Consider the following 131,249-nt stretch of genomic DNA (forward strand, 5'->3'; position numbering starts at 1 on the left):
ATGAAATGCTCCCCTTTGCACTGGCCCACTCCTCCTCCTCCTCCTTCCAGTCCTTAGCTTATGCGTCGCTTCCTCCACAATATTTTCCCTGACTTCCTCCGATGATAGACCCTCCTACTTACATTCTTACATCACTGTTCTTCCTTGCAGCACTATCACGACTATAATTTATTACTCATTGTCCATTTCCTCCGATATACAGCAAGTTCTGTGAGACCAAAGACCATTCTGACTTGTTAACCTAACACTTTTTAAAGAGCTGGTGCTTTGTAGAAGTTTAAAACATATCTGTAGAGTGAATATGAATGAACCAATTCATGAATGCATGAATACTATCTAAATGTTAAAGGATAACTTAATGAAATTAGAATTCTGCTTACAAGAAAGACTAAAAAGAAAAAAATGCAATTTTATTTAATAGCACAATGCAAATTCCCTATAGAAAACAAAGAAAAATCCAGAAAAAAAACACAAAGGAAATAAAAATTACCCTATTTCACAAACCAGAGGTGATCATTGTTATATATGTTGATATATTTCCTTCTAATCCTTTGCATGTGTGTGTTTCATAAAGAAATAAATCTCTCAGCCCTGGCTGGTGTAGCTCAGTGGATTAAGTGCAGGCCTGTGAATCAAAGGGTCACCGGTTCAATTCACAGTCAGGGCACATGCCTGGGTTGTGGGCCAGGTCTCCAGAAGCGGATGCATGAGAAGCAACCCACACATTGATGTTTCTTTCCCTCTCTTTTGCTTTCCCTTCTCCTTTCTCTAAAAATAAATAAAATCTTAAAAAAAAAACTCAGGTAGGATACTATATATACAATTTCGGTTTTTTATTTATGTTATACTATTTAGTTAAGCCCATGTTATAATTCTAAGTAAGAGTTACCTCTTGATAAATCTTTGACTGCATCTTGGATTTTTATTAGAATTAATGAAGGTAGATAAACTGTATGAACATGAAAAAAACATGAAATCAAGTAACAGGTGAAAGGATTATACATCTCACCATAATCTAACTGTGCAAGAAAGACAACTTACTTTAAAAAAAAAATAACAACTTAATGTTTTCAAAATACCCTTCTGCTCTGGTGGCAGGGACTTAGATTTGGGTGAGCAGATATACATCTCAGTCTGCAGTTAGATGTTTGGGAAATAATATTCACTTTTCTAAAACTCATGTTGACTTCTATTTCATTTGGCTGAGATAGCCCATCTGTGGCTATCGTTAGGTATAGTTAGTTCATACAGTGCCGAAGCATTGGAGAAAAAGAATACCTGCCCTTTGGTACCAGAAGTCTATGCAGGCACACAGTCTCCAGTCTTATTTTTGGTCTACACTGTCAAGAATTCTCATTTCTCTTTCTATGGGCTCTTCAGGTGCAGTGGCTTCTTTCCTATTTCGGTGTCACCCACGAGGGAACAGGACTCATTCTGCTGCTTTTTTTCAACACTACAACTTGGAAAACTCTGAAGTCAGTTTTGAGTGCCGGTAGAACCTGTGAACACAATGAGATCTCACTCCATAATTGCTGCATTACATGGCAAAGGGATATTTTCCAGCTGTGTCTAATCCAATTACACAAGAGTTTTCTCTGGCTGATGGCAGAAGATGGAGTCAGAGGTTACAGCCATAGGAAGGACTTGATGCAGGTGGCCTCTAGGAGCAGAGAGTGGATCCTGGTTAACAGCCAGTGAGGAAACAAAGACCTCTGACCTACAATGGCAAGGAAATGGATCCTGCCCACAAACTGGATGAGGTTGGGAGCAGAGCCCAGTCTAGCTGACACCTTGAGCCCAGCTTTGGTACACACACACACACACACACACAGAGCATGCAACCCAGCCAAACACATACAGACTTCTGACTTACAGAACTGTAATAATGACAGGGTGTTATTTTAAGCCACTGAGTCTGGGGTAATTTGTTACACATCAAGATAAGTAATACAAGGAGACTGCATGGTTAGGCATGGTTACCAGGACACGAGGACCCAGGGGGCCACTTGCCCAGCCGAGATCAGCAGTCTAGGCCAGATCAGCAGACCTGCCCAGTTAACTCATAAAATCATGAACAATAATAATAGTGATGATGATAAATGGTGATTGCCTGAAGCTACTAAATTTGAGCAGTTTGTTATCTAGTTAAAGCTAATTGTTACAATTTCTGAGGTGAGAGACTTATGGAATAATTCCTCTTGAAAAGTCCCATCCTAGTTCTGAAGGTAGTGAAGAATATAGAAAGAGTGTGGGATTTGAGTTTGAGCCCACCACTCTATAATAAGAAGTTATTGCCCTGGAAGGTGTGGCTCAGTTGGTTGCAGTGTTGTCCCATAGCCGAAGGGTTGTGGGTTCAATTCCCGCTCAGGACACATGCCTAGGTTGTGGTCTGACCCTCAGATCAGATGCATACAGGAGGCAACAAATCGATGTTTCTCTTTCTCCTTTTCTCTAAAAGCAATGAAAAAATGTCCTCAGGTGAGGATAATAATAATAAATAATAATAAAGTTACCATTTATTGAGTATTTATTAGTACTGTGTTAGGAACTCTATATTCGGGAGCTAATTTGATCCATGCAACTCCGTGAGATAGGTATTTCTAAGACTCAGTGACTCAATGCTGTGTGTTCATTTTGTGGAGTTAGGTAACTTTGATTACATTCACCACTTTATCAATTCTCTAGCCTATAAAATGGGGTGACTACAGTACTTAATTCACAGATGATACTCTATAACCCTTGGGAATTTCTGTGTAAATATTGGAAATCCTTATCAGTAGTCAAGGATTCAGTTTTCACATGTTATTTGCCCTGGAACTCATCTATCATGACTATGTCAAAACCTACCTATATTGACATAACACCTATATCGGCATATATGTCAACACTTGATTGCTGAGGGTCAGCAGTCATACGGGTCTGTCAGCCCCCCTGCTTGATCAAGATACACCAATTAACTATTAAAAGGTCATAAACATAATCACATTCACAGATTAACGGTAAGTTCTGGTTTCAGAACTGGGGTAGGGGATCTAACATTTTTTGAGGGCCTGTTTCAGGTACCATGCCAAGTGACTTACTTACATCAGCTGATAATGACTGAATCTGTTTGGACTGGAGTAGGGGTGACTATTAAGTGTGTCAGGTGATTCTACCAGGTATCCACAGTTGAGAACCACTGACATACAAAACCCCAATGGTTCTTACAGAAATCCTCTAGGGTTTTGTGTGCAGTTTACAGTAAAAAATGATGCCCATAGATATTAACAGGCCACGCAGCTTGTGAAGTAGGAGGAAAAAGTCAGTTTTATCCCCACTTCACCATAATGACACACTTCTCAAGCAGAGGAGACAATCACTGTCACCAAGTCAAGGGAGATGCTGAGCTCAAGGTTCCTACTAGATACTGGAGTCCCTCTCCTTGACTCTGTATCTTCCATGAATCCTTTCTAGCCACCTCAGCCCTCCTCGATCTCTTCACCGAATTTCTATTCCATGGATAACTGGTGTGTTTTGACGGTGATTGTCTTCAGCCTTATCTTATATTTGTGCCCATGTTTATCAAGGCCTCCCTGTCCATTGATTTCCTAGTTGTCAAATCTGGTGACAACCGCAGGCACGTATCCTGGTAAGAGCCCTAGTTCTGGAGCCACACCCAGAGTTGGCCTCCTGCCAGCACTTTTATCTGTATGGCCTCGACGAGCCATTGTGTTTGTTGAATCTCAGTTTTGTAAGCATAAAACGGGGGGTAGGGGGGAAGCCTGTACTTTAGCAAGGATTAGAAACATTATATTCAGTAAACCTTAGTTATTAGTATACCACCCTAACCAGTGGAAGTAACGTTACATGGACTAATTAGACCTTTAGAGTTGACTCCTTTTTCTAACACACATACCCTAATATCTGGAGAGAGAATGAAAGAATAAGGAGTCAAAATCTAGCTGAGGCTGGCACTTTTGTCCCTCAGAACAGGTTTCCAGGAAATTATTTACATATGATACTCTAGCCAAACCACAGGAAATTGCTATGCTCTGTATTTTTCTCACCCTGCCTCAAGTTGTCCTATGCCCGGGTCCCTACCCCAAGCTCTGCCCTTCCATTTAGGGGAGGAGTTGAGGATTTCATTTTGTAGCGGTTTGGTTGGGGTGCAGCGGGGGTGTTAGATCAGAGAGGCTCCACCCATCTCTAATGAGGCCTGGAGGCGGCGGAGGGAGGGCCCTGTCCCCTGTCCCTTTAAGAAGGGCCGAGCGCGGCCAGGAGAGCCAGCGTTGCCCCAACCCCGCCCGCACCGTCACCCCAGAACAGCTGCAGCTAGTGCTCCGGCCGCCCCTCGGTTAGCAGAGTCCGCTCCCGCTCCAGGAAGCAAGTCGCCGACATGGTGAAGATCGTGACAGTTAAGACCCAGGCGTACCCGGACCAGAAACCGGGCACGAGCGGGCTGCGGAAGCGGGTGAAGGTGTTCCAGAGCAGCGCCAACTACGCGGAGAATTTCATCCAGAGTATCATCTCCACGGTGGAGCCGGCGCAGCGGCAGGAGGCCACCCTGGTGGTGGGCGGGGACGGCAGGTTCTACATGAAGGAGGCCATCCAGCTCATCGTCCGCATCGCCGCCGCCAACGGGGTAAGGCGCGCGCGGGCTCCTCGGCGGCGCGCTCCCGGGCGCGGGGCCGTGCGCTACGTGCGGCTGCCGTCCCCTCCCCGCCGCGCCACCTCCATTCCCCTCCGCCCCCCGGCGGCCGCCCCAGCCTCCACCCCCAGCGCCTCCGCTCCCGCTCCAGCCGGCTTTGAGGGCCGGACGGGGTCGCCGTCTGTGGGGAAGTGGCTGCTCTGCCCCGCGGAGCTGCTCCCCCGACCCCCTGCGGGCAGGGAGGCGCGGGTGGGGAGCGCGGCTCCACCTTGGGGAGCCTGCCTCCGCCTCCCGCCCCTCCCCTCTCTCCTCCTCCCTCCCGCCTCCCTCCCGGGGCCTCTGACATTTACTTGAACCTTTCCCGACTGAAGATACAGTTACAGAGAGGAGTGCATCCCCTTAACCCGGAAAGGTTAGAGGCCGCCGCCTCGCTCAGAACCCCTCGCCTGCACCCCCGGTTGCCTTCTATTCTGGTCTGGGACTGGCGCTGTCCTTGGGCTCCGAGCCCGCTGTCGTGGGGCCGCGTGGCCAGAGCGCCCGCCCCCTGGTGTGTGGGGCCGGCGGAGCGGGGAGACAGTTGCGAGGTCTGGTTCCCCACCCCCCAGTCTGCGTTAGGCCGGAGCTCCTGCCCCTGCGCGGCGGCCCGGTTGCCGGGGAGCAGGGATTTGAACAGGCTAGTAGTCCTTGCCCAGCGGTGCTTCGGCATCTGTTCCACGGAGGGGGCTGGAGCAGAATTCTCCTCGGAACAGAAACTGCACAGCGCACGGCGCTCTTGGGCAAGCGGTGGTGGCCGACCAGGAAGTTAATGCAACACGTTGTGTCTCTTCCCCGCCTAAGGAACGTTAACTGACTGAACGGGGCGGGTGCACTCGGATCGGTGAAACTTTGAAATAGATTTTGCAGTAAACCGGCTATACGGAAAAAATGCATTTATAAAATAGGTAAATCGGAGCTGATCACTCACTTTTATAAAACGTTTTCTAACGAGTTTTTCGAAAGGACAAGTGTTCTATATTTAAAATAAGATTTGACCTTTACCATCTCTTCTGAAACTCATTCCCTGTAATAATATTTTAATTCACTCCAATAGTCCTTTATCTTATTAACATATCGAGTGCCATTTTGCCAAGCACCCTGAGAGGCCCTTCACTTGTGGAATCTCACGTAACCTGCTGCGGCCCTGTGAGGTAGGTGCTATTATGGGCATCTTCAGGTTGCCGAGAATACCGAGGCAGGGTGGGTAACTTGCAGGGACGGCCATGGCAGCACTGAGAATGCACTTCGGAACCTGAACAGCTTCGGGGAATGAAGGGCCCCTTAAATCCAAAGATCTGTTCGCCAGCGGTCTCCAAAGTCTAAATTGGACCTGATCTACATCTGCCTCCCTGGGCCAAACATTGTCTGGATTTGTTTTCTTCGTGCTCCTGGGTTTTCAGACAACCTCAAATTCTCTTGAAAGAACAAACTAGTTATATCCCAGGAGATCCCTTCATGTCTTTGTCACGGTGGTGAATTTGCATTTTGTTCATTTGTTCAACAAACACTGAGCCATGAACTGAGAAATGTGTGGAATAAAAAGACAATTCAGAGCCAAGACTCATCCTTCTAAAGCTTACAGCATAGTAAGAATTTTAGGGGTCCAAACGAAAATGGTCTATTTGGCAATTGTGTGGGGTGGGAAGGAAACAGTTAAGACAAAAAAATATTTGTGCCTGAATCTTATCACCTTTTAGCGACTGTTCATTGCTTTCTGCCTTTTGGCCAATCTTTGTAAAATTTGTCTGCATTCACCATCCTTGACTTCTCACCTCCCGTTCGTTCCCAGCCCCACTGCCATCTGACTCTGCTTCTCCCACCACTGCACTAAAATCTCTCTCGCCAGGGTTGCCCCTGACTTTCTGGTCGCTAAGTCCATTGACCACTTTTTAGGCCTTATCTTCTCTGACTTTCCTGTTGCACTTGTCACTGCTGACCTAGTACTCTTTTAGCGTTCTCTTTCCTTTCTCTTGACCACTGTTGCCTGATTGTACTCCCGCTTTCTGAGTTTCTTCCTGGACTGCTTGCCCTACCCACACCCTGGCTATTCTCTAGGTTTCTGTCCTCAGCTTGCTGCTCTCTGATTTTATTTTCTGACTGTGTCTTTGTCTCTCGTCTCTCTCTCTCCTTACCATGGATTGAAATATGCTCTTCCTTTTCTTCTGATACGGTTAAATTCAGACAGCATCTTCAGAAACCTTTTCCCAACAACCCCTCTGTGCCCTCTCCTCCCACTAAGGGATCTTTTCCCATAGGCACATACCTCTAGAATAGACTAATCAAACCTAGTGACGTCTGTTTGCATGTGACACTCCCCAACTAGAGAGCAGGCTACTTTAAGATATTATCTGTGTTTTATCTGTATCTGCAGTACCTAGGACCATGCAGCATTCAATGAATCCTTGTTCAGTTGCCTTGAATTGTGAAGTGTGTGGAACACACTTTAAATTAAGTGTATTCCAGCACTTAAGTTTATTCTCACTGAACATTTATTATGTGCTGACTTTGTATCAGACATTGTGCTAAGTACTTGGCATACAAAATATTCTCGTCCTCAGCAAATGCATAGTCTAGAAGAGGAGGTAGACAAGAAGAAGCAGACTGCACAGTGTATTCGGGGTTATGATGCAGGTGCGTGCCAGGTTCTGAAGGGGCAGGAGCACGGAGGGCCGCACTTGGGAGAGGATGGTAAGTGAGGAAGGCTTCACAGAAGGGTGGTAGCTGAACTGAGGCTTAGAGGATTAGGTGGAGTTGCCAAGGCAGAGGAATTTGAGGCAGAATAAAGATAGAGGAGTTGAGGACGGTTCTCTTGGGCAAGTTACTTACTTTCTGATTCTATTTCCCCTTACGTGTAAAGGTTGGAAGTGGTAGTACATACCCAGAGAGGCTCTTGTCAGGATCAAATGAAACAGCACATTTAAAAGAACATGGCCACTCCTTCTCATCTGGAAGCTGTTTGAATGACACTTGAGAAGAAACCTCAGGTTGGACCTGGGGACGGGACTTTAGGCCATCAATGTTCTGCTGATATGGGGACGCTGAGTCAGCCAACTCAACCTGGTGCAGGTTCTAACACTTCCCCCCACCCCCACCACCCAGCGATATCAGCATGGTCTCCCACCCCCCTCTCACCCTCAATGGTTCCCGTCAACATGGAGGGATTCATGTTAGTCAGGACCCAGCTGGGTACAAGTGGCAAGAACATAACGTGGATTAGGCCAACTGGAAAAGGAGTTTATTGGCTCCTGCTACTGAAAACTCTGAAGAGATTCCTACTGCAGACTCGGTGGTTCAAACCATTCCTGGTCTTTAAAAACCGCCCTTGGGCCCAATGATCTGCAAATGACCAGTGTTAGGGTTTGGGGAAAGTTCAAATTCATAAGTAAATGGAAGTTTAGATATTTTGAAGGATAGTTTATCATCTTCAGCAACATCAAATAAATGCCCTTATGGAAACTTGTGAACAAGCATGTTTTCTTCCATCCGTTTACAGGGGTCCTTGTGTCACGGATTCCCTTGTTAAACCTATGGACCCCTTCTCAGAATCATTTTATTTAAAAGAGTCCAAAGGATTGCAAAGGAAATAAAAATTATATTGAAATACAATTATCAAAATATTAACCAAATTTGTAATATAGCAAGATAGAGGCTTCTTTATTGATATACTAACTAACAAGACTCAGTGGAGGGTCTAATACTGTCTTACTTTACAGTAGTGATCAGTAAAAATGGTACTTTGAGATTTCTACAATCTCAATATTTTGAGATAACTGCACTATGAAATGAAAACACTTGTGATTTCTGCTGATGATTCAGTCCCAGGTAGCAGTAGTATTAACAGTGGTAATAATAATGAAATAAACAATAAAGACTGTGGTTTGTTGCCTACATCCATAACTAAAGGAAATGCTGAATTTCATTTAGAGGTTAGTGAAAATAAAGATGTTTTGGTTTGTTTTACCTTTCAAATTCACGGACCCCATTTCATTCCATCCACGGACCTCTTCAGTCTAAGGAGTCCAAGTTAAGAACCCCAGAACTAAACAAATGATTCCCTTTTAGTATTAGGTATTTGCACCCAATGGGTTATTAAATACATGACCCAGAGGTTAAAGGTCTCGGGTTCTCAGGCTAAACCAGTGGGGCTTTGAGAACTTCATCTTAAGTGGAAGAACTTCCACTAAGTCCCATTTGGGGTGGATCACTCTCTTCTGAACTTTCATGAGGCCCAGCTGCAAACACAGGTAAAAGGACGTGTTGAGTTCTGAGAAGGAAATGACAGCACATGCAGCACAAGGGAGAATGTTCTGAGGCCCTGGGGTAATTGGTGTTAGGTGGAGGCCTCTTGGTTTTTGTACTTAAAATCTGATATCCTTCCTTCAGGCAGGGATGACTTGGCAGAGAAACATCTTTGGATCCCCTTTTAACATGCTGTAACTCCCATGTTTGAAAAAAAATCTTTAATTATGTTGGGCTTATGAATGGCTGTTCTCCCCTTGTGTATGCTTTCTGATGCTGATCTGGGATTTAATACCAGGATGAGTAAGATACTGTTCTTTTCCATCCAGGAATGTGCAATCTCTTGCAGGAGATATGACACAAGAAATAACACATGCAAAGCGCAGAATTAGAAAAAGTGCAAATAAGGGAGAAAACATTCTGACCTGGGGAGAGAAGGGATAGAAATTGAATTGTGTCTTGAAGATCAGACAGTGTGCAAACAGAAAGGGCCAGGAGGGGGACGTGGCAGAAAGGCAAAGTGTCTTGAAGAATAGACAGGACTACTTTTTAGAGCTGGGACTTAGCCACTAATCTTTATTACATGAACTATTTAAGTAAAATTAAGAGTTTCTCTTTCTTGGCTTCACTAATGCTCTTGCTAAAAACTTGTTTTTTTTAAAACATTTTTTAAATCCTTATCTGAGGGCGTTTTTTTCATTGCTTTTAGAGAGAGAGAGGAAAGGAGAGGGAGAATCGTCCATGCGAGAGAGAAGCACTGATTGGTGGTTGGTTGCCTCTCATATGCACCGGGAGTGCGGACCAATGGTACATGCACCACCCAGCTGAGCCACACCGCCCAGGGCCAGCACTCCTTTTTCTTTTTTTCTTAACTAAGTCAGATAGCCATGGGTCATTAAAGACCAAAAAGAAGAACATTCTCCATTTTCACAGTAAAGCTCCCTTTGGTAAACAAGATTAGATGGGAAAGAGTGATTCATTAATTCAGTAAATATTTATCGAGCACCTCTTGTGTGCCTGGCCCTGTTTTGAGAACTAGGGACACAGCAGTGAACTGGGCAGTTTCCGCTGGCGCGGAGCTGTGGGTTCTGATGGGAGGGGAGGTGATAAATCAGTATGTGTATCAGAAGATGGTAAATGCTCGGAGGAAAAGTAAAACATGGTAAAGGAGAGAGCATCACAGGGTGGGCTGGTCTTGTTAGTGCGCTGAGTGGAAAACCCCTGGTAAACCTGAGGTGAGCAGAGACCTGAATGAACTGCAGGAGTGAGCCGTGCGGACGTCTCTGTGAAAAGACTTCCAGGCAGGGGAAGGTTCAACATAAAGGAGAAACACATTTAATCATTTCACATTGTACAGTTATGTTGCAAATAAACAAGTGAACACAAATTTCCAGTGTATAGAGGGTCCCAGTAGTACATGTAGTTTATTACATGTATATTACAAATGTTGTATTATAAATTTATCTTGACACAATAAGAGATTTAGGCAACATTGATCAAATTAAAAAAAAATTTGTTAGTTCTCTTGGATTTGAAGAGGAAACAATTTTTCTCCAGCCTTATGGAGCCTGCTAGTTAAACTGTCCAGAGACAGAGCAGTAGCAAAAGATAGGATTTCATCACCACTTATGGTGTTTGTAGAAGTTTACAGAAAGCTGAGACTCAAGGAAGCAGTTAGATTTTGGGGCTTATATACTATTTTAATAGGTGGAGGGGAAGGAGAAAGGGCTCTTATGGAAAAAACAAATGACTTCTAGGAAAAATAAGACCTTAAGAGAATGGGTGGAGATATGATATTTTGGTGATAGTATCCATTTAGGTATGGTGTGATCATCAGAGCCAGTCTTCCCTGGTTTCTAGAAACTGTCTCCAGGAGGGGATTTATGACAACCAAGGAGACTACTTTTAGGCAGATAAAGGAGTTCAGAAAAATGCTTTCTCTCAAATGCCTTCAGCTCCGAATAATTGTTTTGCCACAGTGGCATATTCTGAACCCCTTCAGACGTTCAAAGAGCTTTCAGGAGAATGATTTGAGTGGGCTACACCTTTAAGAAAGTTGACTAGGAAGGTTTGAACTGATCCAGTCATTTTCCGTTAAATGAAGTCCACACAGACATATCCGTCATTCCGTTGCCTTTGAAGCTGTGCTCAAAGTTGGGAACCACCTTTTGGGAACGGCTACTGAGTGACTTAAGTAACTGAAGACTCACCGAGGGCTTTAGGAGGAGAAGACTTTTCTCACCTGCATCCTCCAAAGGGGAAGAAAATCTGAAAGGGGCACCCCTAAGGGATGTTGTTGGGGGAGGGTGAAAAGAATGTGCCTTTCCCTTGGGGTATGGAGAGGGATGTCAATTGTTTGTTTATTTGTTTGTTTAACTTTAATTATAGGAAGTCCCCCTTCCCAATGCTTCTCCCAGTCTTTAATTAATGGAGTCTCTGAGGCGGAAGATAGAATTGAGTCAAGCCCTGAATAAACATCCTGGGGACTGCCAGTCAAGCCGATAAAGGTTTAATCACGAGTGTCAGACACTTTGAAAAGATGTAATGTGGTAGACAGGTGGTAACACAGAAAGATCGGGTGACTCGCCCAACCTGGTAGTAATGGTGGAGTTGGACCCTGGTCTTCTGGTATTTCATCCATTTGATCTTTTCCGTAAGTAAGTGTATCCCAAAGCAGGTAGTTCTGGGGATTGTTATACTACCCGGGTTAAAGCTGGGGAAAACCGGATTGGGCAGTGTTAAGTTGGGTTTCCAGAGCTTTTCATACACAAATGAGTCTGAAGAGTTTGCCAGAGGCCCCTGAGAATGATTTTGCAAAATACCAACTTGCGCTCCCTGGGTTGATATGACCATCCGTACGTTATAAAAATCTTCCCAGATTTAAGTTTAGCTTCTTCTCTTTAAATCAGTGTTAATGGCATGTAGGGAGGGTGAGATCTTGTTTTCCTATAGATATAAACTATATGGCTTATTTTAACAACTAATCGTGGATTTGTTTTAGGCTACTGTTGGGTATGATTGGTTCAGCCCAAGGAGTACTTCCCTCCCGGATCACTGTGTGGTAGCATTTGGGGGATGGATTCGATTCCCATCAAATATTAGTCCCTTATACGGAACTCCAGCTTGTAAGCACCTCTGTTGCTGAAATGAGTTGAAATGGCTCCTGCATTCTGTGAGCCCAGTGGGCTTAGTCAGTGCACTGAGTACCCATTGTGGGACCAAACCGACCAGTGCGAGATCACAAACACGGGCAGGGAGCTCAGGATGAGCCTGTTGGTTAAACAGAATTGACTCCTGGGATAAAGCAGAGATGCAGTCAGAGCTGTGATTGGGGTGAGTGAGGCAGGCTATGAGGGCAGAGTAGAGGTGCACCTGATTCGGGCATAGGGAGCAGAGAAGTGACAACCACACTCAGACCTGGAGGGGAAGAGGAGAAAGAATGTCCCAGGTGGAACCAAATGTGAGAGAGCATAGCATGTTGAAGAGGTAGGTTGGAGGTGCCTCCACCCCCCAACTATATATTTTTGTTTCATAGTATTCAAGAATTAACCTCACTTTTTATATTTTACAAGATACTTCTGCATGCAATACTTTATTTCCTCTGCAGCAAAGATTTCAGGTGTCACAGGACAAGAGACAGGGACCTGCCCACTGTGTTCCTAGAATGTGAGAGAGGTGACAGGAGAAAACAGACACCCCAGGACTGGGCTCCTAATACCACGTTCCCACTGGGAGTGGCTGAGGACACTGCCAATTGGGGGAGGTTTTAAGTAAATGAGCATTTGGAGAGGAGAAGTGTGCAGACCTCGCTACTTGGGTGAAGCCACTTTCTCACGGTTAGATTGACTTGAAACCACTTGAAGGAATCCCAATGTAAAGGCAGAGGCAAAATCCACATCAAGACATGACTGTTTTTCTTCCTTTGATCATTCACATAAAAAATAAAAACTGAGCCTAGGATAATGCTAGGGCCAGCTGTCCTCCCTGGAGTTAGTTGGATGACAGTCATTTGCTGTCATCCAGTTAACACTGGGAAGTCACATTTTCCCATGGGATGGACTCTCAAGTTAGAGCAGAAGGTGAAACTTTAGTCAAAATCATCCTTAAAATCTCTAAGAAAAGTACCACATTGGAAAACAAAATATGTAAACCAATACATATGTCTTTTAAATACCAGGGGCAACTAGAAATTTTTGCCAGGGGCCACCTCTTTGGCTATGCAGATAATCATGCCTGTTCTTCTTTCTACCCATGAAACACATGAGTCTTCCCCGGGGGAGGCTCCCCAAATTCCTTCCAATAAGTATACATGGTTTAAGTGGAGCGGTCACCAGCCGTAGTGTTTGCAATCCACAGTCAAAGATCTTTTAGCAGAGCCGTGACCTTCACATCTGTGCAGACTGGCTCGCCCTCGCGTGAGCTCCTTTCCGTACTGTGGAAGAAGCACTCACCTACCACTCCTCTAGTGACTTCTCCAACCATTGGCCTAGAGCCACAGGCTTGGTTGGACAGTGTTCTGCCTTCCAAGGTGGCAGTGGTAACACTAGTTCCATCGCATAAAAAGTATGCCAAAGCCACACGCTTTAGATTCCGTTTGGGTATAGAAAACCAAATTTCATTATTAGCTAAAATGTAGATTTGGCTGCTATAACTGTTTCAAAATAAGTTACTTAAGCAAAAGGGCATAGTGACAAAGGTCTTTCTGGTAGACTGGGTGTGGGCACTCCAGGACCTACATGGTGGCCCCGTTGTGTAAGGGGACCCATGTTTCTTTGGTTTGTCAGCCTCCCCTGGTGAGTTGCCCTTACCCACATGATCCCAGATCGCTGCGTCCCGCCATAGCGTCAGTCTGGCCTTTAGGAATGGGAGACAGAGGAAGCAAGGCACTCTTTTTTCAGAGACTGTACATGTAAGGCTTCTTCTAGCAGCAAGGGAGGCTAGGAGGTAGCACTGTTATTCTGGGTGCTATGTGTCAGGCTGAACATTGTGGGTATCGAGCTAAACGAAAGGGAGCATTGATGTTGAGTAACACCTGACAGACCCCACTATCTTAAATATCCTTCCAAACTTGGTGAAAACCACTCAGTCATTTTCAAGTGACATAGTTACAGAGAGAGAACAGAAAATTTTCTGTACCTAAGTAGGGTTTTGGAAGAGACCTTGACTATCATTTATTCTAACCTCCATCTTAGAAAGCAACCAAGGCAAAAATATTCCCATTGCGGTGCGCTTTTAAAATAAACTACTTTATTGAGGTATACTTTGCATAGCACACAATTCATCCCTTTAAAGTGTACAATTCAATATTTTTAGTATGTTTATAGACTTGTGCAACCACGACCACCATCTAATTTTAGAATATTTCTATGACCCTAAAAGAAGCCCTCTGTATTAGCAGTTAATCCCTCTTGCTCCCCTGTGCTTTCAAACCTAACTAAGCAACCGCTACTCTACCACAGGCCCCTATAAATTCATGTGGATGGATTTTATGTGGACTAAATGTTCACTTTTGGTTGACAGGCAGAGGCAGTTCATTTAGCAAGCGAAGCCCCCAGAAGCATGAGAAGCAAAGGCAGAGCGTTTGTGTCTGGAACAGGAATTAATGTCCCAGCTTCTGGGTGCCCTGTTCTGTGCACTGGAGACAACAGTGGAAAATGACCCCATTTTCTAGGAGACCGGCTGAATGGGAGAATATCGACACACACACACACAAAGGCAGCCACCCCCGTCTATTGTAAGAACCAATACCTAAAGGAAAAGAGATGGCGTGGGAGCTCAGGGCATGGGCACTTGCCCCGGCCTGCGGTGGGGCTTGGGGCTGTATGTCAAGGGGGTGGTGTGGCCAGAGGAGGCTTTCTGCGTGAGATGGGTCTGTTTTTCTCCGCAAACGACAGTCCAGAGCAGACCAGGCTGTCAAAAAAGGAGGAGAAATTTCTCCAGGAGAATAGCTTCTTCATTTTCATGAGTGTAAGCAATCAGATTTCCTTTTTTGCAAACATACTTGAACTTATATATCCAAATTAGTCTTCTATCCTGCCAAATCACCACTCTGGGAACGGTACACTTACTCCAGCGATGCGCCCAGTGCTCAGAGCATTTTGAAACTCCTCTATGGGAATTATTTCTCAGCCAGTCGGTTTATGGGTCACCTAGGAAAACCAGTCACATTATTTTATAGTCATGCCTCATTTTTCACCTAAAACGATGTAACAAGATTTGATCACCCACTTTATTCATTAGACATGGCTCCAACCAATTTTTGTCTGTTTCCAAAGTTCAAATCTATTCTCCAAGGATGACATTTGTTATGACTGAAGACTTTCAGAGAAAGTGCCACAGACCGTAAAGACAGTTGCCTGAAAAAGAGTTCCAGAAATGTTAGTGTGATGTCAGCATTGTTCAAGTAAATATGTTGCTTCCCAAGGTGATTGTTTTGAAGGCAGCAACATTAATTTAGATGAAAGTGCTCTGGCATAAGTTTCAAATGAGCTACTGTATTTTGTACTGTTCAAGCCCACTGCCCCGGGCTGAGGGAGATTCTGGCCTCTGCTTTCCTCTGCCGTCTGTGGTGGCCTGGGGACATCGTGCTCTTCATTCCAAAGCATCTAAACATGCTCTGGTTAGGCATTTAGAAATCAAACACAATGGGGAGGTTTGCTGAAACACAAGTAGTCAAAGTGGCCCTGACCCAAGACAACAGTCCTGTCAACTCTAAGCCACAGAACCAGAAACCTGGATGTGAGGCCTGCGCCTGCCTGACTCCAAGAGATCACCCCACGCTCAAAGAGGCCAGAAAATGGAGCTGGGATGGCATAATGGGGTGGAGATAGGGAAAGAGCTTTTGCTTTAGTAGGAAAACTATTATGTTCCACCACCTCTATGGGACTTTGAGGAATGCATTCTGTGGAGCAAATTGAAGTCCATTAAAAAAAAAATGAAATGGAAAGGAAATTAGTGCAGGAAACTCAGGTGGAATTGGAGTAAGGTTGGCACCTGTCACGAAAGACAAACTGTCTCCCTGAGCTGAGCCACACAGCTGGTGCCAGCCCTCTGTGTCCGAATCCATGAGAAAAACACTCCACACAGTTTAGCCAGCTCCCTGTGTGTAGATTTGGTATAGAAAGACTAATAATAATATCTACCTTGAAAGATTCATGTGAGGATGAAGTAAAATTTGTGAAGCACTTATCATACAGCCTGACATTGTGTTTAGTAAATAGAAGATTCTGATGATTCTAGCAATTATTATGATTACTCAAATGCTGATGCCATTGGAGGGCAGAGGGAGGTCTTCTGTGTCTGTCACGATCCCCACTGCCTAGATGTCCTATCCTGTCTTGGTCCATACATTTCCCCTTGAACTTGACCTGGGAGGCGGAGGTTCATAGTTGCTGTACATGTCAGTCACAGGCCCATTGATATCAGACCTTCACCTCATTGAAGTCATGAGCTAGCAGTAGATAGTTGAACTGGATATTTTAGGATGGGCCCAGGCCAATGTCACGTCGCAGATGGGAAGCTGCAAGAAACGTCTGCCGGCAATGCCGTAAATCTCCTGGACTGCATGGGTCTGTTCAGGCAACGGGCGTTGTGGAGCGCTCCTTACGCACCAGGCACTGTGTGAGGGGGTCGGGGCGCAAAGGTGAATAAGACCAAGTCGTAGGATGTTCGTGCTGGTAGAGGAGTGTCCACAGGTAGTTAGGAGAACATGGTGTGAGTAGAGTTTTAGTTTCTTCTGGCTGCTGACACATGGCTACAAACGGGGTGCCTTAAAATCACACAAATATGTTTTCTCACCATCCTGGAGACCAGAAGTCTGAAGTCAAAATGTTGGCCTCTAAAGGCTCTAGGGAAGAAGTCTTCCTCGCCCCTTCCAGCTTTGGTTGGCTGCTGGCATTCTTGGTTCTGTGGCTGCCTCACTCCAGTTTCTGCCTCCGCCTTCACGTGGCCTTCTCTGTGCATCTTCTCCTCTTCTGTCTTGTTTAAGGACACTTCATATTAGACTTAGGGCCCATTTGGGCATTCTAGGTTGCAAGATCCTTAACTTAATTTCATCTGCAAAGACCCTTTTTATCACACAGGGTCACATTACCAAGTTCTGGGTGGACATATCTGTGGGGACGTGGGTAGGGGTAGCGACTGTTCAACCCACTTACAGCTGAATGAGAGGAGTATTCGGGGAATCACGGGAACACAGAGGAGAGCTGCCCAACCCCAGCTTGATGGGGAGGACACTAAGGATGTCTTCTCTCCCCAGACAATGTGATTTTTGAGGCAAATGAAGAAAGACAAAGAGCAGCCAGGGAAACTTTAGTGAAGAGAGAAGTGAGGGTGGAGGCAAGGCCCAGTCACTAGTTTAGTGCATGTAGCTAACAGCTTTGTTGTCTACGTAAAAGTACACTAATGGTGATAGAAGATGAGAAGATTCCGGAACTCTGTGATCCACAGTGCTTCGGGAGATTCTTGACATAAAGCCAAATGGAAGACTTGCCGCTTTACGGCGCCCTGAATCTTAAAGAATCCCTTCAGTTCACAGTGATGGGTTGGAACTGAAGGGTTCGAATTTCAGCTGTACGATTCACTGTGCAGTATTGTGTATTCTGCTTACCTGATCTAAAACCCAGTTTTCTCACTTGTAAAATGGTACTAATTCTAATACCTGCCCTACCAGAGAGTTTTATGACAAATAATGGGCGTTAAAGGTTTTGGGAACTCCAAGGTGCAAGCCAAAGGTGAGTTGTTGGGATTGTTTCGAAATTGCTTCAGGAAAGTCATCCCCTGGACTAATGTCAGCCTCCTGCCAAAACAAATCTCAACATGCAGTTTTACCTAGCATCTCGCAAAGTCCAAAGCTCAGATGGCTAAAGAATAACCAAAAAGTAAAGCTACCACGTCATTTTGAAGTTAGTGGGATGTCAAAATCCTTTCTTTTATGTGAGAATTTTATTGCAAAATAACTTTGGTGTCTGACAGACTCGAGTGTGACCCTGAATATGTTGTTTATTAGCTGTTTCATCTTATGCAAACTACTTGAACTCTTTTTTTCTTTCCTCACTGGTAAAATGAAAATAACATGTCATAGAGGTGCGTTTAGGAAATAATAAGATAGAACATAGAAGTGGCCTAGCCTAAAGCCTCACACCCAGTCTTGTAAGCAGGCTGCTACTCTGGCAGTGGGGATTTTGATGGGAAATACAGACACTTTAAACGTCTCTTTGCTAATAGTCCTCCTGCCACCTTGCACCCTCGCAGAGTCCCTTCTCTTCTCAGCTGTGTCAATGACCTATCAAGATGCTCCACACCTGTTCGGCTACAGAATTCTGAACAGAAATGTCTTTTGTATGGAGAGTGTTTCATGCCCAAGGCCTGGGGTGGGGCGGGGGACCTGTTCTGCATGACTTCAAGTTTTCAGTGGTGTGTTATGGGCCTGATACTCAGTTGTCTCATCTCACAAGGACACAGTGGCCAGCCCGCAAAGAAGGGGAATTGCCCCTGCGTAGCTTACGTGCTAATCAGAGTGCTGCTGCTTACATAGCGTGTCTCCCCACGAGGGTTTTAGGGCTGTGGTTGCTCGGGTCTCCTTGCTCCAGCAGCTCCTCCTAACAATACTGGAGGGGTGCTTTCCATCCCGCAAATGTTAACTAACTACTTTCTCACCGCTCTGCATTGTGCTGTGCGTTTGGGGCACACGCAGTGTGTAGTCTCCAGCTGCCCCCCCCCCCCCGCCCCAGCTCTTGGTCCCATGAGCATCACAATCTGGTGTGACAGGTGCCTCCTTGGGTGTCTTTGGGAGCCCTAGGGTAGTCACAGGAAGCTTCCAAGGGAGACAAATTCAGACGAGTCCTGAAGGATAATGAAAAGGAAGCCGGGAAGAAATGGAGACATTCTAGGTAGAGGAAGCAGCACAGGCAAACAAAGAGGCCATTGTGGAAAGTAAGCCCACAGGCTGAGACTTTAAAACAGAACTGTCTGAGCTTGGCCTCGCAGGACGGGAGGAGAGGCAAGGCAGCCAGTGAGTGACAGTTAGCACCACACAGGTCCTTAACCCCTGAGGCTCGCTGTCACACACAGGCTAGCCTAAGACTTAGTCTGAAAATTATCTTATGACCTCAGCAGGGAGGGAGAAAAGGTTAGCAGCCTAAAAAGCTATTTATAAGGGGAGCTGGGTCACAGTATTTGTCCAGTAAGACATTAAGGCTCTTACTGGACAAATACATTAAGACATTGAGACTGTCATTAAAAAAAATTTTTTAGTTAAATATATTGGAGTAACATTGGTTAATAACATGATATAAATTCCAGGTGTACAACTTTATAATGTGACATCTGTATTCTCTATTGTGTGCTCACCACCTGAATTCTAATCTTCTGTCACCGTATATTTGACTACCTCGACCCTTTTTGTCCCCCCACCTGCTAACTGCCATTCTGTTGTCTGTATCCACGAGTTTGTTTGACAGGGGGCCAGCTGCTGTCTGCCACAGAACTCCAGGGGCATGATGTGCCTTGGATTCCAGGTGAATGGGCAGAGCGGCACAATGCTGCCGGAGCCAGTTAGTGTTACAGGCTGCGGGAATGCTTGCTTGTTTTTCTGTTTTCTACCACAAGAGGGAAACATAGAACCATGAATGATTTGAAAATAAAACAGTTCTTTAGATAAACCTGTTTTTCACCATGGGATTTTAACACATAGTTCCTGGTAGTGGCCAAGAGAGGGAAAATATTCTGTTGGCTCCAAATGAATATTCTTAAATGATTTAAATGAAAAATTTCTTGAGGATGTTCCAAAAAGGAAATAAAAGATATATATGATATACAAAAGGTACATATGTGATATATATAAAAGACATATATATGAATTTTATATGAAGAGTATAAAGTGGTATTGCTATGGGTCAAAATGGTTGACTATTGGTGATTTCTCCTAAAACAGGAGTCCTCCTCACATGTGCATTAAGTACGGCAGGGATGACTGAGCCCAGATAGAACGACACATGTGAATTATACCTTGTTGTGTAACAGCGAATTAGCGAGACTGTTTTTAGATTTAACCACACAATCCAGAAAGGCATTTATGGAGGTGAGGAGTACCTTCCATAACTTCTCTTTCTCCTCTGAGCACTCATAGGTCCCTTGCAAGCTCACAGGTTAGCACCTTTGACTCCATTTTTAAATGATTTGTTGGCCTACCTGACTCTCCTTTTAGACCAAGAGTTTCTTGACAGCTTGAGTCTGTCATCTTCCCACGGTGCACAGCGCCTGGCGGAATGAAGGCAGGAAGTCAGTGTGTGCAGTAACTGCAGGGTACTTGGATGGATAAACAGATGGACCACAGACTGACGGATGCTCAAGGATGCACACGCTCTGAGGCAGCTGTTTGGTTTTCAACTTCAAAATATGCTTCAGGAGTCTTTTTGAACTTGGTTTTCTGTACAGCTCCAAGCCATCTGGCCCTTGTAATTCTTCCGGCTCTGTACCTTTTCTCTAGTTTAATGTATTTTCTCCTTTTCTTTAAAGAATGTTTCTCAACTCTATTAAGATGCACAAACTGGTAAAAAGGTATGAAACACAGCTCCATTTTTCAGGTTGATTCAGGACAGTAATAAAAGCTGACACTTATGTAGCGCTCACAAGGCACTGGAACCAGCCAGTGCAAAGCTCCTTACATGTGTTAACTCACCGTAGTTTACACAACACACCTATGCAATAGTTATCATTTTTTAAAACTCTCTTTAAGAGAGGCATTTCTAAAAAAAATTGAGGTGTAATGTACATGTATCATTAATGCTGTCAGTTTTAGGTATACAATGTAGTGATTGATATTCCTTCTACTTTCAAATGGTCACCACAGTGAGTCTAAGTTGATAACTATTTTTTAATCCTCATTTAAAAATGAAAAAATGGGGACACCAAGAGATTAAGTACTTTGCCCAAAGTCGCCTAACTAGTATAAGGTACTCTCACCTGTCTCCCTGCTGTTGATTGATTGAAGTTGCTCAGAGGAGAAGGGGACCGGGTCTCTTCTCTCTGTCTTCTTGCCTGGCTGGGACAGCAGCAGAGGGAGCCTGACTTGGAGCTGGCAGATGGAAGCCAGTGCTACGGAGCTCAACACAGTGACAGTGACAGAAACCCACTCAGACTACCGTGAGCCACTCAGAGGGCTATATTGTAAGGCTATGTCACCCCAAGAGGGGTGTCTCCTGAAAGCCAAGGGTGGGATGCGTGATTGGGCCCCATCAGAGCCTGAGATGGGAGGAACCTGTCTGTTTATCTCATCTGCTCTCTGCTGATGCACTTGTCAATATAAGTTGTTGTTGTTGTTGGTGGTGGTGGTGGTGGTATGTGTGTGTGAGAGAGAGAAAGAGAGAGATTTTGGTTATACACTCATTTGCTCAAACTCCTATGAATATTTTGAGCTTATAAAGCAAGTATGTCTATTTACTTTTTAAGATTTTTTTTGTCTAGCAAGCAAAACTTTGAAAGTATGCAAGTTGTTCTCATATAATCTAATAATGATAACAGCAGATACTTGCGTAGGGTGTCCTGTACCAGCCCTGGTTTTAGAACTTTCTGAACATTACCGCAGTCAATCATGACTGCACCAGGTGAGGGAGGGGGGACTACTTTCTCCTCATTTTTATAGATGATGCATTCGAAGCACAGAGAGGCTAATTAACTTGTCTGAGGTCACACAGCTGGTGACTGGCAGAGCTGGGCTTCCACGCCTGTCACCCTGGCCTTAGAGTCCATTCCCTGAAATATTACAGCACACTGTTTGCATCAGATGATTTAAACTTATAAAAATAGTGCAAAGTTTTCCTGAATGTTCCAATGATGCTTATAATTTTGATAAAATTCTTTTGCCTGCTTAACTTAAAATCATAAGTCAAAATAAGTTACTCAACTATACCTTATATATAAATTGGATTCACAAGGCTAATCAGTTAAACTAATATCCCAGATGCACTATTGTACTAAAGTACCAAATATACTTAGACTTTCTTCCAAACTTATTGCACAAATATTAATGCTGTAAGCTTGATTTACTTTTTCTGTATCCTATTAGTTTGATTTACTTCATCTGGTCTTCACTTAATTCTAAATCCTTCTCTCACCCCAAGCAATGAGGAGTTACTTTCCAGCTGGGTTGGGGGTGACATTGTCTGCTGGCTGAGGTGCAGGTTGGTTGGAGATCTGGATGTGGAACCACCCCAGCCCAGAACAGCAGTGCCAGTGTGAAGTCTTAAGTGGCTTGTGTTCAACACTTTCCCTACTTCTTATGTCTCATGAATCTGCAAACCCAACCCTCTTGAAGAGATTCATGTAACCTATTTCCTGCTTCATTCTATTCTGGGTTTTCTTCCACTTTTTCCCATTGGTGAAGCCCAGAACTCGTAGAGATGACTAAGTGACCTAGAGTTGGATCTTGCACAACCCACATGTGTTCTCATGTGTTGTCTGGCTGTCAGTCACAGCTCGGTAGAGATTCTCATGACGTGACTGTCCCTGCCTCACAGCTCCTGGGTTTTCCCATCTTCCCAGCTTAAGGACTGAGTCTGACTAATACACTTTTGTGTCTTAATTCTGGATTGCTGGGAGAGAAAACATGACTTGCCCCACTCTGGTTAGGTGTCTGCCCTCGTGGTCAGGGTCTGGCATCAGGATCCTGTAGTAGCAACATGGGCCCAGGAATCTACTCCTGTGGAGTGGGGCGGGGGCAGTTTTCAGAGAAGAGAGGGAATGAGTGGAAGACACTGTGGAGAAGGGGTCAGAGGAAAGAGAGATGTTAGGGTAGTGTCTTCATATTGGAGCAAAAGAAAACCCAGGAGGGCCCAGCTGGCCCAGGGACTCAAAGTGAAGGTCATGTGTAGGAGGCAGCAGAGGGGCAGCTCCGGGCAGGATCCAGGCGAGGAAGGAATCCTTCGCAACCACCATAGCTGAGGAAGGAATCCTTTTCGAAAGCCGTGGCAAATCTTTTCCAGTCTCTACTTCTCCAAGCTATTCAATGCACCACCAGAGCCTTCAACTTTCCAAAAAATATGTGAGTTTATATTCCTCCTGCTTAAATGTTTCCATAGCTTCTGTGCCTACAAAATAAACCTCAGTGTGATTCATGAGACTCTGTGATCTTACCCCAAGTATTTCTCTAGTCTCACTGTGACCTCTCTCGAGCCATAGCTGGTACACATGCCTCTGGGACAGTCCTGATGCCACCGTGCTATGGTGGCTTCTCTCGGTATGAACTTAAGAACAAAGGTCTGTTTACCTTTTTTTCTATCCCCATCGCCCCCCAAGGATGTGCAAAAAATTTTCATATTATTGTATCATTTTTTAGTTCGCAGAGGCTTTCGTACACATTCAGTGAGGTCATTTTCACAAAGCCCTCGCGAGGCAGGTGTTGTTATCCTGCTGTAGAGGTGAGAATTGGTAGGCTGAGGGGGCTCACATTTACTGACAATTTGCTACATGCCAGACACAGTGCTGAGTGTTTTCACATACGTTACCCGATTCAATCCTCAGAACAACCTCGAGAGCTATCCCCATTTTGCAGGCTCGGTGCAGTTGAGTGACTTGCTCAAGACTGTACCTCTCACTCATTTTAGAGTCGGAGAGTTGAGCCCGGGCCATGCCTGCCTCCTGCATCTGTGGTGTTTGCATTATCCGGCAGTGCCTACCCTGGGGCTGGCATGTAACAACACATGCTTGTTTCCTGGGCAAGTGAATGACTGTTCCCCAGCTTGGGTGTCCTGTGACTGGGGTCAAACTCCCCAGGCAGTCAGGGGCAGGCCCCTGCAGCCAGTCCCAAGCTCAGGGCCTCAGGCTGGGGATCTGATGATCCCTGCTGCTTTTAGCCCAGTTAGTAGCTTTGCTTCCAGTGCTTGCACCTAAAGACAGGGTTAGCAGTTCCATCCTCTGTGCCCCTTCCTACGGTGTTTGCTAAAGAGGAACTCTTTGTATGAAGAGGTGAATCTATTTAGGCCCTGGGTCCAGCATTCACTTGAGCCCTGGGATGTAATAGTTAGCTACCCAATAAATATTTATTGGTGGAAAGAAAGAAAGATAGAGTGAATGAATGAAGGCTTGGCAAGTCTGCAGTTTCTGCTGTGTTCTACTAGGAAGGCATCATTGCTGATCAGAAGAGGAGCTGGAGTCTTTGCGAGGCCGGGAGCGAAGGGGTTCATAACTCTGCCATTGTGAAATTGATTGGACCCAAGACCAGTGTGAAAGTTCCTTGTCTGAGGGGAGTAATCCTTAAATCCCCCACATGGTTTAAATGTAATTTGTGTCATTGTGAAGGAGTACTGGCAACGCAGGCGAATTCATTAGGCCAAATTGGGTTCGCTATGCTCGACAGTAACGTTCCTGAAGATGAAGTTCAACCTTTGCTGGAGAGCTAAAACAGATGAGTTTCTTAATAGCTGCCCCACTTAGTCTGAGCGTCTCAGGAAGCTTAATGTTTTTAATGCCTCTCCTTTTTTTACCACACTTCACAGTCCATCTAACATTGCTGCTTCTGGTAATATTTTTATATGGGGTTGAGTACTTTAGTGTCCATAAAATTATGACTCAGGCCCATTTTTAGAATAGAAGCTTTTCTAGGGCAAGGATTATGTCTTTTTTGGTCTGGCTTTGCATATTGACAAACACCATGACAGACATGTGTTGTAGCTGAAACCGTTACTTTCTGTTTTGGGGAACAGAACTCTTTCCTTGGAGTCTTAGATTTGGTGTGCATTTAAATTGCTGGGTGTTCATTGACATGTGCACGAGCCACAGGAGACGGGAACCTTCCCCAGTCCATGCCTGCCTGGAAAGCTGGCTTATACGCAGGGAAGGAAGAGTGCCCACGGGCCCACGCAGACATTCCCATCCAACAGGGGGGCACTGGGTTTATCTGGAGCTCTTTCCATAGACATATATGACCTCTCAGGGCTCGAACACTGCTGTCTATTTCCACTTGTGTCAAATGGTTTTTTTAAATATGAAGATGACCAACTGGGGAGGTTCATTTAAAAATCTTGAAATGAAGAGGCAAACAAGTAGTGAACTCCAAGATGGCATGTATCAGTATTTGGAACGTTAACACTGGGATAGCGCTAGCATTATTACGTTCGCAATAACTACTTTAGAATCATGTTTTTTAACGTTTAAGAATTGGAATAATTACCTTTGGACGACTTTCTGGGTCAGCCACTTTTCAGATAGTTAGAAACTGGCACCAGGCCTAAGAGGAGGCTTAATTCTAGAAAAGTGTAGCTTTCCAACAGTTACAAAGTGAAAAAATATTTTTAGAAACAAGTTTTGGTTCACGTGAACACACACTGATGAGCTGAGGCGTTCTGGTATCTGACGTGGATACCATCTTCAAGGAAAAAAAGCAAGCATTTGCTATGCTTTGAAACAAGGTCTGTTGTTGGGTCTCACGCTGCCAGTGAACCCACTTCTACGCATATATTTTTGTGTTGGATATCTATTTTTCATTTGCATACTTATGGCTTGATTCCTCATAATTTCTCACTTTATGAAATGAACCACAAACTACAAATAAAATAGGTAAATGTGCGGGGGAAAACCAACAAAACATTATTCTTCTAGTTCTGGCTTCAGAAAGAGCGTCACCAGCCCAGCGGCAGATCACCAGCAGAGGGCACGCTGGAGCGAGTGGGTGGAGGAGCCTGGGGTGGTTGGTGCCTGGGGCACCCTTGTGACCAAGCATCCTGGAACCTACCCTGGGATTTCAGGATCTCATTAAAACTGCCCATTACGTGGTTGGTTGCTCTGTTACTCCCAATGAAAAGATTATTGGGTTGATATTTCATGAATCTGGGTCTATTATTAAGTATGTCAAGATTCACGTGCGGGCCTAATTTGCAAGCCTATCTAAAACCAGAGGAAACCTGGCACCCAACTTAAAAAATATGAATTAAAAAAAATGCATTGTAGGAAGTTGAAAAACAGTGGATGTGTAACTACTGTTAATAAAGCAAGCTTACTTCGTAATTTAATTTCTAAAGAATTTTTGTTTTAAAAAATTTAATCAGAAGCAAAAATAAGCTATAAAAAGTAATTGTCTTTCAGCCATCTGGTTTTCCATGGAATGGCTGTGCCTTGTGAGTTGTTTTAACGTTATGTCTAGAGGCCTTCCCTGCTCGTGCGCCAGCCCCGTTTGCCATTGGAAGGACAGCAGGCTCCCTTGCTGGTTGGTAGCTGCTTTCCTGGGGCTGGTGGTCCTGCTGGCCCTGCTCAGAGCAGACCCTGGAACACAGGGGCACTTCCCCTCCGGGAGGGCAGTCTGCCGCCTTGCCGAGAATCCAGAAAATATTCAGGTGCTGTTTGTCAGTGGATTGGTCACCTTTTCCTTGGAAACCTTGACTCCTCAGTGCATGCCAAACTCTCCAAACATGTGGCCTATGTCACTGGACCTGGTTTACTTTTTAAGCATCCTTAACAAGTCCACCAAAACCTGGACAATGGAGCTTAAATTAACAATTTCTGCCAGTCCAGATAAAGAACACACGTGTATGCATTTAAGGTTATTAATAAAATCTCATAGATCAAATGGGGTTGGATGTCAAATTTATTCAGGTAGTATGTTTCAAAACATTTTAGGTTCTTTAAATGCAAAGGACTTATTTAAACTGCTTCACTAAAAATGTTTTCTTAAAAATCAAGTCTACTTAAAACTGAGAAAATTAAAACACAAAATTTAATCTTATGTTCATAGTATTGTTCTAAATAATAACTTGATCGAACCTCATGCACTCAGAAAAACACACTCCCCCCCGCTCCCCAGTGCCTCTCCTCTGCTTACATTTTCAAGGTTTTGGTGCATCTTCATCCACGCTTTTCCATAAGTTCAAGGGCGTGACCAAGCTCTTGGTGGTTCATGGCATATTTGTAGCTATCTGTTCTTCTAGAACTCAATATTATTTTGTTAAACCCTTGGTGGTCAATAAATAAAATCTTTTTTTCTCTTAAATAATTTTTTCCCCTTCTAACTGGAATTGTATGTGGGAAGTAAAAAATCCCTTGGGGATCAGAATGACAGTGATGTAAGAAAACCAGAGGTAACTGAGATCCTTCACTTCCATTTTAAGATTGACCTTTAACTTGCTGGATGGCTGGAACGGCTTTAGCTTCAGATGGCCTTCTCAGTGATGAATGCCCAGGGAGGCTCTGGTTTAAGGGGTGTCAGGAGCCGCGGGAGCCACACCAGGGTGTCTTATTCATGGGCCTGCTCCTTGGGCCTGCACTTGCTCTGTCTTTGCCTGGGCTCTGAGAGTGGCATCTGGCAGCCCTCTGGTGTTTGTAACTGAAGTCGGCTGTGCAGCCCCGTTGGAGCTATCTCCACCCTAACGGGACATGAGGCAAAAATAATTGAAGGGTATTTGGCTCGGTTACATGGGCAGAAGTGTCCTCATCAAAACAACTTTGAAGATCTGCTTTGTGCGTGGGTGTGGGTGGGTGTGTGGCCCGTAACTTTTTCACAAGGGGCGACGACAACAGGAATTAACCCAGCTTCCGCCTTGAGAGTGATCATCCAGACAAAACCTCTGTTTCAGTTATTCAGACAACACCGCTGCAGCTTCAGGCCGGACAGACTGTTTGGGGGACTCTCCATTGCTTTCTGGATACCCTCGCTGAGCCAAGGGGTGGAAATGAACGATGAGTGATTTTGGTGAATGGATTTCTGGGAGATACAGAAGAATGGAAGAAGGGCCTGTGCCTCTGTTGACTTTTGCTACAGCTCCCTACTATGACCAGAAGCCAGGAACTAGTGGATTACGGAAGAAAACCTATTGTTTTGAGGCAAAGCCATGCTACCTGGAAAACTTTATCCAGAGTATATTCTTTTCCATAGACCTGAAGGATCGCCAGGGATCCTCACTGGTGGTTGGTGGAGATGGGCGGTATTTTAATAAATCAGCAATAGAAACTATAGTGCAGATGGCAGCTGCCAATGGGGTTGGTATACGATAAATATTGTTATGTTTCTGGTTCTCCACATAACTTATTAATTTTGCAGACCTATACAGAAGGACAAAGATTTGTCTGTGGTATACACCTCCATTCTACTAACATCCAGTTAAGTTTCATTGTGACTTCAGAGATTGACTGTTGTGTCACTCCTGCTGAAATGACATGTCACATTGGGATATAGGAATGTTAAGTTCACCTTCTTATGTGTTGTGTTCTGTACCTATTGCTTGGACAAGTACCTATTGCTTTTTAGACATTTAAAGAGCACCCTCAGCCTTTAACTGTCTTACCTACATTTTAACTAGTTTTGAGGGGCACTGTATCCTTTATAAGAAGGCTGTAACGAGTAGTGGAGAGAGGAGGATTTTGTTTTCTTTCAATGGCGTCCTTGTTGAAGTTCAGTCACTTGTCAAACAGGAAAACAAAAGCCAGGGCATGCTGTTGTTTATGAATCCTGGTAGTCATGCAGAAATACTAGGAGGGGATTGGAAAATGTTAGGTGTGAGCCTTCCAAGAGGACCTGTTACAGGGGAACCTCTTATAATGACCTTGGGCACAAAGAAGCCCTGTGTGCGGTGAATTTGTGCACCGGGGTAGAGATAATAGCTGTGAGACTATATTATAAGGAAACTATGCTGCTAACGCTTTGCATTGTGGAAAACAGTGTTGGCTGAATTAACCAAATGAGAAGGGGTCTTGCACCAGAAAGCATTGATCTTGATAATCTAACAGTTTGCACAGTCCCACTGATTTATAGGAAGGTGGGCAGCAGGACATTGCTATTTTTGCTCTGTAAATTCCTCTGTGAGACCAAAAAAGATATTTTTAGTGCTTTAGATTATACTTAGCAATAATTTGGAGCACACAGTCTTTTTAGTACTCGTAAATTTTAAAAAATCTTTTGTATTTCTTTTCTGGAAATGATTATGTTTCCGGGATCCTAAAATTTAGCATGGCCATCAAATGCGTTAGGCATTCATTTTCAGTCTATTTTAATCATATGCCAAGCAGGTGTGATTGCAAACGCAAAATTTAAAAAAAAATTACCAAATTAATTTTTAAACTATTTGTAGATCCTATTGCTTATAATGTGAAGTTTCTTTTATACCTAGTTTCAGAATCTGAATGCCTTTCATGTAAAAAGTGCTGATAAAGCACTCAAATATGAAATTATTATGACACATACACATTTTTAAGATAAAATGTGACATGCTGTAAATTTCACCTTTGAGGAGAGCTGCAAAGGGAACGGTATGAAGATGCTTTTAATCTTTTGAGAGAGAATGAATGGAACATTATTTCTGCGCATATATCTGGATTGTTGAGTGCATCTGGTACACTGTCCCCTTTGCTGTGATATATTTGGCTTCATTTCATTTTTGTGCAGAGCTGAAGGATGTGGAAGAGGTAGTAGGAATGTGTAATTCAGGCAGACCCTATAGACTTTCTCTGTTTTACAATCCGAAGGTTTGCTGGATTATACATTTAAGTGACGATAATCGACTAAATATGGTAACTGCTGATTTGTTAGAGCTGTTGCAGCGCAAGCAATATTTTTAAGTGTTTTCTCAAGGGCATTCTTTGTGAAAAAGAGGGTTACCTTTGAAGCAGTCACGCCACCCAACTGGGATTACTTCGCACATTTAATGGACCAGTAAAGCATTTCAATCTGCTAAAGCCTGTAAGAGGCTACACAGTCTGATTTCTTCTTTTTTCTAACATATTCTAAATTATGACTGTTTTACCATCCCTTTGATTATGAGCAGGTCTCTAGGGAGGAAATCTAAAGGAAAGATAATCTGCTACCACAGATTTTGGTAGAAGTCAATGTTCCCTTCTTACCTCTGTCCATGCCCACTCCACCCGTGAGCCAGTTCTTGGGAGGACTTTTCAGCCCAGTGAGCTAAATGGAGATCAATTTTTTCTCTGTAGTACACTTTTATCTGGCGAATTTATTAATTGTAGAATATAATTGACCTTTGTTAGATGTTTCCCTTTGTTTTTGTCTACATAGAGCTGTATGCAGTTACAGGAAACTTTCGTATGCTCAGTAAAATATTGGCGGAGCCTCATTTATAATACTGATGTCTCCTACGGTCCCCAGAGCTTTAAACTTAGAGCTATGTTTAGAAATGTGACTAAAACCTGTGTATATGACTAGCAGGCAAAGAAAATGGATCTTGTTTTTTTTGTGAAACATAAGAAAACACCGAGCCCTTTTTTCAATTAGAAGGAAAATTGAAGTTTCCTCCCTGTCACATTTGACTGTAAAATATTGGGCGAACAGTGGGGTATGCAGCTTGGCTGTGTGGCATGAGTGGTGCAGAAGGGAGAGCGGGAGAGGAGGGAGGGCAGGAGAAGTGTTGGGTGAGGGAGTCTCAGCACCAGGCTGAGGGAGTTATCTCTAGGTTGGTAGACACTAGGGAGCCGGAGAAAGATTCTTCTTTTTTTAATTTTTGATTTTTTTGTGGTGAAGTATATATGACAAGATTTAGCATTTTAACCATTTTTAAGAGCACAATTCAGTGGTATTAATTACATTCATGATGTTCTGCAACCATCATCATTACCCCTTTCCAGAACTATTTTGTTATCACTCCATGTAAAACTCTATACCCACTAAACAATAGCTCCCCATTCTCGCTTCCTTCAGGACCTGGCAACCTCTGTTCTGCTTTCTGTCTTTGAATTGGCCTATTTTTAGGTACCTCACTTAAATGGAATCATACAATACCTGTCCTTGTGTGTCTGGCTTATTTTACTTAATATAATGTTTTCAGGGATCATCCATGGTTTAGCATGTATCAGAATTTCATTCCTTTTTAAGGCTGAGTAATATTTCATTGTGTGTATGTACTGCATCTCGTTTATCCATCATCTGTTGGTGGACCTTGGGTTGTTTCTACCGTGGGCTATTGTGTATAATGCTGCTATGAACATGGATGTATAAGTTACTTGTCTGAGCCTCTGTTTTCTTTTGTGTCTGTACCTAGTAGTGGAATTTTTGAATCAATGGTACAGGCAAGATTTTTGAGTAGTGGAGGGGCACAGAACTATAGTTTAGAAAGATGAGCTGGGTGGGTGGGCCTGAGGAGGTAGGATCGATTCAGACAGGGTAGGGCAACAGAGGTACAGGTGAGAGAGAAGGAGGGAAGATTAGAGTCCGGAGCTGTTACATTGCTTCAGACTTCCTTAAAGGAATACGGTAATATCTCCCCAGTATCAGGTTGAGGGTTAATGTTCCTGGGGGTGACTCATGGGAGAAGGTCTGCTCTGGAAGGGGATATTTTGGCCAGCTGTACCTCTTCTTGGACCCAAGAGAAAGAAGCTACTAAGGACTTCCCTTGCTTCTATTTCCCAACTCTCCTTTTTACTCTTACCCCCTGGTATATAATCCCTGGTCTGGGACCATTACTGACTGCAGCTATCACCATAAGGACTGGTAGAATTAAGGGGTGATTTGGGTGACAGAGCTCAATATTCGTTTATCAGTCTCCCCTCTCACACCAAATACATATGAAATCTAAGCAAAATCAGGATGCTTGATATGCAAATACAATTTCCAGATAACTCCAACAGCCATTCTGGCTGGTTAAGTTGCCATCTCTAAGCCGCTCCTATTAAAATTATGGACCTCCTCAGCAACAGGCTTTTTTTTTTTTTTACACTATTGATTTGAGAGAGAGAGAGACATTAGTTTGTTGCTCCCTTTATTTATGCATTCACTGGTTGCTTCTTGTAGTTCCCTGACCAGGGATTGAACATGCAATCTTGGTTTTGGGACAACACTAACCAACTGAGCTACCTGGCCAGGACAACCATAGGCTTTTGTTCTCATCAGAAGCACACCTGGAAACTGCCGAAAGCGTCCGATGTTGCCATTCCCACTGTGCTGAGTGGGGAAGCATCAATGCTTTTCCCAGCTATTGTCACTAGATGCCACATCACCTTGTCATGTCATCTATCCCAATGTCTACCATAGCACCTTTCCATAATTGCTTATTTTTGCTGCTGTTAGATGATGTAAGAATGAACAACTGGGCAGGACCGTGACAACCCCTGGCCTCAGCTTCGTCGCCGATGCAAGGGGAAGAGCAGTTGTGAGGAGGATTTGAAAGTGCCGCGCGCTGCAGAAAGCGCTCTGCAGCTCAGAGTCATCGACACTGATTTCACACCATCTTCGGGTGTCTCTGGTTTGTGAGGGAGCCTATTTACAGCTCCTACTCTGGCCATTACCACTTCCCGAGGGAGGCAGGATTTAACAAAAATTGTTCCAAGATAGACATAGGAGAGCCAAGAGGTGACTGAAATTGAATCAGCTGTTCCCTGGGAGGTGGTTGGTCGTGGGTGGAATTATGGGGGGGTGACCCACGGGCGGGCAGCAAAGGTGACAGTCTCAGAAAAATCCAGGTATCTTACTGGCAAGTTCCCCACTAGAAACACATCTTCTACCCTTGAGTCATTTCTTCTATTACATTTATCTCTGGTTGGACAAAAGGAAATAACAAATGGAAAATTTAAAAACATTCCTGTCCCTTTCTTCTCTCACAAGGCAGAGAGGAGGGAGGGCACGAGCGCCTCACTTTGTAAATCTGTTATGTAGCAGTTACATCTTCCTCAAGTATGTCAGAGACACTGACAGAACTTTCTTTTTTTGTACAATTTGGGTCATGTTGAAACTGGTATACATTACCATCACTTTAGTGAAGGAAAATTTAGGGGCATGCTGATAACATCTTTGAGAGATATGGGAAGGTGAGTTAAAAAAGCAACAGAATTACTACTTGTAGCCCTTTCATGCGGGCCATTCTGACTGGCTTCCGCAGTAGTAACTCCCACCATTCCATGCTTTTGGCCTGGAGGTGACTCATGTACCCCCTAACATGGTACTACATTAAAATCCAAGCTTGACTAGAAACATAAATTGTGAGATACATTTTGTAATAGTCTTCACATAGAGTTTGCCCTTTTGACTTTTCCAAATATTTTAATTTAGTCTTCTTTTTGGGTTAGAATTCCTTTAACTAACTGAATTTATATTCTTCTCCCAATGTGGATTGAAAGTATAATTGAATTGGATAAAAATGTGGGTTTTCTCACACTCTTTCACTATATCCGAATTATGAACCTGGTCTGGTGGGACTCTGTGTTGAATATTCTTACGGGGTTTTTTTGCCAGAGTCTTACAGTACCCCAAGCTCATGCACTATTCTAAAACTGCAAAGTCCCAAAAAACTTTCTGAAAGAAGGCTTTGTTCAACAACAATGATTCTACTTCTATACCAATATTATTCAACAATGACAATAATATTCTACTTCAAAATAATAATAACCACCCAAGCGGTAAATATTCATTAAAGGACATCTTTTCTGGTCCAATAGGATCTTTCTTTGTTCATCCGCCTGTCGTTCCGGTGTTTCTGTGCAGTGGCTCTGGACTTACTGAGGGGAAAGTGTGTGTTCTGTGTTTCTTCTAGATTGGCCGCTTGGTTATTGGACAGAATGGCATCCTCTCCACCCCTGCTGTGTCCTGCATCATTAGAAAGATCAAAGCCATTGGTGGGATCATTCTGACGGCCAGTCACAACCCTGGAGGGCCCAATGGAGATTTTGGAATCAAATTCAATATTTCCAACGGAGGTGAGTTTGCTGTTATTTTGAGGATGGTCCATTGTGTGTTCAGTAGGATAAACCAATAATCAATGCTTTGGGAGGCCCGGGTGGGTTCTGGTTCTGGAACTTAGCAAGGGGGTATTGTGTTTCCTTTTGGTGGAAATGAAGTGCTTCTCAGTCTGCTCTATCTGAATATGAGGAACCATGCGTGATGGTCATCAACATGATATTTTCTTTTAGAAAACCCTGATACTTTGCTGCTCGAATGATGAATGAATAGCAGATGTGCTAGTGAAGAGGAATTGATGAGTTTTGTGTTTTTTGTATTTACCTGTCAGCTGCACAGAGTGGCCCACCGTTTGCTGTTTGACTTCCAGGTCCTGCTCCCGAAGCAGTAACTGATAAGATTTTCCAAATCAGCAAGACAATCGAAGAATATGCAATTTGCCCTGACCTCAAAGTAGACCTTGGAGTTCTGGGAAAGCAACAATTTGACCTGGAAAACAAGTTTAAACCCTTCACAGGTATGTTTACCCACCCCCTCCCTCCTGCCCACTCCTAGTTTCAACTTGAGTGATTTGCCTTTCCAGGTTTTAATAACATGTGTCTTCAGCTTCAGAAAGATTGAGGTCACTGAGCTTCACATGCATTAATTAACAGGTCTGGAATTGGGTCTGGGAGTCTAGAGACCTGTGCTCTCTGGGCCCTGCCAGTGATCAGCAGTGTGACCCTATGTAAGTCATTTCCAAATCTCCAGGCCTCAGCTTCCATACCTATAAAATGAATTTAGCTCAAAAACCCGAAGATTACATTCATAGCTAAGTTTTATTGAGCTTTTATTATGTGCCAAGCTGTTATCATTTATTATCACATTTATTGTTTCAGTAGCCCTGTGAGGGCAACACTTTTCATATTCACTTTTTCAAGATGAGGAAGCAAAGGCTGAGAGAGCTTAAGTAACAGGTTCGAGGTTACACAGAAAGTGAATGGTAAACCAGGATTTAAAGTCAGGTGTGAATGGTTCCAAAGCTTGGGTTTTGCTTTTCTTTTTTGCCCTAATATTCAGTAAAATCAAATTAGGCCACTTTGGGGGATAAGTTGAAACTGCCTGTGTAGGCAGTAATGGTAAACATTTTGTTGTTAAATGCCAAGGCAGTAAGTTATTGATGGAATAACTGTTTATGAAATTACTCACATTAGTCAAAAGAGGACGAGATAGTTGGCAATGCGACTCGCATTTTGCCTTTGCTCTAACGTGTATTCTTTTCTCTGGATTGCAATTTATGGAATGCGTTTTTTTGTTTGAACCCACCCATCGAGAGCGGACAGGGCATCCTAACAAAGAGAAGATGGTGCTTTGGTACATCTTGAAGACATAATGGTTTAGAAAACACCAGCAGAGAATTTCTTAAATTTGTAATGTTTTGGAAATGTTCAGACCCCTGAAAATGCAACAAAAAGAACAGCAATTCTTAGTTCTTATATTTATTTTATTCCTTTAGAAGTGCATGTGAAAATGATTTGTTAAATTATTTGTTTCCTGCTTTTTACCATTAAGTCTTGATGGCAATAGGCCTGGAAAAAGGAAAGGAAAGTAGGTGTCACATTGTCTGTTATTTATGGTACCAAAATACACTTCTCATGGAGATGGATAGGGAATCAATAGAGCAGCAAAGGAGAGTTTACCATCAGGCAAACCTCAGTCAAAAATCCCCCATGTGCCCCACCCCAGCTGTGCGGACAAGTGACTTAACCTTACAGACCTTCAGTTTCCTTGTCAACCAAATAGGACTAATAATCATTTATCTCCCAGGAAAATTATTAGTATTGAATAACAGATCACATAACAGTGCTGGCATCTTGGGGCTGCTCAATAATTGGCTTTTTAAAATAGCTATGGCATGTTTACAGCCGTATAATCATTTCAGAGGATAATATTTCTAAATGTGCTTAGTTCCTCCATCTTTCAATATTGTCTGTTCCCACAGTGGAAATTGTGGATTCGGTGGAAGCTTATGCTACAATGCTGAGAAGCATCTTTGATTTCAATGCACTGAAAGAACTGCTTTCTGGTCCAAACCGACTGAAGATCCGCATAGATGCCATGCATGGAGGTATGGAGCCGCTCCTCTTCTACTCCCTTCTCCCAGATAGGAAGCTGCTCTCTGCTATGCGCATCGTGATGCTTACCAAGCCTTTTCTTAAGACTCTCTCTGGTCCTCCCTCCCCTGCTGCCATTTGTAATTTAAATTTGTTGGCATAACTTTGGTTAATAACAATATGTGTTTCAGGTGGACAACGTTAGAATACATCATCTGTATATTGCACTGTGTGCTCACCACCCACACAGAGTCTAGTCTCCATCCGTCACCATATGTTTGACCCCCACCCTTCTTCACCTGTGGTTACCACCATGCTGTTATCTATGTCTATGAGTTGTTTGTTGCTTTTTGTTTTATATCCCACATATGAGTGAAATCATATGGTTCTTGTCCTTTTCCACCTCTGAGGTTTTTTTAAACAGTTATTTTGCAACCACTTCGGCAATATCCACACAGATAAAAATCTAATTGTATGCAACACAAATAGTTGAGACATTCCTCATGGTAAGGTAGTGTGAAGGGCAGTGTTTCCACATTAAGCATCAGGTTTTGTGTCACATGGAACTGTTTTTGTGGACTCTTCCTGCCCCTCAGCAGATACCTTACATTCTTCCTAAACACCCCCGCTCTTTCCAGCCGGGCCTCTCGCCATTTACTAGATGCCGCAAACGTGCTCCGGAGCCCCACAGCCCCACTTGCCTGCCCCCACACGCTCCTTTTCTTAGGAGACGACAAGAGTAAGCCCAGGATTAATTCAGGAACAACAGGATGTGTGTCTGTCCCTCTTCTTCCTCTGTGGGTTGTGTGGCCAGGTCAGCAGAGACAGCAGCTGTCATTATGAGCCAGAACCATGAGGTTTCCTTGCAAGTCGGGATGCGGGTATTTCTGAACGCTTAGGTTGTTTATTTGTTTTGTAATAATTTAGAATTTTGGAATCTGTGAGTGGCAGGATTTGCCCTGGGGCTGGAATCCAGCTGCTTGCCTGGTTGGGAGAGATTTCTACTTGAGTTTGAACCCTTTCGATGGTACTGTTCAGAGCCTCCTGTTGACACCGTGTCACCACGGTTAGTAAACCTCCTCCTGGAGGCCAAGATCTTCCATCCCTGCAACTCCTCCCTCCCCTTGACCCTGGAACCCCACAGGATGGGCCTACTTCTTTCTTCAGACAACAGCTATCCTGTCTTTTCAAACTATGCAACAGACTTGTATCGAGTGCCTACTACATGTGTGCTTGGTGGGTAGGCAGGGGCTTGGCAGGTGACATCCTTCAGAGAGCTTGCAGTGCTTGGGGATATGAGGGGGTTCAAACGCTAACACTGCCAGGCCAAGAAAATGGGGGTTAGAGAGCCGTTCAAGTATTCTCTCTGGGGTGTGGAAGAAGGCATAGTTTGACAAGGGGGTGTTAAGAAAGGTTTCTTGGAAGCAATGGCAACCAATTTAGCTTTAATGAAAGAAAGATGAAGGGTGGTGGAAAATCACATGATGGTCATTCTCAGCTGAGGCAATGGTTGTAGCACATGCATGAAGTCTAAAAATAGAAAAATAGATGCCACATTAGAGGAATCAGAAGAAGCCGGGGTTGACTCGGGAATGGGGCTTTTGATGGAGTATTTGCTGGGAGAAGCTGGTCACAAAGTAGCCTTCTTTCCGTTGTCTTGCTAATGCCTCGGTTTCTATTCAATACATCCTTTACAGCCCTGGCTGCCCAGATCTCCTTCTGTGTTGTCTCAATAGCCTCCTTAACACGTGGTCCCTAATGGGAGACACATATTATCTTCCCATCTCTGTGGCATATATTGGTGTCAGTGCCTTTCTTGATGAAAGCACATTCTCAGTGTTTCAGAGACGAATGTTCTTGGTAGTCACACTAGGTGTCACCATAAAGTATGGGACTGCTTTTTTTTCCTGTTCATTGTTGTTGGTACTGTCTTGTTTGTTTGCATTATTTTAATAAATTTGCCAACTTGACAGAGTAGAATGGTTAGGGCTCTGAATCCCAGCTCCTACTCCCTACTAGTTGGGTAAGTTTAGGCAAATAGCTTCATCCCAGAACCTCAGTTTTCTTATCTATAAATTGAAGGTGACAATCATAATGCAAAGATTTGTAACATGTGCTCGTACTGTTTTCAGTACTTCACATTTATTAGCTCATTTAGCCCTGTTCGGTAGCTACTATTATTATCCTCATTTTGCAGATAGGGTAGACAAAGGCACAGAGAGATTAAATAACTTTCCCAGAATTGTACAGCCAGTGATTGACAGAGCTGGGATTTGAACTCAGGCACTCTGATTGCAGAGTCCAAGGTCTTAAACACTAAACTATACCACCATGTGGGGCTTTTTGAAGATCTGAGTGAGAAAACGGTTGAGAAGCATCTGGCACAGGTATGTAGTAGGGTCTTCATAATGGTCAGCTCCCTTCGCTTCTCCCACCCTTTCCTCCATCAACCGCCCTTGCCCTTTCCAACCTAATCTCTTATTACTTTTTTTCATAGAACCTTCTACTCCAGTGAGGCTTGTCTGTCTTCTGGCCCCTGAATACAGTTTGCATGTTCTCTTTTTTGGTCATGCCACTTCCCCTAGAATGCCTGCAGTTCGTCCCCCAACCCTCACAGACTTTGGTAAGTTTTATCTTCTGACTCTCATTTCACGCTTTCCGTAGTTGTGGGACCGTATGTAAAGAAGATCCTCTGCGAGGAACTCGGCGCGCCTGCAAACTCGGCAGTCAACTGCATTCCTCTGGAGGACTTTGGAGGTCACCACCCTGACCCCAACCTCACCTACGCAGCTGACCTGGTGGAGACTATGAAGACAGGAGAGCATGATTTTGGGGCTGCCTTTGATGGAGATGGGGTAGGGACAAGTGCGTTTAGTGAACTCAGATGCAGGCCAGGCCTTATCCTACAGAGGGGGAAAAAGCAGGCTGTGTCTGCCAGACCCTGTGGGCCTAGTGAGTGAGAGTCACGGGCCTATCGTGGCTCCTGGCGCAGGGATAAATTATTAGAAGATTCTCTCAAACAGAAATAAGAGTCATTGAAATTAACTCATATTTTAAATTTCAGACCCTCATGTTTGCTAAGAGTGGCAGGGTAATTAGATCCCATTTATGATCGAATGACTGCTGATTCCTGAGCTGGTTGGGTTCTAGACACCCATCCTCAAGAGATTTCTACTCTCAAGTAGCAGCTAGCTTCTCATTCAATCTCTGGAAAGGATTTTGGAAATATAATATATCCCTTCGTCCATTCACATTAGCTGAATGATGGAACTGTCATGAGAGAACTAACCTTTAATTCCTTCTCTGTAATGAATATTTTTAATACCGGCTGTTTTATTTGCATTGGTGAACATGTGCCAGACAAGAAGGAAATGTGTTTTAGGTTTGTATCCTCGGTGTCTCAGAGACAGTAGGCACTATATGTGTTTACTTCATTGAAACTGTATTTTTGTTGTTGCTGTTGTTCTTTAACATCAGCTAGATTTCGCTGTTTCCTAAAAAATAAATTTTCCCACATCCAACTTCGGGGAAGTTAAGGGGGTCCATAGCAAACACTAGTTTGCAGTGCATCTTTCTGAGGCAGTGCCTGATGGGAGTTTCTCTCCTCCGTACTCTAGCACCTGCCGTGTGCCAGGCACCAAGGAAGCGGGGAAGGTGGCAACATGTTTTGTTGGGTCCTGCGTCAAATGGACGGGCCATGATTTGGAAGCCCTACCTTGAAGAAATCTGCTTTGCTCCTTGAAGGATGCCTGATAGACCTACCAAACTGTATAGACAGCCAGCATTTCCATTTTTGTTTCTCTCTCTCTTGTCCTCTGGGAGGGAGGTGATTGGCTCCAGAGTTTGGAAAAGGTCTGGGAGGTTAAAGTCAGCTGGCCTCTGGAGGGAGAGCAGAGTAGTTGGTTGAAAAGAGTTTGTGCTTGTGCTTTAATTGAAAATGGTGCTCGCTCTTTGGCCAGTACTGTACAGATCCATTAGAACAAAATCCAGTATTTAGAGCCCACTATGAATAAAGGTATCCATTTTAAGTTTTATAATTTAAAATGTTATCCTCCCAACCCCCATGTAAGATAGTTTGGTTTCTTCCACAGTTTGACTGAAAGGTCTTCCTTTGAATCCCTCTTTTCTCAAAGGATAGAAACATGATTCTGGGCAAGCACGGGTTCTTTGTGAACCCTTCAGACTCCGTGGCCGTCATCGCTGCCAACATCTTCAGCATTCCATACTTCCAGCAAACCGGGGTCCGCGGCTTTGCCCGCAGCATGCCCACCAGTGGAGCCCTGGACAGGTAGGTCTCTCTGCTCCCTGGGCCCTCAGCAGGCCTTTTTCAGTGCTTGGAACACTCTTCTTCCCCTTTCAGCCAGGACACCTGATGCATAGTAAGTGCTTAAGTGTGTTTATTTTAGGAAGGAATGGGTGAAGTTTTCTTCTGAATTAGATGTCCCCTCTCTGGGATTCCTTAGCACCCTGCACATCTTCCATCCCAGCACACGCCACACTGTGTTCTGATAGCCTTTGTGCTGGACTGTTTGCCCTGCTGGACTATAAACTTCTACAGAGAAGAGACCGACTTATTTACCACCCTAAACTCTGCCTGACCATAGCGTGCCTAGCTCACAGATGATAGGGGACACACACACAGTTTAAAAACTGAATGGTTGAAGGTTCATGAATGAATGAATGGATGGCACTTCCAGAGTAGCCAAGACATCATTCCAGAGAACCACTTTCCTTTAGCAGTGTGCAGGGTTTGGGTGAGAGAGCAGTTTGAAGTAAGGTTAGTATTTCAAGAGAGCTTTCAAAGAGACATTCCTCGCCCATCCCTCATTGGATGCTCTTGCACAGACAGAAACAGGAAATGTTCATTTATCCAAAATCGAAAGAAACTGAAAGCTCAAATAGAGAAAAGTACATTCAGTTTTTATGAGGAAGAAAGGGCCCAGTGACAATAAACTGTTGATATAGAGATATTTGCTTATTTATTTATGATATATAACCGCATTTACAAAAGCTTTAATGCGGCTTATAAGTTCACATCTAAAACAACTAAAAAATATCAGTGGTAAATAACCAGGGCGAACATGTTAGGTGCCCATTAAATGGTTGCTGAATGAGTGGATAAAAAAACAAGTGAAGACCAGGTAGGAAAGCAGAACGTACATATCTAGGCTCTGATAATAATAACTAGACACTAAGTACTTGGTATGTTTTAAGTCATGAATTCCCAGACCAGCCCCATGGGATAAAAGCTATATAAATCCCCCTTTACATGTGGGAAAACAAAAGGGACAAAGAAGTTAAGTAAGTTGCCCAAGATCACCCAGCTAGTAAACGGATGAGTCAGGATTTGAACCTGAAATCTTTGCTCCTAACACTGGGCCATGTAGTAGCTTCCTGTGGAATGTGGTGTGTGTGTGTGTGTTACAGAATAGAGCTGACTTCAGCTAACAAAAAAGTGATGTCCAGAGTTTATAGAGTGGTTCATAGTTTACACAGTGCCTTCTCACACTTGCCGTCTCAGTTGATCTGCACAGCAAGCCTGATTTTCAAGAAGCGGGAACCAGAAGGAAAGTTAGCTGCCTTGTCTAGGATCCCGCACTAAATCAGGGCTAGAATCAGAACCCGGAGCTTCTGCCTCTGCATCCTTTACCCGAAGTCGTGAGCTGGTTTGTGGCCTCGCTGTTGCATGTTAGACCTGTCAGGTCCTGAAATGCCTTCTGTGTCATCCAAGATCAGTGTAATTCTGCATTTTGAAAAAATTGGTAATCCACATATAGAGTCACAATGGAAATACCTCATTACCCAGATAAAAGTTTATTGTACTTTCACAGTTTTCAAAAATCACAGATTTATTTTTCCTCAAATGTTAGAATTGGAACATGACAGTGTCCTGCTAGCAAGAAGGCAGGGATTCTGGAAAGGGAAAAACATCTGAAAGAAAAGTCACTTGGAGAAGTCTTTAAATGACGTAAAGATACGTAGGGAGAAGTAAAAGATGTGTTGGAGGGGCTGGGGACCGCACGTCGTTGTGGTTGAGCTGGTGTAAACGGCGCAGCCCACTGGGCACTGTCCTGGCTGGGCTTTCTGGTGAGAGGAAAGGAACGGTGACTGGGCAGCTGAACAGGAGGCAGCTGGTCATCCTGGCTCTGACCTTGGGCTGGTCGCCTAACATTCTGCACCCTGTTTTCTCCATAAAATACTGACTCCTAGACCCCGTATTTTATTATTTTGTGATTGTAACTACATCAAAACATCATTCTTCTATTCTTTATGGAAGGCTTACAGACGCTGACTGTACCCAAAACACTTGCATTTAAATAGCCCCAAAACAGCCTTGCACATTTTGCCACTGTTTCTTCTTCTAAGATATTAAAGTCAGTGAGCTGAATTAACTCTTTCTTCTTCCTCTTCTGCCCCCTCCTCTGAGTCCACATAGAATAGCCCATTGTGCACAAGTTTTCTCTTACAATTTTCCACCAAACTTAGAATTGTGTATACCTCTGAGCAATGCTAAATGGGCCCCTTGATTACAATAACAGTCGCTATTTTCCATCTCTCACATGGCTGCGCTAACAGTCCTGCTGTGATGTAACTTTGATTTCATGCCTTTGAAGGGTGGCTAATGCTACAAAGATCGCTTTGTATGAGACCCCCACTGGTTGGAAGTTTTTTGGGAATTTGATGGATGCAGGCAAACTGTCCCTTTGTGGGGAGGAGAGCTTCGGCACCGGTAAGTGCGCAGCAGCCCTGCGCTCCCGTTTTTCCTGTAAACGCTACCTGCAGTGAAAGCTCAGACTGCTAGGGCCGCACTGAAATAGCAACGGTAGCTGATGTGTCCTAAATCAAGATAGAATTTATTTATAACAACCCTGATGAAGTATACACATCTGAAAAGCAGTGAGCACGTTCAGCCAAGGAGGGCTAATTTTACTTTCAGGAGAATCACATCTACCGAGACAGGAAGTTTGGGGGCCTCCTTGGCAGCCTGGTTATTGAGTCTATGGGGATTAAACAGTGATAAACATATTTTTCTTCACTCAGTGGTCAAGGAAACCTTTATAAATGTTTTCATTTCTGGGAAGAAATATGGTGGAGCTAGTCAGTTTTTCATTTTTATTTAAGGGAAGGTTTCAGCACGGCATTAAATCATTCTCTTTAATAGGGCCAGGTTTTCTGTAGCAAAGAGTTGTGATTTATTGAGGTTAAATGAAGGGAGACCATTAGGGTGGAACTAAGTTGCTAGGTGATCAAGAAATTAAAACCACGTTCTTGCCCATGAGGATGTTTGTGTAAATTGTGGTCCCGTGAAGGAGTGCGGCGTGATATGCTTGGGGGATGTCCCAACACCCCCAGACCCCACCTTCTGTGCTCTCTCTCCTGTTTGCCTGTCCAATATTGACCTGAATTCCCACCTCTTGTGGCCTCCCCTACCACCCCATCCTACCTACATCAATCTCTCTTTCTTTCCAGTTAGGCGTGTGGCCCTTTTCCAGGTGTTGGTCTCCAGCTAGGTTGCAAGGTATATTTCTTCTGCACCTATTCTCTCTAACCAATGTTTTGAAATAAAAGCACCAATCTTCTTTGTCCTTCAGTAGAGTACTGAAGTACTCTACCTCCATTCTTTAGCACAAAAAAGATCAAAATCTAGCATTCTGTGAGTCTCGACATTGAGTTATAGTTTATGTGAGGTTAAACAGAATAGAATGCAGATTTCATTTCTTTTCCTATAAGTCCTAGGGTAGGGTGGAAATTTTGAGACATCTATTTACAAAGTTGAAGGAAAATTAATATCTTCCAAGGAGTGGCAATACCTCTTAATAATGAATTGGCTTGATAGAATTGGAGGGTATTAAGAAAGATGAGTGAATTGTGACATTGAACAGCATCCACAAAGAAGGCTAGGTGGTTTCCCAAGGTTCTACCTACAATTTACTACGAGAATACAAGGGCACTGCTTAGTCCTTTCCTACCTCATAAAATACGGACAGTGCTATGTCACTCCACAGGACACTGGATGGATGGATACCCAACAAACCTGTGAGGTGGTCTTCTCCCGTGCAATCCCCCCTAGTGTTACCCAGTGCGAGCTTGGTACCAGGCATTCTTCATGCATGAAGCTATCTTTGAAGGCAGACACCATGTCTAAATCTTTGTTTTCTAATCCCATGTACCTATTTCAAATGCTGAGGCTAATGAAAGAGGAAAGTCTAGAATAAGGCTTCCCAGGGTGTTTGGAAGGACACTAGTTTCAGGAGAGTGTTCTGAGTTCAGCAGAGACTGGGAAACTTGGGAACACCTCTCTGTCTTGGCGATTCACGATGATGTTAGCATTTGAAGTTTCCAAGACATTCTAGTGTAAGAAAGCCTGTTCATAGGTTTTATCTATACATAGTTAACTGCCTATCTCTTTTTTGTCATATATCTAGTAACATTTTGCTCCACAGACCCATGTGGGAATCACAGGTCAAGGTAGGTCAGAGCCCAGAGTCCACTAGGCGTCCCTGGTATTGACTGGCTGGGAACGGGCCTGAAGACAGGACAGCACGTGCCACTCCTCTCTCACAGGACAGGCCTTCAAATGCTGGAAGGCAGCCCTCAGGCTCTGTCTGCTCCAGGCCACCTCACTTCACATTATTTTGATACCCAGCACCCGAGTCTAGATGCTTCCAAGTTCACCACTGCTCCTCTTAGAAAATCATGTCCAGAACTGAGTCCAGATCCTCCAGGGCTGACCGGACAGGTAAAGAAGAGAGTGGGATGATTGTTTCTAGAGAACTGGGCTCTCTACTTTGCTTGATATAACTTTCATTTATGGTAGCTTTTAGGACATTTTATAATACTCATTGGCCCGTATAATGTTATAGATAATTAAACTCCTTTAGGGTTTTACTCTGGAGCATTTGTCAAGAAAAGTCTCCCATGTTACATTGTGGAGTTGATTCCTTTAAACCCAAGTATTGGACTTTAAATTATTCCTTGTTAAAGTCTATTCTTGCTTATTTGTTTATTAACCCACTCAGCAAATACTGAGTGCTAACCATCGTTCTCTTTTCCCTTAGTTATCCTTTTTTTTTTTTAAATACACAGAGAGATTTCATCATGAAAAGAATCCACAAACTCTTTCTCTCTCTCTTTGGAAAAAAAGAAGATTGTACTGTACCATTTCTGAGATAACAGTTTAGAAAACCAGACTGGATAGCCATGGGTCTCCACGGCCGTGAATGAATGCAGCTGAACTCACTTAATTTAACTTCTGATCTCCTAACTTAATAGAGGAGTTAATTTCTACCTGCTAGGTCCCTTGATGGCAATTGTCTTTAAATATAGGGTTTTAAAAAAAAAGATTTTATTTACTTATTTTCAGAGAGGGGGGAAGGGAGGATTTTCAGAGACAACGGAAGGGTGGGAGAAAGAGAAGTAGAAAAGCATTGATTGGTCACCTCTCACATTTCCCCAACTGGTGACCGAAACCCAGGCATGTTCCCTGACCAGGAATTGGACTGGTGACCTTTGGTTAGCAGGCCAGTGCTCAGTCTACTGAGCCGCACCAGCCAGGGCATCTAGCAGTTCCTTTATAGAGTTTCTCAGGGCTGACATTGGTGATTCTACAAGCTTTGAAGTGTTTGAATTCTATAGCTTAATTGAGTACAGGTCAGTTATTTCTGTATTTTTTTGAGGTGAAAACAGAGGCAACTTCTCAGCAAAGCCTCTCTAACCTTCCAGAGTGGGTCAAATCGCCTGATTTCTGGCTCTCATGGCATCACACACTTCTCCTTTGTCACACGTATTACAGCTGTAATTTTATAGTTATTTATGATTACTTGATTAATGTTGGCTCCATGAGGACAGGAGTCACATCTGTTTTATTCTCCACCACATTTCCAGAGCTTCCTGTAAAGCCCAACACATACTAGGTGCTCAGCAAACACTTGTTGAATGAATAAGGGAACACTCTGTTCACTTGGCACCCGCAACTGAGACAAACAGAATCCTGGTGTGAGAAAGGAGAGGACTCTAAAAGTCACCCAATTAATTTCCTGTGTGTTGCTGGAATCATAAGTGACCAGTCAGTGCTCTTCTGCTAAAACACCCATCTCAGTGGAGAATCCCCACCTCACCTCTTGCAGCAGTTTGCAACTTTTATGGGGACTCACCGTCACTCACCGTCACTCACACTCCAAAGTCCCGAGCTGGGGACCCAAGGTCTTTGTGAGAAGAGATGAGCTTTTATAAAAGAAAAAGGAAAGTTTACTTGCGAAGAGGTGCAAAGGAGTCAGACTTTAGAAGAACTGGCTCACAAATATAACAAACCACCAGCATTTAAAAGCCAAGCCACAATATTACTAATGTTACCAACTATACATTAGTATATTTATGTTGGAGAAACAGCAGCTATCTCATGTGATTATCTTAGCCACCAAGGCTGGGGCACTTCCCCTGACATCAGCATTACAGACACCAGGTGTAAAGGTGTTTTTTTGTTAAGGACTCAGAAATGTGCACTAGTACTAGACAGCACGAACCTATTATTTTTGGTTGATCTCATGGTGCAAAGTTGTTTTTCCCCCCTAACTGGATGATGAGGTACATGTTTATACACAATAGAGGAGGTCAGAGTGGTCAGTTCTGTCTCACCTTGAACTTATTGGGAAATTGGGAAGGAAATAAAGTGAAGTCATAGAATAGAATAGAATAGAATAGAATAGAATAGAATAGAATAGAATAGAATAGAATAGAATATCACTGCTTTTGAAACTCTTCCTCGGAAAAATGGGGCTTTGGGAGAAAAGCATAGGAAACCAGGTTGAAGATCAACTTGATATCCTATGGAAATATGCCAGGAAATTATGACCTGGTCAGGTCTAGAAGTCAGCAACAACTTTCCCTGTCCCATCTTTAAAAGCCTCCAGTGATGATGCATCCATCACACAGGAGCACTGACTTGAAGAAGTGCAGCATTCATGCTTTGCAAATTTCTTTTAATTTTAGCCTCTATGAAAAGACCTTCATATTTGTACCTGTTTTCATCAGTTCATTGCTCAGATGGTTATTGAGCTTCGACTGTGTTCCAGATGTTGGGTTACGCTCTGGGGACACAATGTTGTCCTGGTGGAGGGCTCTGTAGAGTCCATATTTGCGGAGGGAGGTCAGCTCCTGGCTGGTTGTTACAAGTGTGCTAAGTAATAGGAGGCAAAGTACAGGGTGCTCTGGGAGCTTTATACTCAGGGCACCTGACTTGTTTCCGTGGTGTAGAAGATCAGATTTTCTACCTAGTCCTCTGCCCATTTTCATTGCTTGTCTCTTAAGTACATTTTCTTGTAGGTAAAGCCATCCCCCATCTCTGGAGATGTCCCAGAGAGAACACCCCAATAGAACTAGGCTAATACCCTAAGTATAACTAAGTTAAACTGTTACCTGCACGTCTATCTCCCTCACCTGTATGTCTGTGCTCAGCTGTGAGGCTGAGGAATATGGGTTACTAGTCTCGGTGTTGTCTCATGTCCTTGGAACGTGCAAGGCACTAATTCATGTTTGTTGAGTAAAAGGTGGAGTTTGGGTTAAGACACACTTCCTGCTCGTCATCTCACTACCTTTCTTCAAAGGAAACAAAGTTCCAGGGACAGGGCAGGATTCATTGCTGAATGGAGAGTCTGAGGGTGGGTGAGGGGGCGCCCCTGAGGGCTGGTATGATCTGGAAAAGGCTTCCTGAGGAGCTTACCTGAGTGAAGTCCTTTGTGCAGTAAAAACCAAAGAGGACAGGACTGTGGGCCCAGCGAGTCACTGAACCTCCCAGCCAGTCATCTCGGGTCTGAGCATTCTTTGGCTAAAACGTTATGAGAGCTGACTGTATGCCAGGCACCAGCCAGGGACACAACTCATAGTCTAGGGGGGCGAGGGGGAGGAAGACACAGGCTGTGATAGCATGTGGGTGAGCACAAAGGGCGAGAAGGAAGGTGTCCTGCATGAGGAGTGAAGTTTAAAGTAATTGCAGAAGATGTTAGCCAGGTATATGTGGGGTAGAAACCTCCAGGCAGAGAGAACGGCATGTGTGGGAGACTTCGGGAGAGAGAGAAATGGGCCGAGAGACAGAGAGAGACAGAGAGAAAGACAGACGCTGCAGCTTTCAGAGAACTCTGTGTAGCTCTTTTAGCTGCCACATCCCCATCTGCAGTCCTGTTGCCTAGAAGGGGCAAGAGCCGGGTCCTTCCTGAGATGCCCAGACTTGTCAATGGAACCTAATCCCCAAACCTTTAGCTCTTGGCTCCCTCAGCAAGGGTTGACATTTTTCTTGGCTGAGGCCCAGAGTATGCCCTGACCGCGCCGAGTTTATACTTATCACAAGGTGCTGATTAGGCCGAAGTAAAGTGACAGGTGGTTGGAGATGCTGAAAGAGCAGAATTCCCATGTGCTCAGTTGGCCCCTGAGCTGGACCAAGCATGAAGAGAACTATGCAAAACCCGCAGCCACCTCTGTGTCGGCCGAGACCAGTGGTGCTGCTGACGGTGCTCTCCCTTTTCCACAGTTAAGTGAGCTTGGCTTCGTTTACTTTGTTTTTTTTCATTAAAAAAGCATATCAATAATTGGCATTTACAATGGGAAAATTAGATAAGGAAGAAGAGAAAAACATTGCAGTCCACTGCCCAGAGAAAAGAGCAGATTGGATTGTGTTCTTTCATTTTCTTCCCCGATATGTAAGTTAGAGATCATTATTTTGGAAACTTAATCAGGTAGTGGAATACTTAAATTTTTCCTAAGAGTTTTTTTATTTGTTCCCTTATTCATAGTGGTATCTTGTATTTATATAGTGCTTAACAGTTTACAAAATATTCCTACTCTCTATCAGAGTAATGTCTTAAAATTGTGTGCGAAAGGTGGCTTTATCCCCATTTTACAGTTGGAGAAACTGAGGATCCAAAAAGGTAAGTGACGTGTCCAAATTTCAACAGCTTCTAGATAACAAGAGTCTCAGATTTAGGTTTTCTGACTCATAAAGCATGTCCCATTTAACCACAACTGCCACAACTGTAAAAATAATAATAGCTTTGGAAACACACATATCATTGCCTTTTTTCACTAGGAACTTGTCATCATTCGTGTGTACCCTAAAGAAAATGCAATTTACTCAGACTTCCTGAGTATTAGTCATAGTTAGAGTTTTGATACATCCAAAGTGCTTAGTGAGATGAATCAGAATTTCCAAGAGACCGAGGATCATGCAAATGGAGCAGAATATTTGTTTATGTTATCCAAGGCAGGCATTTTGTTTATAATGTTAGATGTGCGATTGAATTATCTTCAAGTAACTTGATCTGAGTTGGGTATGATTTTTAGATTTTATTTTTATTTTCACATAAAAGAAAGCTAAATTCTTTATCCAGGGCCATAAGAGCACAAAGGAACATTGCCCCTGTACTTTCAGTCTAGCCTAAAACAACAACAACAAAAAAAAGAAAAAGGAAGAAAGGAAGAAAAAAACCCTCAGAGGTGCACAGACGAATAATTTCAACTCACATGCTTCTGTGATGAATTCTGCGCACAGTGAGGAAGCTGCCAGGGTCTTGCTTCCCAGGATGAAGTCTTGCCAAAACATTTCATCCTTTGCAAAATCTCGAAGCATTAGAGAGGTAACTTTTTCTTCCTTGAAGTGGTAGTAAAGGCTAATAAAAATTCATAGATAATAAAATTAAGTAAACATTTCCAAAATATGTTACATAAAACACTAAAAGTCTTGCTTAATATCTCTAGTTTTGCCAGCATTCAGGTTTTAAGAACTGTTATTTCTGAAACCAGTAACTTATTAAAAAGAAAATCTTTTGAAAGAAAAAGTTAGTGTGTTTTTAATGTATCAATGGAGAGAAAAAATGTTGGAGTGATTAATTAATTGATTAGCTTATTCATGAACTTCTTCACAATTAGCTATCTATACTGTATCCCATGTACAGTGTTAATTAGCAGACTTAGTTACAAAGATAAAAATAACAGATGCTTCCGAGAAATACTTGGTTGATGGGGTGACAGGCTCATAAATAAATGACTGAGGCTCAAGGAGTAGGGAACTTTACCAGATATTTCAAGCAGGTCACTATAGGAGAAGAGAGAGAAAGTAGCTCATAACTGCCCAGGGAAGCTGGGATCTAGTCTCAAAGATAAGAGGCTACTTGAGCTGGGTGTAAAAGGATGGAGAGGGGAAGGGTGCCTACTACCTAGTCAGCATTGTGCTAGATACTTGGGCAGTTCTAAGAGAAATAAGACCCCGTGGAGAGTCAAGGAAGGCAGGCGCATAAATAATTCAAGGCATGATAATATGCAAAGCACTATTAGAGAGAGATTGTATGGAGTCCTATTCAAAATCAGAAAGTAGAGTTCAACATTGTCTGCTATTTTTTTAGAATAAGGAAGTTAATGGCAAAAATGAGAGTTGTGTTCTACATCAGGCCCTTGGTAAAGCATCTCCGTGCATATGAGCGCATCTAAAGAAGTCAATTTGTTATTTTGGGTAAAGATTTTAGCAAGGAACTTAGCAGGAGACAGATGTGCCATAGCTTATTTAACCAAGTTCCTATTGATTGAAGAAAGATGTCTTAAAATTGGAGGAGCTGGATCGACAAGTAGGTCCATTTTCAAGGTTTAATAATTTTGGCCAGATTGCTCTCCAGGAGGACTGTGCCCTCCCAGCGTCAGCATGCCGGAAGCCCGTTTCCCTTACCCCTCCCCGGATACTAGGTGTTGTCATTTTTAAATCTGTGGCCATTTGTCAAGCAAGTAGCTGTTTCTTATTGTGGCTTTAACTTTATCTTCTCAAAAACAGTGCCAGATATTTATCATATTAACTGGGAACCCTGCATTTTTTTCTTTAGTAAATTGCATATTTATATCCTTGGCCTGTTTTTCTATTGAGGTTTTGCTTTTTTCTAGTTAATAGATAATAATTTTTTTCTGTTCTGAGGATATTAAATGTCTTTATATTGCAAATGTGTTTTTTAAAGTTTGCAAATGACCTTTTGATTTTATCTGTAGTGGCTTTGCTGATAGTAGCTTTGCTGTTATTTATTTACTTATGTATTTATTTACAACTGTTGTTTAGTTACAGTTGCCCCACCTTTTCCCTCATTGGTCACCCCTACCCCATCCCCCTACTTGCACAGTCAATCCCCCTCATTGTCCAGAAATGCTAATTTTTAAGAAGACAAATACATTGTTTTTTCCTTTATGAATTCTGAATTTATATGTATTAGTCACATCCAAGATTTGTAGAAAAGCATTTATATATATTTTTTAGTATTTAAAGGTTTCCAGTTTTTGCATTTGAATGTCATCTATCTAGACTATTTTTGTCATTTTATAGAGAAAAAAACCTGAATTTTTTTCAACTATTTAGCTAGTTAACCAAATACTATTTAAAAAGTAATTTGTTCCTTTTCTACAGCCTTGAAGTGGTATCTTTATCATACACTCAAGTGTCATACAGCTTTAGGTCTCTTTATAGGTGCTTCATTTTGTTCCATTATGCTACCAGATTATTTTAATTATTAAAATTTATAATGGTCATATTCTTTGCTGTTTATTTATTTAAGATTTATTTTTCACCACTCACATTAATACTTTATCATTGATATATCAAGTTGCACCAAATTAATCTACTGACATTTTAATTGGCATTTGCCTTTAAGTTTTAAAGTACTTTGGGAAGCATCGACTTCTTGTCAGTATTCTGTTGCTTTATTTAATGTGTGATTCTTTCTATGTATTCAAGTTCCTCAGTAAAGTGTTATGACTTCTTTGGCTGTATCTACATGTTTCCTGTTGAGTTTATTGCCAAGTGTTTTGGAGAAGTCACATTTCTCACAGCTGCTTGCTCTTCCCCTACCAGGTTCTGATCACATTCGTGAGAAAGATGGACTCTGGGCTGTCCTTGCTTGGCTGTCCCTTCTAGCCACTCGTAAACAGAGTGTGCAGGACATTCTCAAAGATCACTGGCAAAAGTATGGCCGGAATTTCTTCACTAGGTGAGCCCTAGCCTGGTTTGGGGATGAGGTAGGGTGGGGAAGTGGACAGGAGGAATTCTCGCGCACACCAATTCTTTCCTGTCATAACTGACAGTGAAACTCCGGTTCATCCAACCTCTGCCAAGTGGGGATTTTTAAAATAATCAAGTTGGGGTCACGATGAAGTCAGCTTTTATGTCATCCATAAAGAACGAGGCTTACAAAATTTAGTTAACATTATTCAAAAGAATAAATGTTTTTTAAGCCTTTTAAATGTACCTATCAGGTGGACATGATAACAGCATTGGATTTAGATTCAGAAAAATGGATTCAAATTTTATTTCTCCCCCTCAGTGGATGGGGAAGTCATTTAACCTCTCTTTGTACTCAGTTTTCTCATTTGTGCAAATGGAAATAACAGTCCACCTATTGAGTGAATTAAATGAAATATGAACCTGAAAATGTGTTATAAACTCTGGGGCACTAAAAGTATGGAAACTTTTTTCTGAAATTATGGAAATGACTATGCTTAGTCCAAATTAACTTTTCTGACTCCTTGAAATAGGTCCCCAAAGACTGTGTACTTGTCAATACTTTGTCAATACTTCATTCATTGATTCAATAAATATTGACTGTGTACCTGTTTTCTGCTAGGCAGTGGGGATTCAGCAGTGAACAAAATACTTCAAATACTTAGTAATTCTTCTTTACTATGCATACTTCTATTTTTTAAGCACTTTCTTTTTTTTTTTTTTTTACCAGTAGTGTTTTTCATTAATTTCAATTTGCCTTTCCCCACAGTAATTGTAAAAAATGTAACAAATTTTCTCTTGGACCTCAGTATCTTAATTAAGGAAAGGAAATATGAGAAAAAATATATATTAGGTAAATTGTTTATCTATAAAAACTATATACTTGTAATTTCTCTGGACTTCAGCTGCCTTTTCTATATATAAAATAGGTGAGTTCAAATAGGGAATTGAGAAAATGTTTCACAGATTTAATAGTCCGTGTTCTCTAGATTGTCAAGGAAGAATTCCATCTTAAGCAACTTGGCCTCCTTCATGAGAATTCTTTTCTCAACTTTGGACAAGTTCATTGTTCTCTTCTTCCTTTGAGTTAATTCTTTTGAGGAAGGTATAAGTAATAACTGCCACATGGTAGCCCTGGGAACCAAGGCAAGAATCTGTACTTTCTAAGAACCAGAAAAACCTGGTAATTCAGAACAGCAGCCGTGAACTCTCTAGAGCACAGGGAATCATGAAAGCAGAACCACTTCTGGTTTTGTGCTCAGTGGCATCACCAACACCTAGCTCACAGCTGACACTGCAGATATGCTTCGAGTAGACAAATGAATGAGTTAACAAGGAATCCGTTGCCAAGGTGGAATAATGTTAGGAGGGGTTGTTCAGAGAAAGGGTCACTCTTGAATGAGTTAAAAGTCTCCATCTAAAAACTATTTTAACAGTTTTTATTAATTTCAAATAACTGTTAAGCAGGTATTGCAATAAATACTGCAAATAAGTTCTTAGAACCTGTATTTATTGCTGGTCATGTCTCCACCGTACCCTCTGTTGATGGAACAGAAGTGCCAGGCACGCTTGCACACATTGCTTCACGTCCACCTCCGACCAGTTATTAATAAGGCAGCTGAGATCCTGAGAGATGAAGCAACTTGCCCGTAGTCAGTTGCACAGTCAGTAAGCAATAGAGGCTGGATTCATAGCTTGTTCTGTCTGATTCCAAAGCCCAGATTCTTTCCATTATACCCCTCTGTGCCTAGGATTTATAGAACATTTCCCCTGAACACCCAGAGGTCACAGATGTAAAGCACAAGCACCTGGTTGTAATTTCTGGCTCTTTATCATTTTAACTGGGGGAAAGAACTGACTTCAAGATGAAGGGGACTGCTGTCCTTGATTCATAGAATCCTGGAGCCAGAATGGGTCGGCCTGCATTCCCTGGTATTTCTCATGTCTCAGAGGTGTCATGTTGCACATATCATATTTGTTCCGCTCTTGCAAATAAACACAGACTCTGCTATCCTGAGCCTCTACAAAAAAACTCTCTCAAGAAGGTGTGTCCCACTAGGGCAAGAAAAGCATCCTGGAAGAGTCTTTAACCTCCTGAGAAAGAAGTCAAGAATAATTCTTGGAAGAATAGTAGTCACAGACTTCCATTTCTGATGCACTGTTTTTTTCTTGTTCCTTTTGCAACTACCCCAGGTCACCTCCGTCAGGGTGAACCCAAAGCAGTTTGGATTAAAATCGCCTGTCACTGAAAGGACAGAGTTGTCTCAGATGTGAAGAGTTAGGGTTTGGCTCCTTCCTCTGGTCAGGGACGACTTGGCCTGACTTTAGGAAGCTCCTGTGGAGACTGTGACTCTCCTTTGCCAAAAGCTCAGCCGCCTCAGGCAGGTCCCTGCCTGGGACCAGTGCCAGCACTTATCCCACAGAAGCTCCGGGAGTCTGAAAGAGAAGTTTCCTGAGTCATGTGCTCCTTTATGCAGAGTTCCCAAAAGATAACACTGCTTTTAATTCTACCTCCTCAGGATGTGATGGTTAAACGTTAGATGGTATCTCTCAAAAGCCTTTGAAGCTTCTTAGGACTTTATTCTGTAGAAAAGCCAGGATGGGATTTTTCTGCTTATTCAGAATCTCCTAACCCTTCCCTGAAATCCTCCAATCCCTTCCTTTTATCCTTGGCCTGCTCCATCCCCAGGGACTGACAGGCTCATCTTTTTGCCAGCTTCTTCTGAAGTTAGCTGGTCTTGGGCCAGGGCCAAACAAATGATGAAGGAAGTGCTGATGTGCGTTGGTGGGATCTGAAGTCGGCCTGTGGGTCTCAGCTTCGTGACTTCTTCCAGGTATGATTATGAGGAGGTGGAGGCCGAGGGCGCAAACAAAATGATGAAAGACTTGGAGGCCCTGATATCCGACCGCTCCTTCGTGGGGAAACAGTTCTCAGTGGGTGACAAAGTTTACACCGTGGAGAAGGTTGATAACTTTGAATACAGTGATCCAGTGGATGGAAGCATTTCAAGAAATCAGGTAGGAACAGATTTAAGTGGGTGTGGGAGAGACTCCTCAGAGCTTCATCTCTGCGACAGCAAGGAGAAAAAGAAAAAGGCCTTGTGGTCATTTCTGTCTTGCTGCCCTGCGTTGCCAGGGTAGCTGTTCTCAGCTGGCTTTCTGCCGAATCACACATGACTTGCCCGTGTGCTCACAGGGGAAATGGCTATGCCCTGGTTCCTCGCACTCCTCTACGCCCTTTTCTGCAGTTCTTAGCCTAGCCTCCAGAGGGACTTTTGTACCCTCACAGGGGTGTCCAACCTGCGGCCCGCAGACTGCCTGCGGCTCAGAATGGCCATGAATGTGGCCCAACACGAAATCATACACTTACTTAAAACATCATGAGGGTTTTTTTTGTGATTACGTGTTGCAGTGTATTTAATGTGTGGCCCAAGACAACTCTTCTTCTTCCAGTGCGGCCCAGAGACACCAAGAGGCAGACACCCGTGCAGCATGTGCAGGATGTGTGAGAGTGTGCGGAAAGGAGCCCCTGAATCCAGGGGAAAGAACTGCTGCATTAGGGATCAACCTCTCTCTTTTCTCTCACGAGGTTATAGCAGAAAGCCAGTGTGAGAGTCATTGTTATACACTAATAACTCTAATGTGTAAAAAAAAAAAGAAGAAGAAAGAAAGAAAGAAATAATAGCCCTGGCCAGATGGCTCAGTTGGTTGAAGCATCATCCCATATGCCAAAAGGTTGTGGGTTCAATTCCCAGTCAGGGCACACACCTAGGTTAGGGGTTCAATCCCAGGTCAGGGCCTGAATCGGAGTCAACTGATTGATGTTTTTCTGTCTCTGTCTTTCTCTCTCTTTCTGTGCTTTCTCTCTCCCCCCTTCCTCTCTCTGAAATCAATAAACATATCCTCAGATGAGGATTTATTAAAAAGAAGCAGAAATAGATAAGCCATTCACAGAAGCATCAACTTACTATCTGTGGCTTGTGACTTATAGCCAACCCTAAGTTCACAGCTGAGGACCTGGACCAGGTCTGGATGGAGACATGCTGTTAGCTTGCTGAGGACCAAGGCCACAGGCTGCGTCAGCCCTTCTCCAGGCTTCTCACAAGTACGCAGGGCCCACAGTCCTCTCTCCTCTGGTTCTGTTGTTGTTATCACAGAACGGACTTATCTGTAATAATTTAGAAACAGATAAGAAAGAGGAAGTTGCAGATTCTGTTGTAGCTTTCCTGTTTGCTTTTCCCTGACAGATCCAGATTTTTGGACTGGTTCTTCTCTAGGCATCTGACGGGCTTCGGAGGAACTGGGGTGCGGGGTTTATTTGAAATCTCTCTCCGGAGAGCAGGTAGTGGATGGAGTATTGTCACAACGGCCCTCGGTGCGTGGTGTTTCCCTTTCTCAAAATTCTAACACAGTGGCTTTTCTTCCTGATGCCTTTTCACCATCTGTGAGAACTTTGGGTCCAGTATAAGCAATTGTAAATTATGTCTGAGATAATTAGAAAAAGAGAGACCTGGGGTGAAGGAGGAGGGGTGGATGTAGAAAAGGGAAAGGTGGGGCCCAGGGGAGGGCAGAGCAGAACCGAGGAGAAGTTTTTGTGGTAAAGCCTTCACAGAGAGAATGGACATGTAGGAAAAGGCCCCAACCCTGCCCTGCCTCCTGCAGCTGCTAGAGGGAGGAGGGCAGCGGAGGGGTGCGGGGCAGTGTCGCCACGAGCAGGGCCCGCTGTCTGCGCTCTGTGGAGGAGGTCAGCAGCTCTGCATTCTGTAACAAGAAAGTCTGAGGATTGATTGATTGATTGATTGATTGGTTTTAGAGAGAGAGAGAGGAAGGAAGAGCCAGAGAGGGAAACACTGATTTGCTGTTCCAGTCATTTATGCATCCATTGGTTGATATGTGTATACTGGGGATTGAACCCACACCCTTGGCATCAGGATGACACTCTAAGCAACTGAGCTCCCAGCCGGGGCTGGAAAGTCTGAGTATCCAGATGGAAGCCCAGGTAGGAGAGAAAATCTCCCGAAGCAGGTTTAGCATCTGCAACCAAGTGCAAAGAATTTAGAAACTTCAAGTTGAAGCTGTGGGAGAATGAGACCAGTCCTGGTGTGCTTCTGGAAAGCAGGACACGGGGAATGGGAATCAACTGTACCCCGCTGTGATGGCTGACCTGGGGGTGTCCTGCGTGCATTTCATCTGCTGTCTCCACTGCTGAGTGGCAAACCCTGGCTGGGGTTTGGTGACGAATAGCAGATGTGGAGTGGTGTCTTTCCTTCTGGCCAGCCTTTGGCTCTGTACAAAACTCTTCTCTTTATGGAAGAATTCATAAAGATGGATGGGTCCTAGATAACTGTCTTGCCCAGCCTTCTCACCTCAGGCTATAGAACATCTATGCAGGAGTCCCCCACCTTTTCCTCTGAAGCAAAAAGATGATTGAGGATGAGAGATGTGGACAAGGAGGAGAAGGAGAGGACAGCAGAGAGGGGGCTGGGCTTGGCATCATACCCATATGGACCCACTTTTAGTCCTCAGGCACCGGAAGCAGTCCTGTCTTATAGGTGGGGACTAGCTGGTCTCTGCTGTTTGGAGCGTGCAGCCTCCTGTTTTGGAGGCTCTCTGCCAGTGTTTTACAGAGAGTTCTTCCTCTTGTCTGCCTGGAACCTCTTCTGCTCTGGCTTCAGTCCTTCCTGTCCATATTTCCCTCCTGTCGAATTTCTGCATCTAATGGCTTATTTATTTATTTACTTATTTATTTACTGTATCAAGCTTTAAACTGAGATGTTTAGTCCATAAATCAGTGAAGTTGGGAGGGGGGCGGGCCTGGTGTCACTAGCCTCCCCAGGTTCAAGTCTCCCGCCTGACCCTGCGAATGCCTCTCCCCCGTGAGCTCAGCCCCCATTGCTTGGGACAGACTCACAGGGCTCAACTGCCGCCATTTATCAAGGATCTAAGCTCCTGATTGATCGAGTATAGATGAAATTATGATCTCCAAACGAACCCCTTGTAATTTGCTAGCCTTTAATCTCCCTTCCAGCGTATAAGGGGAAAACGTCTCTGCTTATCTTTTCCAGGGCTTGCGGCTCCTTTTTGCAGATGGCTCCCGCATCATCTTTCGACTGAGTGGCACTGGGAGCGCGGGGGCCACCATTCGACTGTATATCGACAGCTATGAGAAGGACATTGCCAAGATCTACCAGGACCCCCAGGTAATGCCCAAGCCCTGTAGCTTGACTAGTGCTTTCTGTTGGAGGGAATGATAATGGTTCCATCAAACTTGTGCTATTACAGCGTATTTCACAAATCATCAAATAGGTGTGCTCACTTTCCAGCATGTCTCCTTCAGTACGTCATAACAACACTAATAGCTAACAATTATCGGAGCTTTTTCTATTTGCCAAGCTCTGTTCTAAACCCATTGTAGGAATATGCCCATTTCAGTCACAAATGAGGTGGACTCTATTATTATCCCTACTGCAGATAAGGAAACTGAGGCACAGAAAGGTTAATATGAGTTAGTAGGCTCATATGCCTCGTAAGTGGCAGATTCAGGATAGTAATTTTTTAAAAAAGATTTTGCTTATTTACTTTTAGAGAGAGGGGAAGGGACAGAGCAAGAGAGAGAAATATCAATGTGTGGTTGTCTCTGTGTGCTCCCCACTGGACACCTGGCCTGCAACCCAGGCATGTGACCTGACTGGGAATTGAACCAGCAGCCTTTTGGTTCACAGCCTGCACTCAATCCACTGAGCCACACCAGCCAGGGCAGGATAGCTAATTTTTAAATCAGCCCCTCAGCTGGCACTCTGGTCTGTCCCTGCTCGTTTGCCACTTTGCTTGGTCTGATTGCCCACCCTGCAGAACACACGCTGCTTCTAGGTTTGGTGCTGAGGGAGAGAGTTTCATGACCCGGCAAGAAATGCCTTTATGGAAAAGTCAGTGGACTTGCAGCCTGGCTGTTTGGGTTCCCAGGCTCATGAAAAGAGTCTCCAGAAGTATGTCAGAGTATGGCGTGGTCCTGGGAGCCGGGCACAGGACAGAGAACTGGAGGACAGACACCCCAGTGGCAGAGCCAAGGGGGAGCAGTGACACACAGGGTCGAGTGTTCCCACGTGCACTCCCCGTTTTGGTGGATGCTCCCCAACCAGAGCACCAGAGCAAAAATGTCCAGGGAGTGTTGTACACTGGCGCCTTCTTGGCAATTCACAGCACGCACCGCATCTTAAAGGCACTGAGAAGACTTGCAGTAGAGACACCTGTTTCAATGGCATTCTCCACACTTACTTTTGCTCACAGCCTTTCTTCTTCAAACACCCAATTAAAATCCTGTGAAACTCACTTGAAAACCCCTGGCACAGTGGTTTTGAGCATACACTTTGGAGTCAGATCTTTCTCTTAATTCAGTGTTTGCCACTTAGCTGTAGTCATTTCAACATTCTGAGTCTTGGTTTCCTGGTCTGTGCAATGCCAGTACACTACCTATGAGACAATCGATGCAGAATTCTGAACACCCAGGCTGGCACGTAGGATTAGCTTTTGAGAAAGAGTGGCTCTCATATTTGTTTTTATCACAAAAACAGGGAGGTGAGAGGATACTTCACTTTACGTTTTTTCCAGGGGCCAGGCTCCAGCTTCAGTCATCATGAGTTGTGTTACAGGCATCCCTGACACTTAAACAAAAGACATTGCTGTCTGCATGCTAACCCAAAGAATAATAGAGAAAGAGAAAAAGAAAGGAAGGAATTGTGTTTCTCTGTCTCAATGCCTGGAACATGGTAGATGCAAAGAATGTATGAGAGATAAGTTTCTTCTGGACCACAGTCCTGAGCAGGTGGGAGGGCGCCGAAGGGTGCAGGGTGCCCACAGCACCCAGGTGTGCCACCGTTCCGGCTGGGGCGATGCCTACACTCACTCTGGAGCTTCCGGGGCGCAGCCTCAGCACTTCGTTGGGACTGTTGGAGCCCCAAGGGGAAATGGCCAAGTGGTGTGGTCCCATGTTGGTTTTCTAGTTTTCACCTAGACATAATCAGTTGTGGAGGCTCCGATGAGGGAAAGCGACAGTGGGCAGTAGAAAGTGTACTACTTTGGCCTTGCCCTTGAGTACTTGGTCAGATCCCCTCTCTGGATATCCGTTGCCTCACCTGTAAAATGGGCTGTTCAACTAGAGAAGTAGTTTTCATTTTTATATTAAAATATTTATTTATTTAAGCAACAGGAGAATTTATTTTCCTTAAGTGAGAGGAGATGAGAGGGGAGGGTTGTTGCATTCTGAAAAGAGCTCTTTGGGTTCTGTGTGGGAAAAAGACTTGGAGGATGCAGAAGTGGATCCGGAAGCACCACTTTCCAGGTTAGAGAGAGAACGTTGATTTAGCAACAGCTATGGCACTGGGCTGGAGAGAAGTGGGTGCCGTTGAGAGACATGTAGAAAACAAACAAACAACCAGAAAGAAAACTTATGCTTGCTGGTAGATCGGAAAGGGGCTGGTAGAGAGGAAAGGCAAAGAATGACCTAGTTGTTTCTGTGCTTTATGTGGCAAATCGTGGTGTTGATTCGCTGCAACAGAGAATGCCGGTAGGGGAAGCAGCTGCCTTTGTTTTTAGACTGGGAGAGTCGGAGGAGCCTTTGGGACTTGGGCAGTCAGCTGGGTCAGGAGCTCAAAGGCAAAGTCGGGGCTGGAGCGACGGATCTGTGTCTAGAGAAAGTGGTGGAAAACGTTCTCTTTGTGTCTTTCTCAGGTCATGTTGGGCCCCCTTGTTTCCATTGCTCTGAAGGTCTCCCAACTCCAGGAAAGGACGGGACGCTCCGCACCTACTGTCATCACCTAAGAAGACAGGCCAGGGGCAGTGCGTCTCTCCACCCCGGGACCCCCAAGTCATCTGATTGAAGAGCATGGTTAGAAATAACGTGTACTCACCCACCCAGGCTTTTTAGGATTTGGTTTTCCCACTAACCAGTTTTTGATGAATAGTACGTTTGCAAAGCACTACCAATTGAGATGCCCGTGGGAGCCACGTGGGAAAGAGGGGAAAAGGACCCAGGGGCTTATGCCATGTCAGTCCCTTTTCATGCCCTTTTCATGCTGCTGTGTGGGGGTTGTCTCCTCAGTGCCAAGTTCTGTTTACACTACAATGTAACATAGAGGTTGAGCATCAGCTAACAAGGCCACTTTTAATCCTTAGGATGGGCCAGTGAAATGTCAGTGCACCTTTCTTTCTCCTTGGTGACCCTTTCCCGCCATTTACTGTTTACATGGAATCCAGCGAATGCAATTTCCGCTGCCTTCTCTCCAATCAGCTCTTTTGTCAGAGTGAGACGTACTTGTCTACAAATTCCTGCCTTGTTTTGCAGCATAGTCCCATTCACACAAATATTTTGGGTTATTAAAGCAAAATAAGCTACTATTTCTTGGTGTCTTTCTTCTTAATTATAAAATGCATGTTTCATTTCAGAAAGAAAACAGCTTGGTTGTTGAGAGGGAAGTCGGTATTGTATTTTGTTTGGATGTTCTAGATAGAAAAAAGAACTTCTCTGTGCTAGATTTAACTTACAGCCAAGGCTATAACTTCAGTTCTTAGCAGGGTCCTCTAAGGCCTCGACCCTTCTGAGGAGGGTAAAGTAAGCTTGACATGGTTAACGGGAATGAGGGAAAGGAAGGTGGTTTTCAGGAGGTCTTAAATGGCAAAGCACTGCCGTGTGTCCTGTGGTGCTGAGATGCCGCGATGCCTGTTCAGGGGATGGAGGCAGAACTCTCAGAACCCGAGAGCGAGATTACTGGCATCTGTCGAGATGCCACGAGCCCACTGGCATCTTGTTCATCTTAGAACATCCAATCGAGAGTGTATTATAAGCAGTTAAAAGCACAGGCTTGGGAGCCAACAGCCTGAGTTTGAGTTCCACTTGAGTCACCTTTGAATATCCTTTTCCTCCTTTTTAAATTGGGAAAGAAAATAGTTCCAACTCTATGGGGGCATTGAGAACCTTAAGTGAGTGGGTCTGTGAGAAGCAGTGGGCACAGTATCTAACTCCTGGTAGGTTGTCAAAGCAGTGGGAACTAGGACTACACTTATTATAATATTTTTTCTAGATTTTTAAAAAAGATTTTATTTGTTTAGTTTTAGAGAGACGGCAAGGGAAGGAGAAAGAGAGAGAGAGAAACATCAGTGTATGGTTGCCTCCTACACCCCCTACTGGGGACCTGGCCCGAAACACAGGCATGTGCCCTGACTGGGAATCGAACCAGTGACTCTTGGGTTCACAGGCCGGCACTCAATCCACTGAGCCACACCAGCCAGGGCTGTTTCTAGATTTTTAAGTATTGGAAAACAAAACCTATAGCACTGGTATTTGCAATGTATTTTATGGTTTCTTATGAGCTATTCCAGACAGACAGGTCAGCCCTGTACCCCTCTGCCACCCAGCATGGAATCCCTGTTCCAGGTGACAGGGTCTTTATCTGGGGTGACATTTCTAATGTTGCCACTGAACAAGGGAGTCCAGCCCAGCAAACTCAGCTGAGCTTTGGCCATGATGAGACAAAGATGTGTAAGTACTATGTAAACACTGAGCTTTAAATGCCAGGCATTGTTCTAAGTGTTTTCCATATACTCTAAATGCTCCCAATAACTCTGTGAGGTAGGTACGTTGAATGCTCCCATTTGACAGATAAAATCCAGTTTTTTGCCCAAGGTCATACCGCTGGAGCGTGGTGGCATGCCCCAGGCAGCGCAGCTTAGCCCTGCACGGTTTACCAGTGCTTTGCCTCTTCTACTGACTGGCTCCAAATACCCCTGAAATTTAACTTATTAAAGAGTGATACTGTGTGCTTTGGGTGCCAGAGACTCTTAGTGTTAGCATTATTGCCTGTACCCTCCCCGAGATCTTGATATCTGTGTGTACCAGGAAACATGTATCGACCCACACTAAATGAGAGACGCTGTGGGAGCAAACGGACGTGTGATGCGGTTCCCGCCCTCCCGTTGCCTGTGAGACCACCTGGGGGAACGAGGCCCAGCACAGACGGGACACTGGGATAAGGGCCTTATGGGTTGTGTGGGCAATACCTGCTGTGGAAATCCAAGTTTCCCAGGCACCTCTTCTGTTTCAGATGTTGGGCTACACGCTTTCCAGCAACCTGCTAAGTGAGGCATTATTATTCTCATTTTAGAGTTGAAGCAACTGACGCTGAACAGAATTAGGTAATTTGCTCCAGGTTCCCAACTACCATGTGGTAGAAGTGGAATTTTGACCTGAATCTCACTTGCTTTCCGTGACCCTTCCCTGCCTCCCCATCTGTTGAATCAGCTGCAGACACTCCCAGGGCTGTGGCCCCTGGAATGGCTTCACAAAGTTCCTCCTCGGCCCTGGTCATAATTCAACTGCTCTCCCTGATCTCACTTGGCTACAGGTTCGGGAGCTAAAAGCTCAGGGGAGGAAGAGGGAGGTGGCTGGGCTGTGGAGGAGTGGAGGGTGGGTTGGGTAAAGGCCACCTTTCCTCCCTTTGTGGCTTCCAGAGAGACACCCCAACACTTGTGCCCCCACGAGTACCAGGAGACGGAGTGCCGAGAGGCTGGCCGGCAGCACGCAGCCAAGCTTCCTGGCCTCCCTGCGCTGATGTGCTCCATGAGTCAGGCCTGTTTTCTTTGGGGTGTGGTGCGCATTGCACGGAGAAAATTAGGTTGGAATTGCTTGGGGCCCAACTCTGAAATTTCACTCTTCTCCTCCCTCTTGACATTCAGCTCTCATTTTAGAGGAGCAGATTCCTATTCAGGGGTGTTCCCCAGGCCCAGGAAATGGCCAGGCTTCCAGTGGAGGAGCCCTGCCTTGGGGAACAAAAGCAAAAGCTGAGCTTGCTGCAGTGACGGGGCGGGCTTTGGGGCCTATGTCCTTCTGCCTCCTCTACCCGGAGTCTATCCAAGCTGTTTTCTGCTGCATTTCTTGTTGACTCATTAGATAGGAATTGGCTGTAGTTTTAGGAGAATCCTTCAGAAAACACATCCCTATGTGTAAGAGACGCTCTCCGTGAGTTTTCACATTCCAAACCCCCAGCAGAATGAGTAACAGCAGCCCTCGGGCACGGTGTCACTGCACCTCCCTGGGTGACCGCAGAGCCCTCCTCATGCCCTCCGGCTTTCATTCTGGCCCCTTGATCCTTTTCCCCCAACATCAGCTAAGTGCCCTTCAAATGCTGAAGTCCAGATGCCTCTGTGTGGCCTACAAGGTCATGCAAGCTACCTGCTGCCTACCCCAGCAACTCCCCTCCCTCCCTTCCTGCCTATGCTAGATGCTTCAGCCACGTGGACCCATCTGCAGTTCTCTGGAAATTCCGTGCTGTCTTGTCTCCAGGCCTTCATTCCTGCTCTCCTGGCTGCCTGCATCACCTTCCCCCGACACCACACCCTCCACCCTGTTCCGCAACTCCTGCTCATCCCTCAGGTCTCAACCTCAACATCATCCTCTCCAGGAAGCTTTTCCTGAGCCTCCAGTGTCTGGTTCAGGAGCTTTTTCAGGTATTCCCGCAGCACCTGTTTATGGCACTGACCACACTCTGTGTGAACAGCCTGCTTATTCTCCATCTCCCCTGCTGCCCTGGGAACTCCTAGAAGGCAGGGACTGCCTTTTTTATTAACCTTTATCCAGGATCTAGCCCTGTGTCCAGCACATAGTAAAAGTTTAATGAACAATTTTAGGAAAAAGGGAATGAAATCTAGTTGCGTGGCAGAGTGCTTTCCAATGCTGTGAACTCCCCAGTCAGCTGAGGCGTGATTGCCTTCACATCACAGGTGGTAAGTGACTTTCACAGCTAGTGAATGCCTAATTATGACCTCTCTTCAAGCTCAGGTGTCCAACCTTTTGGCATCTCTGCGCCACACTGGAAGAAGAATTGTCTTGGGCCACACATTAAATACATTGCAACATGTAATCACACACAAAAAATCTCATAATGTTTTAAGTAAATTCACAATTTTCTGTTGGGCTGTGTTCACAGGCGTCCTGGGCCGCATGTGGCCTGCAGGCTGTGGGTTGATCACCCCTGCTAGAGGTCAAAGGTGAGAAAGCACCCAGGAGAGTCAGGGTGGATACTAGCCGCAGGTGGGAGGTCACTTTGAATAAAACTTGATTTAAATATTAAAAAGCATCTTATCTCCCATTGCTAAAAAAGTTAGTGGGCAGGAAGCCAGGGAATGCTTCACCAAATTAGCTTGAATGCAGAAAGAAGTTATTTTCCTTCAGGAAATCGAGTCAATGAAACCTCTAAGCCCTGAACTGACCTTCCCCTCAACCCGGTGCTCCCACTGAGCACATTCACAGAAGGGAAGCTGTGAGGGGGCCGGGTGGGGACCCTGGTCCTGGGTCCCACAGGGCGGGGCCTACAGCATATACTTCCAGAAGGCTCAGAGCTCCTCTAGGTCCCTACGATCAGAGTGTGGAGCATTCCCACAAAGCTGGCTTATCATCATGCAAAAGAAATGCGGCCGTTGCCAGCAAGAGCGTGTCTCATCTCTGCCCGTCCTGTGGGACTTCGCGGTGCTTCAATTTTCACCAGCTGTGAAGGCCCCACCTCGGATTTGTGAGCGTGGGCTAATGGCTGCTTTTCAAAAAGCACGTCTTCTGTGATTCCGAGCTGCTCTGCAGGTGACAGAAAGGCTAGTCAAGAGTAGCAAGGTGTTTGCTTTCATGACCGTTGTTCCGTGGAAGCTTTGTCTCCATTGGTTTCTGACAGCATTTTTGTGCTGTGATAGCAGGACTGTTACTTTCCCAACTACAGAAAGGGAGGCTCTGAGGGCTTATGTGGCCTGTTAAGAGCCTCACAGTCATGATGAACGAGAAAGCAGACCCACCAACTTCACCTGTCCTTGGTGTTCGGGGTGCTTTTTTGGTTTAGCCTCACTGTATTTAAGAAAGCACCCCCAAATCTAGTAGTGCTGCACTGCTGTGTGATCTTATCATGCCCACAGATTCTAATTAGTCAGGATATCAGATGGGGCACTATAGCTGCGGTAGCCATCTTTGGGAAACGCAATTTCCAAATCTTCAAATTAGTATTTTTCCCCAGTAAATGTATCATTCTGGGCCATGTGTATATGAGAATGAATTTAATTTAGAAATTCTTTTCACCAAGAGCATCCATGTGTCAGTTATATAAGTTTGGGCATTGCTATCTTCTCACATTCCCATGCCCATAACAGACAAAACGAATCAATTGCAGCAATTTCTGTTAAGCCTAGAAAGGCCTCCAAAACCCCCAAAATAATGCCCCGGACAAGGAATATTGATCAATGGTAGTGGAGTTGTGAATGAAATCTTATTTGTTACATCGGTGGAATATTCCTACTTTCACGTGTTTAACTAACATTTGTGGGTGTGAAGCCTATTTGTAAATTGATGAAAAACATGTGCCCAATGATTTTATTGATGTTTTTAAACTCAGAAGTGAAATAAAGCGTGACTTTACTACTTTAAGGTTATGGCCCCAGCTTCCTTCTACACTTTGGCTCTTTCCCATCTCCCACCTGGCAGCCTCAGCTGTAACAGTCCCCGAAAGCTAGTATAGCCCTTTTCAGGGCACTTCACCTCCCATTCTTTCATTAATCTTCTCAGCTGCGTTGTGAAATAGGTAGATTTGCAGTAAACATGACATTTAACAATCAGATTATTTGCCCCAAATCATACAAATCACTAATAATAATATACGTCAATCACCTTTTAGGCACTAGATACCATTTAATTGCTTTACGTACACCGGTTCATTTAATCCTTAACACAACCATAAAGGTGTGTGTTATTAGCTCCACCTTACAGATGAGGAAGTGAAGACTGCAAGAAATTAAGTAATTTGCCTAAGGTTGAAATTAGTCAGTGGTGGAACTGAGATTTGAAACTGAGTTGATCAGACAATAAAATCCAAGTAAAATCTAGAACGGGAACCAAGGGCTCAGTTACTTTCTTTGGGAAATTAAATGTTATTCGTATCTGTTTTTTAATGATGGTTTTAGAACAATGAACTAATGAAATGTTTCAATGTAAAATTTGATAACGTGTTTTTGACTGACGGGTACTCGTGGCAGGGAGGTTATACCACTGATGCTTGGGGAGAGGTCAGGTCTCGTGTAAAATAGAAGCCCAAGTTCAGGGGTCCCAAGTGTTGTCAACAGATAACCTCTGGCAATGTGGCTGCCTTACGGGAGGGAGGAGACACTTGGGGGGCAGCCCCATACACACAGTTTCCCTAGCCCAGTCTGGTGCTGGTCATTCTGCTGGGGAAGTGCTTGGCTTCATAGTAACGGGTTATCCCAGGACTCCTAAGTTCATGTTTATGTTCCCATCTCCTTGCTTAAGGGAGATTTTCTTTTCTGTCATACATAATTTCCAGAGAATGAAGAATTACCTTTAAAATGTCTCTTTTTTGGGTGTGAATGGAAAGGGGACCTCTAACAACAATACCAGGGATCCCCATTCCAATGCCTATATGGTCCCTGGCCCAGAGTGGGCCCACACAAGTATCTGAGGGACAATGACTCTCTCAGGTGTCTTTGGCACTTATTTCATTCCTATTGGATTCACCCACACCTTTGGCAGAGAACATCCCGCAGTGTGACAGTTCGAGCTAGCAGTGAGTGCTTTCCTTGTGCCGGGTGCTGTTCCAGGTGATGTGGAGCAACATTGATTCAATGCAGTTGAAAATTATATATTTTGAAATATCAATTCAAGTTGCTCTTAGTTCAAGAAGGGATTTGAAGCCCAGATGCTTTTCTCCTTTTGAAAAGTTTGACTTTGGAGGAAAATTTTCCAGCTTGTCAAGGCATACCCTTACGTGCTTTCCTCTGGAAGCCAGAGCGTAAGCCATGGTGGCTCAGCTGCCACAGAGTCAGGGTGTTTTCTGTAGATCACGTGCAGTGCGATGTGACAAAACCTGAACAGTATGTTCATGAAAGGATTTTTTAATGGCTCTTACTCTTAACGGACTCTGCTTGGTAGTTCGAAATCATTTTGTGATGCTGCAAATTAAAATCACACTGGTCAGGCCAGCACGGTGAGTGAGCGAGCTGCTTTTCTCCGGGCTCTGTGAGGTGATTGCTGTTATCCCCATGTCACGGACGAGGAGCCTGAGGCCCGGGGAGGGCGTAACCTACCTGAGCTCGCAGAGCTGTAAGTGGTGGGCAGTTAGACTCTAGTCTTTTAAAAAAAATTAGATATAACTCACATACCAAGAAATTCACCCTTTTGAAAGTGTACAAAATCCTAAAAAAAACCTGGTGCCCATTAGCAGTCACTTCCCACTCCCCTTCACTCCAGCCCCTGGCAACCACAGGTCTGCCTACTGTCTCTATAAATTCGCCTGACCTGGGCATTTCATATAAATGGAATCGTAAGACGTGTGACCGTTGGTGTCTGTGGGGCTCTTATTTTAGCACAGAGAAAATGCCCCTAGACCGTGAGCTCCTCCGGTGTGAAGACGGTTCTGTCCATCCCTGTCTTCACAGTGCTGTGCGTCCACTGTGCTTATTAAGTGAGTGACTGAACATGCAAATGAACTGTGAAGCAAATACACATAGACACCAAGTAAACTCAGAGTCTGATGCCTGCTGAGCACGTGCTCGAGGCCTGGCATGGTGCTAAGTGCTTTGCAACGGTGACCTGACTGCATCCTCATGACACCCTTCGTGAGTACTGTAACATGCCTATTTCATAGATGGGAAGCGTGGTGAGGCTAAATAACTTGCTGCAAGTCCTAGTAGCAGTGGTGGAGGCAGACTTTGAACTCCTGTACCTGGTCTCTGTGTCTGCACTTCTAAACTGTATGTACCAGAAAGCCCTTTAGAAATAGGGTCTAGTCTCTTCTGTCTGCAGCAGGCAAATGGGGGTCTCTCCTGCGTTTGCAGCTATTTACTGAGCCCATATGATGGGCCCACCACAGCACTGTGGTGGAGGCCACACACTAGTCAAGAACAAAGACAAGTAAACCCCCAGTGGCAATTCCCCGGGACAGGCACAGGAAGGGAGGTAAGACTGCATCAAGAGCTGTGGGAATGGTGGTTCCAAGGCACTTGCCCAGGGCACACAGCCAAGGGCCTGTGCCAACCTTTCTGTCCTCTGCTGTTAGCAAAACACAGCTCCATGTGTGAGCTCTTGGGCTCACTGTCACCCTCCTCAACTCCCCGAGGGGCTGCCGAGGAAGGATGCCTCAACTAGGGGATTTTCCCGGCCTGTCAGGGCGCAGGCGGAGAACCCTGCCCTGGTGTCAGCTGCCAGGGCCCTGCCTTTGTCTCTCAGGAAAGCAGGCGGGCAGGTGGGCAGGTCAGCCTTTCTTCCCTGCTGCAGGCCAGGGCAGAGCTGCCAGCCAACTCCCTTAGTGTTTCTGGCCCGCTAGTGGCTTTTCTCTCCTCACAAAGCCTGCTATGTTGGATCTGGTTTTCTAAGTCAGAGTTATTTGATGTTCACCTCAGAACTCAGTGCCAGCATTCCACGTTGCCAGCCGCACCACGCAGGCCATGGTGTGAGAAGGGATTCAGGCCCCTGGAGCCCGGTCAGAAACTGCACTCCTCCGTGCAGGGGGTGGAGCCAGGAGAGGCTTCCCACACCCACTGCCCGACCTGTGCTGGGCCTGGACCCGGTCAGCCAGAAGGCAAAGGGGCTCGTGTGTCAGGAAGAGCCAGGCTCCACTAGGCCAAACCACCACCATGAGGTGCCATAGACTTGGATGCAGACCAACCCAGAGCTTGCCCCTGGTGCCCTTCTTCCTTTTCCCCGCACCCTGTGTCTCGGTCCAGCGCTCAGGGTCAAGACAAACGGAAAGGGGCGTCCTGCAGGTGGGGTCATGCCAGGATGCAGAGTACCCAGGCCAGGCTGGGCCTAAGAGGTGGAGAAAAATTGTCACGGGGGCAGCCAGGGGCCTCATAACTAAGGAATTCCCCCACTAAGTTGAGAGGGAGGCAGAAGTCCCAAGCCAGAGAAGTGAGGCAAATAGCAGAGCTATCGCTGGCTGCGTTCTGGTGGCAGGCAGGAAGAGGAATCACGAGGACAACAACCAGGAAGGTCAGAACAGGCTGCAAGGGGTCAGCAATGCCCCGGTGCCTAGTGGCCAGGTAAAGGTCTCTGTGGTCATCACCGGGGAGAAGAGATGGCTGAAACCTCAGCGTGAGATCGTGAAGTATGCTCAGTGGATTTTTCTTTGCATGCCTCCGAGATTGAGGGCGTCTCCAGAAAAGTGCCATGTTTGTTTCTCCCGGGCACACCGGGGTGTGACTGGTCTGGAACACGTTCTAATGTTGAAGATTCAGGGCCATACAAGTGAAATGAATTTCAACCCCAAACCCATCACAAGAGTTACGTTTATAAAATCTTGAAGGAGAGGGCTTTTTCCACCCGTAGCCCAGGTCTAGACACAAATGCTTCTTATTTTCTGTCCACGGAGAGGGGTGCATAAGTCTTTCAGGCCCATCATTCACTGTTCACTGAAGTGTCCATATTTATGTGTGGTGTGGGCAGGGGGAGAAAGGTTCTCAGATCCAATGCTCATCTCATTTAGGCCTAAGCCTTCCCTCTTTTTTCATGTAGCTGTTAAAATGTAACAATTCTCTTGTTTACCTTTGATCTGAAGAACTTTCCAAGGGACCTGCAGTATCAGCTACTCACCTGACCGTCTGTTTCTCAGCTTCCTACTTGTCTTTGCTCAATGAGGATTTCTTACGCTTTCTTGCAAGTTCTGTTGTGCATCTAAAAATATCTTTGCTATGGTTTATTGAGCATTTCTAGATATGTTTTGGGTTGTTGGGAGGTGTTTCAGTTTGCCTAGAATCTGAAGTCCTTTCTGCTCCCACTGTTTCCCCTTCATTCCATTCTTACAAGAGCCAGTGTGATCTTTAAAACAACAATAAAAAACTAAACCTTATCTTCATTTCACTTGCAACAACCCTTCAGTGATTTCTCATAGCTCTCTGCTAATTATGATACTGCTTTGTCAGTGTGTTTGTGTATCTTACCACCGTGCCCATTTCTTTTTTGTAACCAGCACCATTTGTCCTTGGGGGAAACCCTCGCACATTCCACACTGTCCTGGGCTGTCAGTCATGGGGCCTCCCCTTCTGCGTTCTGCACACTCCACCCTCATTCCAGCTGCCACAGTAGGGACGCGGGCCGGTTAGGCTAATCATGTGCCACATCCTGGTGGACATACTGATTGGTTCATTGGATAGGCATGTGATCCAGGGACAGTCAGAATATCTTCCTGATTTTTTTTTTTCTAAATGGAGATAGAGGGGTAACTTTCTCTTACTCTCAGACTGGAGGTTTTAAAGCAATAGGTCTAGTAAAAATCAGTCAGTGTTTCCCTGCCAGATTGACAGAATCCGTCAGTGCAGGAGAAAATTAGACCAACTAATGAGAAATGCAGAAACAAGCAGAGACGATTAATTAGTTGAAAAGAAAAAGTCTTTTAAAAATTTTTATTGAATTTGTTGGGGTGCTGTTAGCTAATAAAATTATATCGTTTTCAGGTATACAAGTCTATAATACATCACCTGTATGTTGTGTTGTGTGGTCACCACCCAAAGTCAACTCTCCTGTCACCGTTTTCCTCCATGTACCCTCTTCTGCCTCCTGCTAGTCCCCTTCCCTCTGGTAGTCACCATGCTGTTGTCCGTGTCTGTGAGGGTTTTGGTTTTTGTTTTTGCTTAATCCCTTCCCTTTTTTTCACCCAGCCCTGCCACCCCTTGTCTCGCCTGACAGCTGTCAGTCTGTTTTCTGTATGTATGAGTCTGTTTCTATTATGTTTATTAGTTTATTTTGTTCATGAGATTCCACATACGAGTGAAATCATATGGTGATTGTCTTTCTCTGCCTGGCCTATTTCAGTTAGCATAATGCTCTCCAGGTCTATCCCTGGTGTCACAAAAGGTAAGATTTCCTTCTTTTTTTTTTTTCTTCTTTTTTTTTTTATAGCTGAGTAGTATTCCATTGTATAAATGTACCTCAACTTTTTTATCCACTCATATACTGATGGACACTTGGGCTCTTTCCAAATTTTGTCTATTCTAAATAAGGCTGCAATGAACATAGGGGTACTTATGTTCTTTCAAATCAGTGTTTTGAGTTTCTTTGAATATATTCCCAGAAGTGGAATCTCTGGGTCATAAAGAAGTTTCATTTTTAATTTTTTTAAAGTGTCAGAGGTATTTTTTAAAGATTTTATCTATTTTTAGACAGAAGAGGAGGGAGAGAAACATCAATGTGTGGTTGCCTCTCTCATGTCCCCCCACTGGGGACCTGGCCTGCAACCTAGGCATGTGCCCTGACTGGGAATCGAACCTGTGACCCTTTGGTTCACAGACTGGTGCCCAATCCACTGAGCCATACCAGCCAGGGCTCATTTTTAATTTTTTTGAGGAAACTCCATATTGTTTTCACAGTGGCTGCACCAGTCTGCGTTCCCACCAACAGCGCGTGAGGGTTCCCTTTTCTCCACATCCTTGCCAACCCTTGTTGTTTGTTGATTTGCTGATGATAGCTATTCTGACAGATGTGAGATGACATCTCATTGTGGTTTTAATTTGCGTTTTCTGATGATTAGTGATATTGAACATCTTTTCATGTGTCTATTGGCCATCTGTATGTCCTCGTTGGAGAAGTGTGTATTCAGGTCCTTTGTCCATTTTTTAATTGGATTGTTTCCTTTTGTTTTTCTTCCCCCCTGCAAAAAGCTTAATTGTTTCCGTTTGGTCCAGTGCATGGAAGAGGGCTCCAGGGTGGTTGAGAGGATGCCTAGTGGTTTCAAGGAGAGGCTCAGGCAGAAGCCAGATACCAGGGAGATGCAGAGGGGCCCTTCAAAGGCCTCTGGGCTTCAAAGGCTCCTAGCCACGCCTTAGCCACGCTTGAGGGTGAGGCTTTCAAAGAGATACTTGCCCAGCCCAGCCTGGGGACTGGCCAGCCTCAGAGGTTAGTCAGGTGGTCCCCATTTTCTTGATGAATTTCACCTCCTTGTCCAGGAAGTGGTTCTCCAGGAAGTCACAGAGATGGAGGTCTGTGCGGGTAAAACCCAGGACCTGCAGATCCAAAATGATCTGGATCAGGCCTTGGTTCAGGCTCTTCTCCAAGGCCATGGCAGCCTTCATGGCACCCTGAGTCCCACCCTCCTCATCATAGGAAGGCTTCTGCTTGTCCTGGAAGCGGACACAGCCACTGCGCTGGCTTTGGATCTTTAAGAGACGCTCCACGCCCTCATGCTTCTTCTCGGCCAGCTCCCGGAAGAAGTGTCCTATGCCTCCAAAACCACATCATCCTGGTGGAAATAGAAGCCCAGGGAGAGGTAAGTGTAGGAGGCCTATAGATGCAGGTTGACCAGGCGGTTGATGGAAGCCTCCACCTCAGCGGAATAATTCTGAGGAAAGGAGTTAAGGTCAAAAACTGGTGTTGGCTGGTCTCGGAGGCTGAGGATGGCTGAGGTCGTTCCAAAGGTGGTGACTGGAAAAGAGGTTGGAGGGTGGTCAGCGTCTGGAAGGCGGGGTGTTCCTGGGTGTGCTCCATCTAAACACTGTTGAAGTGAGAGGCAGGTCTGGGGACCACCAAGGGCACTGCCGGTTGACCGTTTTCTTCACATCGAGTTGTATAAATTCCTTATAAATTTTGTTTATTAATCTGTTACCAGATGTATCATTGGTGACTCTGTTCTCCCATTCGGTGGACTGTCTTTTCATTTTATTGATGTGCAGAAACTTTTTAGTTTGATGTAGTCCCATTTGTGTATTTGTTTATTTTGTTTCCTTCATCCAAGGAGATATTAGGTTGGCCAAAAAGCTCATTTAGTTTTTTCCCATTGAATAAAAGACACATTTTTTATTTTCACAAATAACCGAATTGATCTGGATATTTTGAGCATGTCGGTTATCTCCCGCTATTGGCTTCTAGTGGGTAGAGGCCAGGGGTGCTGCTAAACATCTTCCAGTGCATAAGACAGCCCCACAGCAAAGAATTATTTGGCCAAAATGTCAATAATTGTACCATGAAACTTTGCAAACCACTTTTGACACATTCGATCAGTCACAGCACATTCTCCATACACTGCACAAATCTTTTTTTTTTTTGCATTTCTGTTGTGTTTTTACCTTTCTTGAAATAATAAAGCATAATACACTGAAAATCGTGTGTATTTTCTTCTACCTTCAATATTAAAATGGCTGCACAAAAATTCACCAATTTTGATGATTCTTTAAATTCATGCTGATATGCCAGCTGTCACAATACAATCTAATAAAATTGTTTTAAATGAAGTTAAAGACAACTAAGCTCTACTAGAGCCATCGTACAGAAAATCATAATGGACTTTGTGGCCAACCCAATATATCAGAAAAAAATATGGCTGTGAGAGAAGTCAGACATTTTACTGCCTATGTTTTCTGCTAAAATTTTTAGGGTTTTAAATCTAAAATTTAAGCCTTTAATCCACTTTGAGTTTATTCTTGTGTATGGTTTAAGAAGGTGGTCTAGTTTCATTTTTTTGCACATATCTGTCCAATTTTCCCAACACCATTTATTCAATAGACTGTCTTTACCCCATTGTATGCTTTTGCCTCTTTTGTTGAGTATTAATTGACCATAAAGATGGGGATTTATTTCTGGGCTCTCTATTCTGTCCCATTAATCTATACTTGTATGTCTGTTTTTATGCCAGTGCCATGCTGTTTTGATTACTATGGCCTTGTAGTATAGTTTGATACCAGGTAGTGTGATTCCTCCAACTTCATTCTTCTTTCTGAAGATTGCTGTGTCTATTTGGAGTCTTTTGTGGTTCTAATCTAAAATTTTGAAATATTCTTCTAGTTCTGTGAAATACGCTATTGGTATCTTGACAGGAATTGTATTGAATCTATAGATTGCTTTGGGTAGAATGGGCATTTTGATGATGTTAATTCTTCCTATTCATGAACATGGTATGTGCTTCTACTTGTTTGTATCTTCTTCAGTTTCTTTCTTCAGTGTCTTATAATTTTCCTAGTACAAGTCTTTTGCATTCTTGGTTAAATTTATTCCAAGGTATTTTTGATGCAATTGTAAATGAGATTGTTTTCTTAGTTCCCCTTTCCAATAGTTCATTATTGGTGTATAAAAATGCAATTGATTTCTGGCCCTGGCCTGGTATTTCACTTGGTTAGAACTTTTTCTGATATGCCAAGGTTGTGGGTTTGCTTCCCAGCCAGGGCACATACAAGAATCAATGACAGAATGCATAAATAAGTGGAACAACAAATCAATGTTTCTCTCTCTCTCTCTCTTTTTCTCTCTCTCTGTCTCTCAAAAATCAATAAATAAAATTTTAAAATAAAAAAAATAAAATGTGACTAATTTCTGAGTATTTGTTCTGTATCTTGCTACTTTACTGGCTTTATTTATCAGTTCTAGTATTTTTTGATGGAATTTTTAAGGTTCTTCATATACAGTATCAGCAAAGAAAGTCTTGATGATCCTACTTGAGCTCCTGGATCCAGCCATACCTGAAGCTTTAACTCTGGGCTTTCCAATTATATGAACCAATAAATTGCTTTTTCAGTTAAACTAGTTTTCATTAGGTCTTTGTCATATGTAACAACAACAACAAAAATAACTTGACTAAATATGGGACCAGATCCTTAACATGGCATTCTAGTGCTCTGTGTGATCTGGTTGCTACCTCTTTCTCCAATCTCACCTCACACCACTCTTTTTCTCTCTTGATGGCTCATTGATACAGAACTTATTTCATTTCTTCAAATGTGCCAGGCTTGCCCTGACTGGTGTGGCTGAGTGGTTTGTGCATTGTCTCACAAACTGAAACGTCACCACTGGTTCAGTTCCCAGTCAGGGCACATGCTTGGGTTGCGGGCCAGGTCCCCAGTTGGGTCATGTAAGAGACAATCAATTGATGTTTCTCTCTCATATCGATGCTTCCCTCCTTCTCTTTCCCCCTCCCTTTCTCCCTCCCTTTCTCTCTCTCTAAAAATAAATAAATAAAATCTGTTTTCAAAATGTGCCAGGCTCCTCCTTGTCTCAGGGTCTTCACACATGCCTCTCTCCTAGATCACTTTGCTTGGCTAATTCCTACACATCCTTCAGGTGTCTGCATATATATCGTGTCCTTAAGGAAGACTTTCCTGACTGACTGACTAGGTCAGAGTCCCCCTCTCCCCTTCTACATTATGTATTCCTCCAGCGCCCTGTGCTTTTCCTTGTAAACACTCATCACAGTAATAATGAACAAATTCTTGTTTGCAGCTCCTTGTTTGTAGTCCATCTGGACTATAAGCCTCATGAAGTCAGGGGCCACTGGTTTGGAACATCATTGTGTATTCCGTGCCTAGCCCAGTGCTTGGCACAAAATAGGTGCCCAGTAAATATTTGTCAAATGAAACAATAATTAACAGTTCAGCGTTTGACTTGGAAGCCCATGCTTTCAATCTCCATGAGCTTTGTTAACTAATAAGCAAACACTGGCAGTCCTGATTCACAATGTGAGTAAGAAAGCTCGCAGTGGGGAAGTAGAGAACCTAACAGTGCCGATTGGTCAGACATTCTGAGCCAGATTTCTGCCTGGCAAGGCCAGAGCAGACCGTGCCCCCAGAAGATGGCAGTGTTGCACAGTCTCGGACTCTCCAAGGCTCCCAAACTCACTTTTCTGAGGCCCTGGAAGCTACCAGGGTGGACCTTGACCCCTCCTGCCCCAGAAGCCAAAATGCATGGCCCTTTGAAAGAGCTGTGTGCTCCAAGCAACTCAGAAGTAGAGCCTTTGTTTCGGAGACTGGCAGCCCCTCAATCGAAGATAAACAAACCCGGACTGATTGATTGATCTGGTTTGGCCCTCTGTTCAAGAATTCCATCTTTCTCAGGGTGGCTCCCAGGCTGCCTGTCAGCCTTTATGCTCTGCAGTCTCCTAGGAGAGGACTCGTCAAGCCAGAGTCGCTACCTCTTGGGGCTGTGATTCTTCCTACTCATAATTTCTCTCAAATCCAGAGGCTGCTACTGAGGGTGCAAAATAGCACAACTCTCAACACGGATCCACTTTCCAAATCCTGGCTCTACCACTTACTGGGTGTCTAAGGATAAACATCTTACTTTCTCACAAGAAAAGAATAGTAGCATCTACCTTTCAGGTTTGTGCTGAGTGACAGAGCCTACAGTGTGGAGGCCACCTGGTGTCCGGCCTAGAGCATAGTAGGTGCTTAGTAAACATCAGTTCCCTTCCCTCTCCCTCTCCCCAGCACAGTGGGGCCACTTGTACAGGGAGAAAACATGAGAAAGCCTGCTCAGTAGGTTTTTACTGGCAACCATCTAAAAACAACAACCTTCTTCACTTCCCTCAAGCACCTTCCTATCCCCATTGTGACTAGAAAGCCAGATTTGGAAGTGCCCTTGGTCATGGGAACACGCCCCAGTCAGATCCGCATATCAGCGGTCCCATCCCTGTGCGGCTTGCCCCTGCTGCTCCCCACTGTGGGGAACCAGGTGCTCCTGGGAACCCGGAGATCTGCCCTGGCCCAGAGGCCTTGGCTCCTTTTCAGTTCATTTCTTTCTTTTGTGGTGGAGCATCTGGGCTGTAGAGCTGGAAGTGTTTTGGCCCTGGTGCGGGGGCCCTTATCTCCGGGCTGTGTGAGCCCCATTCCTGCCATGTCGGAACCCATTAGAGGCCACTCTGCTGAGGCTTTTGAAGGAGTAATCGGTTTGTAGAGGGAAGGGGCTGTGCCAAGCCAGGCCAGATGGAGTAAGTAATGAAGGCCCCAGATTAATCTCACTTGTCTCTTTTTTCCAATATGAAGGCTCAACCCAAGGGCTTGGCAGTCTCAAGACAAATTATACTTGTCAGCTTCAAAGCACAAGTTCCCTTCCAAGTCAGCATGTTTGTGCTTTCTCTTTCTCCCTCCCTGTCTCCTTCTCCTTCTCTCTTGAAATAAAGAAAAAGCTGGAGTAAAAAATGGGGTGCATGTGAAATGTTGTGACATTTTTGCATCATCGTAATAATAAGAGCTTCCATCAGGCATTTACTATGTACTAGGCAACATACTGAGTCCTCTACATGCATTCGACTCATTCATTTCTCACCATAATGCTGTAACACAGGAATATACGGCTTCCCCATTTTACAGATTAAGAAACCAAGGTTCAGAGAGGAGGACTAACTCAAGTCATGCAGTTAGTAAACAGTGGAGCAAGCGCTCACACCTAGGTTTGTATTGCTCCCACCACTACACTGTACACATTCCTTAGTTTTCAGAGCTGTCGAGCTCTCTGACCTAAGTCTTCGCCTGAAGGAAGAATCCAGCTCTGAAGCCAAGAACACAGTTTCCCGCTTCTTCCCATTGTTAAAAATTCCCCCTGGAGTCTTGGGCTGAAAGCAAGGGAGGGGTAAGGATTGGGTTCCCAGAAAAGTGTTTCCCGGGGTGTGCTTTATAATATTCTAGTCTTTATGGGAAGAGCTATATGGGAACAAAGGCCCTGTGGTTAAATGAAATCTGGGACTTACTACACATAATGGATCCCTCTGGTGTCACAAGGCATGTGGACAGGCAAGAAATCCTGAAGGTTAAAAAAAACCAAAAAACCCCCGATGACCTATATTTTACCCTATATTTCTCCAAATTATTGAACCCAGTTATGTGCTTCAAGGCACACCTAGAAACATCCACAGGACTGAGTCCTCAGAAACCAATCTGCTCAAGAGCCCTGCTACTAGAAGTCCTGTGCTCAGACCAGCAACACAGTGTCACCTGTGTGCTCCCTGGAGATGCAGAGTCTCAGGTCATGGCCCCGGCCCACTGACCCCCCAGGGAATGTGAAGGTCCTGAAACCTGGGGCTCCGCCCTGGGTCAGAGTAGCCAAACCAAAGTCGATAGACTAGGGAGCTCACTGGGTAGATAGGTCTCATCGAGCTCCCCAGTTTTTGAATGGCAGCAACATGATTGGTGTACATTTGTAAAACTAAACTAGAGCTAGTGTCCACCTTGTCCAAACAGCCCTAGCCCCACAACTAACACAGCACGACATGGAGGAAGAATGCCATTTTAACGAGGGCACTGGCCCACCAATGCGTTCTTGGTAATTCCTCACTGAGAGTTAGCTCTATAAAGGATTGTTTTCTCCTTCATTTTATGCGTGCTGCATCAAAACTGAGTTCCTATCATTTTGGTTAAAAATCCAGACATTCAAGCTGAGCCAGATCTGGCAACCGCACCATCTGCCACACTCACAGCCCTGCCCAGGTGAAAATGCTCCGCCCACGACCCCCAAGGGGGAGACAGCCTTAGGAGCCACAGCAACCCGCGTGCATTCCTCCCAAATCTCAGTCGGGCCAGGGCAACTGGACCACAGGCAGGCATTTGACTAGGGCAGCCAACCTATATGCTGACCAGCAAACTGATGTGTCCTGGGGCAAAATGCAAACTATTAAAAGCAATGGCTGCCTGAACTAAAAGGTTCTTGCCCAGAAAGAAGTTGGGCAGAAGAACATGGACAGGCCAGCTGTAAGCCAACATTATGATAGAGCAGAAGCTGTGAAGAAGCAGAGGCTATGAGGTGGGGAACAGATGTACCAGCGGAGGAGCAGGGTGAAAACGCAGAGCAGGTGGTGCAGGGCTGGGCATGCTTGAGGCAGAGGGGTGGGGGGAGTCAATGAGTCTACCTTGTGTTGGTTTCCCGCGGCTGCTGTAACAAATGCCCACAACTTGGTGGTTTAAAACAACAGCAATGTATTCTCTCATAGTCCTGGAGGGCGGAAACCTGAAATCATGGTGTCTTTAGGGCCAGTCTCCCTTTAGAGGTTGTAGGGAAGAATCCTTTCTTGCCTCTTCCATCTTCTGGTGGCTGCTGGCTTTCCTTGGCTTGTGGTGGCATCATGCCAATCTCTGCCTCCTTGGTCACACTGCCTTCTCCTGTGTGTCAAATATCCTTCTCTTGCTCTTAAAAGACACTTGTAATTGCATTCGGGACCACTTGGATAGTGCAGAATAATCTCCCCATCTGAAGATCCTTAATTTAGTCCTATGTGCAAAGTCCTTTGTCCCAACGAGGTAACGGCTATGAATTGATGTTGTGTCCCTTCCTTACCCATCCCCCATCCTTATCCCTCACACTCAATGTGACTATATTTGGAGATAGAGTTTTCAGGAGCCAATTAAGGTTAAATGAGGACATAAGGGTGAGGTCCTAGTCAGGTAGGGTTGGTGGCCTTAGAAAAAGAAGACAGATTGCTCTCCACATGCACACACTGAAAAAACCCATGAAAGGACATAGAAAGAAGGCATCTGCAAGCAGGAGGAGACCTCATCGGGAACCAAGTCAGCCAGCACCTTGATCTTGGACTCCCCAGCCTCCAGAACTGTGAGAAATAAAGTTCTATTGTTTAAGCCACCCAGTGTATAGTATTTTGTTATGGCAGCCTGAGCTGACTAATACAGTAATTCTTTCAGGTGCCATTAGGATGTGATATCTTTGGGGGTCATTATCCAGCCCACTCCTCACCTCAAGCCCAGGAGCCTCGCCTTTGATCTACAATGGCTTTCCAGTGTGTGTTCATGCTGGAACCCGGGGTCAGCTCTTCTTGCTTTCTTTGTTCTGACTTGAAACTTGGAGAGAGTCTCTGTTCTTTGCAATCCAAAGTCTAGCTGACTCAAAACACACAAAGGTACACGATGTGTTATAAGAGATGCATTGTCCTCAATCTCACCTCTCCTCTCAAGTAAAATTCCAGTATTTCGTTCCTCCGTGATACAGATTGCCCTCAGCCTAAATTTTTTCTTTAAAAATGAGCATACCCTAGGGAAAGATAACAGATTAAGCCTGGGTTAGTCAGAGTCCAGTCAGGAAACAGAACTCAATAGAGAGGATTCAATTCAGAGAATTTGTTACAGAGGTGACTGGAGGGCAGAAAGGACAACCAGAGGAAGGTAAGGTGAGCCAGAAATGAATGAAATCAGGAGGAGATGGCATAACCAGCGTCTAGGACCAGAGCTGCGCGGTGGGAGCTGGAACCTTGGAGGAGGGGCTATCTGTGGTGCCACATAGCCTCCATCATCAGGTATGAGCCCGCAGCAAGGGCTGCCTGCCACCGATTGATGGGTGCTCAGTGGGAAGCAGGACCACAGAGGAGATGCAACTGGGGCTAGAGGTGCTGCCTGGAGCTGAGAAAAAGGGAGCAACACCCTGGCTTCTCCCCAGACTATGCCCTCCACTTCCTAAGAGTGCCTCCCACTGTCTGAACTTGGCCGGAATCCTGTGGACCAAGGAACCTAAGAAACATTCACAAGCGTGACCATGAGACCCAGTACAGAGCCAGAGAGTGGTGGGAGTGGACCATAGAGCCAGTATAAGTATCCCTCACCTCTGGGAGAGTGACTGGCACAGAGCGGGTGTCTGAGAAATGACGTCGAATTGAAACAATCATTTGTATTCTCTCTCTATCAATGAACCCTTTACCTTGTCCCCCCATCCAAGCATTATGGGAGGTTACTGCCCATGCCGAGAGCATGTAAAACTACAATTGGAAAAATTACGCTAGAACTTAGGCTAGAGACAGATTTGCTGATCTTACCTTGTGTCAGGCACCGTGGTAAGCACTTTCTATGGGTAATTTCATTTAATCCTAAAAACAAGTATTAGGTTGAACCATACGGAATTGTTATTCCTATAGGTCGAAATGGTGAAATAGTGAAAATTTCATATGCTTCCACCCTATACATAGGTCAGCTCTTATGATTGTTATTCTCATTATACAGATGAGAAACCTGAGACTTGAGAAGGTAACTCAACCACGGTCTCAGACCTGCGCTTCTCAAACTGTACTGTGCAGAGGAACCACGGGGCTTGTTGAAGTGTGGGTGCTGGCTCAGTACACCTTGGGGAGCTGAGATGCTGTACTCCCACACATCCCCAGGTGGCTCCTGCTCATCTGTGGACCACACGCTGAGTAGCGAAAATAGTTAATAGGTGATTTGAGTTTACCTGACTCCTAAGGCAGCAGTCCCAACCATTTGGGCACCAGGGACCGGTTTCATGGAAAACAATTTTTCCACGCACAGCAGAGCAGGGGATGGTTTCAGGATAATTCAAGCCCATGGCATTCAAGCTCACCTCCTGCTGTGTGGCCCAGTTCCCAAAAGGCCACAGACAGCACAGGTCTGCAGCCTGGAGGTTGGGGACCCCTGCCCTAAGGGACCCCTAGAATTGAAATAAGGATCAGGTAGGAAGGCTACCAAACAAGTTTGTACTATATTAATATTTTAGAGTGGGACTTTTTCATTCAGAGTGCTTACTATGCATTGAACATATGCTAGGCACCCATTTGCCAACCAGAAGATGACTACCCTCCCCTTCCCCCATCCCTCCTTCCTCCCTCCCTTTCCTCCCTCCCTCCCTCCTCCTTCTCCTTCCATCCTTTTTTTCCCTTCACTTCTCTCTGTCGCTCCTTCTCTTTTCCCTTTGGTTGCTATTGTACTAGTTACATTTTTTTTCAGATGCAAATAAACTGACTAGTTTTGTTGACTCAAAAGAGGAATTGATCAGAAGACTATGCAGGCTCACAGAATTTACAGAAAGTCCAGAGGACCACACTTGAAACAGATGCTTGAACCAAGACAGCTCCAGAAGGCCAAGAAGCCAGAGCCCCAGCCCCTGTCGTCTGGAGGGGCTGTGGCCAGGACACAGCCTTCTGGTACAGACATGGCCACTCCAGCCAGAGACACCCCTCTGCCCCCTACAACAGATGCTGGTATAAATAATTTTAATGACTGTTCACTTTTCCACCATCCCATAGGAGTCCAAGTCCAGGGCAAGAGGGTTCAATTGGCTGATTTTGGGTTTTACGCCAGAGCTGTGGCTGCCGGGGACCAGGAGGAGGCAGGGCACGGCCATCACCAGGCTGCGCTCTGCGGGCGCTGCTCTAATAGAAAGGGGGGTCATGCCGGGCAACCTGACCTGCCAATATGCAGCTGTGCAGGGCTTGTCTCCTTTCCTGTGCCTTCTAGAAAAGAGAAAAGATCTCAGCTGCTCTGCAATTACTGAGAACCTCAAGGAAAAAAAATGACAAGCACAGCCCATGTGGCTGAGAGCCTAATGACCACAGTTTAAACAACACCAAGACTTTTTTTTATCTGCTCAGCTGCAGGAGAAAGGGAGAAAGGAAAAAAGTTTTTACCCTGATTTCAGAATCTGTTGATGAAAGTTTCGAAGCACTTGCTGATGACTAAACGGCTCTGTAAACCAAATGTGGCTCTCTGTAGTTCATCATGGGCAGAGGGGCTTATAGCAAACGTCTGTACTGCTCTGGCTGGGTGGTTCAGTGGGTTGGAGCATCATCCCATATACCAAAGGGTTATGGGTTTGATTCCCTGTCAGGGCACCTATCTAGGTTGCATGTTCCATCCTTGGCTGAGTGTGAATGGGAGGCAAACAATTGATATTTCTCTCTCATATTGATGTTTGTCTCTCTCTTTCCCTTTGCCTCTCTCTAAAATCTATAAACGTATCCTCGGTTGAGGATGGAAGGGAGGAAGGAAGGAAGGAAGGTAGGAAGGAAGGAAGGAAGGAAGGATGTCTGCCCTTCCTTTCTTCCCTGCTCTTTTATTCATGCTTTCATTAATGTATGTATATATGTATTTCACAAATGTTTATTGAGTACTTCCTATTTTTCAAAACCTGTGCTCTGTGCAGAGGTAACAAAGATGAACAAAAGAGAATTCCGTAGGAGGAGCTCTGAGAGAATGAGACTGTAGGATATGATTGTGATAAAATGAAACTATTGTACAGTTAGTCCTGGAAGGTTCCGGGAATTGGGGGAATTTTTTTTTTATGTGGATCAGTAAAACATGTCTACCCCCAGTTGGCAGATTTACTACTGAAAACAAAACATTCTTAGCTGCAAAGTTATCAGGATGTTTTCAAGGCAAGAAGCTCCCAGCCTTAACCATACAGAGCAAGTCGCCTGCCATTTGTCACCAGTAGGGGACGACAGCACGATGGATTAAAACAGGCCCTTGGAGAAGAAAACCGACAGGAAACATTTAACCTCCTCATGTAGGAGCTGGGAAAATAAAGGCAGGCAGTAAAAAATAATTATATCTTTTCTCGTAGAAAGCTGTTTCAAAACTTTACAGTCTGTTCTCAGGGAGTAGGTCCTTATGTTAGTGAGGGAGGAAACTCGCGTAAAGAAACAAGGCCCAGCATAAAATCAGTGGAATTTAGGCGGCAATTACGAGAGCCTAGGGGACAAAAACCTAACAAAAATATTCCTCGGTGTTAAAATATAATGTGTCTTTATGGACCAATTGATTAGCAGTATTTATAGAGCAACTACTTGCTGGTGTTCTAGGAACCAGTGTGGCATTCAAAGAAGGCAACCTACCTTCAAGAGAAATATAAAATTATTATTTTTTTAACTGAGCATATAACAATAAGATTAACATTTTAATTCTGGAGTCTACTTTATACCGTATTTAAAGGCACGTGGAGTGTTCAGGGCAACTTTGGGTTGCTGGCTTCCACAAACCTCTCTGTACTCATGGAATGTAAGGTTATTTCCATCGTTGAGTTGTCTCATTAATCAATGAATCAATAGTGCATAAACACCCCTGGGTTGGAAAACAGAGAGATTGAGATCTCAAAGGCATGCTGTCTGCCCAGAAGCACTTGCGATCCGGTTAGAGAAGGAAACTCGGGAACAAACATGGTACTTCATAATGAAGGAAAGAGCCAGGCAGGTGGTCTGGACAGACGGTCAGGGTGACAGAGGACTCTCTAGTGCAGGGGACGAAGGGTGGCCTTTCCAGTCAGCCGCATCCCGACTCTCGCTGTGGTGGTGTGCGGGGGAGGACGGCAGGGCTGGGCAGGTCCTCTCCCTCACCAGGAAGTCACTGGGGCTCCAGAGACAGAATACTGAGTTCCATGCTGGAACCAGACCCTCATCTCTGCGGGAACTCGGGCAGTTCACCTCTCTGAGCCTCAGTTTTCTTATCAGTCAAGCGGCCATTATCAAAGAGTGCCGACTTCATGGAGTGGCTGTGTGGATGACACAGGTAACCCATGAAAAGTATTTAGTCCGCTATCTGGTGCATTATCAGATTTTATTATATTGACGGTGCCTCAGTTTCCTTTTCTGTAAATGGGAGATAATCATGGCCATATTTCATAGGGCCATTGCAAGTGTTAAGTGTAACGAAGAATGTAAATTGTTGAGCACAGTTCTCGGCACATAATAAATATTTAAGAACTCCTGTGAGCGAAAGAGAAAATCGCTTCATGCCAGTGGAGCCAGGGCAGGCTCCTGGAGGACACAACTGCTGACGGATGGATGGTTTCGGGAAAGGGGAGGTGTTCCAGGCAGCGGCACACACATAGAGGCAAGGCATGGAGGTGGAAAGGAGGGCACGCCCCGTGCAGGGCAGGGTCCCTGAAGGGAGTCCCTGATCAAACCAGAATCTCAGACAGGCCATTCGATCCAAGGATTAGATTCAATTTTGGCAGCAACCAAACTTGTTGCTAGGTCATGAGACAAATCACTTCAACAAGCCGCTTCCCGCTCTGGGCCTCAGCTTCTGGGCTGGAGGGGTTGGACCGGAATGGTGCCTCATCAGGGACTCTTTCAGTGCTGACACTGTACCCAAGTCCAAGGTTGCTCCACAGTGGACTGAAATAAACATGTGAGCATACATGTTTGCACAACTCCAGAGGACTTTGAAATTCACATGCGAATATTTCAGCGCTTACACCTGCAGGCAGTTTCCTTGAAGTTGTTTGTTCATTTTTTAAATTCCTCCATCCATCTATTCCTCTATCAAGTGTTTCCTGAGCACCCACTATATGCAAAATACTGCTCTAGATGCCAGGGCTTTCTTTCTAAAACCAGGATCTGACTACGTCACAGCCCTGCTTATATGCTTTCAGCGACTTCCCATTGCCAAGTGCAAACTCCAGGTCACACACACCACGTACATGCTCACCTGCATGCTTCTGTTTATGCAGTTTCTCTACTTTGGCTTGTCCCTCCCAATGATCTAGATGTTTTGAACTTTCCTTCTTCTCTGAACTTGACAGCAAACCTGCCTAAGTTCCCGTCCCTACCCCATACTTGCAGAACGCTCTCTTCTCTGGGCTTATACAACACTGTACCACCTCCGTTACTGCTCTTGTAGCTTTTTATGTTAGTTCATTGTTTATGTAGATTTTTCTCCTGCTAGATTTTGAATTCAATAAAGTTTTATTCATCTTAGTAACCTCGGCACCTAGCATCGTGCTTGGCACATGAGAGAGAATGAAATATTTGATGAATTCCCTTGTTGAAACTTTGGAAGTGGATGAGAATGGTTAATATGAATTATGACATCAATAGTAACAACCTTTTAGCATATATTTCTTATATGCTGAGCTCTGAGTCAAGAGCTTTATATCTGCGATCTGTTTAGTTTTCAACCTCCTGACGCCCTGCGAGGTGGGGGAACAGGGAACTGGTGAGAGGCATGCTGTGTCTGGAGTTAGGGAGCCAGGGTTTGCACTCAGCTCCGCACGTTAAGTTGTGTCCTTCTGCTCTGTGTGCGTCATAGGAGGGTTTAACTGACAGGGCAAGTGGAGTTCGATGTCCCCTCTGTTTGCAAAGCCAATGAGCTGCGTCTGCCTGGGGAGGGGGCACCTTTTCCAAATGTAGTAAAAAAGCACCCTAAGGGGGCTCTTGCTCATCTGGCCACACCCCTGGCCAGCTATGGCCTTGTACGAGTTTCTTTACTCTGCTTTTCGCCTTGACTTCCTCATCTGTACAGTGGAGTTCCAGCACCGCCACCCTCAGGGGGTCCTTGTTAGGGTGGGGTGGGATAATGTGTGATATGCTTGAACCCATCTAACGTACGTATTCAATAAATGCTAGTTAATGTTATTATTAGCGGTAATAGCCTTATTTGCCAAACAAGAGAATTTCAGGAGAAAAGAGGTGGCAGAGAGCAGAACATGACAGTGTTCCTCCATTCAGAGGCATGAGAAGGAGCCAGGAGAGAGAAGGGCTGACATCGTTGAGCAAGAGTGGGTTTGAGGAGAGGCTGGTTAGGTGTTTGATGCTTCCCAGAGATTGAGTTGGAAGAGGCAGAGAAAACTCCCCTGGACTGGGCAGTTGGAGGTCAGGAGTGACCTCGGAATGAAAACTGTCAGGACAGCAGTGGGAGAGGACACCAGATTGCTGTGTGTCAAGGAACTAGTGAGTGATAAGGGAGCAAGAGTAGCTCCGGCCTATTCCTCAGAAAAGAGGTGGTGAATGGTCAGAGCCAAACAGGTCTGTTGCTTTAAAAGAATGAAGCATGGGTAACAGCTCACTCCCACATGCTTTATTTAGAGACACAGCTGGCCCCTTCCGAGGGCCAGATCAATGGAGCTCTCAGGGAACGTGGACACCCCTTGCCCTACCTGACCCCTAAATGTGTCTAGAGAATTGGGCCATCTCTCCAGACTCCTGGGATGACAGGAAAGATGCCTTGCTCCACTACTCAGCTTCTAGATGGGACTCTCTTTAATTTAAAGAGAGGAGAACTGAAAATTTTATTTATTTATTTATTTATTTTTGGCAGAGGTCAGCCACGAGAAGTGCAACATAGATAGGGGAACGGGATCAAGCACCCAGGTGAATGGATTTGTCCTTGGGGGAGCGAAGGGCAAGGAAAAAACAGGGGCGAAGACACATAGGCAAGTCAAGGTTATAGCAGAAGGAAGCTGAAGGATGGCCTGTTTTCTTGGAACAGGAAGGGGCAAGTTCTGCTGATGAGGAGAGGTGAAGGGCCTTTGAATGAAAATATTGTCTTCTCTGCACCCTCGTCAGTCAGAATAGGTTAAATACTGCAACAAACAACCGCTGAGTTGTAGGGGTTTAACACAATTTAAGTTCAATTCTCCTCACATGAAGTCTTGTCAGTGTGGGTTCAGAGAGGTCTCTGCTCTGCGCAGCCCTCAGAGACCCGGACTCGCTCTGTTTTATAGCTCCCGTGGGACCTCAGAGTCCCGTCTGGACCTTCTGCATCTGCTGGCAAACACAGGACAAGAGGAAGACCACAGAGGATGGTGTAGGGGACTTTGTAGGCCGCTCTTGGACGTGCTGTATGTCACTCTTGCCCACATTCCATTGGCCAAACCTCTGCCACCTGGCCAATCCCAGCTGCAGGGGAGGCTTATCAAATGGTGTGCACAACATTGTCTTGTCTGCGTCCTCAGTGCCTAGCACGGTGTCCGGAGTAGAGTCGATGCTCAGTAAGCGTCATTGTATAAATGCGTAGATGCATATTATCCTGTATCTCATGTGTTCCTCCCCACCATTCTCTCTCCCTGTGTCCTGCTTCAGGTTCATAAATAACATAGACCTGACGTCCTGGACAAGAGCTAAAGGTTGGGCTGGTGTTTGGAGCCCTTCTTCCTGTGATGCTGATGTTCTACAGGGGTCCCTCCAGACTGTCTGCACCTGTAGGCTTGCCACGCGGGGCTGGCCTGCAGTGTGTGTCAGTAAAGCTGTCGAGTGATGCTGACTTGCTCTCGGAGATAAGGATCAGGGTCTTTTCTCCACTGCCCAGCACTATAACCAGTTGAACTAATCAGCCAGGAAGATACGTTAACCGATATCTGAGCTACAATTTCCAATTCACACATGAGCTGACCAGCCTATCATTTTGCTAACCAGCTCCCACCGGAACTACCCAGCCCTTCGCTAAACTAGCCAGTCCCAAGATGAAGAAACGAGTCACTGACTGAGCTAAACTTCCCTCAGTGAAGCCCAGGGTTCCAAATCAAACTTTGGCCACGAGTTGCCACGCAGAACTGGGATTGATCTTCTCTGTAACAATTATAATGGCCCTTTTACTGATAACATGAGCTCCAGAAAGGGGAGGAAAGCTGGTGCCATGAGTCATAACTTCCCTAAAGGACAAATAAAGGGCTCCTTATCGAGCTGGCAAAACTTGCCTGCAAGCAGAGCATGAGGCAGAACCGTGTCGGGCAGGGAATGCCAGGGATATTTTTATAAACAACTCCAGAGATATCAACTATGTGGGGCCAGTGCAGAGATTCCCATATTTGCAGATGATATTCCATGAACAAGGGTGCTCACGAATGAGAGCGAGTGCCAACAAGCCCAAGAAGGAAGAGGGAAGCAGAGGCAGATGCTTATAAAACAAGGCACTGTTTCAGACGTGGGGAGACGCAGAGGTGAGAGCGGACATCTCTGACTCGGCCAGCTCAGTGCGGGCAGCAGAGGCGGGTCTGGGTAGCTGGGTGCTGGGTGGCCAGTGCCAGAAGCCCTGCCCAGATGGAGGGGACCACAAGGATGAGGTCCCCGATGGTGAGGAGATGGGCATCCTTTTTAAAGGGATAGATCAGTGGAACCCTCGGGGAATATGATCCCTTCTACCCCACCTGAGCCCCAGATCTGTCTGGACAATTGGGCCATTCTCTCCCGACTCCTGAGATGACAGGCGGATGACTTACCCCAACTACCCAGTCAGGGCTGCGCTGAGCTGCGCACAATAGGGTGACTCATTTCGAAGCAGCAGTCGTGATGTCACGGAAAGAGGCCAGGATTTGTTTAGTGGGTTCTAATTCCTCCAATCACCTCTTAGAGCTGGTGGCCTTGTTCAGCCTCTTTGAGCTTCAGTTCCCTCTTCTTCAGAACAGTAATTCTATTTTGCAGGTTAGTGAGGATTTAATGAGACTGTACATGAAAAGAGCCTAACCCTCTGCTTAGAAAGCAGTAGATGCTTCTTATAAATAGAGACAGACTCGTAGATGGAGTCTAGGATGACAGCTAAGGGGGCGGGGCAGGGGGCAGGTTAGAGGCTGGAGGGACAGATCAAAAAGGAAAAAGAACTCACAGACATGGACAACAGTGTGGTGACTGCAGGGAAGGAGGGGGTATAAGGGGCTAAATGGTAACGGGAAAAAATACAATAAAGATTAAATTTTTTTAAAAAACTTGAAAAAATAATAATAAATGATTCCTTCCCTCCTCTACAAGCCCTACTCAGCGCTCTCCTGGCCAGGTTTAAGCCTTCCCTCCTCTCGCATCATTACTGCAGTGACCGGCCTGACCCACGTGGGCCTGTGACAGCTCCAGCCTGCCTGGTAGAACTTCCAGCTACTCCCAGGCTGTGATCAAGACTCCAGCCCAACACCCTTATTCTTCTCTGATTCTGGGAAAGTACAGGTAGGCAAGGTACCGCCATGTAAGGAATCACGGGGTGGAGACTTAGGAACCGAGTCAGGTCTCACGTAAACGACCACGGCCTGCCTCATGGATGAAGTCAGGGGCAGCTGGGCTGCCCAGTCCTTCATGCCCACGTCTAACACTGTCCAAATTAATGTTCAGCTCTGCAGATGAAATATTCTAAAACACAGTGAGTTGGACTAAAAAAAGGGCTAAAATTCAGTTACGTTTATGCCACATAATTGACATGAGCTGAGGTGGTGTGAATGAGAGCTTGTTCGTGGACAACCAGGGAGTGTTCTGAATTCTCAAGTCAGGTTGGGATGGTGTCAACTGTGGGCCTAGGGCCCCTTTAGCACATGCAGAACTGCAAGCTAGTGTTTATTGTAGAGGTGGCAGGGACCGGGGAGGATTCTCTGGATTACCTTTCCGGCACCTCCAGGGGTGCTTATGCATGTTAGATGCCCCCGTCTCCCACCTTCTTCACTCTCCCACTCCACTCCAGCCACCCTCTTCTTCCTGCTTGAATTCTCCAAGCATAACCTCCAGGAGCCTTGTTTCCACTCTTTCTCCTGCCCAGGGTTCTTCCCTCACCTCCTTCAGGACTCCCCTTATCAGACAGCCTGACTGACTATCTTTTATAAAATGGCAGCCCATTTCCGTCATCCTCTATCTCCTCATTGTGATGGTTTTCTTCTTAGAACTTGGCGTCAGGCCTATTGTTCATGTCTTGTTTACCATCGGTCTGCCCGCACTGGACGACAAGCTCCACGAGGCCAAGATGTTGTTTTGTTCACTGCTGTCTTCTCATTCCTAGAACAGCTGAGCTGGTCGCAGGCCTCTCATAAATACTTGGCCAATAAATACCTGAATTAACTTTCAGTTTGGTCTGTTGTTGATTTAGCGAATTAGGTAGAAAGTTAGCATTAGTTACATTATATAGATGAGCAAACTGAAGTTCACAGAGGTTAAGGGACCTGCTCAGGGTCACCAACTAGTTAGAGACAAGGTCAGAACCAGAGCCCAGGTACCCTGAGTCTCAATCCGATGCACGTGCTGAGAGCTACTGTGTCTTTAATTCTTCAGCCCCTTTCCCACAGGACAGCCTGCGGCATTGACTTAAAGACCACCCTTCCGGGGAGCACTGACTCCATTTTAGCTTGACTGATTTTCTCGTGGGCTTGTCAGAAATTGGAATCTAGAGGTAATAGGCAGACTTGTTTTTTTTTTTTTTTTTTTTAATAAAAACCACTTTTTCAGTTTACTCAGCCTCTACTCTGAACTCTGTTTATTTCAGGTCTCATGCAGAAAATATACTCACTAAAAAACAAATTTAAAATAAACGATAAGTGAGGTAGAAACTGCCCAGGGCTGTCATGAGCTTATGCTCCATGCTATGTGGGTTTTGAGTAAATATTTGCTTTGCAAGCCAAGAAGCAAAATGTATTTACCGAGGCAATCTCCAGCTGAAGGGCACATATGCTACTTCTGGGATTTGGCACATTTTCTCCAGAGCAGTGTGTCTAAGTACCACAGAGTTCTGAAAAGAGGAGGCAGCGTGGCACCAGGAGACCTGGGTTCCTGTTTGTGCTCTGTCCCTCCCTTCTTGGGTGAATTGGGGCAACTTACTGCCCTCTCTGGACCCTGCCACCCTTGGCAGAACCCTACGACATCAAGAGAGAATATCAGTGTTTTCTAATTAGCAAATGACTTAGATGAGAGAGAGAGAATTTAGTTGTGTTTCTTCTGTCTTTTCCCCTGAGTCAACTCTCTTTATTTTTTCATTTTTCTCAACTCAAGCGTCTCCTTTTCCAAGAGTTTGTAACCAGTGCTAGACCTGTCTAAGAGTTTTTCTCTGTTCTTCAACAAGAGCTAGCACCTATGCCCAGGGCCATCTGGGCTTGCGGAGTAAGTGGTTGGTTATGTGGCTCCTCTGTCCAATAACATCAACCACCAGACCCCACAATGGAAAAGTGCTCATGGAACACATTCATTCAAGGACCACCTAGCAACTAACCATCTGTCACAAGGATACACCAGGGAACAAGGCTCAGTCCCCACCCTCATGAAGCTTAAGGTCTGCTGATGGAGAGATAGTTAAGGAGCAGGTACATTTCATGCTCCTATAAAACAATGGTAGGAAACTACATCCACAGGAGCCCCAACAGACTTGTTCCTCAATCTTGAGGGGGAGGTTCTGGCAAAACCTTTCCAAATTAAATGAGATCTAAACCAATATGTGAAATTGGGAGAGTAGAATTTATTCAGGCAAAGGTAGCGAGAAAGTGTTTGAGGATGAGGGTGTAAATGTGTGCAAATGCACAGGCGAGGGTGGGGGCGGACTGTGCATGTATGGGGGGGGTGCACTGAAATAAGACAGAAAGCCCGGTCTGGAGTATGAGAGGGAGGGGCAGGCGATGAGGGCTCAGGGGAAATGGGTTGGCCTGGGGCTTGCCTCCAGCCTTGAGAGCCACTTGAAAGAGTTTGGATTTTGTGCCCAGGGCAGTGGGGATTTTCTGGAGCAAGGAAGTGTCGCATTCAGATTTTAATTTCAGAAAGATCACAGTCACGGCTGTGTGGCACCCTCCCCGGAGGGAGGCAAGGCTGGAGGACCAGAGGCTGGTTAACGGGGTAAGAGCGATACAGGTAACTGTGCAGGGGAATCTTCTGACTTCGAGAGCAGGTCCAGGCTTTGGAACTTCTAGAACAAGTTTTGGCTCCTGTCCTTTCTCAGACCCCCATTGTTCCTTTTCTTCAGGAGCCACAGCATTCTCCAATTTGATTTAATAAGTTCCTGGACCTACATCACATTAGAACAATAAATAGCATTTAACCCCTTCGAGCACGAGGACCCTTTGTTAACATACAAGACTTCGCCCCCACTTCACAGTCACTGTGCTGTTCGTATCTGTTAGTTTAGAAAATACCTAAAGAACAAAGCCTCTGGTAGAATGGAAGCCCACTTGGAAATTATGCCTGTGTGTAGTAGGTGGAAGCCCGCATGTAGCCAGTCTATTGACACGGCTATTGTAACAAAAGAATCCCCAGAGCCATCTGAAAGCAGTGCATAGCCCCCAACGGGCTGGGGACCGCTGCCCTGGAACATGTGTGTTAAGAAGCCACTTAGACATCTGTCCCCAGAGTGCAGTGCATGGCTGCCTTCTCCATAAACGGTGGGGTGCATAAACTCAGCTGGTTCTAATTGCACGGGGCATGCCATATTGTTGCCCGATGTAATGTCAATTTTTATTTATTTGTGTTGTGAAAAGCAGGGCTGATTAGACCACTTAAAACTACACAGGCTAGTTAGAGCCAGGCTGGCGTTGGTGATTTCAGCTGCCCTCCCTAAAGCCATCAGCGCTCCCAGCTCTCGGCCTCCCTCTGAGAATGTAAACTTGGGGCCTGGTGCTATCATGATTTCTATTTCATCCCGACTCTTATAAACTACCATATAAAAAGCAGCCGCTGAAGGTTATTTTTTTTCAATTTCATTTTGAGGCTTGGAAAATCACAAAATAAAAATAGCCCTGAGAGTGGAAAGTTTGGGGGAGTTTGTTTAGCTTTCTTTGAAATACACTTTGTGAAGGAATAAGTAAATCATAAGATCTCTCTTTGTGGAGTGCTTTACAGTTTAGTGATTTTCACATCCCCTTTCTCTTGTTTGATCCTCACGGAGACCCTGTGAGGTGTGGATTATTACTATCCTCATTTTGCAAATGAGACAGAAGTTCTGGGAGATGGAATGACTGTCCTAGGCCAAGATCACGTGACCAGGTAATAGCAGAATCAGTCCAGGGAAAATCTTTATCCCAAATCCTGGCCTCCTCCTGCATTCCACAGTCTCTACTAGGGTCCCTTCACCCAGGCTAACTCGTGCCTTCTTCCTTCCCCAGGGCCATTCTCATGAAGGGACGTATGTATCCGGGCCAACTCTGGACAAGCACAGGCTCCACACTCGTCATCCAGCATCTCCTTTCCTATCAAGGGACCTACTACTCAGTATAATATTTATTACAGCCCTGTCTCAGTCCCCTACAAGCTGCCAACTCCTGCAAGGGAGGGCCTTTTTGCCTTGTCATCTGTGTCCTTAGGGTCATAGTAGATGCTCGGTAAATGGTTTCCTAATTGAAACATCATTGAATAAGAGTTAATTTTTAAAAATAATTCTTCTGTTTCATTTCATATCTGTCCTGAGTTATGGATTGGCCATTGGAAGACTGATGAGCATCTTGAGGTCATCACTTGACTCATCATTTCCCAAAGTGTGTTGTGGGGAGTGTTCTGAGATATGTTAATAGATATTCTGGAAAATTAAAAGTCATGTATATTTGAGAAAGACAGATTCAATAAGTTCAACAGACTTTTTAAATTGCAAATTCTCTCAAAGCATAGATTCTCTTTTAGGTCTGGTTCCCTTCAAGACCTCCTCATCTGTGTGAGTTTCAGGCATAGCTCTCCATTCTCACGATTGTTTAATGAGTCACTTTTAAACACACACATCTGCACTCATACACAGAATTATTTCCCCGAATAGTCCGGAGTTTTCAGGGCTGCTTCTCTCACGGTGTTGGCAGTTCTCAGCAAAGGGAGGGGTATGCACGGTCCTCCCCTTTTTAATCTTCTCTGTGTTCTATCAATCTTCAGGCCAGAGACCTCCTGATGGCTGGAAAACTCCCTTTCCTCCAGTTCCTTCCCTTTAGCCTAAACAGCGCTCATGCCACTTTCATTTAAAGAAACCTTTCCTTGACCATACATATCCTCAAGCTGGGGTTCCATTCCTCTCCTTCTCTTTGACTTGAAACTTTGTGAACAGTTGCTGTCATCCAAGGTCACACCCTCTTCCAGCGGGCAGTCTGCATCCAGTGAGTAGTGAATGCATAGGAATCAAGTCAGCCCCTTTGCAGCCTTCCTCTGCAGGTCCACCCAAGCTCCAGAGCTCCACCAGGAATTAGCTGAGAACTTTACTGTGAGTGCTCCCATCCCCCAACTTCTTCCTCTGTTCAATTCTATTTCTTTGTGTCCTTCAAGATGTTCGTTCTGAGAGTATTGCCCAGTAAGTTTCCTATATGCTTATGTCTATCCCAGAATCTGCTTCCCAGAAAATCTGACCTGCTGCAGTTGGTTTCTGGAGTATCCAAAAATGCATGTGTTAATAGGAAATTTTTGAGCTGGCCACTAGTGATAAGAATGCCATCATTAGTGGTAGATGGAACACAGATGGCTCCAGGCACAATTTAAACATTGCAATTGTTGAAATTTTCCCTTTGGTGAACTGGGAAGGTATACAAGTATATTTCTATACAGTGGTGTGTCTGATGTTTGGGTAATATGGAGGAAATAAGCTGTAAAGGATGGAATTGGATGGGTATGGCTGGGAACAATCGATGCTTTGGACAAAGATAATGAAAATCTGAGAATAAATGTTCAGCAGCATATACAGAGACTCACATTTCCTGAAGTCTGGAAAAGAAATAACTGAGGATCAGGCCTGGGATTTAATTATAAGAGAAGCAGAGATTCTAAACCCAGACAAGATTACTCCATCAATGTTGAACCTTGATTAGTAAGGAATGGGAACCTGAGACATGGCAGGAGAATATCTGGGTTGATGCACTTGAAAATCTTGAGTCTCACGATTGCTCTGAATCTTCTGAGTCTGCAGAAGTAGCCTGCCACTCCCTGTAAAAGGCTGTTGCTTTCCCCTTGCTTGAAGACAATGCAGCAGACTTTGCCTTGAAAGATAAAACATGACAGTCCTATTGGCCACCAGACCAAAAAAAAAAAAAAAGAAAAAAAGAAAAGAAAAAGTAATCACAACATAGGGTTACAACATAGTTAGGGAAGTGGCCGGCCTGATAAAGGAAGAAAGGAGCTATCTACCAGAGGAGCAGCAGAACCAAGCCAACATGCACCAACAGAAGCTGGGGGAGCGTGTAGACTGGATCTGAGAGCACTTGATCAAGGAGGGCCCAGACCACAAAACCGGGGAAGGGAAAGTCTGCCGGTACTCTGGCAGTACTCTGGCAGTACTCTGACAGTACTCTGACTAGGACCCTGGGAGGAGATGCTGACACACTTCCAGGATGACTCTTAAAAAGTCGAAGAACCCACAGTAAGTGATATTGAAATAAAATAATTGCTACCGAAGATGTTGGAAAGAAAGATCAGATGGCTCATAGAAGTATTCAAACTAGAATAAATAAACTACGCAAGGCTGGGAAATCCACCAGAAGACTATGCTGCACGGGGAGGCCCAGAAGCCGAAGCAATAAAGAATGCAGACAAGAGCAAGACCAGCTTCACTAGAAAGCTCAGTGGAGGCTGTCCCCTGTAGGCCATAGCTGATGCTCATCTCCTAATGACAGTGGAGATTATATGATCCCAAACACGAAGGCCAGGTTTTAGCATTTAACTTTCAGAATCAAGGAAGTTATCATAATTGTGAGTGGCAGGACTGGAGAGGCTGATATGCAGAAAGTTATGGAGATGGTGTGGAGTCTGTAGTAAGTCCAATCCATGGGTCTGGAAACCAAGGGTTTTATGCAGGAGTAACCACCTTATCATCACACTCAGGTAGTCACTTGGCAAGTTTGTATTTCATTCCCATGACTCTGGGCTCTACAGGTTTAGAGGCCTTAGCTTGCAAAGGGGGAAATGCTTCCACCAGGAGACACAGCCAGAAGCCCATTATATTTTCAGCTACATCTTATTGTCTCATCCCTTCAGGCTCCTGGCAGGGGTAAGTGATCCTGATTATCAGGAAGAGATAGAGCTGATGTTTCACAATGGGAGCAGGGAAGAACCAATCGGGCACCCAGGTGATTCCTCGGAGAGTTTCTTTGTACTTCTTTGCTCACTTTAGATGGTAAATAGACAAGTGAAGCAGCTGTTGCCTGTGAGTGGCAGGGTGACTAGGAGTTTAGATCCCTCAGACATGAGAGCCTGGGTCACCCTCGGAGCAAGCCATTTAACCTGCAGAGGTGCTAGCTGAGGATGAGGGGACTGGAGAGAAAAGAGATGATGAGAACCTGCTTTGTCCTTGACACCCAGTGCAACAGTCTGTGCTGTAGTTTATTCCATAACCTTCTTATTTTTAAGTCTCTCCTGAAGAAGAAGCCCTAAAAGTAGCATGAGGGATGGAGTGAAGTGGACGCTGGGGCATCCCAGCCGAATCACTGTGAGTGTCGCTATGAGTTTTGGCAATTGACAGGGCACCACGGTCAGAGATTGCCAGAGACTGCCCTCAGCTGAAGAGAATGGCCTCACCCAATGCTGAACTTGTTTCCTGAGGACAGCCCTGTCCAATGAGTCACAGCTGTGGGGTTATAAAGGCCCAGTCCCATTACTCCAATTTGGGACAATGCTTCAGGGCCAAGCAAGTGCCCGAGTTCCCTATGGGATGGGCTGAGGTTATTTTTGTAACCATTTCACAACCTCACTGCACCCTGTGCCCCGTCCTTTTCCTTTACTTCCTCTGCAGATCTTGATCCTGAGAGCTCTCCCCAGCAAGCTTTCCACACACTGTTCTTTCCTTAGTCTGTTTTCCAGAGAACAAGGCATGCCATAGAAACCAATCCTTAGAGCCCAAACAACAATATACTCCTAACTGGATATATAATCTCTCCCTCTTTCTCTCTCTCGGTATAGATATTGGATATATATACGTAGATATAGATAGAGGTATCTCCAATACCTGTAGCTTTGAGAAAAACATCAGGAAATCGAAACTATATATGGAGGCAGGGAGAAAGAGAAGATAAGTCAGAGAAAAAAAAATAAGACTTTTCTTAAAAGATCAGCAATGTGGCCCTGGCCCAGTGGCTCAGCTGGTTGGAATGTCCTCCCATACTCCAAAAGGTGGTGGGTTCGACACCCCATAGGGCACATACCTAGGTTGTGGGTTCAATCACCACTAGGCTCGTGTATAAGAGGCAACTGATTGGTATTTCTCTCTCACATTGATGTTTCTCCCTTTCTCTCCTTCTCCCTTCTTCTCTCTAAAATTAATAACCATGCCCTCAGGTGAGGATTAGAAAAAAATTTTTAAAAAAAGTCAGCAATGTGTCTGAAGACTGACTTCTCTAGAAAAAATGCTGAAGCCAGAAAATGGTGAAAAGATGCCTTCAATGTGCTAAAATAAAGTAACCTATAACTCCTTACCCAAGAAAACTGACAGTCATGAATTAGGGTAAAACACAGGAAATTTCAGAAAAGCAAAAACTGAGAAAGTTTACTAAGAGCAGACACGTACTAAGGAAAAAAATTAACATCTAAAATAATGATAATGTCAAATGCCTATTTGGTGCAGAGAGCCTAGAACTAAAATATGGACAAAAATAACATGAAAGTTTGGAGCACTAGGTCATCCAATAAGAGGCGTTCTATGGTTATGGTATTTTTGAGAAAAAAACTAAGGATGCTATTTAGGCTTTGTTAAAAAGAATAGACACGGGGCATTTAATGTCCATACAAGTGGGGAGAGAAGTGGGATGGGTAAGAGCAGTTGATCCAAAGAAGGTGAGAAGGGTGGGTGTCAAACAGTGGAGGTAGCATGAGTAGAGAAGACAAGTAGAAATAAGAGAGTAGAAATAAAATCAATCAGTGATCCTAATACATGTAAATGAGTTAAACTCTCCTGTTAAAACACAAAAACTCTCAAACTGTATAAAAACAACACTTAACTAAGTGATTTACGTAAGAGACTGTAATCCAAGAAACGAACACAGAAAGTTTTAAAGTCAAAGGAAGCAGCTATAGTTAAATCAATGAAAAACAAAATAGATTTTCGGACAAAAAAAAAGCTTTCTTAAAAAAATTCCTCACCTGAGAATATGTTTTTATTGATTTTAGAGAGAGAGGAAGAGAGAGAAAGAAACATTGATCGATTGCCTTCTGTACATGCCCTGACAGGGGACTGAACCCGCAACCTTTTAGTGTGTGGGGATGATGCTCCAACCAGCTGAGCAGCCCAGCCAGGTGAGGAATAAGCTTTCTAAAAAGATAAGGAAAATCACTGTATCATGCCAAGAGTTTCAATTTATCAGGAAGATAATAATTGAACACTTAAATTTACCTAATAGCGTAGCTTCAAAATATATAAACTCTTTGTTAGATCTACAGAGTTATTAAGCACTTCACTACTGTAATACAGCTTTCTTGGTTATTGATAGATAAAGTAGAAAACATTGGCAAGGATTATTTGGGATCCGAACAGCTTTCCGGAAAGTGCCTTCGTTTACTATGGCCCTCCCTCTGCCTCGCAGTTCTCTCCTTCATATCCCATATCTTCCCGTAGCTCTAGTTCCTGACTTTTTCATTTGCACAACTCAAGGAAGCTCTTGATTCATGTTCTGTGCCATTGTTTTGTTATTTGTCTCTGGTTTGAGGGGCTCTTCATACCTCAATTTTGCTTTCCCAGCTTCTTAAGCAAGATCTTTCTCTCTCTCTCTCTTCCCGTATCTTAGCCAAGAGAAGCCCCTAGTAGACAGGGCCACACTTGAACCCCCTGCCTGCTTCACATTACAAAGTTAATAAACAGATTGGTTCAGACACCACATAAATATCAGTGGTTGGCACATGTTAGGTAAGTGCTCATAAACGTATGTATAATAAAAACAAAAAATATTAACTTATCTGAAGGGTTTTCTCCCAGCTTTTTAAACCCCAGACCAAAGTGCTTAATCATATCTTATCCTAATCCCAAAATGCAGAGAGCTCTATCGCCTTCATTCTCCCAACCCTGCATCCCTCCGCATTCCAGGTCTTTTTCTTTCTTCTCTATTTAGTCCGTGTCTCCTACCACTTAGTGCCAAATGTGAGATGAGAGTCTGGGAATGGTTTCTCCAGTAGGGCTTGTGACAGGAACAGCAGTGGCAGACGGAAACCGCCCATAACATCTACCACATATGTAGGGCTTTCCCAGCTGACAGCCTTCTTAGAAAATGAGAATCCATCTGGCAATAAATAGCAAGGGCTACAAAGCTGTTCCTACTTTTTGACTCAGTAATTCTACTTCTGGGAATTTACTCCAAGGAAGTAATTTGAGGGGGGGAAATGTCATCTGTCTAAAATAAAGATGTTCATACCAGTCCAATTAATAAGAAAGGGAAACAAAATAATCGAGATTCCCAACACTGGGGAAACAGCAGAGCAAACTACGATGCTGTCACAGTGGAGTACTCTACAGCTATCGCAAATGGCACATACACACGCTAGGTGAATCTCGGAACTGTACTGGCAAAGTAACATTCAGACAGTAACATTCTGGTCTGGCAGCAGACCAGAAAACATTTGTTGAGTGTCTCTGGCATGTAACACCTTCCCAATCCTGAAAGGCGATAGGATCGTCTGGTTCTAAGGGTGAAGAGACTGAGGCTCAAGGGGTTTAAAGGCCTGCCTGGAGAGGAACTGGAATTCAAGCCTGGATCAGTCTTATCCCAAAGTCCACCACCTTCCTGTAAACGCAGCTCCCATCTGTGTCTCATTTTCTAGCAAACATCTAAAGGGAACATAAAGTGATCCAAAGAGATTAGAGTTTATTTTTAATTGTCTTATTAATGAAAAAAGTATTTAATTTTGAGTTAGGAAAAAAAAGAGGGGAATAACGTAGGGTCTGTCCCATGAAGGCCAGGGCGGACCGTAGCTTGACCGGCCACTCCCTGTTCATCTCCACATTGTGTATCCAAATCACTTGAAGGGCTTTTCTGTCCACTCAGGGCTTCTTCCCTCTGCTCATACCCTGCATTGAAATTCTATGATGTGCATAGTGAGTTACTGCTCCAGGTGGAAGCATGAGTATTGATTTTTGGTTTATTTAGAGCCAAAAACAAAGACTAAAAATCACTGGTAAAAGCACCACCTTCAAAAGGTTCCTGTGGAATCCCAGGAGCTTGTATGTCAGGTAGGAAGAACAACATTTTCTTATTTTGAACGTATCACCCATGTAGGTGATGTTGTATTGGATGCACTGTATTTGTGTGGGTCTTGGGTTAAGACTGATTTGGGTTCAAGTTTTAGTCCAACTGTCATTGTAGTTAAGACCTATTTCACTCACACACACACACACACTCCCTTGGCTTGTCCTTAGAAATCTTAGAATGGCATGTTTATCTTGCCCTTTAATATAGCTGAATTTTGTAACCAAGGAAATGTTCTGGTTCTTGGACTAACAATATGTGTCAGTAAAAGAGAAGGACTAGAAATACTTTGTTCCTAAAGATCTTCTGTTCCTTGGCTGTTGTGGACTGAATATTTGTGTTCCCTCAGCTCTCATATGTTGAAACTTAATCCCCAATATGATGGTACTAGGAGGTGGGGCCTTTGTGGGATGATTAGATCATAAGGGCTCTGAATGGGATTAGTGACCTTATAAAAGAGACTCCAGAGAGCTCCTTCCTTTCCTTCAGTCATATGAGGACACAGTGAGAAGACTGTCATCTATGAACCAAGAAGTGGGCTTTCATCAGACAGTAAATCTGCCAGCACCTTGATCTTGGACTTCTCAGCCTCCAGAACTCTGAGAAAGAAAATATGTTGCTATAAGCCATCCAGTCTACGGTACTCTATTATAGCAGCCTGAATGGACTGAGACATTGGCTGGTGCTTGTGTTTTTACTCCTTGTTTCCCTCTAATACACCCTCCACCCAAAGCTGCAATGGCAGTGGTTATCCTGATTTTTCCTGAGGCCACCCTGCACCTGCAGACCAGCTGGCTGACTTCACCACCTTCTCCTTAATTGCTCCTGACTGGAGAAGCAATAGGATCACATGCTTGAATTGACCAATGCCTAAAGGGCAAGGGGTCATTTTGAAGTGGCAGCCTCCTGGTTTTACAGAAACAATTTCACCAGTCCAGGTAGAAAAGTGATAGAAGTCACCAGTCTCAAGGAAAGTAGGCCCAGAGGACACCTTGCCATTAGGACAGTGGCTTCTGAATTGTCTTTCTTGGGTGTCCTACTGAGCCAGAGGCTATTCCCTTAATGACTTTGGAGAGATAACTAGATGAGTCTGGTGGGGGAAGACAAGGGACATGGGCTTGCTTCCTGGTGTCATAACCACATCCTTTTAGTTAAAAGTATTATTTTTCTTCTTAAGTGATGGTTGGTTGGGATTTTTTTTTACTTGCTATTGCAAACACATGGAAAGGAAACAGTAACTGCAAGGGTCAGGAGCAGGCAGAACGGCTCAGACATTAACGTCAGGAGCTTAGTCACAGGGCAGGGATTAGAAGAGGAGGTCCATGTTGTATAGACCTCTAAGATCCATCAGCAGATATAGTGACTTACTTGCAGCGTGACTTTGGGCCAGGTCCTGTGACTCTGAGAAAGAATATACCTGCCAGAAAGGACTCCTTGTCGGTAACTAGGCCAAAATTTATAATCAGAGTCTAGCAGCCATTATTTACAGAGGCCTCTCACATATACTGCATATCAGGGAAAAGCCTCAGACTGAACTGTCAAGCCTTCTGCACTGTGTTCCTGCTGTCTGAGCCAAACCTTATAAAGGAGTTCCTGGAACTGTACTTGAATCAATGGGCGAAGACCTGCATGGACCAATCAGAGCAGCTCCAAAAGGACCAATTGGACCAATCAAAGCAGCTCTATAAGGACCAATGTGTTCCATAAGAACACGTAATTCTGACCAATCAGAATAGTGCTATTTGGATCAAACTGTGCAAATTTGGATTCCCCATTTGCATAAAAATGAACCAATCAGGGACTAAGACGGTCACTTTATATAAGTGGGCTTCCCCTTTGTGTCAGGGGAGAGCACTTCTGGTTTCCACTGAAGGCTGAATTTCCCAGGTTTGCAAACTGCTCACCTGAATTAAGTTTCTCCTTCTACTGCACCGCAAATTGGAGAATTCTGTTGGCATTGGTGACCTTTTGTTGACATTACCTACCTTCTCTGATAGAGAGAAGTTGGTTTTGCCCTACTAGAGAAGCCATTCCCAGACTCTCATCCCACAATTGGCACTAACTGGTAGGAAATATAGACTCAGAGAAGTAAGTTAAAGACTTGGAATGTACAGGGATGCAGGGCTGGGAGAGTGAAAGTTGATAAAGCCCACTCTAATCTTGAGGTTCCTTAGGTGTGAAATGAGGCTAATTCTTCCCAGCTGCAGAGCTGTTGCAAAAATTGGAGACCCCCAGGTTCATTGCAGCATTACTCACAGTGGTCAAGACATGGAGACAAGCAAAGTGTCCTTTGATCCCGACTGATTGAAGATGTGGTCCATACACACAATGGAACGCTACTCAACCACAAGAAAGTCGAAATGCTGCCATTTGCAACAGCATCGATGGACCTGGCTGTCATCATCCTTAGAGTATCATGCTGAGTGAAATAAGTCATCAGGAAAAGCTAAGAACCATATGATTTCACACATCCATGGATATAAAACTGAAACTGTGAATGCAGACAGCAGTGTGGTGGTTGCCAGAGAGGAGGTGGTGGGGAGTGGGAGGTGGGTGTGGAAGGTGTCTAGTGTATGGTGACAGAAGGTGGTTTGCTTTAGGTGGAGGGCACATAGTGCAATATACAGATCTAGTATCATAGACGTGTACACTTAAAACCTATGTAATCTTATTAACCAATGCCACTCCAATAAATTTAACAAAAGAAAGATTAGAGAGAATGTGTCTAACACGCCTGGATAGCAATAGCCATCAAGTGAATGAAACTGACCTCACTGTTGTTGTGCATTGGTCTTTTGGACTCTATTCCTCTCTTTGCTTCCAGAGGTGAACTGGCTGTGAGCCCATGGAAAAGCGGGCAGGACAAATGTCACCAGTTGAGATGGTTAATTCTGTGCATCAACTTGACTGGATCACGAGGTACCCAGACATTTAGTCAAACATTATTCCTGGATTTGAATTGGTAGACTGGGTGAAGCAGACTGCCCTCCCTGGTATGGGCGGGCCTCATCCAACAGAACAAGAATGCAGAGTAAGGGGGAATTCCTGCTTGGCTGACTTGAGCTGGGATATCAGTCTTTTTGTGCCTTCAGATTTGGTTCACAGGCCAGTTCTCAATCCACTGAGCCACCCCAGCCAGTGCCTTCAGATTTGAACTGAGACATTTGCTCTTCTTGGGTCTCAAGATTGCTCGCTTTCGGACTGGAATTTATATTTTTGTCTCTCCCGATTCTTAGGCCTTTGGACTTGAACTGGAACTATACATTGGCAATTCTGGGTCTCCAGCTTCTTGATTGCAGATCTTGGGAGTTCCCAGCCTCCACAATCATATGAGCCAATTGTAATAAATAAATAAATAAATACATAAATATATATATAAATATATAAATACATAAATAAATAAATAAGTAAAATAACAGTGTGGGCCTAGGGGAGGACCTGCAGCGGCAGGGGAGGCCTTCCACACTGAAAAAGAGGATCCAATTGCAGGGGCCAAGAGTAGGGGTGATAAGTCAGGAACGGCAACCTTGCTCCCTTTCCTTGATTGCCAGCTTTAACTGCCAGAGACAGCCTGAACAAGTCTGGCTGCTGTCAATGTTCTAGGAGTGAGCTCAGAGTAATCTTAACATGGAAAACAGACAGGTGAAGTGTTCTATCTTCTGTGTACTCCACGAGCACTTTGTCCATAGTGGATCCATGCCCATGCAGTATCCCATTGTATTTTAATTACATGCCTGGCTCTCTCACTGGCCTGTAAACTCTGTGCAGGGAAGGACTGAGTCAGGTTCCTCCCTATTCCCTCAGTACCTAGCTCGGGACCTGTCACCATGCCTAGCTCAGAGGGGACACTATTTGAGTGATGGAAACACCTCATTCTTTCCTTCTTTCCTGCACATTTTCCTCATCTATTTCTCAGATATAAAGATATTTAAACCAAGTAGGCTTTTTTTTCTCTTTAATCAGATTGGGGTAGGTTGAGTTGCATGTACAGCCCACTCTAAAATCTCAGTAACTTAATGCAAGTTTATTTCTGAGTCATGCAAAGTTCCCTGTGGTTATGGGCGCCCCTCCAGGACAGCTGTTCTCCATACAGTGGATCAGCAATCCCAGACTCCTTTGATTTGGTAGCTCCACTATCTCAGTACAGGTAGGGCAAGAGCTTGTGGAGAAAACATGCCCCTCTCAGCTGTGCTTCAACCTGGAAGTGTCAGCCGTCATGGTCCCTCAGAGCCCCTTGACCAGATCTACACACGTGGTCACACTTCACTGCAAGATTGCTTGGATGAGTAGTTTTCCATGTACCCAAGGAGGAAGAGAGGACTGGATATTAGTGTGTACTAATTATGCCTACTGCAAAGGTCCATGTTGAAATGTAGGACAGCCCCAATTAAAAGTAGAAAAACTACCAAAATTTGTTATTCTTGTGATACATGCATTTATTTATTTAGTCATCCAACAAATATTTATTGAGCACCTACCAAGTGGCAAGCATTATTCTAGGTACTGGGACACAGCAATGAATAAAACAAAGTCTCTGACATCATGAACTTACGTTCTATTGGGGAGAGACATACAATAAAAAGGTATATAATCTCTCAGACAATTATATGTGCTATGAGGGAAAGTAGAAGAAGGTAAAAGGGTAGAGGGGAATAAAGGAAGTTGCTCCTTTGGTGGTAGAGGGGCTTCTTGCAGATGAGAGATTTACTGAAGTGAGGGAGACATGCCCGTACATGTGGGGAGGGGAGGCAGTTTTGCAGGCAGAAGGAAGACTCGGCGCAATGATCAATTCATTCACTTCTATTCAGAAAACATTTATGGAGCTCTTACCACTATGCCAGGCCCTTATATAGAGCTGTTGAAACAAATGTGAATGCAACCCAGACAGCAGCCTCCAGCAGTCCACATTCTAATAGGAGAGACTGATGTGCAAGCAAATACGTACAATGAGAAGCAAGGGGTCCAAGAAGACACAAAAAAGACAACTGCAGTTTCCAGTTTGGGTATAGAGGGTCAAAGAAGATGTTATACAAGAGGTGACTTGATGGTCTAAAGTAGATACTAGGAAAATCAGCTATTAAAATAAAAGCGTTGCCCTGACCAGTGTGGCTCAGTTGGTTGGGCATCATCCCGCCAAGCGAAAGGTTGCCAGTTCAATTCCTGGTCAGGGCACATGCCTGGGTTTCTGGTTTGGTCCCTGGTCAGGGTATGTACGAGAGGCAACCCATTGATGTTTCCCTCTTACATTGATGTTTCTCTCTCTTTCTCTCTCCCTTTAAAAACAATTAAACAAACAAACAAACAAACAAATAAAAGTGTTATATGCATTACATACTGCTATGTAACAAAATTCCCCAAAATTGTGGCTTAAAAAATCACAACATTTTATTACTTCTTATGATTCTGTGAATTGACTGGGCTCTTCTGGTGCATGTGGTGCTAACGCCATCACACACGTGGGTGCGTTCAGCTGGGAAGCCCGGCGTGTCCATGACAGCTTCATTCTCACGTCTGGTGCTTCACTGAGGAGGTTGGAACATCCTGGCTGACTGAGTTTGTTTGTCTGTCTGTCTGTCTGTCTGTCTGTCTATCTCTGTCCAGGATCCCTCATCTATTCTAATCTGAACTTCTTTACATGGGAGTTGGATTCTAAGAGGGTGAACAGAGGCTGCAGGGCCTAAAAGGACTGGAGGTTACAATATCATTTCCACTGCATTTTATTGGTCACAACAGGTCAACAAACCAGCCCAGATCCAAAGGGAGGGGAGAGAGACTTGGTCTGCATGCCTGTCCATGACTGAGAGGAATTGGCAGAGGCCATGTTTTCAGACAGTCTGCCACAAGTAGTAGCAGATATGTCTGTGCGCTCTCACACTGCCCTCTCTCCAGGACACGAGTCTGTGACAAAAAGCACTAATTGCTCCCTGCACACTTACCTGCAGAGCCTAGGTTCTTCTCAGGTTGGCATCCCAAGTCCATTGGCCAGAGTCAGGGCAAGAGATGAGATCCATTTCTCACCCCAGCCATAGAGGAATATAGCAACTGCCAAAATTGTGCCTCTGATATGATTATACTAACTTATAGCTACTATGTCTGCAAATAAACTAAGAATGGGATAAGTGTTAGGATTGTGGGTGATGCTTTGTGTCATATTTTTGTGATAAATACTTAGTTTCAAATGTCCAAGGGAAGCAAACATTAAAAAAGAATTATATCACAGGACAAAGATTTTGAAAAAGAACGGAAAAAAAAATCTCTTGAGAATGGCTTGAATAAAGAGCAAGTATGGCTGGCATAAAGAGAGGGGAGTTCAGGGCATTCAGGAAAGGAAAAGCAGGTGGCAGGTACTTCAAGGGGTTCTAGGGAGAACAATCTTGGTTTGAATTCAAGAAACCGTACTTGGTTTCCAGCCACAACGAGCTTGGCACTCCCCAGCTCTGGGGCTTGTGGAAATTGTCTAGCTGAGTTGAGCGGTATATCAGGTTGGAAGGCAAAGGCACCTTTACGTGTCTGACTCTGCTAGCTGAATTCTACAGCACAGCTGGGTGCCTGCATTTGACCTGCTTCCACAGGGTTTGAATCAATCCCTAAAATGCACCATAATGTGTTAAAATCAGTTTTGTGTTCTAAGCTGCTGATAGTGTTTTATGTTTTAGACACCTCATTAGAAAAGGTTATGGGACAATAGTTGGGTCGACTTTCACAAAGATAGAGGCAAAAGAGGAGAAATCTTTGTTTTTGCCCTTGGTGGTGATGACAGCTGAATTAACTAGGCGCCAAAGGTAAGGGCCAAGGGGTTTTCTAAGAGATCACGCATTTATGACATCTTCTGATCCTTTAAATTACAGATATTTTTCACCTCATCCTTTCCTTAAAGCCAAATCCTGATGCGTGGGAACTGTGTGTAGTTTAAGGCAAGAACGTCTTTCCCTTTCCACCAGGCAGTGGTGATGTGGTGGGAAGCCTGTTGAATCTGGAGTCAGGAGGGGTACTCCGTTAAGCAGCATTTGTAGTGCACGGTGGGTTTTGGCATCATCTATACTTGGACTTGAAGCCAGGCCCTGCCATTTCCCAGCTGGATGGCTTGCATGGCTCAGTGGGTGAGTTTGTAAGGTGGTAGTAATGATGCCTGCCTTTCAGAGTTGTTATGACGATATAAATATCTTCAAAATACCCGTAGTAAAGGACTAACATCTGCAGAGCGCTTGCCATCTATGGGCTCTCATCATTTTATTATTAGTGTTTATCAGCCCACAGGCCTTCAGATGAATGAATTTCATTCTTAGCCAAAGAATTTGAATTCTGCTGCAACTTAGTTAGAGGGAGCTAGTCCAGTTGCTAAGTGGTCCCAGATGCAGTGGCCCTGGACCCCCTCCCTAACAAGTATAAAGAGATCCTTTTGTGTTGAGGCTTCAAATTGACTATCTATGAGGCCAAATCACTACAGGTTCTGGAATCCAGGGAAAGAATTTTCCCCAGGTAAAATAGAAAATTGCCTTTCCTGACATCTAAGCCACCATCTGGGTTTCCTTCTACATCAAGTATCATATTTTGGCTACTGCACCCTGTTAAAACACTTACAATAAGCTCTATGCTAGGGTATGTCAGGCCCTCCCCATAAAACTTCCTAAGCAGAAATATCCTTTGGGAATTCAAGGGATGGTCATGGATTAGGAGACGGATTGAAACAGTTCAATTCATCACATAGGAAACCTTCACAAAAGTATTTTATTAAAGGATTCCTTATTTGTTTTATTGTAAATGTAATGTGATTTAAGTCCCAAATATTTCTATTTTGCCATCTGCTGTAGTGTTCTTTGGGTCTGTGTGGCTGAGAGAAGCTCCAGGTTTAGTACAAATACTCTCCTAGACATTTTAGAAATACTCCCGTTGTTGCTGGTTTCAAGATATTTGCTGCTAAGTTTCTGTCTTGCGTTCATTCACTGTGTTCTAATTGCAAGGAGGATCTGGGAAGTTGTTCCTCAGACACATGTTGAATGTACCCTGTGAGCCAGGCACTTTGCTGACACGGGATGCAGGGGGCAGTGAGACCAGGACTCAGCCCTCAAGGTGCTCATGGTCTGGTGAAGGCTGACCTCCAACCAAGGCCCTTTCTTGTCCTCAGAAAGACTGATTAACCTACATGTACCTTATTCATTTATTGACTGCCTGCAAGGTAGAATGAGCTATGTTTCCCAAGAACTCAGAGCCTGGCACTTTGGCCCCATCTTCTATATTTAGTTAAGGTAATGCTAGGTGCTGTAACAAATACTGCTCCCCCTAATTGTATAATGAAACAATCAGATAGAATTTCATTTCTTGTTCATATCAAGCCCAAGTGTGCCAGCTCTTCTCCCAGCAGGAATGCAGGGAGCTAGTGTCCTCAGGATCCCCTGCTTTCCGCCAATCAGTGAGAAGAGCGGGAGTAGAGAAGGCATACACACTTCTTAAACACCTCGACCCCAAAGTGACACACGTTACTTCTGTTCATGTTCCATTGGTGAGAATGTGTCACATCACCGTAACAAGATTCAAGGGGAGAGGGAGACCCTGGCTTAGCAGTCACTTCCCAGCAACATCTCTCCACTATGAAAGGAGAGCATGACACTTTGTGGGATGACTGTCAGTGTTAGTCACTTCTGCCTGCCATGGGTAGGTAAAAAAGTTCAAAAACTTTCTCATTGATTTGTCTCTTTCACTCCTTTTCCTTTGCTTTGCTCCTGTATTTAGACCAGGATCTTGTAATCCCTTTCTCTTGTGATGAGATTAAAAAATTAGAACTGCAAGTGAGAAGATCTGGAATCCAGAATCACAAATACTGTCTCACAGGATGATCTTGAGCAAGTCATTCTCCCTCCACATAACTCAGTTTTCTCATCTGCAAAACAAATACCTGCGATGCAGTGGTGTGATGAAGATTAAATGTGATTCATGTCCAAGTGCCTAGCACACATGCCTGACAAATGTGAGAAGCTCAGTGTAAATTTACTCAGTATTCATTGAGTGGATAATGTAAGAAATTTTTATCAGCCATATTTTTATGTGCCACTAACCTAACAGAACTCAATGGCAGAGTGGAAGGAGCATGGGCTTTGCAAGTTCAACAGCTCTGGCTTCGGAGTCTGTTTCCTTATCTGCAAAATGAGCACAGTAATCTTGCTATCCTCCTTTGCTGTCTCCTTCCCTCCAGCCCTCAGTCACAGGGTTGTTGAGAGGCACATTAGTATAAAGGTTAGGAGGTTCAGCTCTGGAGGCAGACTCCCTCGGCTTTGTGACTGTTGGCAAGTTGTCTAGCCTTTCTGTGTCTCAAGTAACTCTTATGTAAAATGGAGACAGCGATACTTCCTACCATATATGCTTATTGCTTCTGGCTCCTGTGGCCAAGAGCTGGTAGGCTTCCTCCAGCCAGAGGCTGTGCTCTGGCGCTTTTGCCCTGTCGTGTTTGGAATACACATTCCCTTCAGTGCCAACTCCTGCTTATATTAAGAGAAACAGTTGCCACCACGTGTTTGCACTGTCCCTGGAGTGGAAGGAACTGGCCTCAGGCCAGCACCACAGACTACAGAGGAGAAGCTGGGGGTGCCAGGACTTCTGTTACTGTGAGCCATCTTCTGATGCTGCACCCTGGGAGACAGGGTAGGGCATGGAGTGAGTGGAGAGAAAGACCACACACCCGAAGGTTGAGAGCGTGGGGCTTGTGGTCTGACGAGCCTGCGTTAGAATCTCAGCTTTCCCTTTCCATAGCTGTGTTACCTTGGTTCATGGACTTCACCTATTTGAGCCTCAATATGTTCACCTATAATCTGGAGATAATAATATCTACTCCACAGAGTTGTGTGCATGGGAGGTGATGATTCAGTGCCTGGCACATGGCAAGCATTTGAAAGATTTGAACTAGATAAAGCCAGTGGGCTAGGGCATCAACAAAACTGGGGCCTGATAAAATGTCTGCTACAAATGTTCTGCAAGGCATTTAATTTCTCTGGGTCTTAATTTTCTGCATCTCTAAAGTGGGTATGGTGACTTTATATATACTTTGTCAACATAGCTAAGCTGGAATCGTGTTTCCCAGAGTTCCCTTCCCTGTGTTGGATGCCACTGAGAGTTGTTTATAAGGTTTGGAAGGCAGAAGTGAAGCAGGAGCCATTTCTGTGTGGGAGCAGGCCCCGTGGCAGCACCCATACATCATTGCTGATCTGCTAGCTCAGCTCGTTGGCATGCTGCACCCTAGCCCACAGCTCCTTCTGCTCCTATTTGATCCTCCTGTAGCTTTTTCAAGTCCTAGGTCACAGGGCATGTAGTTGCATGCATAGGGCACAGTTTTCCTGCAGGTCATCCATGACCCTGAGGTTAGAGGTGGTGGGAGACAGATGCAGGTTCCAGGTTATCTTCACAGAGTCCACATTTTCCAGTTTGTCTTTTCTCTCTATCGCTTCATGTCTAGCTTTCCTTCCCAACTCTGCTATGTCAACTTTAGGCACAAAAACCCCACAGACACTTCTCCAGCAGCTCACATATTGCAGAACGTCTAATTTCTTTAATAAATCCTTAATTCTTTATCAACCATAGTGATTCCACTTCTCTGCTCAAATCCTAACAGACACAGTGGGAACAGAAGCGAGACTTTAAGGATCAAATGAGATCATGGATGAGGAATTGCTTTCAAGAGTACAGCGTATGTTATGTGTATGTGTGTCTTTAAAAAAACTGCAATGGAAAAATTTCTTAATAAAACTCACAAATGTAGTTCTTTCAAAAATGTTTTTAAAGCGGAACTCCTAGTCTCCCTAAGACCTGCTGTACAGTCTTTTCCATTTGTTCAGGCCAAAACCTTGGATCATCCCTGACATCACTCTCCCACACATTCTTTTTCATGTCCAGAACCCAGTCACTTCTCATCACCTCCACCACTAACTCCCGGGTTCAAGCCACCGTGCCTTTTGTCGGGATTACGGTCTCCTCGCTGGCCTCCCTGCTTGCACTCTTGCTGTGAAATGATCAAGATAGAGTGTGTGTTAGATCACACCATTCTCTACACCCAGTCCACCACTGGCTTCCCCTCTCCATGACCTAGAAGTCCTTGTGTCTTACTGCTCATTTCTTGCCACTTCTTCCCTCACTCACTAGGATCTAGCCACACCAGTGTCTTTCCCGCTCTTCAAACATGCCAAGTGTGTGCCAGTTCCTAAAACAAGGTAAAGTTTTTCGGAGAGAAGGAATCAGACACTGGAATCATGGCTGTCTGGTGTTACTGTTACCTCTGACACATCTGGGGAAGTCTCTTGCCACCTGTGCACAAGTATTGAAGAGTAAACTCTGTGACCACAGACCGAAGCTGGATGTCTTCCTGGAAAGTGCTCTTTTTCCTACCGGGAATGAAATGCAAATTGTGGTTACTGTTAGTCTTATGGCTAACAATGACAACTTAGATTTTAATGACTACAAGCCACAATAACACCTTGTGTCTCTGTGGCTATCCAGGGTTTTCAGATTCCTTTCATGTTGATTATTTTATTTGGTTCTCACCTCAGCTCTAGCATTTGGGTATCACTTTCCCCCTTTTTACAGGCAGGAAAATTGAGGCTCAGAGGAATCCATTGGCTTGAAGTCAAAGAACTAGCAGCTGACAAAGCTAAGTCTCAAAGGCAGGTCTGCTGATGCCAGCTTCAGTTCTGTTCTCTCTGTATGACAATTAGAAACTACTTGGAAGACCAAATTGATTTATTAGTAGAGTCATATGGGAGCAAGAAAAAGTTTTCTTTTTCCATTGCCACCATCCACAATTCAAAATGTACAATATAACTCAAAGTGCTCCAAATGGCTAGGTGGCATGGAGCAAAACCATCTCATCATATTCCCTTGTAATTGAGGGGTGCTGGGTTAAATACTGCTAAATTCTTTTCTAACATACCATGTGGCCGAGTTGCTGAACTTCTGCAGCGAAGTTGTGATGAGGGGGCTGTAAAGAAGTTTATTCTTCATGAAAAATGAGAAAAGGTGCACATTTCTCAGCACTGCAAGTGTGCCCCATAAAAACAAACAAGTGTTTCAAAACCACTCAATTTTCTGGCACTGGAGCAAGTACCTTGATTGCATCGCTAGGACATTACCATGGACCCAGAGTGCGTGTTCCTGGCACAGTAGAAAAGGCTCTGGTATTTGGAGCCAAGAAGCCGTTAGTGTGCGGTGTCATTCTGAAACTTAATGCTTATTACTAGGAAGCATTGCCATTTACTGGATATTGGTGTCAGGTATTGTGCTTTACCTGCATTATCTCACTGAGATACCCCACCCCACCCACCAACCCCATTAGGGAGGTCTTATGTATTTCTGGTTTATGTGTGAAAAAACTAAGGCTTGAGATTACAAAGTTGCTATGTGAAAGAGGTGGGATTTGAACACGGGCCTACCTCACTCTAAAATCCATGTTCTTTGCAATATGTCACATTAAGGCAGAGAGGAAAGGGCACAAAACCAGAGGTGATGGCCTTAATTGACTTTAAAAGACTGAGACAAAATCCATTTGGCTCCATGTTACTTACTACTATGAGGTACAGCCTCCCTGACAGGGTTGATTTGGAATTAGAGAAACCTGTATAAAGGGCCCAGCACAATCCTTGGAACATGGTAGGTATAATAAATGGCATCGGAGTTTGTGTAGAACAATGGTTAGGAATGCCACTCTGGAATGAGATTGCCTGGGTTCAAATCCCACCTCCTCCACTTAGTAGCTGTATGACCTTAGGCAAGTCTTATAACCTCTTGAAGCCTAAATTTCCTCATGTATAAAATGGGGATAATAACTAACATGTTATTATAAAGGCCAAGTAAGATGATCCAGACTTAGTATAAATACCATATTTTGCCATGTATAACACACAATTTTTGCCCAAATTTTTGAGGGAAAAATAAGGATGCACAGTATACATGGGTACAATGATTCCATGCCATGGGTATAATAATGGGTATGATAATCCCGTGTATAATGCACACAAAACCATGGGTGCACATTATGCATGGGAGTGCATTATACACAGCAAAATACAGTAAATGACCTGGCTCATTGTCCTCACTGAGAAATTTTGACTTATTAACAGGATTATTTTTCAGTCCTCACGTGTGTTGCTTTTGCTCCAAGCATGAGGACTATGACAGGAGTTGCAGTGAGAAACCAGTGGGGAAGGAGGTGAATCCCCCCACTCGTGTGCTCTCTCAAGACACTCCCAAGACTTCACCTTGGGCTTCAAGGGTAGAATTTAATTATGAGGGTTTTTATGTTGCCTTTTTCTTTTCTGGTGCTAGAAATATAAGCTGTGTATACTGGTCAGTGAAAACGAGGGAAAAGATAGTTTTACCACAAAGAGGGAAAAGAACACAGTGCCTGACACATAAATATCTGCTCAATAAATATTTGGTGAACGAATGAATGAAGCTCATACAGTCGGAGACAGACTTGGAGAAAAATAAAACCAAACCTCTAAAATGTTGTTATTGGTTGGTGATAGGATTAGTGGTGATTTTTATATTTTCTCAATCCTCGAGAGTTTGTATTGTGGTAATAAGATTATTATAATAACAGGTAATTATGACCAAAGGGAAATTAGAGCTAAAATTAAGGGGTCACTTTTATATGGGGCAGAAACCTGCTTCTAGGACCTGCCATTCAGCTGTGGAAACCGCGGCCTGTTGCAGAAGGACACGTTTATATATCTTTTTCACATTTGCTCTTTATGTTCAAAAAGAACTAAATCTTTCCCTACTTTAAGCGAAGGCTTGCCAATCCTCTTTCCCCCCCAGTTAATTAGTGATCGATCTAAAATCCTGCCGAAATTATAAAGAGGGGAGATTTTTGTAGTACTTGATTAAGACATAAGGCTTTAGAATAATAGATCATTTTAGTGCCTTAAAAATTACTGTTAATTCTGCAAAAAGTGTCCTTTTGGTATATACATCTTTTCAAAAAGCATATTTCCTGATTTGAACATTGGGGTGAGAAATAGATAAAGTTTACGGTAAACAGAGTTTTACTACAAACTGGCATGGTCCTAAAGATTGTTGTCCAACCAGGGATAGATTAGATTTGGGGAAAATCCTCTCCCAGACCTCCCTGTTCTTTTACGAGGAGTTGGTCCTAAAATATCTTCTAACCCCATTATCTTCTAACCCCATAACCCTCCCGGCTAAAAGAAAGCCTGCCAAGGGAGCTGTGGCCATTTAGGATTAGTCCAGGAGAGCCTGGCTCCTGTGCTATCTGGAGACAAGATGGCATCACCTTCTTCACCTTCTAAGACCTGGTCACAAACTCCATGCAGCAGGCGGAGGCATGGTTGCTATGGTGATAGGCTGACATAAGCACACCATGAGCTAAAGTGGAATTTAAAAAAATAACTTCACGTTTCAACTACGCAGAAATACTCTTAGTCACAGAGTCAGGTTGAGGTATTTGAACTTTTGAGTAACGAACAGGTCTGAGGCCCTGGCTGGGTAGGTCCGTTGGTTAGAGCGTCATCCCAAAATGCCAAGGTTGCGGGTTTGAGCCCCATTCAGGGCACATACAAGAATCAATCAGTGAGGCCTGCCGCATGGGGCTCAGGTGGTTGGGCATCCTCGCCCAAAGTGAAAGGCCATGTGTTCGGTCACTGCCTCGTCAGGGCACATGCCTGGGTTGCGGGTTCAGCCCTTGAGTACGAGAAGCAACTGATCGATGTTTCTCCCTCATATCTATGTTTCTCTCCTCTTTCTCCCTCCCTTTCCCCTCTCTCTAAAAACGAACAAATAAAATCTTTTAAAAAATCAATGAATGGGTAAGTAAAGAGAAAAACAAATCCACATTTCTCTCTCTCAAATCAATAAATAAAAGAAGAAGGAGGAGGAGGAAAAGAAGAAGAAGAACAGGTCTGTGAAGTCCTAATATTAGAAGTTCCTGGAAAGCACCTTCCATACCAGGGAATTCCATTCCATTCTTATTGCGAAGTTGCCCTGGGGATCTCGGTTTTATTCCTGGCTCTGCCAAGAACTGATTGGGTGACTCTTCTCAAGACATGTTGCTTCTTTGGGCCTCAGTTTCCCTCTGTAAAATGGGAACAATAACCCTCACCTCATAGGGCTGTTGTACAGGTGAAATGAGAGAAGGCACGTGAGAGTGCCTGCCCCGGGGCACTGCTCAGTCACTTTGACTCTCTCCACCTTTACCACAAAGAATCCGGACCGTGCCTAGCGCACTCAAGTCTGCCAACTGCTGCACCAAGCTGTGCTAAGTCTTCCCACGCATGCCACCCGAGTCGGAGCTTTCAGTTAACGCCGGTGTTCTGTGGCTCAGCTTTGTAACAGTCCAGGAGCTCTCGGTCGTGTTTCCTCGAAGATTTATTGGGTAGGACTCGTGCAGCTCTGGGTGACCAGGGCCACACCCTGGTGTGTGAGAGTTGGTGGTGGTGGTTGTATTTTGTTGTTGGTTTGTTTGTTTTAAAATATCCACATCCTGTCCCACAGCTGGGGCATAAAATCAAGCTTTAGTTGTGGGATTTTTGTTTGCTTTATTCACTAGCTGGGCTGGTCAGGAGTTTAACCAAGGTCAATGCCTTTATGTTCCTTGGATCCTGCAAAGGGACTCTAGCAGTTGCTGGCTACTAAATCTGCTGGTGTACAAAAAAGCAACTTTGAAAAACTTGATCCACACAGTCTGGTTGCTTTTAGGATAAATTCATTTTTGTTTTGCCTAAAAAACAATAACAACAAACTTGTAAATGTTTATGTTTTTACTTTGTACAGGCAGCTTTGTCGATGGGGATTTCTGCTTGAAAATAAAGAAATAAATGTAGCAGCTCTCACAGCTGCAAATCATTGATTCAGCTCCACTGAGAGAGAGAGAGAGAGAGAAGGAAAGAGAAAAAGGAAAAGAAAAGAAAAATAAGAGAAAAAGAAAAAAGCGCGGAGCCTCATCGCCAGAGGATGGCTCCCTGTCAGTTCCCATAAAGCCCTCCTGACGTCCGTTGTCTCAGAACATTTCAGAAGTCTGGAAAGTATTTGACTTGCAAAGGCTGAGAGGAGATAAAATAGAGCTTCTCAAAAATATTTTTCAAAATGTAATAACAGTGCATGCTATTTCTGTGATAAACATAACACATGTTCATTAAAGAAAAATGAGAAAATATTGAAAAGAAGAAAGGGAAAGAATTCCTGGCCATGCAAACACAGCTATGACTGATGTTTTGTGTACTGTCTAGCAGTCTTTTTCCTTTACACGTGTTTCCTCATTTGTTTCTCATAGATATAATTATGGGGGGTGCTTTTTGTGCTCGGCCTCTCTCACAGAACAGATCATAGCATTCACAGGAACCTTGCAATGTGCCAGGTACTGTCTGCCATTACTCAGTATCTTAAGTCAGCTTGACATTCTCACACAGCCATTATCACCATCAGTTACATAAACATGACTAAGTTCCTGTCTGTTTCTTGGGCATCACTTTGTATGAAAGCAGCTGGATGAAGTTTCACTCAGTTTGAAGGGTATCTGAGGAGGGTCTTACTTCAGATTTGAGCTACATGACATGATATTTTTACCATGGGAAGCCTTGGGTGGAAGGGGTCTCAGTTTTTTTGTTTCCACCAGGAGGGAGTACTGTGGCATTTTATTCTGAAGATTTTGCCGGGTTGCATTCAGGCATTTACGCTTTTAGAATTTTGCTATAATTTTATGGGTTGGTTCAGTACATTTTAAAATAATCATGGTTTTCCCCAGTGGGTACATATTAGAAATGATACCTGACCTAATGCCCTCTAAAGGAAATAACTCAATGTCAGGAAGAATTTTTTAGGAAGAGAATTTTAAAAGAGTTTAACATATCAGTCAGAATGGGATCAGTGTTTGAAACCCAAAGAGGGGACAGGCAATGAGACTTTTCTTCTTAGAAGAAAAATTCACTGGCCGAGAGAGTCATACTTTTCCAAAGGCATCTGGGGCAGGAGTTCAATCTGAGAATGTTTTAATACCCAAGTCAATAGGTGTACATCCTTCAGAACAATGTAACTGAGGTACAAAGACAGGTATCTGTGGTGCCAATTGGGAGAGATAGGCCATTGGATTAAGTTGTCATGGATGGCCCTGGCTGGTGTGGCTCAGTGGACTGACCACTGGCCTGTGAACCAAAGGGTTGCTGGTTTGATTTCCAGTCAGGGCATATGCCTGAGTTGCAGGCCAGGTCCCCAATAGGGGACATGCAAGAGGCAACCACACATTAATGTTTCTCTCTCTCCTTCCCTTCCCCTCTCTCTAAAAATAAATTTTAAAAAGTTGTCATGGATGTGTAAAGCCAATGGTGGTTTCAAATATGAGGCTTAACTCAAAATTCCTGTGGACAGATACTCTGAAATGTAACAATGAAGCATAGCATTGTTTTATAAATGTATAAAACATATATAATATGATATATAATGTTATGTATGTTACATATAATTTATAAACATATATAATTTATAACCTATATCATATTTATACATAATATTATATATTATTGATATATATAATGATTTGGAGTGAGACATAAAGAGTATTTCTATATATCTCAATCTGTAGGCCAACAAAAGTGTATATAAAAACATTTTTTAAACCCAGTTAAAAATTATTAGAAGTTTGTTTGAATTATTACAACTCTAAACATTAATTTTTAAAGAGTCTATTAAAGTTAATGATTCTCCTGAGCAATTTTGTATAATACAGCTTGAAATAATAATGTATTATTACACAGCAAACACTATTAAGTTAGCTGTGTAATAATTAAGTTAAAACACTCTCTAATACTCAATAAGAAATATGCTAGATAGCATGCTTAGTACTGCATTTCAAGTAATCCCTACAATAATCTCATGAGAAAGAAACCATGATTATCCCTATTTTATAGATCTGGGTCAGGACTAGGGTGAGACAAATTAGGTTCCCCAGGTGCAAAATTTAAGGAGGCACTCACTCTCAAGCTCTTTAAACTTTGCCAACCTTACTTGTGAGTGCTCCCTTAAATTTTGCATCCCAACTGCTTCACTTGCCTCACCTAGTCCTCATGCTTTTATAGACAAAGGAACTGAGGGCCAAGAGGTTAAGTGATTGTCTGAAATCCTCAGCTAATACGTGGCAGAGTGAGAACCTGAGCCTGGTCTTGATCAGCCCTAGATGATCTACGTGTTGACTGATGGTCTTCTATGTTGGGCACTGAAGGAACACAACCTCTACGCTCAAGGAACTGATAGCCACCGGGGTGGGGACAGACAAATGTGCAGTAAGGTAAAATGTGTATTATCTTAACAGTAGTTATCAATGGGCGTTCTTTTAGGGGATGAACATTCTTTGTTTGCAAAAATGCCTTGACCAACTATGGTGAAGGTGAAACTGTGTGGTGGTAGAAAAATAAAGAACAAATAAAATGATTATCTGTTTATGGGAAAAAGAGAGAGAAATGAGGAGGAGGAGGAGGAGGAAGGGGAGAAAAGAAAGGGAGGGGAGGGGAGGGGAGGGGAGTGGCAGGATAAGGAAGGAAAAGGGTGAAAAGACGAGTAGAGCAGAGATGAGAGAGATGAGAAGATCTGATGAGCTAGCATGAGGTTAGGGATTATGGAGGAAGAAGTGGCACTAAAATTTCCTTGGTGGAGAGGAAGCTAAACAATATTTTAAGAAGTGCTACCATTTTCATCTCCCCTGGCTCCCACACACACCATGGGATTGAAATAGTCTTCCGTGTTACAAAAGCTTGCTAGAAGGAGGGGTTTGTATTGGAAGTTTAGGAAGGGCACAGGCCACTGCTATTCCATGTGGTACACTTGTGCAAAATACTACAGGAAGCTCCTCCTGTGTGGACACAGAAGGCGGGCAGGGCAGAGGCTGGTTTTCAGACCTCCTTGCCCCCTTAGCTTGGTGCCTTGATTAGGGCACAATCTCTGTAACCCTATAGGATGGTCCTGGTCACACCTGGGTCAAACTGTGCAGACTAGAGGCAGCAGGAGTAGAAGCAGGAGCTACAGATGGGGGACAAGGGAAAAACAGATCCCTGGGAATTCACAGAAGCCATAAGAAATGCTTGGGACTTCACAGGGCAAGAGTTTGAAATTCAGTGGACCTTATCCAGCTCCATGGGACTAAAGTATGGATTGCCTATATAGACACACACAGGCTTCCTAGAGGAGGTGACATTTAAGATGCTATTCAAAGACTGAGCTTGCTGCGAAGAGAGGTGGGAAGACACCTTTTATGAAAAGGACATGTGTTAGGGGCATTGGGAGGGGTTCAGTCTGGTTGCTGCAAAGGTTGTAAACGGGAAGTAGCATGGCATGGGAATGGAGGAAAGCCACAGCTGAACATTCAAGAGTCAACTGCAAGGTTTTGACTATCTTGTAGGGGCTGGGGAACCACTGTCTAAGTAATTAGCAAACTTCCTCTGATGTCAAGGAAGAGGATGGAGCCGGGAGAGAATGTTTGCTGTGTTCCAGATGACCCAGAGTTTACATAACAGCAGAAGATTGGGGGGGATATGCTGCTTTGAGCAAATGTCAATTACTTAGGGTTGTCAGGACTTGGTAGGGGGATCTATAAGGAATGAGTCACAACTAAAGTGAACTTTTTAATTTGGGCAACTGGGCACATTATTTCTCCCCAGTCCTCAAATCAAAGTACACTTTGCTATGTTTTCAGGGCCTCATCCTGTTCCATGCCTGGCCCTGATGCCACAACAGAGTCCTTTCTCAGTCTTCCTGGGCCCACAGTCAAAGAAAGGGGACGTTGGGAGGGGAGAACTCCCAGGCCAGGAAAGCCATGCACAACTTGGCTGTTTATTACATGTTTAAAAGCAGAGTAGCTGCAGGTCACTTGGGGTAGATGTTCTGTCCTTCCCAATGGAGGCTGATGGAGCAGGGACTGGGTAGGAAGAGAGGAGGCCCTCTGTGCATGTCCATCAACCTCCCTAAAGCAGAACAAATGTTCTGAGCTGGGACCTAGCCCTCAATCCATGAGATCAGTGATAAAATAGCAAAATAGTAGGTTGACTGAATCCTTCTCTCCCCTTTCAAGTACCCTATTTTTGTGGGTTGGCCTGAGCCAAGGTTTGGTTCCCAGGGCCTCTCCGAAGCAGGAAAGTTCTTCTGAGGTCTGAAATTGAAGGCTCCAGCAAGGTGAAAGTGTAGGTTTGACAGGTAATAGTACTCCCATTTCATAGATGATGATATTCAGGCCCAGAGAGGTTAAATAACTTGCTCAAGGACTTCCAGGCAGCAAGGACCAGAGCCAAAAATTATAGGCAACCCTCTGCTGGTGGGTACACTGTGCAAGCATTGTTCTCAGCATCTTTTATCCCCTGTGTTATGGAAATATAATTGACATAACATTGTATAAGTCCAAGGTATATGACATAATGATTCGGTATCTGTATATTTTGAGAAATGATTGACACAATAAGCTCAGCCAACACCCACCACCTTACGTAGTTACACTTTCTTTTCTTGCAGTAAGAACTTTTAAGATCTACTCTCTTAGCAACTTGCAAATAGAGCAGCACAACATAGTGTGATTAACTACAGGCACCATACTGGAAGTTTGTACCTTTTGATTAACTTCACCCACTTCCCACACTTCATCGCCTGCTTTTGGCGACCACCAATCTGTTCTCTGTATCCATGAGTTCCGTTTTTTCCTTTTAGATTCCACCTATAAGTGAGATCATACAGTATTTGTATTTCTCTGTCTGACTCATCTCAGCACAACGCCCTCAAGATCCATCCACGTTGTTACCAGTGGCAGGACTTCCTTTCTTATGGTTGGATCATATTTCATGATAGATACACACCACATTTTCTTTATCCACTCGCCCATCAGTGGACACTTAGGTTGTTTCTATATCTTGGCTATTGTAAATAATGCCGAATGAGCAGAGCAGTGCATATTTCTTTTCAAAATAGTGATTTTGTTTCTTTATTCTCAGCGTCTTGTTTGAGTTATGTCATCCTTGTGTTATTCCCATTTTATAGTCAGGGAAACTGAGATTCAGAGAGCTTAAGCAACCGGCCCCAGGTTATAAAGCTTGTACCACGGAGCTGGAATTCAACTCTAGGCAGTCTGGCATCAGGGTGGGTGTCTGTCCGCGGTGCTCCTTTGACTTCAGCGCTGGCCAAGTCTTCTGATTCCAAGCCCACTGCCTTTTCCAATACATTGAAACAGTCAGTTCTTGGCATACGAATGTCAAATATCATGCAAATAGTTTCATATGTAAGGGATTTCAAAGGTATACCTCCAGGGAGCCTATGATCTCAACCACATTGTAAGAAATAAATTGTTGGAGTTTACTATCTTAAATTCAGATCACAAACACAGCATTAGCAGTGGGGTGGAAGCATTAGTAAATATTCATCTTATTAAATAAACATCTGTTTTCTGGAATTTAACAGCATTCCCATACACGTATGGCTAGGCTGCGATGGCTCACTGGGAAAGTTTAAGTGCACTCTGTATTGCAACTTTCTTAGTTATAAAAACTAGAAAGATGAAGTCAGTGAGTAAGGAGTCTGAATTTTAGTACCTCTAAAAAAAGAAGGCATTCTTTTTCTTTAATACATTCATTAATTTTAGAGAAAGAGAAAGAAACATGGATGTGAGAGAGAAACATTGATTGGTTGCCTCCTATATGCTCCCCAACCGGGGATCAAACCCACAACCTAGGTATGTGCCCTGACTGGGGATCGAACCCCCAGCCCTTTGGTGAATGGGATGACCCTCCAACCTACTGAGCCACACCAGCCAGGGCAGAAGGCATTCTTTTATCTGCCCAAATCTAGAGTCATTGCATTGCTCTCTCCCCAGTCTAGTGCTAAGGAGACACAGAAAAATTGGGCGAGGAAATGACACTTAGCGGACAAAAGGCAGGGAAGGGGCATGATCCAGAACAATGGAAAATGCCACTGCTTTCTGTCTGCTTTTGAGGTTGAATCCTGTGGTAGGTTGACTGCAAAATATGTCTGTAATTCTTTAAGCACTTTGCAATGTGACCCTGCCAGCCATCAGGAGATAGAGTCTATTTCCCTACCCCTTGAATCTGGGCTGTGTGGTGATGTATTTGCCAGTAGAATGTGGCAGAAGAGATGGTGTGTCTAAGGTGTAAAACACTTGTCCCTCATTCCTCTGCCTTCATCATGAGAGAAATCTTGAACTAACCTGCTGAGAAATGAGACACCATGAGGAGCATAGCTGTCATCCCAGCTGAGGCCATCCTAGATCAGCCATCCCCAGCAGTCCTTCCAGCTGGTGGCAGACATATGAGCAAACCCAGCCCACAAAACTGAGCCTGTCCCAGATCAGCATAGTGGCTCAACTAGCCCCTAAATGCATGAAAATAATAAATATTAGGGTGGTTTGTTATGCACATTATTATGAAATAGACAACTGATAAAAGTACCAAAGGCAAATCTCATCAGTGACAGGAAGTGTGTTCCCCTCTATCACGCCCTCTTTTTCAACGGCCCCGATTGCTTCTTTGGCATTACCTCCAATAGTGGCTGCAGCTCCACCCTCGCCCACCCCACAGAAAACCTGAAGTCCAGCCATGGATTACGTACTTGGGAAAAGTGGCCAACTCTTACATTACAAATGTAGAAAGGAAACTACGCTCATGCTCTCCCAGCCCAGGAAAAAATAGTCACCTACATGGAAGAAATCCAGACCTTCCTTCCTTGTTCCCATCAAGCTTCTACTTTAATCTGTTTCCATTTAATTCCCGAACACGGCTCCACTTCCCATTTTGAGAGGGGGAAAAACAGAGAGTTTAGAGTCGAGAAATCTGGAGTAGCACAAATCTGGTTTCAGACTGTGTCTCTGCCACGTACTAGCTGTGTGTCCTGGAAAAGATCCTTAACTCGCTGAGCCTCGGTTTCTCTGCACACACAATGGAGATGATTATCTATGGGGTAATTGTGAGGATTAAGTGAAGTGTGCACTTAGGGCATATTAAGTGCTCAATAAATAGAAGTTATGACTAATTTGTTGATTACCCAACCCCATTCCCTCCATTCCCAGACTCTGGGGCTCTCTTTCAGAACTCTGGTTTCCATTCAGACTGCCTGCTCCGCCCACAGCAGTACTCCCATGGAACAGGGTTTCTTAGGACCCAAGTCCAATCTCTAGTCCCTGTGGGCGCCCAGACTGATGTACTAGCGTGTCTGATGCAGATTCACCCTGGATCGGCCCAGAACAGAATCAAAGTCCTTTTGCAAGCGAGTCAGTGGGCAAGCCCGCCTTCCCGCCCCCCCTACAGCCCCCAAGCTCTGCTGACCGCTTGCGATTATTTTCACATGATGCAATGCTCCCTCTCCCCTTTGGAGCAGTATTAGGTTTCCTGCTGTTCCCATACACTTCAGAGACTGCTGCCCCTCTCACGTTTCAGACGCTGACCCGCTCCTTTACACTTTCCCCTCCGCTTGTCTGGAGCCCCGCGTAATGAAATTCAGACAGTGGTGACTGCTGTGCTCTGTCTCACTGCCCCTCGGAGCGGGTGACGAGGACTAGGCAGCTCAGCTGTGCCGGCAGTGTGCTTCTCTCATGGTCTGGACCTCAAATTGGGCGAGAGCAAGTCTGGTGACTTCATTTCTTTTTGTCAGATCAGAGGTTCCTCACTCTGAAAAGAAAGGCAAACACGTTTGATCTGACTGTGAGGAGGTGGGGGGAGAGGGTAGGGTGGAGAATTCATGTGATATATAAAATGAAACAAGCTTTCCAAAAACAACAAGGCTGAATCATAATAACTTACATTTGTGGAACACTGTGGTTTTTTCACACGCATTGTCTCTGCTTCTCCCAGCAGCCCTGGCCAGCAGACAGGACAAGGATTAACATCCCTATTTGACCATGAGTTCACACAGCAAGTAGGTGACAGAGTCCCAGCCCACACGCAGGTCGCTGGACCCCACAGCCTGTCCTCCATTCTCTGTATTATTCTGTCTTATGTCTTGCATTTCACCCCATGACTTAGGCCCAACATTTGTAGAACTTTCCCATAGAAACATCCCTTACGGCAGGGAGGGAAATGAACATCCTGGAAATGCAAAATTACTACCAGATCCAGTGTTTTATCCAAAAAATTCATTCAAGCTATGAGTTCTGATTCATTAATTATGTCACATTTACATTAAAAATACAGTTGACCCTTGAACAATGTGGACATTATGAGCACCTACCTGCATGGTGGAAAAATCTCTCTATGACTTTTGACCCTAAAGTCAGCCCTTTGCATCTGTGGATTCAACCAACAGAATTTTTGAATCTTGGTTGGGAACCCGGGGTTGGAAATGCCAAAATACTGTTTTTGATCTGCAGTTGGTTGAATTTGCATATGTGAAACCCATGGATAGAAAGGGCTGACTGTACTTATTGAAAAAAAGTCAGCATATATGGGGACCTGTGCAGTTCAAACCCCTGTTGTTCGAGGGCCAACCATGTTTTACATTCTTAATATAAAAGCAAGGTTTTATTTTAGCTTCCTTCCTATATATGTTGCAGGAAGATGGCTTTGCTTAGGTAAAGCCCCTGATAACTTCAGAGGTTTGTGGCACCAGGTTCTAAATGCTTCCAACCAGTGTGAAAGATGAGTGTGCAACACACATGTGTATACCCACAGCAAGCACCTAAAGAAATGCTTTATTTTAGCTCCTCCCTTAGGAAGAATGTTATTTTTTAATTGGCACTGTTGACTGGGGCTTTCTTTAAACCATCTGCCCTGAACTCTCTATCCTGCATTTTTTGACAATGGAAAGACACATGTTGGTAAGGTATGCTTTGTCTGAGAGGCTGAAGGAATCAGCGTTTGGGCATTCCCAGATGCACCGAGTGCATTTGCAGACCAGAAAATATGTGCTGTAAGCAGGAACCAAAAATGGGGAGCAAGAAGAGGAGCAAAGGACCAACTGTGGGGGGCTAGTCAAAAGGGCTGAACAGAAGAAGGTTTAGGTCCTCGGAATTGTAATTATGCAGACCCTTACATCACCCCCCGGGATGCTCTCTCTTGATAGAGCCTTGAAGAAGAGCACTCTCACTGGGAACACTGTTCTGTCTACTCTCTACAGGAAGCCAAGGATCTCTAATTCATAACTCTGACTCCAAAGAGCCCTTCTGGCTTACATTAGCCTTGCCAACCTTTGCTGTCCATCCCAGAGCCCTTGCTGGTGGGCCTTTTGCTCCAGAAAAGTCTATTGGTGCCAGCAATCTGCACAGGTGGTAGGGACAATTACAGCACATTCATCAGAACAGATGGGATCTGAACCCAAGCAAAAGTAGGGAGATCATCATGAGAGCTGGCTCCTTTGGTGTGGGTTTCAAACAAATGGGAATATGTTCCAAAGTGGTCTGGCAATTGGTTGCAACCATGGAGCTGAGATTTGCTGAAAGAAAGGAAGAAGGATGATCTCAATAGCTAGCATACACAAGAGCTTCTTACGTGCCAAGCACTGATCTAAGCATCTTAAATGCATTAACTGATTCTTACAAGGTAGACGCTATTATGATTATCCCCTTACACAAATAAAACACTAAAGCACAGAGAAGGTGAGCAATTTGCTTAAGGAAAACAGCAAGTATATGGCAGAGCTGGGATTTGAACTTAGGGACTCCACATTTTCAGCCGCCATGTTGTGCTGCCTCTCATTGCCTACATAACACACACAAGAGTAATAGTAACTCAGCCTTCTTTTCCTTACATATGCCAGGCACTGTGTTAAATGCTTGATGTGCAGTGTTTCCCACAATCCTTACAACAATCCTGGAAAGAAAGTATTGCTATTACTTGCATTTTCTAAATGAGGAAACCGAGGCTCAGGGATGTTAACTTGCCTGCACTTACATAGCTAATAAATGACTCAGAAAGCCTATGCTCTTAATCGTTCTGTCTTGTAGACTTTCACGTAATCTGTATAAACTGTAAAAAGAAGAAAACAAATGAAAACGGTTCACGGGGAGCCTCCTTCTATTATAGACACTACTAAATAGGTACAAATTTATTTCTAAGAACATTTTACAGGATTTGAGACCTGACAGTACGGTGAAAGGCAGAGAACCCCGAGCTCGCGGTAGGAAGATCTAGGTTCAAGTCTCATCTTTGGCAATCACGTTCCAGCCTCAGTTTCCTCACGTGAAAAATGAGGCCTGCTTGTGGGAATTGAATGATAAGACATAGGTGGGGCTTTTATTTAACACATACAAGGTGGAGTTTTTTTGTTTTGTTGTTTACATTAGCATTCACTTTTGGTGGTGTTCATTCTGAGGACTTTGACATATATATATAATGACAGGTACCTACCACTACAGCATCATACAGAATAGTTTTTCTGCCCTGAAAATCCTCTGTGCTCTGGTTGTGCATCCCTCCTTTCCCCTTAAACCCTGGCAATCGCTGATTTTTTTGTTTTTACAGTTTACATAGTTTTGCCTTTTTCAAAATGTCCTATAATTGGAATCATACAGTATGTAGGCTTTTCAGACTGGCTTCTTTCAGTTACTCACATGCGTTTAAATTTCCTCCTTTTCACAGCTTGATCACTCATTTTTTTCAGTACTAAATAATATATTCTGTTGTCTAAATGGACCAGAATTTATTAGGGGGTTATTTATTTATTTTTTTAGCCCACTCTCTTCCTTTTATGAACTAAAACAAACCCCCCAAAACACACAAAAAAACAAAACAAAAAAACGCCACCCCCTGAATGCTATAGAGGTTAAAAAAACTCACTTGAGTCCCACAGCTAGTTCATGGCAGAGTCAGAAAGCAACTCTTCAACCTCTGGTCCAGCAGTTTTGCTCCTCTCCGGGGCTGACTTTCAATATCCTCTAGAGCTTGTATTTGATGAGTCTCCTCTCATTACTTGTATCCATTTGCTAAGCTATTGCCTCTTTTGTATCTGTGGAGTTAGGAGCCGAGAAGACTTTGGATACGGTTATGAGTGCTTGTTCTCTACAACCATGGAGAGGGTTAACCGTGTTCACTTTGTTCCTCATGTAGGAGTTTTAGAAGAGCAGCTGTGGCAGGTGGCTTTCCATCTCCTCTGTCTCCTACTCGTCTTTGTAGGCTATACCACCAAATGATGATGTGAACTGGGAGACAAGGAAGGCATAGTAAGTTCCTTTAGGGTAGTTTCGTCTGTTGTAAAGGCAAGTGTGGTGTGCCTTGGAAAGAGGAAATTACTAAGGAAGAAATCTAATGTGTATCCATGGAAAGTCCTACACTTAGATTCAAAATGTCAGTTGTGCCCAATGCAGGGTACGGTACAATAGTCCACACAAAAGTGACGTTGGGATTTTAGCTGTAGACGCTCAATAAGAAATGATATGGCTATGGAGTTGCCTAAAAAGTGACTGCACTTTGATTACACTTAGAGTGTGTAAATAGAGTTGCTCTCTTGCCCTGGCCCTGTGATAAACTGACTGAGAGACTCAGACAAGCTTTTAACCATCTCAGAGGGAAAACTCCCTCTGTATTTTGTATTTAAGCGCAGGTGCATAGGAAGGCCCATTTGTGGATGTCATATACCTAAACCTTGTATTGACAAGCTGGAGCACAAGCAGAAGCTGCAGACTGGGCGCTGGAAAGGAGCTCACCTTTGTGGGGCCCTCCACGTAGCAGACACCTGGCTAGGACTTTACCGACAGTTACCTACAGTCTCAGTTCATCTTCCCACCAAGCCAACATGGAGTTTTTATTAATCTCATACACCTTCCTTAGGGGATCACTCCCCTTGAAAGTGGCAGGGCTGGCTTCTACACCCATGACTTTCCTACTCCCAGGACAGTGAACGATCTAAAAGCCATACCATAAGGGGACAACAGCGGAAACCAGCCACATACAGATATCCAAAAATATATGAAGGACTGTCAAGTGGAACAGGGAATTAGGTTTATTTCTCTTTGGTCTCCCACCTCCCCTCCCCCCCCCAAAATAACTAGAGCCACAGGATAAGTGTACAGGGAAGTACATAGGAAGTTAGTGTCGGGAAAAATATTAGAGGATGGTTCAGCAAACAATCCAGCTGCCTCAACGCGTCCTGAGTGCCTCCTCACTGAAGGAGCATTCGAGGAGAAACAGACTGGCCAATGGTCAGGATTGTTATTCATTCATTCAACCAATATTTAATAGTGGCTATGATGTGTCATCACTGTTTTAGGCCTTGAGGATTTGGCAATGAACAAAACAGAGCAAAAAAATTCTTGCCTTAATGGGGTTTCTATTGCAATGGTATATAGAGGTTCATTAGACTAGTGGACCCCCAGGGTGGCAGTCATGTGCCTGCCAGTATCCCCTCAGTTTATACCACTGTTGAGCATGCTACCTCAATTCCACTTATCAGGGCATTCTCAGGCCACTGGAGCCCATTCTCCCTGAGTTTTGGAAGTGATAGGGGAATTACCACTCTTCCCAGCAGCTGTCACCCAATGACTGATTGGATAAATACCCCTGCCTTCTTATCCCTTAGGCGGGACAGCTCTGAGGTGCATGACCTATGCTGTTTCTCAGAGTTCCCGAGAAGAATGACACTCCAGTTGTCCATGGTAGAAATTTGCTCGATCGGTTCCTTCTGTTCCCTGTCTCACTTCCCACCACCCAACCAGTGGTCCCTGGAATGACTGCCCAAATAAACCACTTGCATTTGAATCCTTGCCTTAGGGCCTGCTTCTGAGGGATCCCAACGTAAGGCAACCTCTATGATTCACGAGCAGAGCACTGGCTGAACGTCAAGGGATTTGAGTTTTCACCATGTATCTTGCTTGTATGCTCTTGGACAAGTTGCTAATCCTCTCTGAGTCCTCATGTTCTCAAAATAAGAGCATTGTGAAATAAGAGCATTGAACTAAATGAAATATATCTGTGCCGTCTATATTCATATTCATAAGCATACCTAGCATGTTGCAGACTTCTTTACCTGCTTTTGAAATACACTTCACATTCATGTCTCTTCGATCCTCAAAAGTACATCCATTAATTAGACTGCGTATAGGCAACTTTGCCCATTTAAGAGATTAGACAATTGTGTGCTATAAAAACTTAGTTTCCTTTTTTCTCTTGTAAAACTTTTAGTTAACGTCCTGAAGTTTGAGTGATTCCCATCCTTGTTCTCCTAATCTATACCTTCAATCTTTTAAAAAATATATTTATTGATTATGCTATTACAGTTGTCCAATTCCCACTCCCCCACTCCACTCCATCCTGCCCACCCCCTCCCTCCCAAATTCCACCCCCTATAGTTCATGTCCTTGGGTCATACTTATAAGTTCTTTGGCTTCTACATTTCCTACACTATTCTTACCCTCCCCGTCTACGTTCAATCTTGATGTATACAATGAGTTTCTTGTTTCTTGATTCTCTCTTATGACCAGGAAGCAGCTGGAATTGTGACTAAAAGAAGAGCCTCTGGGATATAAAATCACAGCTTCAGCCATCCTCATAAGTTAGGTGCTTTGTGGGACAAGCCTGGGCGGATAGACACAGACCCTGGGCTAGGTCCAGATGGCTTTGTGAATTGTGTGCCCACACTCTGATTAAGGCAGTATGGGATACATTTTTATATTTCTCTATGGTGTATAGAAGCACTTTCATATCCTCGATCTCATTTGATTCCCTCTAACTGTGTGAGGTATGACTTTTATTATTCCTGTTCTGATGGGAAAACAGAGGCTGAGAGAAGTTGAGTGAATGTGATAAGTGTGAAGTCTCCTTTAAAATGTTCGGGAAGATGCAGACAGAGGTGGTCATGCCCAGGCCTGTTCAACGGAAAGCTGCTGCTGTGAGCTCTGCGGTAGCTGTGGAGACTCAGTCCGAGGGTGCTTTCCAGCAGAAGCCAGGAGAACCCATCGTGAAGAAGGGAAGGGTAAAGATAGTGACACTATAGATCCTTGCTTTATTATTAGAGAGATGACTCCATGTCACAGAGAGAAAGAAAGACTTTAGCATTCCACTGAACCTTAGGGCCCATTCTGGTCCAGAGACGGGAGGGACTTTCTTTAAGGTTACACAGTTTATAGGGTGAGTGACCATCCCCATTTGTAATGAAATTCCTGACTCCCAAGAAACCTGTAAGTTTCAAACAAACTAGGACAGTTTGTCACTCTACAACTAGGAAATGTTTTTGAGACTCCCAAGTCTGTCTGATTCCCAAAGATGACCTGTTTAACCACACTGGCACTAAATGTAATCATGAGTGATGTTTTTGCCCCTCTGAAATTCATGTTCCTCATGTAAAATGGAAGCAATAATATCTAACTCAAAGAGGAGCTGTGGGATAAATCAGAAAATACATGTAAAGTGTTCACTAAATGGTTGATATTATGACTATTATTATTACTTACTAAGACTATAAACAGGTTTTCCTGGCTTTCTATGTACCTCTTTTTCACTATTCTTGGTTTCCCCCAGCAGGATTGACAAATCATCATTAAGTTTTTTTCTGCATGTGAAATAAAATTTCTGTGTTATAGCTAGAAATTTTTGTAAACTTCCCAGGAAGCATAGATCTTCTTAGTGAGCAAAAGTTTTTACTATCTGTACTAAAAGTCA

At 44.3% G+C, this 131,249-nt stretch overlaps 1 protein-coding gene and 1 pseudogene across 1 annotated transcript; one reads left to right on the forward strand and one right to left on the reverse strand.

Annotated features, from left to right (window-relative positions):
- Positions 1-4,193: 4,193 nt before the first annotated feature.
- Positions 4,194-61,005, forward strand: PGM1 (phosphoglucomutase 1). The gene is made up of 11 exons (XM_024565406.4): positions 4,194-4,621; positions 33,361-33,523; positions 33,874-34,020; positions 35,485-35,610; positions 38,261-38,451; positions 39,730-39,884; positions 42,211-42,326; positions 51,468-51,603; positions 54,449-54,632; positions 57,680-57,814; positions 60,342-61,005. The coding sequence occupies exons 1-11, from the start codon at positions 4,376-4,378 to the stop codon at positions 60,429-60,431; spliced, it is 1,689 nt and encodes a 562-aa protein (XP_024421174.1). The 5' UTR covers positions 4,194-4,375; the 3' UTR covers positions 60,432-61,005.
- Positions 61,006-72,463: 11,458 nt separating this feature from the next.
- On the reverse strand, positions 72,464-89,904 carry LOC112309093 (ferritin light chain pseudogene; annotated as a pseudogene).
- Between the last annotated feature and the right edge of the window lie 41,345 nt (positions 89,905-131,249).

Source organism: Desmodus rotundus, chromosome 3 (genome assembly GCF_022682495.2).
Source record: "Desmodus rotundus isolate HL8 chromosome 3, HLdesRot8A.1, whole genome shotgun sequence".
NCBI classification, from domain to species: Eukaryota; Metazoa; Chordata; class Mammalia; order Chiroptera; family Phyllostomidae; genus Desmodus; species Desmodus rotundus.

What these genes read in the sequence shown, in the direction of transcription:
- PGM1 (XM_024565406.4), top strand. Translation starts at nt 4,376, where the DNA reads ATGGTGAAGATCGTGACAGTTAAGACCCAGGCGTACCCGGACCAGAAA. An exon ending in GCATCGCCGCCGCCAACGGG is followed by an intron (nt 4,622 to 33,360) that starts GTAAGGCGCGCG and finishes TGTTTCTTCTAG; the next exon opens with ATTGGCCGCTTGGTTATTGG. An exon ending in CATAGATGCCATGCATGGAG is followed by an intron (nt 35,611 to 38,260) that starts GTATGGAGCCGC and finishes CGCTTTCCGTAG; the next exon opens with TTGTGGGACCGTATGTAAAG.